Here is a 144,179-nt window from a genome sequence, read left to right on the forward strand (position 1 = left end):
TGCTTTATTAAATGACTTATTTCAATTTTTATTCTTTATACACTAATATATATCAATTATACATAAATTGATATTTAGGATCATTAGCTAATTGTTTCAATACATGAATGAAACTGATGATCCAGATTATTTCAAAACATGACATTTATTTTAAAATGAATAAAAAACATATATATTAGGGTTGCCACACGTCTTGTAAAATACAGAATGTCATTTACTTGGCGATTAAATATTGCATCCCGTATTGTACCAACATGCGAAGTGATTTGTTCTTTATTTCCATAAATGTAATTATCTATTTATTTATTTGGTGGGTGTCCCTTATTTCCATATATATATAGGAATTTATATCTTAAAGTGTGTGGGCCTTTTATGTAAATACTTACTTTATACACAAATATAGATTAATTAATTAATTAATCAATTAATTGATATTTAGAATAATTAGCTATTTGTTGAAATAAATGAATCAAACTGATATTCCAGGGTACTTAAAAGCATGACATATATTACATTGCTAAAAAAAAAAATGATAAAAAATTTAAATGTTATCACTTTAGCTAGCCATATTAGGCTTGTTCGACTTAACCCGGCGCTGCGCAGTCCGATCGCCGCCTGGCTCAGTACGGTGCATGCCGGTTAGTTTTTTTGTCCGACTTGCGTCTGCGCCTTCATCACGTGACGATGACTTCCGGCGTTATAGTCCCGCGAGTGAAATCTGCCTGCAGCCGTCTGACCCAGGCGCTGCAGTTGCTTCCCACCAACTGCGGGAGCCTAGAGCCGCCCTGATGACGACAGAGCTTAATCCCCATTGGTTAGAAGATCCACCGACACCTATCACGTGTGAATCTTTTTATTTTAAAATATATATCTCCTCTAAAACCTCTTAAAAAAACACAGTATTTACACTGTCATATCTAGTAGCAAGACAGTTCATTTTCATGCAGTATTCAAAAATATTTATTTGTTCATAATCTGCATTTTATATCATAATAAAGCTCAACTGCTATCATTTTTACTGTTTTATAAACACCCTGAACTGCTCTTATTAATTATCTTTAAACCTACATAACTATTATACTGAGATCTACTTTTCTTTTCTTCTATTGTTTTTGTGTTGTGAAATGCGCTAAACAATTAAAGCTGTGTAAATGAGCATGATGTATTTATTTCCAAGAACAAAGGACAGAAAAGCTGGTCTGCAAATAAAAATTTAATCCCATTATTAATTTAGTGCTACACAATACATCTGTAACATGACAGTATGTTTTGGGAATATTTATAACAAGTTTTTATCTCAATTTAATAACACTCATGTTATCTCTGTTTCACTTTTGCGATTTTATTCACACCAGAAGTAAACAAACAGCGCATTCATCGCGAGATCCTGTGTTGTTCACGTGGGCTGCAGGTGGAGACTGTCCGACCTGACTTCTCCGCTCCTCCACCCCGCCCACCTGCACGCGGCTGCTCTCGCTGACCAGCAAGGCGAGGCGCAGCCGCATCTCGAACAAGCCTAGTGTTTACATTCTTAGTGTGTGGTAGTGATGGGTCTGACGACCCTGAAACCTCGACACATGCGCCGAGCTGTCAAGGCGAAACCCCGTGTCGGTGCGCGTATCAAGTTAAGGAAAACCACGTGACCGATACACTTCCTGTATCGTTTGGTAGCGATGGGTCTGACGACACTGAAACTTCAGCGCATGCACCGAGCAAACAAGGCGAACCCCTGTGTCAGACCGCGTATCATTTTAAGGAAAACCACGTGACCGATGCATTTCTTCGCGCAGTTGCTTGCAATGACTTTCTTAGTCCAGCAGATGTCGCCATTAAGTGATACAGCAACACAGTTTCAACACAGTGTCGATACAGTTTGGGAAATGTGCCATACACCCAATGAGGCTTCATCTGCCCATCACTAGTGTGTGGGACTTTTTTATGCACTAATATATATATATTAATTTATTCAATAATAAAAATAAAAATAATAATTACATAATTGTTTAAATAATAAATCAAATGATGTTCCAGATTGCTTAAAAAATGACATATATTACATGTATTTATTTATTTATATCTTTATTATAAAATCAAAATAATACTGAATAATTTACAGAAATATTCATATTAGATATAAATTATTTATAGTAGGGTGGAGCCTATCCAAGCTGGCATTTAATTAATCATGTACAGTACCAGGCAAAAGTATGGACACACCTTCTCATTTACTGTTTTTCTTTATTCTTTATTTATTTTATTTATTTTCTACATTGTAGATTAATATTAAATACATTAAAACAATTTTAAAAAATAAAAATATGTTACAATATATTACATTTATTTATTTATTTATATCTTTATTTATTTATAGACTTTTATTTATAGACTTTATGACTTTATCTTGCTGTATTATTTAGAGTCTGAGGGTATGTGAGTGTGTGGGGAGGACTTTTATTTTGAAGGCCGGCGCTGCTGCCATGTTTAACGGTGGTGGTGGTGGTGGTGTTGGTGTCTCAGTATCGCTGCTGCTGCTGCTGCTTTAATGGATGTGGATGGTGTGTTGTTGTGTTCGGGACGTTTAAAACAAGGTTAAAGAGCGGAGAGCCGGGTGTCAGCGGGTCGGGCGGGTTCGGGCAGCGGTTCTGGCTCGGTTCGGCTGTGTGTTCGGGGCTGTGTGAGGAGTTTTAGCCCGCTGTGTGAGTGTGGAGGAGGAGGAGGAGAGGGCGCTGAGCTGCTGCTGCTGCTGTTGCTGGTTCTGTTGTGGTGGTTGTTGTTGTTGTTGTTGTTAGCTAGTTATAGTTAGCTTAGTTAGCTGAGCTGGCTTGGCTGAGCTGGTTGATCTGAACTCCAGCTGCTCTAAAGGCTGATTTAAGCGAGTTCTGAGCCTCTGAATCAGACACTCTGAATGTATCTGCCGTTACTGGACCGGGTTCCTGCCTTTAAGTCGTGTTATTGCGGGCTGAGGACGGGTTTAAAGCTGGTAATCTGTAGGACAGAGAGCCCTGGAGGAAGTGACTTAAGCTGTTTAGTGAGTTAGTTGGAAGTTTAACTCAGGATGAGTAGAAAACACCAGCATTTTAAAGGAGCTGAAGTGAGCTGCTGTGTGAAATACTTTCTATTCGGATTCAACATCATATTCTGGGTAAGTCTTTAACTAAAATTAATATTACTATATAATAATGTGTGTTTTTTCTCATGTCTGATATGAGCTGTGTAATTAGTATGCTTTCTGTGGTTGGTTTTCTATTTTTCTACTGATGAATATGTTCAAATGTGAACTAATAATTTTAAAAAGCAGCTCTACAATATACAGTACCAGTTACTAAAAGTTTGGACACACACTAGTAGGGGTGGGCGATATGGCTCTAAAATAATATCACGATATTTCAGGGTATTTTTGCAATAACGATATACTTGGCGATATTATTAAAACAGAAAAATAATTCAATGATTGCAGGAATAAAGTATAATAGTTTAACAGTATAATCATAATGTGGCAAAATAAATAATATAGCATACAATAATATAATGCAGCAAATAATATTGCAGAATATTTAAACAATTATACAATAATACACCTGAAGCTTCACAGTAAATAATAGACTACTTTTAAGACAGAACAGCCCTATTATCACGATATGGATTTTTAATATCACGATATTTCTGTGTCACGATATATTGTATACGATATAATATGGCCCACCACTAACACACACCTATTTATTCAATGTTCTACTATTTTTTCTTTATTTAATTAATTTCTACATTATAGATTAATATTAAAGATATAAACACTATTACGAGATTAGAGGTGGACGATATGGCCCTTAAATAATATATAATAATATTCTTGGAGATATGAGAAAAGATATATGATATTTCCATAATACACTCCTGCAACAAAATAAAAATTCAAGTCTGTAAATAATATTGCTATGCAGTAATGTGTGTTTATGTCTATATTATACCCTCCTGTTATGTTCATTTGTCGGGGACAGCAATGGTATTCCGGGGTTAATTTGACCCGTTCATGTTTAATTATCCAAAAGATATCTGAAACAAACAAAAAAATCCTTTCAAGCTGTGTAAATATTTTTTTACTAACTCCATTACTAATTATTCTATCAATATTAAGTGCAATGGTGTTCCTTACTTTTGAAAGACCAACATATAAAACAGTAGTTTTACATAACATTGAAACATAGCATTGCAATTTAGTTGTAGTTTTTGCAGGGGGTGGTAATATGTTGTAATATGTGAGATGAACCATTTTCATATTATTTGTTGATTACACTAATTAAGGCAAGCAGAAGAAGGTTCATACTGAAAAATACTTTAAACTATTTTTTCTAGATCTTCAAACTTTAAAACGGGTCAAATTGACCCGGAGCATAACAGGAGGGTTAATGAATTATTGAGTATAAATAAGGATGCACTGAATTTTTGTCCAGAAAGTGCAAAAAAAACGCTGTATTAGCTGAATAAGTAAAAAGACTGATTTGTTCATAGCAGACAATATTTCACTTTGTTGATATATTTACTGGGAAGTTTATGTTAATGTTAAACGTAAATAAATATTTTTAAACTGTAGTTTTATAATTGCATTTTCTTTGGAAAGCAAAACACAAAATACACTTAAGCTGTTTAATTAATTCAGTTTTGAAAAATGTATGAAATGTTCATAAATAGCTGCGGATTTAGCCTTTAGCTAATTTCTTTTGTAATTTTGTAATTTAGCTACTATCAAAGTTAAGATACAAATATTCACAGTTTGGTTTTGGTGTCTCAGATTCTTACACATCAACTTCAAGTACTGACTGTTCACTTGCTGCCTAACACGTAGATCCAACCCTTTGACACATACCACTGGAACCAGATCATCAACCCTATGCTCTTTTCTCAACCTGGTAAAAGAGCATCCTGCTCTTCTTCAGCTTGTCTAGACTTGTCAATGTGATTTTATGATACACTTAGATTTACTGTGCTATAAACACACTCAAACGTTCACTGTGAAACTGAACACCAGATAAAAGCAAATGACGCACGATTTAGACATAATTTAGATAGATATATCTAGATATATAGATAGAAAATGTTATTTTGTTCACAGATTTTGCAGGTTTTTATTCATTTTGCCACTTTTTCCACAATTATTTTAAAAGAAAAGCAATTTAATTTAGTAGTTAAAATTTGTAGTGAACAAGAGTCGATTTAAACATTCGCTTGAAAGTTTTTTTTTTTTTTTTTTGCCATTTTACTTCTTTCGCTTCTCAACTGATAACTGTAATAAAATTTTACTACAAGCACTACATTGTTAAATTAACCCATCTGAATACAAATTAATATTTTTTTTTTACCTCCCCTGTTTTATAATACAGTAGAAATTGAGAGATACTTTCTTTACATGTTTCCATTTATTCCATTTCCTGTGCTTCCAGATGTATCTTGGATCAGAAAAAGGGTTATATTTTTGTTTTGTGTTGTTTTTTTTTCTTTTGGCAGAAGAGGTAGGGGTGTATGCTGGCTATATTTTTGTATATAATCTATAAGGGATTGTTTTTAAATCATACCAGGTTTATTACTGGCAAAAAGTCGGACATGTGGGTCATCTCAAAATCTTACTATCTCAAAATAATGACCTAGTATCTCAAAATAATCAGATATTATCAAACATCATGACTTACTATCTCAAAATAATAAATTACTATCTTAAAATAATGAGATATTATCAAACATCTCAAAATAATGACTCACTATCTCAAAATAATAGGATCGTATCAAACAATGACTTTCTATCTCAAAATAATTATTAACTATCTTAAAATAATGAGATACTATTTCAAAATAATGACTTAGTGTCTCAAAACAATGAATTACTGTCTTAAAATAACGACTTACTATCTCAAAATGATGAATTACTATCTTAAAATAATGAATTACTATCTCAAAATAACGACTTACCATCTCAAAATAATGACTTACTATCACAAAATTATAACTTACTGTTTCAAAATAATGGGATAGTATCATACCATGACTTACTATCTCAAAATAATGACTTTCTTTCTCAAAACAACGACTTAGTATCTTAAAATAACGACTTACTATCTCAAAGTAATGAATTACTCTCTTAAAATAATGGCTTACCATCTCAAAATAACAATTTAGTATCTCAAAATGTCTTACTATCTCAAAACAACGACTTAGTATCTCAAAATAATGAGAAAGCTGTTTGCTTAATAATAAGAAAGAAAATTGGATTATTTTATTTTAGATGGCGAATTCAGCATCATTCTCACTGTTCTTGAGAATTTTGAAGCAGTTACTTAAAGCAGAATTTTAATTATGCATTTATTTATTTATTTTAGTTCCTTTTTAGCTGCGTTATTTTTTGTTTCCTCTCTGTTCTTGTGGAAATTAGATGGTAGCATGGCTGAGACAGACTGGATTGGGTCCCCGGGTGAGAGGACACTTCCACCAGACCAGGCTTTACGCGTGTCCAAACAGGACATCCTCTGAGATAATTCAGCGTGTACCCCAGCAGCCTGTAGATCAGTGGGGGGTGTAAATGTTCTTCTATACTGTGGTATTGGAGCAGACAGCGAGTTATTCTGCCGGTTCAGCTGTAAATGGATTAGAAAGTGTCTGTCTGGGGTGAAGTGGAGGCTCCAGATTAACCTTAACCTTTCTATTTCCAACCTTTGGCAGCTCTGCTGAGAAATTAGTTGCGTCTGCTTGAAACTGGATTATCCAGGCAGAGTTCAGAGGCACGGCGGAGCTTTGCTGTAAGAAGCCCCTTCAGATAATCCGTATTATCATAATCCCTGTTATTGTATTTTCTCTGGAATGATGATGTGCTGCAGCAGGTAACGCAGCACTTCGTCAAACCCGAGCCGTTTCCACCGCCGGCGTCAAAACGATTTTCCAGATGTGTCCATTTCCATGTCCAGTTCCAGATTCGGCCGCTGGGAGATCGTGCTTTCACTAACGGAACTGCCAGCTGAGGAAAATGCAGTTAGGATGTGGTTCTGTGCTGTTGGTACACTTTTACTTATGTAAGTCTTAGTATAGGTTTATTTCAAGACAACATTTATTAAGGTTTTATTAATGTTTTTTAAACATTTATTTATTTTAGGGCTCCAACAAATGATTATTTTGGTAGTCGACTAATCTAATTATTCTTTCAATTAGTTGATTAGTCAACGATTATTTCTTCCATGTCCTCCACCTCTGAATAGAACAGAAACAGCTATGCATGAGATGTAAAAGCCATTTAAATAGCCAGATGTTGATTAAATGTTGGGAAAGTTCTGATATTTAGTAAGTAAATATGTAATCTGTTGTGTTTAAGCACTTTTAGAGACACAGATCATGTTGACTGTAAACAAAGTTTCTGTCCCCAGCACTTTGTGTAATGCAGTACTGTTATGAATTAACGATTAGTCGACAAATGTAAGTAATCGACATTGTTTAGATTATATCGACTAATCATTACAGCCCTAAATTATTTATTTTTTGAAGAGCAGAATGTTTAAGTGAGAATTGACTACCACACTAATATAAATGCATTTTTGTTCATTTTCCTCCATTTATGAGTAAATCGGAATTTACAAGGTCCCAAATAATTTTTTTATTAGATAGTGTATAATTAGATTCAATCAGATTCGATAGCAATTTAATAGAGAATATCAAATAGGTCTGGCAGATTAGATTTAGACTAGGCATTTCTAGCGTTTTATAATTCGAGTGTCGTTTTGATGCTTTACTAATGAGAATATTGTAATGTTCTTAGTTACAGAGTTTAACTGAGAGCTTTAATGGAGAAAATAAACACTAGTCTAGCTCCATATTCCACACTCAAAAATGCCATTTTGGACTTCAATTTGATTTAATTTGATTCAGTATTGATTGTGCACTGAGACCTGTGAGAGGAGGTGGTCTCGGTTCGGTTCCAAACCAACTCTGGAACAGTTAGTTTCTGGTGAAAAGCTTGATCCAGTCTCAAGTTGACACAACTATCAAGCTGTACAGGTGCAGTTTAACTTGATTAATTACCCAGATAATTACCATAGGTATAAATAGCATAAAATTGACATTCTTAAAATGACTATCATTTATCACAATCCGTATTTTTTTTTTACACTATAAAGCTCACCGGATTATAAGGCGCACCATCAATACATTTCTATTTTCTGTCTATTTTCATACACAAGGTGCACCAGATTATAAGGTGCATTGTTTTTAAAGTCAAATGAGTGCTGGATGTTAATCTACACAGATTTCTTCTCTAAAAACTGTTTATTTGGGTGAGTGAAGCGCGTCCATTTATCTACAGTAAGCTTAGATTTCCGGATTTCTGCTAAGGCTAGCCAGGCAGCGCTACACTGAGGAACCCTGAGTGTTCCAGTAACCGCGGGCAGTATTAGCTAGCCGTTCATTTTGGGTAGCTTGTTTTAACACTGTAAATGGGAAGGGTACAGTGCGATATTTCCCCTCTGAACAGCAAAAGAGATAACTAGCGCTTACTGCGGTTAACGGGTAATGCTAATACTGCTCCAGCAGTGCTAGTCGGGGTTAGCAGCAAGCTACAATCCGATTTACTCGCCTCTGAATGGCACACGAACTAACTAGCGCTTAGCGCAGTTAGCGAGTAATGCTAATGCTGCTCCAGCAGTGCTAGTCGAGGTTAGGAGTCAGATATACTCGCCTCTGAAGGGTGAAGGGCTAACTAGCGCTTAGTAAAATTCATTCATAAGGCGCACTGACATTTTTTGGGAAAATGAAAGGATTTTAAGTGCACCTTACAGTGCGAAAAATATGATATTTCTAGGACAATATAGGGTACACACAAAATCAGTTATTGTAACAGGCCTATGTTCACCGGAACATTTTGAAAAGCTTCATAAGCTAAACCTTCAGACAGTCAGGGATGCTCTAGCTGGGTAGGTGGAATATTTTACTGGAAAATATTATCATCTTAATGGATTATGAGAGTCTTATCTTAGCTGGGTGTGTGATCTGAGTCAGTGTACAGGAGAAATCCCTGGCTCTGCTGCAGGAGAGCAGTGTTGTAAATTCCGGCTAGCGTGCGGTGTTGTCTCCTGTTGTTGGGTGATGAATGGTGTCTGTTGTGTGGGCTTGGTGAGTAACCCCCTCTGGAAGGCGTGATGCTGATTACCACCCCCACCACTCATTAATGCTGCCTGCCAGCAAATGCTTCCTTTGTTGAAGGAAAATGAAGACATTGTCTCACGGATGGAGATCAGCTAGCTTTATGTGGATGGCCTCGTGCCAAATGATCTCCTGGAGATGCTGTATAGATAAACAGATAATAACTGTAGCAGCAATTACAAAAACTTACAAAAAAGTACAAAAAGTTTAGACACATCTTTTCAACCAATGTGTTTTTTTTTTATTTTACTTATTTTATGCTACATAGTAATTGAATATTGAAGTGATCCAGACTGTAAAGGAACACATAATGAATCATGTAGTAACTAAAAAGTGTTAAACAAACCAAAATACTATGTAAAGAAACATTTAGGTGCTGTTATTGGTGGAGCTGTTTGTTGGAAACTTTGATGAAACTTTTGCTCTTCCTTTTTTGATGAGTCCTGATGAGAGCCAGTTTCATCTTAATGTTTTTGAAGTTCTTTGTGACTGCAATGTTTCAGATTGAGTGACCTTCATTTCTTGAAGTAATTTTTCTGTTCTTAAGCGCTATCTGGACAGGAGTCGTTTCTCGGGGGGGGGGGGGGGGGGCTGTAAAAAAAAATATATATATTTCACACCTCTACTCAGTGATAAAACTCTTGCATCCGGATTTCAATTGCAAAAAATGGAGGATCAGTGAGTTTTTTGGCGTTCTCAGTCACGACATCACGTTCAGTAGCTCCTCCATTTTCACTCGCTGTTGTGTTTACGTGGATCTAAACGAATAGCTTTTTCATAGCTGAATGTGAGGTGACGAAACTCCGGACGAGAATACAATTATCAGAGGACCACAGATTTGAATGAAAAACAGTAGATAATTCAGCCTGTAATTTTTTTCAGAGGACATCTGAGAAAAACACATACATGGTCGTTCTGGATGGGAATAAAATCACAGAGGACCCCTCATAAAAGAGAAAGCTACCCCAGACCCCCCTAAGAAACTAATCCCATCCAATTAGGGCTTTAGTTGAGTAGTTCTTCTCATAATATGTATTAGAACATTACTCAAATATTCACTATTCACTGTATACCTGTAACTCTACCTCTTCACTACTTTACAACTGATGCTCTCAAACACTTTAAGAGACAAGAAATTCAAGTAATTAACTCTTGATGAGTTCAGCACAGCTGTTAACTGAAAGCCTGAATTCCAGGTGACTCTACTTCATAAAACTGACTGAGAAAATCCAGTCAAGATGTGCAAAACCTAAAAGATGCTACTTAGAAGAATCTAAAATATAAAATATATTCTGGTTTGTTTAACACTTTTTTTTTTTGGTTTACTTAATAATTCCATATTTTAGGTTTTTATAGTTTGGATGACTTTAGTATTAATCTGCAATGCATCCGATTTTAAAATAATAAAAAAGAACACCGCATTTAAGGTGTGTTCAAAGTTTTTAATGTATATCTATACTTGAATCTGTACTTTGTCTCTTGCTGTTCACTTAAATAAAATATGAATCACAGTATCTGTTTAAGTTCACACTTGAATGGATGACCCTTGGTTGGGCTTTGGGTCATTCAGACTTGCAGCTTTTCAATGGGTGATTACTGGGAATCTCGCATTCACATAAACAGGCATGAAAATCCCATAAGCATGTGATGATATAAGCATGATTGACTGTGGTTTATTTATATATTTATATACACATACGTATACAAAAGCCCTATAGATACTGTACATCTTTTCCTGCAATGCCAGAAAACACACACATATACTGACATGCTAGAGGTCATGAGATGGGGACTAGTGTCGTTTCCCATGACTTTTGCCATGATGTGCATGTGTGGCCTCCTGCATTGAATGTAGTTGTGGTTTCTGCATGTTCTGTTGTTTGTCTGTTTGTATGGACAATTCTATCCAGAAGCAACCTGTCATAATCTCACAATTACCACCCACTGTGCTGCACTGTCCACTGTGGGTGGTAATATGTATTAGCCTTCTTTGATGTATTACCGGTTCACACATAATTGAGGAATGGTAAATACCTTCACTAAAATGTCAGTAATGGAACATCCCATACTTCGACACCCACTGTCAGACCTCACTCCAACTCCCAAAATTCACCTCACCTTGCCATGAGAATGCTAACTAGCGTTCAACCTCACTCACAAGATAACACCTTACAACATATACAGGTGTATGCGTTCCCAAACCATGTATCCCATGAATTTTGCCCACTACCAGCACTCCTTGAATATCCTTGAATATCTACTGCCTCAGTCCACAAAGTAACGCCTTTCATGCCTCAGTCTCCAGAGTAACGCCTCTACTGCCTCTGTGCCAAAAGGAATGCCTCTACTGCCCTTCATTTACTATCTGCTCTCCTAATCCATCTGTATTTATCTACTGCTTCAGTCCCCAGAGTAATGCCTCTACTGCCCCTGTCCCCAGAGTAATGCCTCTACTGCCCCTGTCCCCAGAGTAATGCCTCTACTGCCCCTGTCCCCAGAGTAATGCCTCTACTGCCCCTGTCCCCAGAGTAATGCCTCTACTGCCTCAGTTTCCAGAGTATCACATCTATTGCAGTCTGCCCTCCTAATCTTTCTATGGATATCTGCTGTCTCAGTCCCCAAAGTAACGCCTCTCATGCCTCAGTCTCCAAAGTAAAGCCTCTCCTGCCTCTGTCCCTAGATTAATGCCTCTACTGCCTTTAATTTACTATCTGCCCTCCAAATCTGTCTGTGATTATCTACTGCTTCAGTCCCCAAAGTAATGCCTCTACTGCCTTAGTCCCCAGAGTAATGCCTCAGTTGTTCATTTGGCTAGTAGTTCTGTAGGGGAAAACATTGGAGAGCGTGTTTCAATAAGACGTGGTTTGACAACTGAGTTTGTCACAGTTGGTTGCAACCAGTTATTGTTTATGATCAATATGAAGCTCGCTGCAAACTATGCAAGAATATCATCCAGTTGAGGACCTTGTATGCGAAGGGGCTCGAGTCTCACGCCAAGCCAGAAAAACAACAGCTCACCATGAAAAGCATTAGTGGACTCAAGCCATCACACAATTCTACACAGGCTGAGTTTTATCTTAATAGAAAGAACTCTAAAATGTCACTGAAAATGGTCTTAAAAGATCTTAAAAAGTACCTGTAACTGTCAATTCTGGGCTAGAGAGGTATAATTTTCCCAGTATTAATTTGTGGATCAGTGGAGGGGCTGTGATCTCTGTAATGATGGAGCTCCATCCTTTTCTTTTGGAATAAATTGGGGAGTTGGTGGTGAGGTGGGTTTGTGATCACCCTGCACATCCTGACCTCACTAATCATGCTAAATTACATCAAATCCTTATAGCAAAATATGCTACTAAAATATAGTAGAAAGTTAGTAAGCTTTCTCTGGATAGTAGAGACAGTTACTCCCAGCAAAAGGAGGATATACTGTCTTTTTTTGATACCATTGATTTCAGAGAAAGAAACAGTGATTGAACAGTTCCCAGTACTGTTGTACCACTACTATTATCTAGCTGGAACCTGATCAGTCCTGCAGTGTAGCGTTTCCACTGCTTCAGGTCAGGAGTTTCAGGCTGTTTGTTACAGTGGAGGCTAATGGCTCTCTTGGCCGCGTCTGTAATTGAGCTTTTTGTGTTTAGAAGCATGCAGGAGCTGCTGGAGTTCCCTGATGGTTTCTGTTGTACTAACAGCTCTGATTAGCCCCATGTGCACATCTTTAGCACTGAGTGTGTTTACATGCAGTCAGAAATCTGTTCATAATCTGATCACTGCTGTCATCTTATCACATTATTGCCTGATTGGTCTGACCCCATTCACAGTTCTGATTATACTTTCTGTCTTGATGACCACCGTTGTTCTCTTTTACACCGAACAGTTATTACAGAAATACGACATGCCACTACTGGGAATCCCCCCACAGTGATAAAAGAAGCCCCGGCATAGTCAGTGATTGATCTGCTCATAAATACAGACGTAATATTTGGCTTCCTAATAGTAATGTTCCATCTGCATTAGCCAGCTTACCGAAAAACAACCGAAAAAAAAATTTCACACAGCCTCTCCTCCATGAAATCACCCAAACTTAGATCTTTTTAAAGGTTCCTCCCATCTTTAATATGCTCATCATTAAAAGGGGGTTCCTGAAAAATCTTCAGGGACTAATTTGGCACCTCTTACAACAAAATATTATTAGAATGTAGTCATTGTAAACAGTGCAAGCAGTAAACAGTCTTTCAGTGTAAGGGTTTGTTGAGGAATGGTTAATTATTATTTGCAGTAGTTAAAACAGCATTTTGCATGGTGTCTCCCTACATACGAATAGTGTAATTTGCCATAAACCAGGAGGACACACTTTGCACATGCATTTTTTGACAATATGAGAGAGTAGCTATCAGAGTGCTGCCATAAGCAATGCTGGCAGGGTCGAGCTCCAATGTTCCCAACAGGCTTACAATATGCTAGTGATGGAAGCGTAGTGTTACCCATGCTAAGAAATCACTATTTTTACCATTAAACAGAATTGCAAGCGCACAGAGAACTTTGAAAGGTCACTGGTAGTTTAATAAAAACACTGTTTATACACAGTCAGCTTATAACATATCTTATTTGGTATCAGTGTCCTGTCCCCCAGTCCCTTCACAAATTTGTTTAGAGCTAGGGTAGAAGTAAAGTTAGCTGATGAACTGGCTGTCTTTCTCTGCGTAAATATGAAGTTACATGTGACTGAAGTAACACTACTGAGGGAAATTTGTGATTTAGAGCAGCACTGTTGAGTACAGTTATTACAAATTGCACTAATGAGGTACGGTTATGACTAAAATTATACTGATAAGGTACAGTGTGACTAAAATTGCACTAATGAGGTACAGTGTGACTAAAAGTATGCTAATGAGGTACAGTTGTAATTAAAATATCACTAATGAGGTGCAATTGTGACTAAAATTCCACTGATGAGGTATTCTTATTACTAAAATTGCATTGACGATGTACTGTTTTGACTAAAGTTGCACTGATGAGGTAGAGTTATGTTTAGAATAGCAGTTCTGTGGTCAATGTGTGACTAGAAGAGCACTGAGATTAATGTTGGTATGCCTTCTGGGATGATAAATATGTTCAATGTTAATTTGTTTGCAATAGACGATAATACATTTAGCTTATTTTAGTTTAGTCAATGATAAAGTGGCTAATGAATAACAATAAGATAATAAAAATGTGTGGATATTAAAGAGAGATTTTTAGCAACAGCTGGAATTAATGCATTTCCACTAAATTCATTTTGCACTCTGTTCCCCTATCCTACTTATTACTACACTAATGATGTACAGTTATGACTAAAATTGCTCTAATAAGGTAAAGTTGTGACTATAACTGCACTGATGAGGTACAGTTATGACTAAAATTGCACTGATGAGGTAAAAAATGCACTGATGAGGTACAGTTATGACTAAAATTGCACTGATGAGGTAAAAATGCACTGATGAGGTACAGTTATGACTAAAATTGCACTGATGAGGTAAAAATGCACTGATGAGGTACAGTTATGACTAAAATTGCACTGATGAGGTAAAAATGCACTGATGAGGTACAGTTATGACTAAAATTGCACTGATGAGGTAAAAATGCACTGATGAGGTACAGTTATGACTAAAATTGCACTGATGAGGTAAAAAATGCACTGATGAGGTACAGTTATGACTAAAATTGCACTGATGAGGTAAAAATGCACTGATGAGGTACAGTTATGACTAAAATTGCACTGATGAGGTAAAAATGCACTGATGAGGTACAGTTATGACTAAAATTGCACTGATGAGGTAAAAATGCACTGATGAGGTACAGTTAGGCCTGGACAATAATTCGATATCGGTATTTATCGCGATAAGAAATGTTTCAATAACGGTGATATCATTTTTGTGGTATATCGATATGTATTATTTACAGAATCTGTCACGGACAGGCGTTTTACTGGCGTCAGCTCGCCGCACAGCTGAACACAATCAGCCTCCGTAGCTGGACTATCTCTGTGCGTGATGATGTAATCACATAGGCACGTAGCCAGATAGGCTAGGCTAGGCTAGATTTGGCTAGGCTAGGCTAGGCTCGGGTCCGCTACGCATCTAAAATGCCTCGCGCTGGAGCCAAACGGAGCCGGGACGAGCGGATCCAAGGCTAAGGTAGGCTCGGTTCGCATCTGAAATGCTCCGCGCTGGAGTGGAACGGAGCGGAACCAAGCCAAGCCGAGCCTAGCCTAGCCTAGCCTCGGGTCCGCTCGGTCCGCCCACGGGTCCGCTCGGTCAGCCTCTGGTCCGCTCGGTCCACCCACGGGTCCGCTCGGTCAGCGGTCAGTCGCGGGTCCTCTCGGTCAGCCTTTTTTGAGCCTTTTTTTTTGCATTTTTGATGCAAAATGAATGCCCCTGCCGCTTCCACAAGTGATCAATTGAAGGAGGGAGGTCTAATTCAGTGGTGAGGATTTGGTTCAACTCTCAAAGGTCTGCTAAACTTCAGTTTGCTGCAAATTGTGCCGGAGAGTGGAGCCGACCAGCAGCGGTAACGTTAAAACATCTAATCTGTTCCACCACCTCAATCAGTTCCACTACATACAATATTTTCCTTATACTGGCTGAAGCACTTTTATAGCTTATGTTGTAAGTTATTTAAGTTATTTAAAGTTTATGAATCCTTTAGGTTTGTTTATTTGACGGGGATATCATGTTCCTTTTATGTTTATAAAGAGTTGTATTTTGGCTGAAGCACTTTTGTAGCTTATATTGTAACTAAGTTATTTATAGTCGATAAAGCCTATAGGTTTGTTTATTTGACGGGAAAATCTTGTTGCTTTTATGTATATAAAGGCTTCTTTTATTCTTTATCCTAGTTGAAACACTTTTGTTTTGATCTGTTAAATTTGTTTACAAAAGAATAAGAAGCTCTGCTTCTGTCCTAATTTAAAGTTATTTTTATTGGTAATAGTTATATAGGCTTATGTTTGACAGGGATGTCGTGTTTTTATTTTGCTATATGCAAATAAAATTGAGCATTGATTTATCTTGACTATTTTTTATTTCTTAAGTATTATAATGTTTTAGAGAAAGGAGGTTTCAAAGACTTAAATTAAATTTTCAGACAGTAGTAGGTACATATTTCCATTGCAGGGATTCTTCGCAGTTTTCTGTGGCCTTCTAAGTATTTATATCGATATCGAAATTATATCGTATCGACCGAAATTAAGGAATATATCGTGATATGAATTTTGGCCATATCGTCCAGCACTAGGTACAGTTATGACTAAAATTGCACTGATGAGGTAAAAATGCACTGATGAGGTACAGTTATGACTAAAATTGCACTGATGAGGTAAAAAATGCACTGATGAGGTACAGTTATGACTAAAATTGCACTGATGAGGTAAAAATGCACTGATGAGGTACAGTTATGACTAAAATTGCACTGATGAGGTAAAAATGCACTGATGAGGTACAGTTATGACTAAAATTGCACTGATGAGGTAAAAATGCACTGATGAGGTACAGTTATGACTAAAATTGCACTGATGAGGTAAAAATGCACTGATGAGGTACAGTTATGACTAAAATTGCACTGATGAGGTAAAAATGCACTGATGAGGTACAGTTATGACTAAAATTGCACTGATGAGGTAAAAATGCACTGATGAGGTACAGTTATGACTAAAATTGCACTGATGAGGTAAAAATGCACTGATGAGGTACAGTTATGACTAAAATTGCACTGATGAGGTAAAAATGCACTGATGAGGTACAGTTATGACTAAAATTGCACTGATGAGGTAAAAATGCACTGATGAGGTACAGTTATGACTAAAATTGCACTGATGAGGTAAAAATGCACTGATGAGGTACAGTTATGACTAAAATTGCACTGATGAGGTAAAAATGCACTGATGAGGTACAGTTATGACTAAAATTGCACTGATGAGGTAAAAATGCACTGATGAGGTACAGTCATGACTAAAATTGCACTGATGAGGTAAAAATGCACTGATGAGGTACAGTCATGACTAAAATTGCACTGATGAGGTAAAAATGCACTGATGAGGTACAGTTATGACTAAAATTGCACTGATGAGGTAAAAATGCACTGATGAGGTACAGTTATGACTAAAATTGCACTGATGAGGTAAAAATGCACTGATGAGGTACAGTTATGACTAAAATTGCACTGATGAGGTAAAAATGCACTGATGAGGTACAGTTATGACTAAAATTGCACTGATGAGGTAAAAATGCACTGATGAGGTACAGTTATGACTAAAATTGCACTGATGAGGTAAAAATGCACTGATGAGGTACAGTTATGACTAAAATTGCACTGATGAGGTAAAAATGCACTGATGAGGTACAGTTATGACTAAAATTGCACTGATGAGGTAAAAATACACTGATGAGGTACAGTTATGACTAAAATTGCACTGATGAGGTAAAAATGCACTGATGAGGTACAGTTATGACTAAAATTGCACTGATGAGGTAAAAATGCACTGATGAGGTTCAGTTATGACTAAAATTGCACTGATGAGGTAAAAATGCACTAATGAGGTTCAGTTATGACTAAAATTGCACTGATGAGGTAAAAATGCACTGATGAGGTACAGTTGTGACTAAAATTGCACTGATGAGGTACAGTAATGGCTAAAATTGCACGGATGGGGTAAAAGTATGTTAAGAATAGCGGTTCTGTCGAAGATGTGCACTGCTGAGGTAAATGTTGGTATGTCTTCTGGAATAATAAAAATGTTCAGTGTCGATTTTGTAATATTGCAATAGACAAAAATAAACGTGCCTATTTTAGTTTATTAAATGATGAAAAAGTAGTTAATTAATAATAAAGTAAATAACAAAATACATGAATATTATAGAGATATTTTATCAACAGCTATGGAATTCATGTATTTCCACTAAGTTCATTTTGCAATCTGTTACCCTATTCTGGGGTAACTGAATTTCAAGTCTCGTATCCTAATATACTGTATGTTTAAACAGTGTTTTAAAAAAAAAAAACATACATTTGAAGTTCTCAGTGCCCTCGCAACTGTACTAATGAAGTGTTAATGGTAAAAATAGAGATTTATTTGATTGGGCAAGGGTATGCTTCTCTCACTAGCATTGTAAGACTGTTGAGAACATCGGCTAAAAGTGTGAAATGCTTGGGGAGAACGGAGCGATGAGCTTTTTGACAAAAGTTTGTACTCGTTGTCATGTTTCACTTTTGTTTTGTTAATTTATTAGTGCAGTGTGTTTGTTTTTTGCTTCTTTTGTAAAGTTCTGCTGTCATGGTTTACATTCGTTCAGTCTTCAGGCCTGCAGTTATATTGTGTGTGTGTGTGTGTGTGTGTGTGTGTGTTTGTGTGTGTTTTTGTGTGTGTGTGTGAAGGAGGGCCCCTCCTACAGAGTGTATGAGCGTGGAGAATAAACCGCTGCCCCGTTCCTCTTACGGAGCTCAATTCAGCTATTGTGCTGCAGCATTATTGTCCCAAACAGAGTCCCCATGGGATAAAGCCCTGGAGCTGTGTGTGTGTGTGTGTGTGTTTGTGTGTGTGTGTGTTGGTTTGTATCAAGAAAGAGAATGTGTTGTCAGATAATGTGAGGTTGTGCGTGTGCACAGTCAGGGAAAGTAAATGACTATGCATGTGTATGTGTGTGTATCAGTGTGTATATATGCGTGTGTGTGTGTATTTCTCTAGTCATATCCGCCAGGTTCAGATGGCAGATGGAAGCCACATGTCTGTTTCCCCTCTTTCTCTGTTTCTTAGGGAGGGACGCTGCGTTCATGCCATTTCCCAGCATGCTCCTCATACACTCACAAACCCCAGTCTGACTCACTCTCTCTCTAAAACACACGTGTAGTGAAAGCCTTGACTCATCCCCGAACAGCCTGATCGATTAATAAAGCACCCAGATGAGGGGCTTTGTTCTGGACCTCATGTTCATGGTTTGAATGCAACTATACAAAGATAAATACAGTCTCTAAACACTCGTTTTCACACCTGTAGTTTGTTTCTCTTGTCAGAATTAGTTTATTAGTTTGTTTATCATATTTTCTGCGCTATATGGTGCACTTAAAATCCTTTAATTTTCTCAGAAACCATCAATGCACCTTATAATCCGGTGTGTCTTCTGTAAAGCCACTCCACTGAAATACAGCATTATACAGAATTGTTTAATTCTCCAGCACTGAGACTCGAGACTGGAGCTTCATTAGCATTAGCCGCTAACCGCTAGCTCTTTCGCCATTCAGAGGTGAGTATTATCAGCCTGTAGCCTACTGCTATAACCCCGACTAGCACTGTTGGAGCAGCATTAGCCGCTAACCACTAAGCGCTAGCTCTTTCACTATCCAGAGATGAGTATTATTGACCTGTAGCCTGTTTGTTTTGTGTGTTAAAACAACCTACGTTGGACAAACCCCTAGCTAATATCGCCCTAGCTTAAGGGAACACTCATGGTTCCTCAGTGTAGCACTGTCGGGCGACATTAGCCGACAAGGGGTAAGCGACTAATGCTAATACTCTAGCCTTAGTGCTGGAGAAATTTGGGGATCTAAACTTAGTGTAAATAAATAGAACCACTTTACTTACAAAAAAGGGTTTTTCAGAAGAGACATTTGTGTAGATTAACATCCATTGCTTGTTTAACTTTAAAAGAATTACAATTTTGTTTTTCTTTAGCTTACCTTAACGTAACTAAGTTATCCCCCCCCCCCCACCACCCAGCAGTAAAACCTGCTGAATTAGAAGGAAAACATCGCGACACCCCTGTTCCTTACTAGTGTTGCTTAATGCGCCTTATAATCTGGTGCGCCTTATGTATAAAATAGACCAGAAGGTGGCGTTCATTGATAATACACCTTATAATCCAATGCACCTTATAGTGTAAAAACAATTCGGTACTTAGAACGTTTTCCCCCCTTCTCTGTTTGCTTTGTTTTCACACAAGCACAAACCTAAACGCACCAAAATGCTCCCCAACAAATCATGCAAGAGTGTTTGTCTCCTCTGATTGGTCAGAGCCTGGGAGAGCAAGAAAGTAAATACAGCAAGAAGGTCCTGTGTTTGAGACCAGTGCATATATTTGTAATATTTTTATAGTTGTGCAGTATAAAGATACATTAACAATGAGCACAGAAAATTTGCTGCAGCGTTGTCATACACTCCGTTTATGCTCCATCACAAGGAGGGTAGAAAAGAATAGCACATGCCTCCTTCAACACATAGTGTCACCGCCTCTTTTTGAACTGCCGCTAATGTAGCATTAATGTGTTGCCATTGCTCTCGGAGAAAAGCACAGCGACTTGATTTCGATACATCAGCTCACAGATGCCTTGTGCTGATCAACATCACCATTGGAGCGACGTGGGGAGAGAGCGCCATCTACCCACCCAGAGAGAGCATAATCAGTTGTGTTCTCTCAGATTCTGGCTGCTGATGGCACGCAGCATGATTAGTATTCGAACCGACGATCTTTGAATTACAGTGGCAGCATCTTAGTCCACTAGACCACTCAAACACAGGGTGCTGGACCACCCAAACACGGTGTTTTCAGTGCGTAGCATGGTGTCCACACAGTTGCGTCAGTAGGCATGACGTGAACAGCGTTCAGTATGAAACACCTTAGCATGGAACATCAGCTAAAAAAGACAGCATTTGTTCATAGCTGTAGTTATTATCTGGGTAAATAATCAGGTCAAACTGCACCTGAACAGCAGTTTAGCTAAATAATGAGGATATTGATAGTTGGGTCAAGACCAAGACCAAAACACATTCTAACCACCAACAATCTGCTCCAGGGTTTGTTTGGAACCAAACTGAGAGAGATTAATGTTTTCACACCTCCTAAAACAATCTGTATGAAGACTGCAAATGAACCAGAGTCTGTTTTAGCCAGACCAAATAGAGCTGCTGGAGTGATGATTAACTTCATTCAGAAATAGTTCACCTAGGTAACATTGGAACTTATTACTTCACATTGTTTTTCAACAATATCTTCCAGCCCTATATGGTTAGCAGAGTATTAATGGAAGCAGCTGCTGTTGTTGAATCGTGAGCAGTATCACAGGAATTCTTCTCATCAGGGATGGTGTGAATTTGCACGTATATTTCTGTAAGTAGTGACGCACAGTGTGGATCATAGAGGAAAGCCTGTCAGGATTTTACACAGCTAGAGCACATTTGCATAGGCGTTGACAGCTTCATTAAGGTTGAAGGCGTTGCTGCAGGGTTAAAGCTCTTCCCGTGAAGTCGTTAAATGAACAGGAAGTACAACAACCTGCATGTTGTCATTATTGTTATTATGAGAGTTGAACTGATCAGTGTTGTTGGAGGAGATACCAATCATGGGCGAGGTCAGATGCCACGATTAAAACTTTCTATGCATTACTTTGTGATAAGTCAGCATGCAGTTTTGTAATGCAGATTTTCTAAATTAGAGACGGACCAATCAGTGTTTTAGAAGCCGGCTAAATTATTGGAAAAATGCTAAGCATGTATTTTGAAAGAAAAGGGATTGATACCGATGCATAGCTATCTAGGCCTGTCATGATAATTACATTAGTGACATATCGTGCAATAAATGGACATGTTCTCGATGATGTTTTGATCATCGTGATACTGTTTGTGTTTATTTGTATGTTTTCCTAATCTATGATTAGTTAAAATGTTGTTGTCTTTAAAAGGCTTGTAATTGCTTTTCTATTATGCTATTTAGGGGTGGGCGATATGGCTCTAAAATAATATCACGATATTTCAGGGTATTTTTGCGATAACAATATACTTGGTGATATAGGAAAACAGAAAAATAATTAATTAATTTCAGGAGTATAGTATAAGAGCATAACAGCATAATCATAATGTGGCAAAATAAATAATATAGCATAAAATAATATAATGCAGCAAATAATATTGCAGAATATTTAGTGCATGCATATAAACTGCAAACTAAAACAATTATACAATAAATACACTTAAAGCTTCACAGTAAATAATAGACTACTTTTAAGACAGAACAGCCCTATTATCACGATATGGATTTTTAATATCATGATATTTCTGTGTCACGATATATTGTATACGATATAATATTTTCATTATATCAGTGGCATTCAATGGTCTTAAAGTGACAAAACAATATTGTTTATCGTATAATTTCTGGGTCTATCGCATAATTTCTGGGTCAATATATCATACAGAAAAAAAAAATCTTATGGATCTCTCTATCTTCAAAGTGGCAGTCCATATTATTTTGTTTCTAAACTGAAAGCACAAGAATTTCTGAGTGGAGAAACGGATAAAATATTGTGTTTAATGGTACCAGTGCTAAGCCTAATATATTCATTCTAAAAACTGGGGTGTTGGGTCGCTTTTCGTGGGAGTTCGTCTTCTGGCCACGTCACACTTTATATATTTACCTACTTACGTCACACGTACAGCCTCTAAAAGAGGATCCGGCTCAGTTTTATTGAACGTGAGCGGCTGGTGGAGCAATGGAGACTCCAGAAGAGGAAACTCAGAGCTCAGTAGCTCAATCACTCATAGTAAAACCAAAGAAACCAAGGAGTGAATACCAGTGTACCAGATACATATAGACTACCACAACAACAAATTCTAGCTCATTAGATATACCAGCTCACCTGAAAATTGTCCACCACATTAGTAATATTTGGTCAGAATTTGGTAATGAAGCCAGTGATGAATGTAAAGAGTAAAGAGGAGGGGGTTGATGGACTGTTTAATGACCGATGGCTCTGTAATTGTAGTGAACCTGTTGAGGTAAATTGACCTCCTGAGTTTGAGTGAGTTGTTCTGGTGTGGTTAGGGTTTTGAAAGCTGCTTACCTCCTGCTGTAAAGCGATTGGTGGAGAACAACAATGCTTGGAAACCTGAGGGTAGGTCAAAAGCCACTGTTACGTAAGTCACAGCTGGTGGTGAGGGGATTGTTATCTAATACGGAATGCCGTCCCGTAGACATCAGTTCAGTTCTGAGTCGAGGTAAATTTCAGCGGCGATTCGTCTCCCTGCTGTTGAGCTCACCGAGTCTAATCTCGATGATCTCGTGACGATCAGATTAGCAACATCAGATCATGTACGCCGAGCTCTGTGTGCGTCTCTCTTAATTCCACAACAAGCCGTCTCTCACAACAAACCGCACGTTACAACTTCCCCATACTTTCACTGGTTGGAGAATGGAGGGGGTGGAGTGGTGTGGGAGAAAGTGAAGAATGAAGGAGGAAAGTGAGAGTAATCAGAACTATATTGGCCGAGTATGTTTGCACATAGAATGATTCGGTCTTTGGTTACACAGTGGCCTATATAGTCGAAATTCCACACTTGTACAGTAACCTTGACATCCATATGTGATTTCCAACAACAGCTGGTTACTGTGGATATTCACATATACAGTATTCTTTGCACTATAAGGCGCACACGATTATAAGGTGCATTTTGCGACACTAGTAAAAGAAACAGGTATGTCACCACGTTTTCCTTTTAATCCAGCAGGTCTCGAAGCTAAGTTAAGTAAACAAAACTGTAATTCTTAAAAATAACATTTTCTTTTAAAGTAAAATAAGTGTTGGATGTTAACCTACACAGATTTCTTTCCTGAAAACAGTTTATTTGGGTGAGTAAAGTGCTTCTATTTCTTTTACAGTAAGTTTAGATTTCCAGATTTCCACTAAGACTAGCTGCGGCTAACGGCTAATGCAGCCCAACAGCTCTACACTGAGGAACTCTTGAGTATTCCTGTAAACCAGGTCGATATTAACTAGTGGTTTGTCCCTCGTAGCTTGTTTTAACACAGTAAACCTGCAGGCTACAGTTCGATATACTCGCCTATATATACTGAACGACGAAAGAGCTAATGCTGTGGTTAGCGGCTAATGCTCATGCTGCTCCAGTAGTGCTATTCAGGGTTGGCAGCAGGCTACAAGCCAGTAATACTCACCTTTGAACTGCGAAAGAGCTAGCGCTGTGGTTAGCAGCTATTGCTAATCCTGCTTCAGCAGTGCTAGCCGGAGTTAGCAGCAGGCTACAGGCCTTAGAGTGGTTAGCAGCTAATGCTAGCCGGGGTTAGCAACAGGCTATAGGTCGATGATACTCACCTCAAGATTTTTGGGAAAATTAAAGGATTTTGAATGCGACGTCTAGAGTGAAAAATACAGTACTCAGCCATAACATTAAAACCACTCTAACAGCTCTGACCTGTTGAAGGCATGGACTTCACAAGACCTCTGAATCATTTTTTTTTTTTGTGGTATCTAAAACCAAGACTAATGTTAGCAGCAAATACTTTACCCACTAAACATTAGACGTCTTATGGACGTGAAGATCATGTCTATATTGCGTCGGTCGGTCCAAGACCAATTCTGTACGTCTACACGACGTGCAAACTAGGTCCACTATTTGGACGTCTAACTATGACCCCACTTGGACGTCAATATGCAGTTAAACATTTGAACGTCGGACTAGGTCACTTTTTTGGACGTCATGGGGACGTCTAATACAGGTGCAGGAAATTAACATTATTTAAGAATATATTTATTTTTAAATGTATGTCAAAATTGTTGTTATCAATATTGTTAATCACTATGAATATATATTATTTATGATTAAGCATCATTTATTTCTAATTATTTATTTGAGTATTATATTTTTTATCTATTTAATTAATTAACGAATGTAGGTATTTATTTACGTATGTTTTTATTTTTATTTGGAAATGCAATGTATGTGGAAAATTGTTAAGTTGATTTCAACCAGTCAACGCCACTCTGATTTGCTGAGACCGCACGTCATCATAAACTCCACTCTGATATGCCGAGGCAAAACACGCTCAACATTTTTTGGCTGCTGCAGTAGCTCAGCTCAGCTCAGCTCAGCTCATTCAGTTCAGTTCAGCTCACTCAGCTCAGCTCCGCTCCGGACCGGACTCAGCTGCCAAGCTATAAGGTAAGACGATATGTATAAGTTAATGTATTTGTAGTGTTAGTTGTTTTAGCTCTGTGGTCTTAAATCATCTGAACCTGCTGGTGTTGCCTCTCTTCCCAGGCAGTTAGCTAACTAGCTAGCTAGCTAACGATAGCTAAACAGTGGCCATAGTGAAAATGGAATTGGAATTACTTTTGAGAACGACCGTAATGCAAATAATATTTACTGTAACCGAAGCTTTAACGTAGAAGCATTGTCCGGTCATTAAGTCAATGCACTAACCAGAGCTAGGCTGATAAACCAATCTAAGCTATATCAAAGAACCGTCTTTGGCTAAATTCGCTAAGCTAGCGTTAAGTTATATAAGTTTGTGGCACCCACAATTAACCTAGGCAACTGGGGGCAATATCAAGTGCATTTTGAATAGCCTGAAGAAGTAAGTTTGTGTTAATATTACAAAAATAAGGCAATTTAAAATAGTTTGTTGTGGGAAAACATTTATTAAAATAGCTTAATATGATGTGTGAGAATTAAAACGGCGATAATTCTGGTCAGGTGTTAAATGTGTATTCCCGCCTTTAGCTTAGCGTTAGCTTAGCGTTAGCTAAGCCATAGCATGAAGAAGTAAGTTTATGTGAATATTACATAAATAAGGCAATTTAAAATAGTTTGTTGTGGGAAAAAAATAATTAAAATAGCTTAATATGATGTGTGAGAATTAAAACAGCACGATAATTCTGGTCAGGTGTTAAATGTGTATTCCTGCCTTTAGCTTAGCGTTAGCTAAGCCATAGCATGAAGAAGTAAGTTTATGTTAATATAACATAAATAAGGCAATTTAAAATAGTTTGTTGTGGGAAAACATTTATTAAAATAGCTTAATATGATGTGTGAGAATTAAAACAGCACGATAATTCTGGTCAGGTGTTAAATGTGTATTCCTGCCTTTAGCTTAGCGTTAGCTAAGCCATAGCATGAAGAAGTAAGTTTATGTTAATATAACATAAATAAGGCAATTTAAAATAGTTTGTTGTGGGAAAAAAATTATTAAAATAGCTTAATATGATGTGTGAGAATTAAAACAGCACGATAATTCTGGTCAGGTGTTAAATGTGTATTCCCGCCGTTAGCTTAGCGTTAGCTAAGCCATAGCATGACGAAGTAAGTTTATGTGAATATTACATAAATAAGGCAATTTTAAATAGTTTGTTGTGGGAAAAAATTAATTAAAATAGCTTAATATGATGTGTGAGAATTAAAACGGCACGATAATTCTCGTCAGGTGTTAAATGTGTATTCCCGCCGTTAGCTTAGCGTTAGCTAAGCCATAGTGTGAAGAAGTAAGTTTATGTGAATATTACATAAATAAGGCAATTTAAAATAGTTTGTTGTGGGACAAAAATAAATGGCCATCTTCAACATTTTCTGAGATTTCTAATTTGTCTTTTTCTACTTGTGCAGATGGAGTCATGAAATGTGACGGGACAGCCACCGAGGACTTCATACTTCGGAGCATCTCAAACATGCACCACAAAGACGTGGAGGACACACCGCTGTCTCTCAGGACCTAGAATCTTAATGAAAGTATAATGATGTTAAGGGAAGGTGTAATGGAAAGGTGTGATAGTGTTGAGGGAAGGTGTAATAGTGTTGAGGGAAGGTGTAATAGTGTTGAGGGAAGGGGTAATGTTAAAGGTGTAATAGTGTTAAGGGAAGGTGTAATGTTAAAGGTGTAATAGTGTTAAGGGAAGGTATAATATTGTTAAGGGAAGGTGTAATGCAGGGGTCTCAAACTCATTTTTGCCGAGGGCCACATTGACATATTGGCTGTCCTCTGAGGGCCAGATGTAACTTATAAATATAAGAAAATGTAACCAGATGTAATATAAAATGAATGTAATTACTCCTTAATGTTAAATAACTCTCAATATACTATTTATTCAATCAAATATTACAGTTGCATGGAAAAATGTTTGCTTGTTGCTCTATTAACATAAATCCTTTTAATTTGTCATGTTATGAAATCCAAAAACTCCATCAATCAAGAACCAAACTATTCAAGTGAATAGAAATTACATCAAGTACAAGTTATATTAACTTTGATCAAAACGTTTGATACTGAAATAAGGCTTAATAAATATAAAAGCAAAAATTGTGAGCTGTGACAGATTTAGCATTTCCTCAGATTTAGCAGTTCCTCATCCAACCACTAGTCGGAGCTGCAGCTGCAGCACCACAAGCCCGCAGTCTTTGCTTAGTCAGAGCTACAGCCCAGCCACGGGCTACAGGACTCAGCTGAGCCAGTCTGGAGCGTTTTGAAATTTTTTAAGTTCTTCTGTGTATGAAATAAAATAACCCCACTAACCGGATAATACAGCTCTCTACAGTTCATCTTTCAGCCCAAGCAGCTAACAGCAGCAGTTTAGAGCAGCGTCACGGAGTCACTGCTGGGATTACATTATAAACAGGTCAGTTAGCGCGCTGCTAACCTCAGGATGTTTATAACTACGGAGTTTAGTGGACACACCACGGCTGCAAGGTTAGACTGTTAAAGGCTACTGAAGACTACTAAAGCAGGCAACGCAGCGTAAGCAAACAAAAAACACACACAAGGTGTAATGTAAAGCTGTAATAGTTTTAAGGGAAGGTAAATGTTTAGTGAAATTGTTATGGTGTGAATCTAAGGTGTATGTTATGTTGATGTAAAATAAAGGCATTAAACCCAAATGAGATTTACTCATTATGTTTATTATTATATTAATGTTTCCCCAAACAGAAAGGTTCAATTTAAAATCAACAGTGGTAAGATGGGGGTAATTAATTTATCCCTTGCTTTTACTGGTTCTTTGCAGGTTGACATGTTTTGGAAAAAGTGAGAGGGTTGAAATGCAATTTATTTGTAAAGCATATTGTGTATAACTAACGTGCATAACTAGTTCCAGAAGGTTGTGAACCTGTTCCAGTAATTGTTTGGCTTAGCTTTGTATGCGTTTCCAGTTAACTGCTGAAGCTGGAACAATGGAACAGTTGCCACCGTCTGAAATGGCACTACAGTTATGCAGGGAGCCTCAAAGTAGTTGGTCTATAAAAAACGTATACATGTAAATTTCACGTAGAAAAGACGTCCACAACGACTTAATTTAAACTAGAATTAGCCCTTATCCGGAGGTCTGGGGGACGTCAATACTGGACGTGCAGAAGACGTCAGAAAAAAGACGTCGTCTGGCGTCACAGTCTGCACCTTCAGGAGACCAAAATTGGACGTGCAAAAATGACCTAGAAAAGACGTCGTTTCAACGTCTCTTTGTTTAGTGGGTATCTTTACCTTTTTAATTCCTTAATTGTGAGGTTGGATATAAGTGGATCTCCTCAATATAGGACTAGGCAGCTCATTGAGAATGAATCAAAACTGATTTTTTGCCTGTATTGATTGTTTTATTTATTTTATCTGAATTCTGTTCATACTTTCACCATTGTGTGTACATACTGTATGTATTGTTCTAAAACACTTTGCCTTATGTGTAGTCACATGACTCTGCATTGTCCAGTCTGTAACTCGAGCCACTTGTACAGAAGAAAAAAAAAAATCATGTGCATTGTTCATTAAAACAAATAGTAATTCAGCAGTGTCACACTTTCTGGCCTTTTCTTTGTCTTTCTGTCATATTTCAACAACTACAGTACTCATAATCCATGGATCACAGATTATTCTGTCACATGCATGTCTTCAGCCAATCACAAGCTTTTCTCGTGGTCTACATCTAGACCAGAGTACTAAAACCTTTTGTCGCTCTATTTTATATATATTGTTATATATTGTATAGTTTTCATTTGCGATACATTATCAGTATGTACTGTCAAATATGGGTAATTTATAAAAAAATAGGAGCTCTAAACTCTGTAAGACTCAGCCCCGCCCCCCAATTAGACTTACTAATGTTGCTGCTTCTTTACTTCACATAGTTGTGCTATAATTGAATGAATAGGGTAAAACCTGTGGTGAAGAATATTGGTTGTGAAATTCTGTGAAACTGAAACCAATAAATCCGTAATTGCTGGTATTAGATTTTTTAGGAGTATTTTATCCTCTTCAGTAACACAGATGCTGTGAAGTGTCTTTATGTTGTGATAAACTGAGTATCGCAGAATAACAGTATTGTGATGTGATCTCATTATCGTTGGCAACTTACTGTGATCCTAGTATAAGTTACCCCTTAGCTTGTCTCAGTTGTTGCGAAGTATTGCCAACTGCCTGTTTTTTGATTGCTCCTGTCGTTTGTTGCAAAAAAATATATATAAAAGTTAAAATAATAATAAAAGTGGCAAAATTTATGAAAACCTGCTAAAAATCGTCGTTGGTTTTAGGTATTCAGCTTTTAATAAAAAAAAAATACAAGAATTTTATCTACAATCAGAGACATTACAGTTATTAAAACAGTTATCATGATAAGGTTACTCTGGTTGTTTTAGGCTGTACTCCAGCACAATTCAGCTAAACCATGCCTATTGTGAGTACTCTCTTAGGCTTAAATTGTAGCATGTGTGTGGTTTAATTTGGCCAGTGTGACTTTTGCATATATGCACAATATGATGATGATGCAGAAACAGTATATTGTGAAGCCCTAGTGCAGTAATTATTATACACAGAATGGGATGGGAGAGAGTGTGTGTGTGGGCTGTTGAGAGCAGGTAGCAGGGTGTGTGTGTGTGTGTGTGTGTGACCAGCGTGTCCCGCTGTAATCTGCTGAGATTAGTCATAGCTGGAGGGGAATGGGATTATGGGATTAAAGCTGCTGATACCTGACCTCTGCCCTTCACCTCACTGTGCTCACATTCTGCTCACGCTGCTCTGTCACACACACACACACACACACACACACACACACACTTACACTAGGGCTGGAGCAACTCGTCATTTTAAATGAAGTCATTGATTACGAAATACCTCAGTTTGCATAATGTGCATTAATGTGCATTGATGTGTCACAAAGATGGCCACACCCACTGAAAATATGGATTTCTTTGAAAAGCAAACTGCGGCTAAAAACATCATTTCGCTCATTTAATTTTAAATATAGACATTTAAAATGATGTGATGTGCCTTATATTGCTGGTGTTCTGACCTTTATATCGAAAGAGCAGAGTAGTGTACAGACCTCACACACACACATCAGAATTTATCAGATCTAACCAGCACAATAACATTATTCTGATATCAAACATCAGCCATTCATTTATCTCAGACATCAGTAACATTGCCTGTTATCTGTTAGCCATTATGTTTTATCTGCCATTTTGGCATTCATAATATAAGCCCCAGGGCATATGATATAAATGAAAAGATGAACAGTAAAATCGACTGTGTTAGAACTGTACTATAGTAAAGATTCAATCCAAATATGGCCACATACCTAAATTCTGTTCATATTTGCATCTCGTTTTTGAGCATTTTATACAAGGCCGATAAACAGCTCTGGAAAAAAAGAGACCACTTAAAAATGATGAGTTTCTTTGATTTTACCAAATTGAAAACCTCTGGAATATAATCAAGAGGAAGATGGATGATCGCAAGCCATCACACCAAACTGAACTGCTTGAAATTTTTCATCAGAAATAAAGGCATAAAGTTATCCAAAAGCAGTGTTTAAGACTGGTGGAGGAGCCATGAAAACTGTGATTTAAAAAACAGGGTTATTCCACCAAATATTGATTTCTGAATTCTTAATTTTTTATGAATATGAACTTGTTTTTTTTGTGCATTATCTGAGGTTTGAAAGCTCTGCATCTTTTTTGTTATTTTAGCCATTTACCGTTTTCTGCAAATAAATGCTCTAAATGACAATATTTTTATTTGGAATTTGGGAGAAATGTTGTCTGTAGTTTAAAGAATAAAACAAAAATGTTAATTTTACTCAAACATAAACCTATAGATAGCAAAATCAGAGAAACTGATTCAAAGAAGCTGAAGTTCTCTCAATTTTATTCCAGCAGCCACCTATCAACACCTTAGCAGTCACCCCAGATCCCATAGCAACACCTTAGCAACCACCTAGAAACACCTTTGCTACCTAGAAACCACTTAACAGCACCATACCAACCAACACAGATACCATAGCAACATCTTAGCAACCACCTTGCAACACTATAGCAACCATCACAGATACCAGCCAGCACTGCTATCACACTCGCAGTTTCTGCAGGAACTGCAATCTAGTTTGAATTGCAATGCTGGGGAATGTTAATTAATTTGGTAAATTCACCATTAGAATTGCATTGGTAAAGTAAATTTGCTTTGTTGGTATGTCTGCTGGGATGTTAAAAGTAAAAAAAAATGTTTTAAGTAGTTCTGTGATTGGTTTTCGTCTTTTTTATTTATTAAATAGTGAAAAAAGTTGCAAAATTAATAAAAAATAAGGAAAAACTGTTAGGTATTCGGCCCTTAGCCAAATGTTTTATTTTGTATGGTTTAGGTTTTGACCAACAATCTTTATTTTGTTGCATTTCTACTGTTTAAAACACCTTCTAGGTATTTTGTTGGTATGCTGTTTTCCCAGTGTAAATAGATTTTAGTAACTATAAATAAAGACGCTTGGTTGCTGTTGTGTTTCTCAGGAATGGGTTATCAGTGCATCACTGTCTCCAGTGATCTCCAGGCTGAAGTGAATGAAGTTCTTTAACCTGACGCTGTGTGTGTGTGTGTGTGTTTGTTTCAGTTGCTGGGAGCGGCGTTCCTGGGTATTGGACTCTGGGCATGGGCTGAAAAGGCAAGTAGACAACTGCTACACAAAGAGTGCGAGCGACAGAATGATTCATGACGTTCTTCACATTCCTCATCTTTTTATTTAGATACGTTTCCTAAACAACCAGCAGCAGCAGCAGATACCTCCTTCACCCTGCTGACTGCACTGCTAATCATCCAGTTAAGAGAACGAACTAAAGTGTAGCATAAAGACCTGTGCTGGCTTTTTCTGAAAGAGTTGGTATATAAGTGCTGCATTTACTTAGCTTCCTAAAAATCCTTCTAGTTTTACTGTATTTTGGTAGGATACACTCTTAAAAACAAATAGCATTTGTTATTAGTAGGGATGTGTTTATTTACTTATTTTTTTGTGTATGATTTAATTATAAATGTGTGTTTTATATATCATTTTTTAGTAAAATTTGATTTAAACTATTGAAACATATTACCTTACTTGCAGTATCCCATAAGGGGTGTCACAATTTCGATATTTCATTGAAATAGATTGAAATTATGTCATGTCTCGAGCCTCGGAGTCAAAAAGAGGACTCTTTCTCCAGAGAATGTGGACATTCTCATCTCCTTAAAGAAAAACTTGAAAATATAAAAATAACAGTTGTTTTGTCTCGCCTCGAATATGTTAATAGTTTTGGTACCTTAAGTAGCATCTTTCTCTCAGATAAAGGTAATAATATATCTTTATTAAAGAAAAAAAACGTCTCATTCTCAGGGACCGAGTCTTATTTTTCATGTTTAACTGTTATAGTAGGATAGAGTTCAGTTTGTTAAGGCTCTGATTGTTCTATTATTTTTTTACATGACTGTTCCTGTATTTTTTTATTATTTATTTTGCTTGTTTAATAGTGCACACAGCTGCTACCAAAAAAGCCACTAGATGGCATTACATATATATCTTAATTAAATTATTTAAATTTGACCATTAGTGCCTAATGTGGTGTATTACAGATCACTTGTATCACTTTGCATCACTTATATCAAGCCCACCTTTTGAAATAAGATATTGTTAATTTGATAAATCAAACCAATGACTGACCATAGACTAATCTAAAACTGGCATAGGCCTCTCTGCTGTAAAAAAAAGAAAAAAGAGAATCGAGAATCGAATTGAATCGAATCGCGACCCTAAAATCGGAAATAAAATCGAATCGAGAGAATCGTGATGACCATAGTATCCCAAAATAATGCGATTATATGGAATTGTAACCCCTGTATTGTTAAATGTATTGTATCGCCCGACAGCGCTACACTGCTAGCGGTTCGTCCCAGACTACAGTCCAGTATACTCACCTCTGAGCGGTGAAAGACCTAGTGCTTAGCGCTGTTAGCAGCTAATGCTAATACTGCTCCAGCAGTGCTAGCCAGGGTTAGCAGCAGGCTATAGGCTGATTATACTCACCTCTGAATGGCAAAAGAGCTAGCGTGGGGTAGAGGATAATGCTAATGCTGCTATAGCCTTGGTGCTCGGTTGCATTAACTTCACTAAAACTCCTGTATAACGGTGTACTTCAGTGGAGTATCTTTACTGTTTCTTACTACCTGACTGGTAAAATTCATAGATAAAGCACACTGACGATTTTTAATAAAATAAAAATTCACAGCACCGAACAGTGAATTACAATGCAGTTGAGTTGATTGCATTTTAAGTGCAATTCTGACACAAATTCAGCATTTGGTTTTAAAAATGTAAATTCTTGTGTATTGTATTTTTTTTTTATTAAAGAGATCAAGGGCAGTGAAATGTAATGTAATAGTGGTTTTGCATTTTATTTTGGCACGTATTCTGCATGTTAGTGAGGAAAAGCAATGCTTTTTGCAGATCGCATTTCCATTTTTCCATGGTAGTGTTTGCTTTTCAATTTGGCACTAATTCCTCTCCATTCTGAAGAGGACCTTTTTATGTGTTTAGACTTTTTAAAGGCTTTTCTTTATTGTAATAAAATGAATACACATTTTGAGCTCTCAAACCTCCTTGGAATACCACATAAATAGCAAGTCCTCTCTTCAAATCCCTCATTGTGACTTTATGATTCTGATAGCAGGAAATGGGCATATGGGTTTCATTATTCATTTATAGCGGTAGCAGCTTTGGCTCCGTGTCCTGAGCGCAGGGTTGGGCTCGGGGAGATGGACGGCTGAAGCGCTGAGGTTTCTTTATGTCGGGGGGGTTTTCTAAGGGAAAGGTCAGCCGTGCTGAAGCGTACTCATGCGTGAAAGCTGGACATAATTGGCTCATGTTTAAAGTGACTTCATGAATCTGGAGCGGCTAATTGACTTATTAATAAGCTGGGAGTGGGTCCAGCTCCGCTGGTATGGGCCGTGTAGACAGCATGTCGATGCCTGGTATTGATGATAACTCCTCCAGGCCGCTCTGATAGCATGTAAATAAGTAATGAACTGGTGGGAATTTTCAGTTTGCTAATTGTTAATCATTACTAGTTCATTATTTATTAATGAATTGCTTGTAATTTTCAGATTCCCTAATTGTTAATCATTGCTTCATTAATAGTTAATGAGATGGTAGGTGAAATAACATGGTTTGATCCGTCATAATTCTGTTTTATTTCAGATCAGGGTAATTATAACCACTGTACTGACCTGAATTTAAATGAGTGCTATTAGCCTACATATGCTCAGTATCTAAAGTTTTTTCATTGATACTATGAAGTAGGGGTGGGCGATATGGCTCTAAAATAATATCACAATATTTCAGGGTATTTTTGAGATAACGATATACTTGGCGATAAAGGAAAACTAAAATAATTCATTCATTTCAGGAATAAAGTATAATAGTAAAACAGAATAATCATAATGTGGCAAAATAGATAATATAGCATAAAATAATATAATGCAGCAAAAACTATTGCAGAATATTTAGTGCATGCATATAAACTGCAAACTAAAACAATTACACAATAAATACACTTAAAGCTTCACAGTAAATAATAGACTACTTTTAAGACAGAACATCTCTATTATCACGATATGGATTTTTAATATCACGATATTTCTGTGTCACGATATATTTTATACGATATAATATTGCCCACCCCTACTATGAGGGCTCTATATTTTGACATGATAATTATCAATAATTACAATACAAGGATTATCATTTGATGTATTGCAATATACAGTGGAGTGAAAAAGTATTTGTCCCCTACAGATTTCTTTTGTTTTTGCATTTTTGTCGTACTTACATTTTTCCGATTTTCAAATACACTTTAATATCAGACAAGAAAACCTGAGTAAACATAAAAAGCACTTTTTAAATAATCAGACTTTAACTAGACCCTCCAAAACCTTCATTTTGTTTTTTTAAGCCATTTAGAGGTGGACTTGTTTGTGTGTTTGTGCGATTTGGATCATTGTCCTGCTGCAGAACCCAAGTACACCTGAGCTTGAGGTCCTTTAGGAATGTCTGATAAACAGCAGAATTCCTGCTCTATTACAGCAAGTTATCCAGCAGCTCCAGACCATCTTTTGGGACCTCCTGTATGAGTTGTTCATGCTCTTTTGGAGTAATTTTGGTCGGCCGGTCACTCCTAGGAAGGTTCACCAGTGTTCCATGTTTTCTCTATTAGTGAATAATAGTGAATCACTGTGGTTCACTGGAGTCTTTAAAAGCTTTAAAAAAGACTTTGTAAACTTTTCCAGACTGATAGATGATCAAGGACTTAGTTTTCTCATCTGTTTTTGAATTTCTTTATAATGTGCTGCTTTTTGAGATCGTTTATCTGCTTCATGTTGTCAGACAGGTTCTATTTGAGTGATTTCTTACAGGTCTGTAGTCAATAATCAGGCCTGGTTGTGGTTAATAGGGAAACTGAACTCAGCTTTCCAAAAAGAGTATTTATTGTATTTGTGTATTTGGTAGTCATGTGAAAATCACAATACTTAATACGAGTGCAGCACTTCTAAAGCACATTACAGCTCCTTATAATAATTACCCTGTGTTTACTCTAGTGAGAGGCGTTCTGCTTGGTAAACAGGTGCTTAGCGTGTGATTATTATTATGGGATTTTTGGAGCTGCTTGTTTTTGGATGCTGGTCATGTCTGAGACTTGGCTGTGTGTGAGGTGAGAGTGGAATGTCTTCTCCCTGGGTAAATAAAGCATGATTTATGTGGCTGAAGTTTGCTGAGATTTCTACCTGGATTAGGAATTAATGTGGAGTTCCAGAAGAATGTGGGTGGTGCTGCAGTGTAGTGTTGGAGATCAGTAGATGAATGGTGGTTGTATATTGTATTTTGTATAGCTATAAACACAGCTATACATTTCCAACACAGGGTGTTGGAAATGTTGGAGATCTCATGCAGCTCCCAGTCAGTGCACTCCAGTGAGAGCCAGTTTGTACAGGATGCTCCTGAATAACTATACACGATGTTCTGTTGTTTTTGGCTGTTTTAGTGAGAAAGTTTTTGTATTTTCACTCACAGCCAGGGGTCTAACTCTCTGCATCTGTGTACTGTGGTGCATTGATCTGAAGGCGGTGATTCAAATGCATTGTCTTTTTGATGTTGCTGTTTTGTAATATTTCCTGAAATACAGCTCTGATTTTGCTATTTATATGTTTATGTTTGAGAAAAATTAACGTTTTTGTTTTATTCTATAAACTACAGACATTTCTCCTAAATTCCAAATAAAAATGTCATTTAGAGAATTTGTTTTTTTAGAGCTCAAGTTTTAAGAGTTCAGAAATCACTATTTGGTGGAATAACCCTGGTTTTTAATCACAGTTTTCATGCATCTTGGCATCATGTTCTCCTCCACCAGTCTTACACACTGCTTTTGGATAACTGTATGCCTTTACTCCTGGTGCAAAAATTCAAACAGTCCATCTTGGTTTAATGGCTTGTGATCATCCATCTTTCTCATGGTTATGTTCCAGAGGTTTTCAGTTTGGTAAAATTATAAAAAAAAAAAAAAAAAAAAAAAAACATAATTTTTAAGTGGCTTTTTATTTCCAGAGCTGTATTTTCTATCAACACAAAGTTTATGGAAATACAGAGATTCCATAAAATGTGTATTTTCATAAAGTATATTAAATAAAAAAAATGTACTTTTTTAATTCTAAGTACATTTACTAATTTGAACTTACTTTTAAAGCTCCTAAATATCATTTCTTTTTACAGGGGTAGTAGTGCACCCTGTGCAAGGTGTGCCACGATGCTCATTGCCATCAGTCTATTTTCATGACTTGCGCTTGCGCCGTTAAAATAGCATCAGAGTTTAGGAATAAATCTACACTGACGGGTGTGGTGGTCTGGAAGTGACGTGTGTTCAGGTAAATTTCTGGCATGTTTTTATATTGGTGGCAGGAAATACAGGTACTAATTAAAACCCTGACAACAGTCAACAGTCCATAACTATCTAGTCCATGCGTGTACACCCTGTCTTCTTACACACACATGGATAATAATAATAATAATAAACAGAATAAAGAATAAAATAACATTGCTGTTCCATTAAATGAGCTGCTGGTCAGTATCCTCTGGTGAGATGCGCAAAAGTGCAGCATTAAATTCACCACTCTCTGACACCAGTCTTTTCATGTAAACTAATCAATAAAAAACAATATTGGGTTTTAGAAAAAAAATACAGTATTGCAAGACAACATATCATGATATGACACAATATCGCTATTTTGCTACACCCCTAATGTTGAATGTTTGTGTGTTTTGCAGGGAGTGCTGTCCAACATCTCGTCCATCACAGACCTGGGCGGATTCGACCCCGTGTGGCTCTTCATTGTGGTGGGAGGGGTCATGTTCATCCTGGGCTTCGCCGGCTGCATCGGGGCGCTCCGCGAAAACACAGTCCTGCTCAAATTCGTGAGTTTCCATCCTGCTCTGCCCATCTGTGTGTGTTTCCTCCAGATGTTTGGCTGATTTTCCGCTGCTCATTGCTTTTCAGGGTTCACTCGTTTCCACATGTGGAAATGATGAATTTAATCAGTCGTTTGAAGCAAACACGTCCTCACTGAAGTCTGAGTGCTGTGGGAGTACGGAGTGATTAACTACAGCTTTTCAACATGTATTTACATACTGACAGATGCTATATATCATGAAACTGAATATAGTAAATAGAGTAGTAATAGTGTGAAATCATTTTAAACGAATCGCCCACCTCAGTCCACATACTTCTCTCAGTTCCAGGGACGGTTCTCTATCTCTCAGCTTGTCCAGGAAAATGTGTCTTTTAATTATAGTTTGGCTGATTTTTCCACAGCTTTCTTGTTTTCTGAGTTCACTCGTTTCCACATGTGAAAATAATTAATTTAATCAGCCATCCCCTTTAAAAGTATTGGAACAGTGAAGCTGATCCCTTTATTTTTTGCTTCAGACTGAAAACATTCGGGTTTGACATTAAAGAACAACATTTTAGCTTTTATTTCCAGCTATTTACATCTGGATCTGGTACACAGTTCAGAAGATTCAGCACCTTCTGTCTGAACCCACCCATTTTTCTTATGAGTAAAAGGATTGGAACAGATAAACTTAAAGTATAGGTAAATTAAAACGTAATATTTAGTTGTAAAATCTTTGATTGCAGAAACTGCATCATGTCTGTGACCCACTGACATCACAAATTTTCTGCATTTTTGATGCTTTTTCAGGCTGCTGTGGGTTTTGGGTCATTATCTTACTGCATGATGAAGGATCCCTTGATCAGTATAGTTTCATCTTTCTTTAAATTCACAGATAAAATGTTTCTCATCAGTCCACAGACTTGTCTTTGTACATCTTAAAACACCTCATTATTAGTGTTTTTTATCTTCTGGTGAAGCCTCTGTACTTTTGTTTATGAAGTATTTTTTCTGTGAACTGTGGATTGTGATTTCTTCACTCCTGCTCTCTAAATGTTGTTGCTGACGTCACTAACAGTTGTTTTAGGGTTTTTTCATAAACTGCTACTGAAACTGAAACTGAAACTGAAACTACCTGTTCATTACCTGTAATGTAGTACACCAGTGACGACTTTCTTCTTGAGGACATTCCAAACTGTTGTTCTGGTTATGAAAGATATTTGTGCTCTAATGGTTCTGATTGATTTTTTATCTTCTCTCAGCTTCACAGTTGCTTGTTTTTTATCCATAGACTCTCATAGCTCTATGGTTTTCATGTTGGTTACTCCTCTAACTATAAATGCACAGTCTACACAGATAAAACACAAATCTTATGAACTGTGTATCAGATCTAGATGTAAATACCTGAAAATAAAAGCTGAAATGTTGATATTTTGTCTCGTATTTATATTTTAATGTCAAACCCAAATGTTTCAGTCTACAGTAGAAGTAAACAGATCGTTTTCTAATAGATTTTGGAGCATTGTGGATTGTTGAGGGACTAGACAAGCTGTGTGTACTTTTGCTCATCTGTGTCATAAATGGGTGCAACTTAAAGTAGATTTAATGCAGTGTTCTTTAGAATAGGTGTCCGCAATAGGGCTGCAATGATTGGTTGTTATAATCGACAAAGTCCATTAATTTAATACAAATGTTATTGCCAACTAATTGTTTATTTGTAACAGTACTTCATTACACAAAGTGCTGGGGAAAGAAACACAATGGGATATGGGTAACTGCATCACTCACACAGTTTACTCTCAACTTAATCTGTGTCTCCAAAAGTGCCTAAACACATCAGATTACATATTTACCCACTAAATATCAGTACTTTCCACATTTAAACAACATCCAGACGTTTAAGTGCCTTTTAAATCCAATTTTATTCTGTTTTTATCGTTTTTAGAGATAAAGGACATGACAGAATTACTCATTGACTAACCGTAAATATAATTATCAGGTTATTCGATAATAATCCATAATAATCATTAGTCCACAAACATTTGGACATATAGTGTATCTGGTCTCAGCTGCCGTTTACTGTATTTATTATTAGTTGCTGCCATTGGCTTGTCCCTCAGGAAGTTCTCAAGGTCCAGCTGTTTTTACATGTGTTTTTTCCGATATGAAACTTGTTGGACAGAGTCTTATTTATAATACCATGCTCTTTCTCCAGTTTTCAGTTTTCTTAGGGCTCATCTTTTTCTTGGAGCTGACCGCTGGAATCCTGGCCTTCGTTTTTAAGGACTGGATCAAAGACCAGCTCAACTTCTTCATCAACAACAACGTCAAAGCGTACCGGGACGACATTGACCTGCAGAACCTCATCGATTTCGCCCAGGAATATGTGAGTCCTTGCACGTGCCCTTCACCTCCAAACACAGAGCATATTCTGTTATGTTTTTGTGCCTTTCAGGGATGAAGGGTACACTGGTATGAAAGGAATACTCAGGGGAGGGGCTGAGCTTGCCTCTCTTGATTTGTTGAAACAAGCTGCAGAATTCTTTTTTTTATATATAATTTTATTTCTGATTTTTCCCATTTTCTCCCCAATTAACATTTACCCAACACACTCATTAGGACTCCCCCTATCACTAGAAATACCCCAACACACCAGGAGGGTGAAGACTAACACATGCCTCCTCCGATACATGTGAAGTCAGCCACCGCTTCTTTTTGAACTGCTGCTGATGCTGTAGCATTACTGAGTAGCATCACAGCGCTAACGCTCGGAGGAAAGCACAGTGACTCGGTTCTGATACATCAGCTCACAGATGCCCTGTGCTGCAGACATCACCCTTTAGTGATGTGGGGAGAGAGCGCCATCGATCCACCCTGAGGTAGCCGGGCCAATTTTGCTCCCTCTGAGCGCCGGCAGCTTGATGGCAAAGCTGCATGAGCAGGGGTTCGAACCTGCGACCTCCCGCTCTTAGTGGCAGCGTTTTAGATATTTTGATATTTAGCCTATAGAGAAGCAGGTAGAGAGAGGCTTTAAATGCTTTATTTTCCTGCTTTTAGAATGAAAAAAAAAGAAGAAAAAAAATCTACAATGGAATAATATAGTACAGTGATTTATGTAAAATTGTCTGCATAGTTAGGGCTGGGTATCGTTTAAAAATTTGAATTTGATAGCGATACCGAGCATTATTATCTGTGCTCTTTGTGTTTCAGTGGTTATGCTGTGGTGCCCACGGGCCAAACGACTGGAACCTGAACATCTACTTCAACTGCACGGAGCTGAACCCCAGCCGAGAGCGCTGCGGAGTGCCTTTCTCCTGCTGCGTCAAAGACCCTGCTGTAAGAATCTCACACCCACACCACAATCCAGTAAGAGTAAAGTAATAAAGCACAAATATTTTGTTACTTTACTTAAGAAGAAATGTTGGTTATCTATACTTTATTTTATGCTCTTTATACTTTATCTATACTTGACAACTTTTTACTTCTACTTCTTACTTTTTCACACAATTATCTGAACTTTCTACTTCTTACATTTTAAAAACAGCCTCCGTACTTCTATTACATTTCAGCGTGTGTTTTGGGGAGGGGGGTAGTACCCTAGATAGGACCCTGTGGCGCCTAAGCTTTTGTACTTAATGGCATTTTTACCCCTTACATTACTTTTACTTTTATACTTTTAAGTAGTTTTGAAACTGGTACTTTTTTTTTAACTTGTATTTAAAGAGTAAAAAGCTTGAGTTGATAACACAAAGCTTCTACAAAAGTATTTTAAAACCCTGCCGATATTACTTACACTATATATATATATATATATATATATATATATATATATATATATATATATATATATATATATATATATATATAAATAAATATATATAAATAAATAAGTACAGTATATAAATAGTATAAGAAATATAAAAATAAGCTTAATATTAGTATTATATATAAAAATGATCTTAAATCAATTACTTTTCTTGGCCACATCGTCCGATGCTGAAGATTCTACAGTACAGATACAATTCCAATATAATTGTGCATCCCTACTTTTTATAGTTGTATTAATATTCTTTATTCTTTATCTCCATGCATACTGCCCTCCAAATAACTATAACTCTGTTTTACTTTCATCAGCCCACAGCACCTTATTCCAAGATGAAGCTGGCTTGTCCAGATGTGCTTAAGCATACTTCGAGTGACTCTGATTTATTAAGGAAAATCATGAAAATGATCAGAGATGTCCAAACTTGTTAAACCACTATGCAGTATCAGTCAAACTTTTGTACACACACCTTTTCTTTCTTTTTTACCACCTGAAATAGTTTTCTCCATGTCTTGAATGAGTTCCTGGAGGTGCTGAACAATAGTTGCTGCTTTTCCCAAATCCCCCATCAACACTCAAGTCAAACTACAAAAATGGAGATGCTAGGTTTTTCCTCCAGGCTGTGACTCACGTCTTCCTATGTTCCCTCTCAGCTTTCACTTTGTTTTTCTCACGCTCAGTCTGGCTTCTCCACCATAATGAGCAGTGTTCTCTGTGTGCCTCTGATTTAGACGAGACAATGGCAGGAGTTTATACAGCACCTAACAGACTGATCTGACCTGTTAGAAAGAATGTGCTCCTATCCTTAACCCTTTCAGCTCCTCCCAGCTTCATTATAGAAGCAATGAGACTCTAAAATTTCAGTTTCTTTCTTTATTCAGGTTTATTAGCAGGAGATGTTTTATTAATCATCTTAATTTAATTAAAGGATCCTAGTTTTTAAGAAAATGTATTGAGTTGTTTTTGTGTAACAGTTTAACCCTTGTGTGGTTAAAAAAACTCATTTTGTGTGAAAAACATATATCAAAACACATTTTCGATAAACACACACTGTACACCCCCCCCTTTCTTTAAAAGCTGTCACACTGATATATTGTGTTTGCTTCTGTTCTTCTACAGGGAGATGTCCTAAACACACAGTGTGGATATGATGTACGGCTTCAAGGAGTAAGTACTGCCCTGATCCTCCTGCTTGAGTTTACTAAATATATCCTAAAATACCCTAAAACAATACACAGCTTTTTCTCACAGTCACAAAGACAGTCATTTTCACACAAACTAAATAAATAAAACTAAAACACTTTATTTTAAAAGTTCTAGGATCACAAAACTCACTGTTTTTTAATGAATTGTGTGGTTTGGGTCAAAAAAACATCAATTGTGAGTGTTTTGGCCGTATTTCTTTGCTGTTTGTTTTGTGAAGGAGCCTTTTGTCGACTGGAAAGTTCATTAATAGGCCCTTTAAAGGGTGTAGAATTAAAGCTGTCAGCTTTTTGTAGAGGAAAATAGATGAAACCTGCTTAAAAAGTTGCTTAATGTCGCTGGATGATGCAATGTGCAAGTTTTCATATTTGTAAGGCCATTATGTCATATTTACATACTGCCAAGTGTCACATGCTATAAGTCTGATCCTGTCTTTTAATCTCTGCATAAGATAAATCAATTGAAACATGATAATGCACTCATTTCTAAAGAAAAGCAATATGTTCCCAAAATATCCCAAAAATCGTCAGTGCTCCTTATAAAACCACTGCTAAAGTACAGAGTTATAAAGGAGTTTCAATTTAGTTCTCCAGCGCTGAGACTGGAGCAGTATTAGCATTAGCCCTGGCTAGCTGGCTAACCCCGGCTAGCACTGCTGGAGCAGTATTAGCATTACCTGCTAATCGCGCTAAGTGCAAGCCCTTTTGCCATACAGAGGTGAGTATATCAAACTGTAGTCTGCCTGTTTACTGTGTTAAAACAAGCTACATCACACAACTGCTAGCTAATATCGCCCTTGATTACCCAAACACTCGGGCTTCCTCAGTGTAGGACTGTTGGGCGGCATTAGCCGGCTAGTGGTTAGCTGCTAACGCAAATGCTGCTGCACCCAGCCTTAGTTTAAATCTGGAAATCTAAGCTTATTGTAAATAAAGAGAACCACTTTACTCATCCAAATAAACAGTTTTCAGGGAAGAAATATGTGTAGATTAACATCCAGCACACATTGTTTTAAAAGAAAATATTTTTTCAGTTTCGTTTGTTTAACTTATCTTTACCCTAGCTTTATTGGTCTTGACGCCCAGCTTTGAGACCTGCTGAATTAGAAGGAAAACATGGCGACACCCCTGTTCCTTACTAGGGATTAAAATAGACCAGAAAATAGACGTTCCTCAATAGTGCACATCATAATAATGTTTATTCTTTGTGTATTATCTGTTTATTTATTAGTATTTACTTCTTTTAGCATTAATATTTCCCTTTGTATTGGACTGTATTGAACTGTTTTGGACTGTTTTCCTCCAAACTAGGCTTGATTTGGTGAAAATTCAGGGGCGTGTTTTTTTTTTTTTTTTTTTTTTTTTGGGATACTTTAATAGTAATTGCCTACTTCAAAAAGTCTTAATTGCAAACCTTTTAAAATGAAAATGTAGTATTTAGTGTGTTGTTGTGAGAATCTGTGGCAACCTTCGATATTGGGCTTGTTTAAGCTTCTGAAGGACTGCAGTTAGACAGACTTTGAGCTGGATTTATATATATATATGTGGGATTTAAACGCTAAGAATATGTTTAAATGTATAATGGGCTGAGATTTACAGAGAGTATTGGTGTTGTCTTGTCCCTTATCTGGTGTGTTTACATTTGTGCTGACGTGTGCATTATTATGCAGTTATATGATCTTTATTAGTGGTATCAGTGTTATAAAATAGGCCTGTCACGATAAGAATTTTTTGTAAACGATATATTGTCCAAGAAATTATTGCAATAAATGATATTGTTGTAATTTTAAGACTATTAAATGCCACTGACATGATAACAGAATAGCGTAAAAAAGGAAGTATACACTTTTTAAAGAAAAATGTATCATTTATTATTATTATTATAATTATATATTTTATTTCTTCACCTACTTTAGTCCATACTGTGTGTATGGAGTCACAGTTATTGAAGCATGATTGGCTAAAATACTGTTCACTATCATATATATATGTAAACAAACATACAAATAGACGACACACAATAGACGAAATCACGATTAAAAATATTGAGGTCATGTTCATTTTTTGTATGATAATAAAACGATATTGCATTTATTGTGACGGGCCTATTATAAAATGGTTGTTAAAATTAGAGTACCATAATATAGTTTATCATGATTATTTTTAGGATGATGTATTATCCAAATAGAATCCATTATGACAGGCGTAAGTAGAGGGAGTAACATCCCTGACGCCTCACAGTATTAATAGGGAAATGTAGATTATACAGCAGAAATCACATGCACTTTTGAGTCTGTTCCTAAATGGAAGAACCTCACCCTCTCTCAGTGTGAAGAAGTGCGCTGACCCCACCCTCCGCAGAGGGTCTGAAAGGGTTAAGTGCAATAATTGAGCGTTTCAGCTGGTAGCGCTCAGGCCTCTAATAACAGTTTGAGCTCTTAACAGTGCTAATTAGCGTCCCGTTTTAGCCGGGGGAAAGCGCGGAGCTGTAATTGGGGAGTCAGCGGGTTACGCCAGGCCCCGTTCCGCGCTCCCTGCGTGGGTGTGGTAACACGCGGCTGCGCCAGAGAGATGGCGAGGGCACCGCACCAGTTCAGTTTCCATGGACACTGTGTGCTTTACTTACAGACCGTAGCGTGGGTCATCAAACTCCACATCTGTGTTTTTTTTTCTGGAAGAATTTGAACTACAGTCAAAAATGTTAATTTTACCATATATTTAAATAAAAAAATATATATTTTTTTTAAATCTAAGAGATGATGTCTCAGTCTAGACCATAGACTGTGTATAGCTGGACAAAGCATCGCCTCTCAAAAGTGAAGCCACCACAGGTCGGGCGCCCCCTGCTGCTCGGTTGCAGGAACCTCTGTAACCCCACCCATCTCCATAGGTTTAAATGGCAAAACAGACAACTTTCAATCACGTTTTTTTTCTCGGATATACTGTAATTCTACCTCCATTATTTAAATGCAGCAGCTAGTGTAACCTCTGCTTATTTTGTCAAATTTTTGTATCCCCACAGAATTCGTTTTTTAAAACGTTATTCAGCTCTATTCAAAAAAGGTGTGGTTATTGTAAAAGGGCTGGTTATGGGCGGGACCAATAATAGACCGTCAGCTCCGCTCTGCAGCCTGTGACCTCGAGGCAGCACTCAGGGGCGGGGTTATTTAAATGAGTAGGCTGTCTCTCCACAGTCTTTCTGCCTCCTCTGGTCTCTACTGCGCTCTACAGACTCAGGTTTTAGGATCGCCAACATGGAGGAAGATTTTGGCTTCGTTTTCATTGAATGAATGGGACTGGCAGTCTCTGATCTAGACTGCTTTCTGATAAAGGCATAAAACAGGGCAGCTATCCAGGACAGCTGTTGTTTTACAGTTTATAATACAGATGCAGTGGTCTGCACAAGTTTTAGGCACCTTAATTTCTTTTTTTTCTTAATTTTGTACATTTTTATCCTGTTTTCTCCCCAATTTACAAGGGCAATTAAACAACCCACTCATTAGGACTCTTCCTTTCACTAGAAATGCCCCAACACCAGGAAGGTGCAGCATTGCCGAGTAGCATCATAGTGCTACAGCGGTTCTGATACATCAGCTCACAGACGCAGCCTTGTGCTGATCGACATCATCCTAGGAGTGATGAGGGAAGAGAGCGCCATCTACCTTACCCACACAGAGAGAGAGCAAGGCCAATTGTGCTCTCTCAGGGCTCCGGCAGCTGTTGGCAAGCTGCATAACCGGGATTCGAACCAGCGATCTCCCATAGATCATAGTGGCAGCACTTAGCCTGCTGCACCACTCAAAGCCCTTACTTTTTTTTTCTAATTTCAAACAAAATTTTATTGGAATCTTTTTTTTTTTTTTTTTTTTTTTTTTTTTTTTTTTTTTTTTTACATTTTTTGGACTTATAATGCAGTGAAGAGTTGCTGTAAATCTTTTTTGAATTCAGTGGTTGTGGTGTTTTCTGCAGAGATCTGCTCTCCACAGCTCTGCACTGAGCCTCTGTATCAGACTGACTGAAGCAGGGAAAAGGGCGTATAAAGGAAGTTGGAGACAGACGGAGTAAAAAAAGAAAAACAGCAACAAAGAGAGACCTGAGTGGAATTGAGCCCGAGGGGACGTACACCATCAAACCAGTGACTTCCCTCTCTTTTCATTGGCTCTCCCCACATCCTTACTGGCTTCCTATTGGCCCAGACATCTGAAATCCAGGTCTTTTGTGTCATCTGTCGACAAAGGCACAAAAGGTTGATCTGGGCGGCGGCTCTGTTGGGGAATGGAGGCCAAAATATGTGCAGTTTTCTTTCCTTTCCTTTCAACTTCAGTGTCCTCCACAGTGAATCGTTTTTTTATTTTATCTGAACTGTGGACTGTGTTGAACTGATTGAAAGTAACCTGCACTCCATGCTTTTCATTTTTGTCATGGTCACAACAAAGCTTTGCATTCTGGGGTAAACCGAGGAAAATCAAGATTTTATTTCAGGTTATTTTGGGTTATTTATGTTCATCCATCATTAAATATTTACACAGTATAGAATGGAGATGCTCTATGCAGACCTCCATCCCTAGAATAGAATAGGCCACGTTCTTTATGTTTTATGAGAAGCTTTAATAAAGAAAGATCTTCAAAGACAGCTGCACAGATCAGACCCTGTCTGCATTCAAATCCAGTCATTCCAATTAACGTTAGAAACCATTGTAATTCACTACGAATTATTAAGTCAGGTTTTTCTATGTCCAAACACAGTCATGACCAATGTATGGTCATTTCTTTACTTAAATTACTTAAATACTTGTTAACTAAAAAGTATAAACAATTTTACTACTACTACAAGTTGTGGATGTAGCAAAAAAGGTATAAAAATTATACCTATAGAATTATACCTATAAACAATAGATCAATATTTTATCTTATCATATGATAAAAAATAAAACCGACCTAACTGTACATTTCCTTCCAGAGAGTGTAAAAAAATCATGTTAAATGTAATTATTTATTATTTAAAAAATGGAACATAGTCTTTAAATACAATGTCACTTCACCACATCATAGTTTATATGCATAAAGTTCATTACTTTGTAGGTAGAAGTATAGATGCAAGGTTTAAAAATACTTCTGTAGAAGATACTTAAAGTATCAACTCAAGCTTTTTAATCTTAAAGTAAAATTGTAAAAGTACTGCTTTCAAAACTACTTCAAGTATAAAAGGAAAAGTCATTTAAAATAGGCGAAAAAATAAAGCCATTAAGGACAAAAGCTTAGGCCATGCCCCCGTCCCCAAAACACATTTTTCTAAAAGCTATAATGACTATAATGTTCTATTATTAAAATGTTAATGTTGATAATATAATTTGGGATTTTGCACTAGGCTGTTCTCTAGTGTTTCAGCTGCATATATGCTGATTGTAAATGAATGTATTTTATTAGTAGAATAAAGTAAACATATTAAAGTTAAAGTTTAGTTGGGCTGCAGTTTATCTGGAGTTCTCTTGAGTCTCTGCACGGATCATCTTCATACTAGACTACATACGTCTGCTATGCTCTTGATGGAGTGTGGGTTGGGGGGGGGGTCGTGTGCAGATGTGATAGATCACAGTATAAACCAATAGGGAGTCAGAATGGTTTATACTTCTCTACATCCAATCACAATCAGATTTACTCTATCTGGATGGAGAGATTTATCTGGATAGGGGTTTTATTGAACAATGAGAAGCCGGAATGAAAACGAGCTGAAATGAAATAGGAGTAACGAGGCTGTTTATAAAATGTAAGGAGTAGAAGATTCAGCTAATTGTGTGAAAATGTAAGAAGTAGAAGTAAAATGTTGACTGAAAAATAAATAATTATTCCAGTTAAGTATAGATAATCAGCATTTCTACTTTGTTACTTGGCATCTCTGCTATTGAGTTTTCTTTTTTTGTAGAGAAAGTGGACGGCTCTTCAGCTCAGCTGCTCAGTATTACACTTCATGAGCACATGCTGCTTGTTTATCTGTACCCTTGTTAGTGTGTGTGTGCGTGCGTGTGCGTGCGTGTGCGTGCGTGTGTGCGCGTGTGTGCGCGCTTGTGCGCGCGAGTGCGTGCGTGTGTGTGCGTGTGTGTGCGTAAAATGAAGATTTCTGATCCTCCGTGGAGCTTAGTGTAGAGGTAGAGGTAGCATACAAACCATTGCTCTGCCATTGTAGGTGTTTGTGTGTGTGTGTGTGTGTGTGTGTGTGCGCGTGTGTGCGCGTGTGTGCGCGTGTGTGCGCGTGTGTGCGCGTGTGTGCGCGTGTGTGTGTGTGTGTGTGTAAAATGAAGATTTCTGATCCTCCGTGGAGCTTAGTGTAGAGGTAGCGGTAGCATAGAAACCATTGCTCTGCCATTGTAGGTGTGTGTGTGTGTGTGTGTGTGTGTATGCACGTGTGTGTGTGAGGCCTTGGCGGCAGTGTTAAACCTGTAATCATCTTGTCTTGCTGGCGTGGTGTCAGTTCTCTCACTGAGCCAGAGAAGCAGTTTGTTCTCACACAGATTTACCAGCAGGACCGAGCCAGGTGGAGACCCACGTACTGCTTCTGCTCAGAGTCCAGACAAACAGCACAAACACACACGCAGAAACACTTACACACTCTCGCACGCTCTTACAAACTCCAACACACTCTCGCACATTCTTACAAACCCTCACACTTACACTGACACACTTTTTATACACTCTTGCACACTCTTACAAACTCCAACACGTTCTCACTCACACTGACCCACTCTTACAGACTCCAACAGATTCTCACTCACTCTTACACTGACACACTCTCATACACTCTCGCACATTCTTACAAACCCTCACACTTACACTGACACACTTTTTATACACTCTTGCACACTCTTACAAACTCCAACACGTTCTCACTCACACTGATCCACTCTTACAGACTCCAACAGATTCTCACACACACACACTCACACACACTCTCACACACTCTTACAGACTCCAACAGATACTCACACACTCTCTCACTTACACTGACACACTCTCATACGCTCTCACACACTCTTTCATGATCTAACAGATTCTCACATACACTCTTACAAACTCCAACAGATTTTCACACTCACACACTCACTTACGCTGACACTCTTACACACTCTTACATGCTCCAACAGATGCACTCTCTCTCACTTACGCTGACACACTCTAACAAACTTTTACATAATCCAACAGATACGCTCTCTCTCACTTACGCTGACACACTCACACACACTCTTACAAACTTCAACAGATTTTCACACTCACACACTCTCTTACACTGACACACTCACACATTCTTACAAACTCCAACACACTCTCACACACTCTTACAAACTCCAACACATTTTCACACACTCTCACACACTCATTCACTCTTACAAATTCCAACACATTCTCACACACCCTCACACACTCTTACACACACTCACTCTGTGGTGTTCTCACTCAGCTCTGCTCTGATCGGTTAAAGCTAATCCGTGTGTTGTGTGTGCTGTGTGTATAACGTGTGTGTGTGTGTGTGTGTGTGTGTGTGTGTGCTGTGTGTTTTTCAGGAGCTGGCTCAGCAGGAGTTTATCTACACTAAGGGCTGCGTGGGTCAGTTTGAGAAGTGGCTGCAGGAGAATCTGATCGTGGTGGCTGGAATCTTCGTGGGTATTGCACTATTACAGGTAATGTGTTGTGCAGGATTACAGATCAGAGCTGATGCTGTGGGAAAGGTCGTTATATCAGTTAAAGAAGCTTTTTGGCTACAGATGGTTCAGTCTGATGCCATCTGCTGGCTATATAACTGTAATTACACCAATGCAAAAAAGCAGTTTGAACAGCAGAAGATGAACACAACAACAAACAAATCAAAAGCAGGAGAAATCAAACAGCACCCATATAAAATCCAATATATTTTGTCAGATAGATAAAACACAAAAGCACTTGAGCCTTCCTTACCGTTCTAAATACATCTTTTTTCAAAAAGCATGTATGAATATACAAAGATTAAAAACAAGTACTTATCATGGCAAAATATCAAATTTACGCTTTACAAATGACCAGTTAAAATATTATACACACCCTCATTCAATGTTTCTCTATATTTAATTTACTTTCTACTTTGTATATTAATATTAAAGACATGAAAACAGTTAATGGACACACATTTAATTATGTAGTAAAAAAAAGCGTTTAACCTTCACCTGACCCAATCTCCTGATCTAAACCTGATGAACTAAAATGGTAATTTGGGATGAGCTGGAGATTCTTCTCTGGTAAAGCTTACATTTATTTTAAGTATATGCTTAAATTTTAAAAGGGACACTTATTTTAATGCGTATCTAAGTAAATTGCTTGGTCTTGACGTGAAAAAAAAACAAATGCCGTTTTTTTTGCACTAAAAGGTGCACTTAAAATCCTCTAATTTTCCCAAAAATCATCAGTGCACTTTATAATCCGGTGCTCCTTATGTATAAATTCTACCAGTCAGGTATTAAGGAGCAGTAAAGCCAATCTGCTGAAGTACAGAGTTATACAGGAGTTTCAGTTTAGTTCTCCAGCACTGAGACTGAAGCAGGATTAGCATTAGCCGCTAACCCTGCTAAGCACTAGCTTTTTCCACGTTCAGAGGTGAGTATGTCGGACTGTAGCCTTTGTGTTTACCGTGTTTGAACAAGCTTTGCGGGACAAACGGCTAGCTAACATTGCCCTGACTCAACAGAACACTCAGGGTTCGTCAGTTTAGCGTTGTTTGTCAGCATTACTGCATTACTTTCATAACTGCGAGTAGTGCCAGCGTTAGCTGCTATTGCTAATGCTGCTGCACCCAGCCTTAGTGCATATCTGTAAATCTAAGCTTACTGTTAATAAGCTCACCCAAATAAACATTTTTTAGGAGAGAAATCTGTGTAGATTAACATCCAGTTTAGCTTAGCTAAGCTTTACAGATCTCACAACCCAGCGGTGAGACCTGCTGAATTAAAAGAAAAACGCGGCGACACCCCTGTTCCTTACTAGTGTTGCATGATACGCCTTATAATCCGATGCTTTTTATGTCTGAAAATAGACCAGAAAATAGACTTTTATTCAAAGTGTGCCTTTATCCATACGGTATTAGTTTCTCAGGGGGTTCTGGGGTACTTTTCTCTTTTATGGAGGGTCCTATCTACTGTTTTTCACTGAACTCCGTGGTCCTCTGGTAATTTTAGTCCTGTCCGGGCTGACATCTCTGATTTTCATCTCCTCACGTTTAATAAAATAGCTACTTGTCCACTGCCGCGCACCATAATTACACTTTGGGCACACGTTTCCACAGAGATTCTTTACACTTTACCCAGTCAAACAGGGCACTGATGGAGGGACACAGCTCACAGACGCGTTTCCATACAGACTCCCACACTTTGTGAACTGTGGTTGTGAACTGTATAACTGTTTTAGAGCACTTCGCCATCGTGCTCTGTGTGCAAAAACTTATATCAGTGACAACACGGTGTCATGTGACCAAGAAAGCCAAAAAACTCAATGATCCTCATGTTTTTTCAATTGCAGTCCGAATGCAGAAGTTTTATCACTGAGTAGAAGTGCGACATATTTTTCACAGATGTCCCCCTGAGAAACGAATCCTGTCCGGATAGGGCTTTATAATCTGGTGCGCTTTATCTTTATAGTATGAAAAATACAGTTATTGGTAATTTGGCCATTTAGCCGTCTTTAACGTTCACTTATAGTTTACTCAGCCTTATTATACATTTTACTAACCGCATTATTACTGTTTTTCTCTCGTATCTGTGTGCAGATCTTTGGCATCTGTCTGGCCCAGAACCTCGTGAGTGATATCAAAGCGGTGAAAGCGAACTGGTGACCCGCGGCTGGCCTGGAGAGGAGAAGCCGGGCTCTGCGGGCGACGTTCGGGACCTGTGTGTCGCGTGGGTGGCGAAAGAGCACTGTTTACACGCCCACAGAGTGGAACCCCCTCTCACAGCTGTTCTCTGGAGCTTTATGTAAGCTGATGTTACAGAAATAGTGACATTCTGTCTCTCTCTCTCTCTCTCTCTTTCTGTCTCTCTCTCTGTTCGTCTGTCTGTTTGTTTCTTTCTGTCTCTGTCTTTCCATATATCTTTTTATTTTATTCTCCCACCACTATATTTGTTTTTGGTGGGTTTTTTTTTTTTTTTTTTTTTTTTTTTAAATATGCAAGCTCCTACAGAGAGAGCTCCTGTATGGAAACGAAATGAAACGAAACGAAAGGCGACGGACGTGGAGCCATGTTACAGTCCACGTTAACCACTCTGCACATTCTTAAAAAAAAACTCTTCAATAGCCACTAATCCTCCTTCCATCAATCAACCTGTGGAGAACCGTCCTGGTCCTATGCACCTGCAGAAGACAATTTAAAGCTCCATTGGACTTTTAAGGCTTAAACAATGGAGCTGTACCAGGCCTTACTGCAATGCACGTCATTGGGAGGAGGTGAAGTTATATAATAATCCAGCATTTACCTGTTCTTCTGGCTGTCAGTCACGTTGATTGACAGGTGGACGGATGGATCTTTGACCTTTGACCTTCGACGCTGACTGGACTTCTGTTACACAGAGCCGTCCAGCCTGGAGTCTTTGTACTTGAAAACTGACACAATGCATTTATTATGTTTGCAACTTCTACCACTACACTTGGAGAGACGGAGCAGGTGGACGATGCTGTTGTTGTCGTTGTGTTGTTGTTATTTGTACAGCTATGCGTTTTTGCTCGATTTTTACGTCTATTAATTGTCGTTTGTTTGATTGTTTCATTTTCAGCCAGCGAGGAGAGATTTCTTAGCTAATATCCAACGAGTCTTGCTTCAGATATATATATAAAAATATATATTTTTCTTTGTATTTTATTTTATTTTTATTTTTTGTTTTGGCTAGAAAATATAATAATAATAATACTTATATTAATAATAATAGTGATATGCTCTAACTTCGTCTGACACATTAAACGAGTCCTGTTGCGACATAAACGATGCTGCTTTGACTCTTAAAGATTAGTAGACTGCTAATGCTAACCCAGAGTAATCTACACTAAACCCGAACAGAGAGTCCACTGAAATAACTACAGCCCCAGAGCCACCTTTTACACCATGTTCATCACTTTAATTACTGCTGCCTGCCCTGCTTATCATCACACATGGATGTTCATGCATGCACACACAAACACACACACACAAATTAACCATACATTCATGAATGCATCTGCACACACACACACCTGAGCCCATGTTTGGGAGGCATCTGAGCATAATATTGCATAATGAAACCCTGAGTTACCTCACTTTATAAAAAAAGTCTGTAATAACTGTGTAGTTACACATTAACAATCCATGTAATAACAGTGTAACTACTGGTAAAGTGCATATTGATACAGATTAATTAATTAATAAGTTGCACAGGTTAAGTAATTATACATGTTCTATATATCAGTCTTAGTTAGACATAGCAGAATATTGTGTCCATCTTCCCATGATAAAATACCTCACAAGCTGTTGGAGAAAAGGACATTTACACACATACGCATGTAAAAAAAAATACATTCACTCTATTTACATACCGTATTTTTTGGCACTTTAAGGCAAACGTTTATTTTATGGTATATTTTCATGCATAAGGTGCACCGAATAATAAGATGCATTATGCGACACTAGTAAGGAACAAGGGTGTCGCCATGTTTTCCTTCTAATTCATCAGGTCTCAATCTTTACTCACTGAAAACTGTTTATTTGGGTAAGTAAAGAGCATTCGTTTATTTATAGTAAGCTTAGATTTCCAGATATCCACTAAGGCTGGGTGCAGCAGCATTAGCGGCTAAATCTTAGCGGCTAATTGCTAGCGCTAGCTGCGGTTAGCGACTTATGCTGCTCTACACTGATGAACCCTGTGTGTTCCGGTAAGCCAGGGTGATATTAGCTAGCGGTTTGTCCCACGTAGCTTGTTTTAACATGGTGAACACACAGACTACAGTCCGAAATACTCGCCTCTGAATGGCGAAAGGGCTAGCGCTTTGCACGGTTAGTGGCTAATGCTAATGCTGCTCCAGCAGGGCTAGCTGGGATTAGCAGCAGGCTACATTCCGATTACACTCACCTCTGAATGGCAAAAGAGCTAGAACTTAACATGCTTAATGGCTAATGCTAATAATGCTGGAGAACTAAACTGAAACTCCTGTATAACTCTGTACTTCAGCTACATGAGAGTGGTTTTACTGCTCCTTAATACCTGACTGGTAGAATTCATACGGAAGGCGCACCGGATTATAAAATGCACTGATGATTTTTGAGAAAATTAAAGGATTTTAAGTGCACCTTATAGTGTGAAAAATATGAGAATTGAGAGACACAAACGATTATTTAACCTATACATCTGTAGTAAAGCTGTATCAGTAGGTACTTCACCAGTAATTACAGTGTACATGGATTGTTAATGTATAACTGCAGAGTTAAGTTTGGCAGAGTTTACTACATTACTGTTTTAAAAAAACTTAAAAATTGTAGATCCTCTTGAAGCTATTTTAAAACCCAGTTCATACTCAAATCAAATCAGATTTATTGTCACATCACAGACTACAGGTGTACAGGCGAGTAAACTACAATTAACATAACAATATGCATAATAACTTACACTATATACATGTTATTGCACTGTGGATGTGAGTTAACTATAACTGAATATGTTAATATTACAGTGCTATATATATATATATATATATATATATATATATATATATGTGTGTGTGTGTGCAAGCAATTACTCCATTTGTAATCTGTACTAAATGTGTAATACAATAAGGCCTAAAAATAGTGAAGCTTATTAGTAGAATGGATATTAATAATATGCATCATTAACATTAAAACTAATCACTGCCAAATCATTGTGAAGTTCAATTTTAACTATTTGTTTTTAAAACAAATTGTGTTGTGTTGATTTTCGTATGTATAACAAAAAAGTTGACACAGAATAACTAAACAAGATCAGCTCATCTAAAGCTAGAGCACACTAAGAACATCAACTGTCCAAACATCTCCTCCAATGTGACAAATAATCCCTCCATTCACAGCCTTTTTAAATCAATTAATAAACAATCTGTAGTCCCTTTACACCCTGTACTCATCATACAGCAAATATACACATAAATATACACATATAGGAACTTTTTAGGTAAAACAGACTCTCAGCTACAAAACATAGACCAGCTTTAATCTCTCTAAGGCAGCTATAATGTACAGGTATTTGTGTGATCAACTGTGAATGATGATACAGCTGATGATGAGGAAGGGTCCAAATTCATTTAACAATTCATGTGTTCACTACTGGTTAGTTAAACAGTTCACACCAAGAATTACTAAATACAGCGCTTTTAGCCGATGCCCCCAACAGGCTTACAGTGCTAGTGATAGGGGCATAGCCCTGCCCATGCAAAAAAAATCTCTATTTTTACACCATTAACAAGCTCAAAGTAGCTCCACACTTCATTGGTAGATTGCACAGATTTTTCTGCTTATACACACAGTACCTTCAGGTAGTTTTCCAGGAACCGCACTCAAAATTAAATCACGATAATTCGACTTATGAGCACAAAACAATGGATTTTCAATGGATTTAGAATATTTTTTGCGCTATAAGGCGCATTTTGTAAAAATGTAAAATGTGACTTTGGTAAGGAACAGAGGTGTAGCCATGTTTTCCTTCTAATTTAGCAGGTCTGTAAACCTGTAAAGCTAAGCTAAGTTAAGTAAGCAAAACTATAATTCTTAAAAAAAATAAAAAATAAAAAAATCAGACAAGTCATACAAGTGCTGGATGTTAATATACACCGATTTTTCTCTTTATTTTGGTAAGCTTTACAGTAAGCTTACAATCCCAGCTAGCGCTTAGCGCTGTTAGCAGGTAAAGCTAATGCTGTTCCAGCAGTGCTAGCCGGAGTTAGCAGCAGGCTGATATGCTGATAATACTTACCTCTAAACGGCCAAAGAACTAGCGTATAGCGCGGTTAGCAGATAATGCTAATACTGCTGGAGAACTAAACTGAAACTCCTGTATAACTCTGTACTTCAGCAGAGTGGGCTTACTGCTCCTTAATACCTGACTGGTAGATTTCATATTAATTTTTTGAAGAAAATTAAAGGATTTAAGGTGTGCCTTATAGTGTAGAAAATATGGTAGTTTTGCATTCTGTTCTCATAACATATATATATTCGATCAGTCTTAAATATCAAAAATGTGGAGCTACTTTGAGTTTGTCAATGGTCTAAAAGTAGTCAATTCTTTGAATAGGAAACTCTAAGCCCCCATCACTAGCACTGTAAGCCTGTTGGGAGCATCGACTAAAAGTGCTGTATTTACAACCCAAGTCGAGTCACACCAGATTTCTCCTTTAAGGCTTAAATCTAAGCTCTTTAAACTTAACACTGATTTTACTGCTTTAGAAACAATCCACAAAAAAAACACACACACACATTTTACTATTGAATGATTGAGTTTGAACTGGAATCTTCTGTGAAGATGGGCTTCAGTGTGGTCTCCATATTGCTGTCCAGATCTCAAACAACACCCAAGAACACAATTCCTAACGTGTGTGTGTAATATGTGTGTGTGTGTGCATGAACTTTGCCCATCGACAGTTTTGTAACATCTAGTTTTCTCACTTATTTGAAGCCTAATCCATAAAAAAACAGCAGCAAAACCGAAGAAAGCACTTTCAGGTGTTTACTCACCTTCAGGCCAAACGAGTGTACTACAGCTTTTGGAAAATAAAATCTCTGCAGGTAAAAAATCTAAAAGAAGCTAAAGAGAAGGCTGGGTGAAGCCACACTTGTGACGTATCTGTGCTGTTGTGATTCCTGCCAGCGACGCTAAAGGACCTGTGTATATATATTCTCAGGCATTTCTGCAGGGTTTCTCTCTCTAGAGCCATGGATGATGATGTGATGCTGATGAAGGGTGGAATAGACTCCAGTAGAGTGTTGGAGTCGTGGACGTAAGTGCCGTGTATGTGTAGAGTTTTATTAACATGGCTGCATGTCGCCAGTCTCTCTGTGAGGGAGTTCAATATCATGCATGTAAAACCTCTTCTGTTACCAGTCTGTTACAACTAGGGGTGTACCAGTCAGAGTTTATGGCCTATTGAAATATTTCTTCCCATCCGCTCACTAGAAATCTTCGTATTACTCCATATAGTTTATTTAACCAGGAGGATATAGAACAGAGGTCATCAATGTGGCCAACAAGCATGAAACATCTGGCCTGTGAGGTTGTCTGAACTAAAATGAAATGCCTCTCTGGAGAGCTTTTGTTTACATGCCTCCCCTGTCTCTCTCTCTGTCGCGCTCGGCGTGACTTTAGTTTCCACCCTCCCTCTTTTTTATTCTTGTTCTTGGGCTCCCTATCTCTTTTTATGGGCATTTTTTTCCTGGCCGTGTCCCAATTGACTAGCCAAGGCAACTGTAGTGTATTAGACCACAACCCTGACGACACGGGTTCGATCCCGCATAAAGAGTGGCGTAATTATTTCTTTTTTTATTCCTTTTTTCTTGGGTTTACCTGCTTTGAGATCAACTGTTCTGCAATTGGGTTCAACAACCATCTGGGCTGGAGAGCTACTAGTCTGTAGCACTCCATCCCATTACACTTCATTTTACAAAACAGATTTTTTTGTGGCCTCAAAGAAGATGCCTCCTAATGTGAATTTCTGTAATTTCTGAATTTCCGTTCCGCACGTCTGTCCTTTTGTGTGGGATATCAGACATTCTGTGTGACTGAGTTTACTTTTGTTGTTGTTTTTATTGAAGTGCATTGCTCTTTTGGATCAGAGGCTCTTTGGCTGCCAGATCAGAACCGCGTTCCGATGATTGATGTTTAAACCATCAAACCTCTGGATTTTCCAGAAGCCTTTTTGGGACATCTGGGATTTTGAAAGCACATCTACACCTGTGGGGATTCAGTTACACTGCTAAATAAAGGTGCCAAAGGGGTTCTTTGGAACGATGCTAAAGAAGAACCACTTTTGTTTTTTATTTTCTGTTGAGTATTTCAAAGAACCCGTAAACAGATTTTTTACTTAACATATTGAGAAAGAGCAAAACTTGTTAAAAGACCACTACGTTAAAAAAGAAAACCTTTAGATTTTGTTTTATAAAGATCACTTCAGTAGAGTTCTCTTCCCATTCAAAGGTTGGTTGGTGTTCCCTAAAGAGCCTTCCAGTAGAGTTTTCTTTGAGTTCTAGTTGAATTGTGTTTCCCTAAAGAGCCTTCCAGTAGAGTTTTCTTTGAGTTCTAGTTGGATGGTGTTCCATAAAGAGACTTCCAGTTGAGTTGTCCTTAGGTTCTAGTTGGTTGATGTTCTCCAAAGGGACGTTCAGTTGAGTTTAATAAACCACTATTCTAAGTTTTTTATTCTTACAGCACTTTGGGAGAAAACAAAAAATTTAATTATCTAGTGATGAAGAACCATAAGATGGTGTCCCTAAAAAGTTATATTTTAAAATGTTGTATTGTGTTCCCTTGAAGAACCTGGGTTCTTTAAATTACTAAACTTTTAAAGGTTGAAATATTTCTTCCCATCCGCTCACTAGAAATCTTCGTATTACTCCATATAGTTTATTTAACCAGGAGGATATAGAACAGAGGTCATCAATGTGGCCAACAAGCATGAAACATCTGGCCTGTGAGGTTGTCTGAACTAAAATGAAATGCCTCTCTGGAGAGCTTTTGTTTACATGCCTCCCCTGTCTCTCTCTCTGTCGCGCTCGGCGTGACTTTAGTTTCCACCCTCCCTCTTTTTTATTCTTGTTCTTGGGCTCCCTATCTCTTTTTATGGGCATTTTTTTCCTGGCCGTGTCCCAATTGACTAGCCAAGGCAACTGTAGTGTATTAGACCACAACCCTGACGACACGGGTTCGATCCCGCATAAAGAGTGGCGTAATTATTTCTTTTTTTATTCCTTTTTTCTTGGGTTTACCTGCTTTGAGATCAACTGTTCTGCAATTGGGTTCAACAACCATCTGGGCTGGAGAGCTACTAGTCTGTAGCACTCCATCCCATTACACTTCATTTTACAAAACAGATTTTTTTGTGGCCTCAAAGAAGATGCCTCCTCATGTGAATTTCTGTAAATTAAACTCCATCTCCACACTTTTTTTTTTTTTCAACCTGCTACCAATGCATATTCACTAGACAGCATCACAACACACTCTGAGGAAAGTGCCAGATTTTATTTACCTTTTTATTTGCCTGATTAAAGGGCCAATTACTGTTATTTTGCTGTTTTTCTTGGGTTTTGAGCTTGGCTCTGACTCAGCTCTTGATTGGTCCAAACACGAGACAGCGCACAGGTGGGGGCGGGGCTGGTGACGTCTTGGACCCTGCATTGTTTAATATCATGATATATATTGGCGAAAAAAGAACATTTTCAATGTAAATTAATTTAATATCGTGCAGCCCTGTTGTGTACTATTAGAAACTGAAAATGCCACCATATTTGCTGTTAAAGTAAAGAGCAAAAAAAAAAGCAAAAAGACACAGCAGGATGTTTTTAAGTTAACTCCGCCTCCTCCTCCTTCTTCTGTATGATTATTGGCTGGCAGACCCATTTAAACCCCAAGCAATCAGACTAAATCAGATTTTCTTCAGTTATCAAGTTAAGTGCATATAAACAGTCATTGACCTTCATTGGCACTTTTAGAGGGTTTTAATTTTTTCATCTGTAAAGTTTCCGTTTAAAAAAAAATACCTCTTTTTGTTCCTTTTATTTTGTGAAAACTGCAGTATCTACTTCCAAACAGCATAGCATTCAAAAGCGTGGCACTTGTACCGAGCCGGTTCACATTATTTATGTTGTAAAATCACAGCACCTGTCGGCCAGAATAAAAATAAACTGTGATGGTGCACCCCTGGTTAAAGCGCTCTGCTCCGTTCAGAGACTGTAGATAGAGATTTAGAGCTTTTGTGTGTGCTGAAGTCTTTTGTGTTGGGAAGTCTCGCACCGTAGCGTCAGTAGTGGTTCTAGCGCTCCGCCGTTCTGTAGAGGCAGAGGCTTTTTATGCAGACAAAAAGACAGATTACATGCTATTCAGAGACGATGTTATTCCTCTTTTGTATTATTTTGGGGGGGGTTTGCGCCGTCGACGTATTTCCTTTTCTTCTTTCTCTGATAATGCAGTGGCCTTGTTTTCTCACTCTCTCTCTCTTTTTTCTATCATTCTTTTGAGCGTCTTATCATTCCCTCGTGGAAAACCTGCATATCATGAATGTACGCAGAGGTGACCCTCCATCCAAAGCATGCACAATTCATCTGAAAGACAAGTCAGTGAGAGTGAAATCATCAGTTTTGTTGTCTTTCTTTTGTTTGTTTGTTTTGTTGAGAAAAAAAAACGCAGATGTGACGTTGGACGTTCTGCACGTCTGTCCTTTTGTGTGGGATATCAGACATTCTGTGTGACTGAGTTTACTTTTGTTGTTGTTTTTATTGAAGTGCATTGCTCTTTTGGATCAGAGGCTCTTTGGCTGCCAGATCAGAACCGCGTTCCGATGATTGATGTTTAAACCATCAAACCTCTGGATTTTCCAGAAGCCTTTTTAGGACATCTGGGATTTTGAAAGCACATCTACACCTGTGGGGATTCAGTTACACTGCTAAATAAAGGTGCCAAAGGGGTTCTTTGGAACGATGCTAAAGAAGAACCACTTTTGTTTTTTTATTTTCTGTTGAGTATTTCAAAGAACCCGTAAACAGATTTTTTACTTAACATATTGAGAAAGAGCAAAACATGTTAAAAGACCACTACGTTAAAAAAGAAAACCTTTAGATTTTGTTTTATAAAGATCACTTCAGTAGAGTTCTCTTCCCATTCAAAGGTTGGTTGGTGTTCCCTAAAGAGCCTTCCAGTAGAGTTTTCTTTGAGTTCTAGTTGGATGGTGTTCCATAAAGAGACTTCCAGTTGAGTTGTCCTTAGGCTCTAGTTGGTTGATGTTCTCCAAAGGGACGTTCAGTTGAGTTTAATAAACCACTATTCTAAGTTTTTTATTCTTACAGCACTTTGGGAGAAAACAAAAAATTTAATTATCTAGTGATGAAGAACCATAAGATGGTGTCCCTAAAAAGTTATATTTTAAAATGTTGTATTGTGTTCCCTTGAAGAACCTGGGTTCTTTAAATTACTAAACTTTTAAAGGTTGAATGGAGTTTCCTAATGCCAGGTCCACACTACATTACCTTTTGAGTCTGTTCACACTACACGACTGGTCCTTCAGTTGTTAAAACTTTTACACTACATGACTGATTGATTGGCGACACAGGGTTTACACAAATGACACAATTTCTTGCTCTGAGAAATCGCAGACTCATCCGGCTAGCTAAACCCATAGTTCTCTCTTTCTTTGTAATTCCATTGGCAGTATGTAGCCCCTGCTCCTCACTCCCAGTCACCGACTGAGTCAGATATCTAGCATGCCAAGTATTTGCAAGGTGGCTCAGACTGGTCAGCAATCAGTTGGCGGCGGCTCGGAGAGCTTCTCAAGCTTCCAAGCAGAGTTTTTGTCGCCGATCGAAAAAACTGGACTAGTCATGTAGTGTGAACCTGGCATAAATCAGTGGGTACCTCCAGAAAGTTAAGATTTTTAATCCAGCCCAATTCTCAACAGATAAAGCAAACGAAAATGACCAAGTCCATATCTTATTGAGTTATTTGAAGAAACTAATTTTTAGAGGTTGAGGGGTGTTCTCTAAAAAGAAACACCTGTTTCAGGCAGAAAAGAAAGGCGAGTTCTTGAAGACTGGTACCAGATGGCCAGTATCTTTACTTAAAACTTGTGGAGAAAGTGCAACAAAATGTGGGTCTTCTAGATGTCCCTGGGGGCCAATTTGAGAACCACCAGGCAAAAGAAAAATTTTAATATGGGTCCCTATTGATTTGAAGAACTTTACTCTCAAGGGGCTTTTCAGGTAACCACAAGAACATCTGAGAACACCATGGAGCATTTGAATGGAAGGTGGTTCTTTTAAAGGATCATGTAGTGGATTTATTTAGTAAATCATCCATTCAGTGGATCTTCTGGTTGTGTCAGTCTAACGAACCCATTTTGGCACTGATATCGTTTATCTACAGGGGTTGGACAACGAAACTGAAACACCCGTCATTTTAGTGTGGGAGGTTTCATGGCTAAATTGGAGATTGAAGGTTCAATTAGCAGGGTAAGAGCACAGTTTTACTCTAAATATTGCAATGCACACAACATTATGGGTGACATACCAGAGTTCAAAAGAGGACAAATTGTTGGTGCACGTCTTGCTGACGCATCTGTGACCAAGACAGCAAGTCTTTGTGATGCATCAAGAGCCACGGTATCCAGGGTAATGTCAGCACACCACCAAGAAGGAGCAACCACATTCAACAGGATTAACTGTGGACGCTGTAAGAGGAAGCTGTCTGAAAGGGATGTTCGGGTGCTAACCCGGATTGTATCCAAAAAACATAAAACCACGGCTGATCAAATCACGCAGAATTCAATGTGCACCTCAACTCTCCTGTTTCCACCAGAACTGTCCGTCACCACAATAAATTATTGTGGTCTAAAACCAGGTGTTTCAGTTTCATTCTCCAACCCCTGTACATGTAAACTCTGTCATTTACACTACATATATCTACATACATGAACACAGCTCTCCTGTTTAAGGTCAGTACGATGTTGGAATGACTAAAAAACTGATAAATGCACATCAGGAGTGTTCTGGAGCAGATAGTGTTTGTTTAAAGGTGATTTAAAGGTTCTGCTGAATGTTCTTCTCCTGCCGTAACTCTCGTCACTTTGCAGCGGTTTGAATGAGAAAGTTGAAAGCCTTTAAAATGTTTGTTTACATCTCCCCCTGTTAGTTTTCACACGGACAGTTCAGACAGCCCCGTTTATCACGCTGATAAGCAATTAAACTAATTGCAACCTATTAGCATTATGCAAATTGTGCTAAAATTGCCATAATGCTAATTGGTCCCAATTAGCTTTCATTGGCTGTTAGCTGTGTTAGCGGTTGTGATCTGACTGCTCTTTCTACATTCCCCCCCCCCCCCCCTTTTTTTTATTTGATGAATTCAGAAGTGTCCTGATTGAAAGTTGAGAGTCTACCTCATCGTGTAGCAAATCCCAGTCTCATATCCGAGTGTTACATTCCCCCGTTTACACACACATTCAGTGTTTAATCAGTTTAGCTTGAAAGCAATCAGAAAATAGATTCATCAGCAGACTCAGTAGATGTTTATAGACTTGGATCGTTTATATCAATGACTGTAGAAAACATGGACACTGTGGTTGTGTTTCCTTTCTTCAGTAGAAATTAAGCCCAAATTATGTTCCATATTGTCAAATTTAAAATTTGAGTCTTAAGTGCTTTAGAGAGCAGAGTAAGGGAGGGCGATATGGCCATAAAATAATATCACGATATTTCATGGTATTTCCGCAGTAATGAAACTCTTGCCGATATCACAAAACACTGAATTAAAAAAATATATATTTTTCAAGAATACACTACTGCAACAAAATTAAAATTACATTTTATTATTGCATACAATATGATTAATTCAGGAGACATTGCACTGTCCATGCTTTTCTACAGTCAATGGTTCATACAGCTCTGGAAAAAACTAAGAGACCAATTAAAAATGAGGAGTTTCTTTGATTTTATCAAATTGAAATCCTCCTGAATATAATCAAGAGGAAGATGGATGATCACAAGCCATCAAACCAAACTGAACTGCTTGAATTGTTGCACCAGGAGTAAAGGCATAAAGTTATCCAAAAGCAGTGTGTAAGACTGGTGGAGGAGAACATGCCAAGATGCATATTGAGAACTGTGATTAAAAACCAGGGTTATTCCACCAAATGAATATGAATATGAACTTGTTTTCTTTGCATAATTTGAGGTCTTTCGGATATTTCTCATTTTCTGCAAATAAATGCTCTAAATGACAATATTTTTATTTGGAATTTGGGAGAAATGTTGTCTGTAGTTTATAGAATAAAACAACAATGTTCATTTTACTCAAACATAAACCTATAAATAGCAGAATCAGAGAAACCGAAGTGGACTGATTTTTTTCCAGAGCTGTAGATACAGTATGTTAAATGCAGATGATGCCATTTTGAGTTAGCAGTGTTAGCCGTGTTAGAAATGTAAGCAGTTAACAGTTTTATACAGATTTTGCCAGGTTTTGATAGTGTATAGTCCTTATTTGGGTAGATTTCCGGTCACAAGAACCAGATTTTAGTAATATTTAGTGATATTCATTGATATTTAGGTCACATGGCCACTCAAACTGAGGAAGCTAGCTTGCTTCTTGCTACCATATTTTTAAATCAAGCCATACTGCATAGATGTTAGCATTGTTAGCATAGCCCAAAGTGATTAGCCAGGGTCGTTGGGGCACTCCAGCGACAGTTTAGGCTTAGGAAGTTAGTTACGTGAGCTAAACTTGGGTTTAACTGAAGGTCACATAATCAAAGGTTCTTCAGACTGAGCTCTGGATGAGCTTGATTTGGAGTTTAGCCGTTGAAGCTGAAGCGTGTGCTTCAGAGTAGAGCCCTTACACTTACTATTAGCGTTCCTCTCCCTCTCTGTGATTGTACTAATCCAATGTAGTCATCATGCCTTTTGGAAATTATGAGGGAATCAATCTCTCTCTCTCTCTCTCTCTCTCTCTCTCTCTCTCTCTCTCTTTCTTTTTCTCTCTCTCTCTCTCTCTCTCTCTCTCTCTCTGAATAAATAAGAGTATAATTTAAAACAGTAGAAATGATCTTATCGATATATGCCTCTGCTTTAATCAGAGGTCTTCTCATCTTATTTGTAACTTGTCTTTTTTATTTTTAAAAGCATCTCTTTATTACATTCTCAACATGACTTGATTGTGGGACATGGTCTGTTACACTGTATAATATGTTATGAAATATGCTTCTTTTTCATATTAAATAAAAATGATTTATGACCTTTGAAAAATGATTTTTCACCGTTGTTGCAGTGTTGTTTTTTTAATGACCAAATGCTCGTTTATGCTCAACATTAAGTGTGGACTAAATGTGCTCATAGTCTGAAACAGAGACTGTAAAAAAGATGGACGTCGTGTCGCCGTTCCCATTCAGTCAATGAAAATAATCTTCCTCCATGTTGGCGATTCTGAAACCCGAGTCTGTAGAGCGCAGTAGAGACCAGAGGAGGGAGAAAGACTGCGGAGAGACCGCCTACTCATTTAAATAACCCCGCCCCTGAGGGCTGCCTCGAGGTCACAGGCTGCAGAGCCGAGCGGAGCTGACGGTCTGTTATTGGTCCCGCCCATAACCAGCCTTTTTACAATAACCACACCTTTTTTTAATAGAGCTGAATTACGTTTTAAAAAACGAATTCTGTGGGGATATAAAAATGTGACGATATAAGCAGAGGTTACACTAGCTGCTGCATTTAAATAATGGAGGTAGAATTACAGTATATTAGAAAAAAACGTGATTGAAAGTTGTCTGTTTTGCCATTGAAACCTATGGGGATGGGTGGGGTTACACAGCTTTCTGCAACCGAACAGCAGGGGGGGCCTGACCTGTGGTGGCTTCACTTTTGAGAGACGATGCTCTGTCCAGCTATACACAGTCTATGGTCTGAAAGCTTCTGAATGAAGCAGTACTTCTGTAAATCATGGGAGCAGTGTAGCCAACAGTTCTGTCTGAAAGATGTGGAAACAAGATGTTTGGACCATTTAGAAGAGTTCTGGACCATTGAAAGAATATTTAACCCTAACCCTAGAGCCATTCATCCGTCTAGGAAATTAAGTTACGTTTTTGAGTTTTTACCATTAATCGGCTAATGCCAGGTTAACACTACACAACTTTCAACGTGGTTAGAAACAAGAGTTTTCCACTTTCAAATTCTACGTTGCAGAGTGTAATTTATTAATAGAAGTTCAGGGGAACTGTGGAAGTCAAGATGACAGCTACAGAAAAGTTTGTCTGAGTCAATAGTTCAATGGAGGTCATGAGAAGTCAACCTAAAACAAGTCAGAGAAGCCAGATGGTATTTTAAAACTAAACGTTAGCAGTATTAGTCGTGTTAGAAATGTTAGCAACCGTTTTATACCGTTTTTGCCAGGTTTTCATAGTGTATTATCATTATTTGGGCAAATTTCCTGTCGCAAGAACCAGATTTTAGTGATATTCAGAGATGTTTCGGTCAGACGGCTGCTCAAACTGAGGAAGCTAGCTTGCTTCTTGCTACCATATTTTTTAAATCCAGCCATACTGCATAGATGTTAGCATTGTTAGCATAGACAAAGTCATAGCCAGGGTCAGTGGTGCACTCCAGCGACAATTTAGGCTCTGTTAGATTGATGTGGTTTGTGCACTAAATGACTTTTCAGTGAAACAAATTCAGTGCCAGTCTTTTACCAAAAGGAACACTCGATAAGTATGGCTGCTCTCCAAAAAATACATGAAAACAGATGCCATACACTCTAAAGATCTGAAAAAAAAAGTCTAAGTCCTGGTAATCAATGTCCACAAGTTGGTTATGCTCTTAAGAACATAGCCAAGAATTGTCCACTTTCAAATTCTGTGTTTCAGAGTGTAATTAATTAATAGAAGTTCAGGGGAACTGTGGAAGTCAAGATGAGATCTGAAAGACCAGGAAAACTCTCAAAAAGAAAAGGTTGACTTCTACAGAAAGGTTTAGCAGAGTCAAAAGTTCAATGGAGGTCATAAGAAGTCAACCTACAAACAAGTGAGAGAAGCCAGATGATGTTTTAAAACTTCTGTAGATGGATCTTTGACCACAGTTTGCAAAGATATGCTTGGTAAAGCAAAGGGACTGCATTTCTTAAAAAAGTACACCTTTCCAGCTGTGAAGCATGGGGGTGGATGCACCATGCTTTGAGGCTGATTGCTGACCAGTGCACTAGCATTGTTGCACCGATTAATGAAATTATATAATTCACAAAGTACCAGCAAATCCTGGATGCAGTTTTCAAACCGTGTTACAAATCTGAAGCTGAAACAGGAAATTCGTCTGTTTGAATTTGAATGTGCCATTTGTAGAATATGGTACTGTATGTACTGGCTCGGCTAAATTCCAAAGTAGAAAATTAAGTGTAAAGTAAACTTCAATATTTCATTGTTTGCATTTTGTAGAGTGAATGAGAAATGTGATTATAATGATTTTTGCAATTTTCATTTTTTTTTATTGCTCCTCACAATCAGAATAAATTAATCTTGATTTTCTGATTATTTTCTATTGTTGCATCTTGTAACAAAAGTAGTTTGCATTCTATTACCGAATTCTTAAAAAGGTAAAAACAAAATTGATTAAAAAATGAAAATACTTTTTCCCAAAGTTCTGATCGTAAAGGGGCTGAAATGAAAAAGTAGAAAACCAGATTATTGTACACTGTGCTAAATTAAAAATTGAAATGTGAGATAACACGTTTCTCTGCCGTAAAATATGTCATTTTCATTCTAAAGACGTTTGAGAACCTAATTTCAGATCAGTAAGAAATTAAATAAAAGGGTTGGAGAATTTGAAGTGTTAATTTGTTTTCACTCAAATATTGAAATGAAGTTTAGAAAAGCGCCAGTTTTAAGATATTTATTTATTATTTAATATATTATTTTAACATTTGCAGATTTACTTGATTTACTAATTAGCATAAACATTGAAAAAGTTTGGACACCCCTATTAATCTTAATCATTTTAGTTGTAAATATTTGGGTGTTTGCAACAGCCATTTCAGTTTGATATATCTAATAACTGATGGACACAGTAATATTTCAGGATTGAAATGAGGTTTATTGTACTAACAGAAAATGTGCAATATGCATTAAACCAAAATTTGACCGGTGCAAAAGTATGGGCACCCTTATCATTTTATTGATTTGAATACTGCTAACTACTTTTTACTGACTTACTGAAGCTAAAAAAAAAATTGGTTTGGTAACCTCATTGAGCTTTGAACTTCATAGCCAGGTGTATCCAATCATGAGAAAAGGTATTTAAGGTGGCCAATTGCAAGTTGATCTCCTATTTGAATCTCCTCTGAAGAGTGGCACCATGGGCTCATCAAAACAACTCTCAAATGATCTAAAAACAAAGATTGTTCAACATAGTTGTTCAGGGGAAGGATACAAAAAGTTGTCTCAGAGATTTAACTTGTCAGTTTCCACTGTGAGGAACATAGTAAGGAAATGGAAGAGCACAGGGACAGTTCTTGTTAAGCCCAGAAGTGGCAGGCCAAGAAAAATATCAGAAAGGCAGAGAAGAAGAATGGTGAGAACAGTCAAGGACAATCCACAGACCAGATGGTGACACTGTGCATCGGTTAACAATACAGCGCACTTTGCACAAGGAGAAGCTGTATGGGAGAGTGATGCGAAAGAGGCCATTTCTGCAAGCACACCACAAAAGTCGCATGAGGTGTGCAAAAGCGCAATAAACCTCATTTCAATCCTGAAATATTACTGTGTCCATCAGTTATTAGATATATCAAACTGAAATGACTGTTGTAAACACCCAAATATTTAGAACTAAAAATGATTAGGATTAATAGGGGTGCCCAAATTACCACAAAGGACTCACATACATAGTAAACTAGCTCTATGAACAATTTTAAAGTCACAATCACAGAATATCTCTTTCTGTAAAATGTTTCATTTCAGCCACCAAAAAAGGTCACACACTCTAATATATTTGGTTGCACCGCCTTTAGCTTTTATTGCTTTAAAGCATTCACTGTGTCATTGTTTCATTAAACTTCAGCAATGTTACAAGATTTATTTTAATCCAGTGTTGCATTAATAAATTTTTCTCCAAGATCTTGCAGCAGCATTGATGATGGTAGAGTCTGACCAACCACTGCACAAAGCAGCTCTTCTCCACCCAGCTCATCCCAAAGACTCTCAATGAGGTTAAGGTAACCCCAGATCATTTGCTTAGTTAAATTCAAGTGCAGACTGTTTTTATTTTGGTCAGGCAGTGTATAGTAGTATAGCAGTTTGTTTAATTGAGTGTAGTTGCTCATATTCTCCACTAGATAGCAACACAATCACACACAAATATTCTGCAGCTCTATCTGTTATATACACACACACAGCTAAATCACTCGCAGATACAGTGATGTGAGCAGAGGACACACCCAGCCTATATATATATATATATAGCTTTGGAAAAACCTCTGGAATATAATCAAGAGGAAGATGGATGATCACAAGCCATCAAACCAAACTGAACTGCTTGAATTTTTGCACCAGGAGTGAGAAGCATAAAGTTATCCAAAAGCAGTGTTTAAGACTGGTGGAGGAGAACATGATGCCAAGATGCATGAAAACTGTGATTAAAAACCAGGGTTATTCCACCAAATATTGATTTCTGAACTCTTAAAACTTTATGAATACGAACTCATTTTCTTTGCATTATTTGAGGCCTGAAAACTTTGCATTTTTATTTTTTGTTATTTCAGCCATTTCTCATTTTCTACAAATAAATGCTCTAAATGACAATATTTTTATTTGGAATTTGGGAGAAATATTGTCTGTAGTTTATAGAATAAAACAACAATGTTCATTTTACTCAAACACAAACCTATAAATATCAAAATATCAAAATATCTGCTCTTACTATACCTGTGTTTTATTACACTGATTTAATCATTTAGCTTTATTTGATGTATTGAAATAGATCTGGATCTCTGTAAAGCTGTTGTAATATTTCTAATGAAAAGTGCTATTTGAATAAATCTGAATTTTAGAGCGAGCAAGAGTACAGAGTGTTTGAAGCAGCTACATCCCTAAAATGAGTTCGGTTTTTGGGTGCAATGTCTGAGTTTCCTCTCCATCACTTTAGCAGGGCGTTCCTGGTCTCTCCTCAGCTCGTACCCTGCTGTGCTTCAGCATGCCACCCACGATGACCGCCCCGCTGTGCCCATCACTCCAGTTTACCCCAGAGATAACCACAACTTCAGCATCTCCACACCATAAACCAGCCGGGGTCTGACTGATGACACACTTAGCATCTTCATTTCAACATTATTGGAGAGAGGAGTAGTTTTATGTAACGATATTCAGATTTCATTGCAGCAGATCTGTTCTTTTCACAGGGATTGAAAGAAATTAAAAAAATAAAAACAGTGTTTAATCATCTTAGATAAAAACAAAGAAAAATAAGCAGCTAACAAATTAAGTAAAATTAGTGCTATAAAATCGTCAAATTAAGCTTTCATTAAAAAGATAAATAATGAAAGATAAACATTAAATAAGAAGGTACGATAAAAAATGTCTTAAGGAAACAAAAGACAAAAACTAAAACTATAAAAGGTAAAAATCAATCCAAATACACTGTGAAACCTAACCTAACTCTTACAATTTAAATCAGGATATGCCAGCAACAATTAAATATAGTCACTAGAATCATTTCTTTTGCTCTTGCTCCTCTCTCTCTCTTTAGATCATTCTCCTTTCTCTCTACTTTCTCCATCCTTTCTTTCCCTCTGGCTCTTCTCTCTCTCTTTTATTACTCTCCTTTCTCTCTTGCTCCTCTCTCTGTCTGTCTCTCTTAATACCACGCTCCTTTCTCTTGCTTTCTCCATCCTTTTTTCTATCCTCTCTCGCTCCTTTCTCTCTTTATATCACTCTCCTTTCTCTTCTCTCTCTCTTTCTCTATCCTATCTCTCTCTTTCTTTATATTCTATCCTTTTTCTTTCTCTCTCTATTTATCACTCTCCTTTCTCTCTCTTTCTCAATCCTTTCTTTCTCTCTGCCCCTTCACTCTCTCTCTCTTTATATCACTCTCCTTTCTCTCTCTTTCTCAATCCTTTCTTTCTCTCTGCCCCTTCACTCTCTCTCTTTATATCACTGTCCTTTCTCTCTCTCTTTTTATTTATTTTACTCTCCTTTGTTTCTCTTTCTCTCTCCCCCTCTCTCTCTTCTGTTTCTCTCTCCTTTATATTACTCTTCCTTCTCGTTCTCCTTCTTTATATCTCTCAGTTCCCTCATTCTCTCTCTCTCTCTCTCTCTGTATTCTCTCCGTTATTAAGCAGGCTGTGTGGATTAGTACAGATTTCAGGGCTAAAGCCTCTCGTTGGCTGAGTGATACATGTTTCTTTTCACTAAAGTAATTAATAATATAATAAATCCAAACAGAAGAGATGAGCTGCACACAGAACGGAGGAAACACTGAACACAGGATTAATAAACTCCTCTCTCACTTTCTCAACTCCTTTCTCACTCATCTGTCTCTCATCTCTTGCTCCTTCTCTCTCCTCTCTCACTTCACTCTCGCTCATCTCTCACTCCTCTTTCTCTTTTTCGTTCCTCTTTCGCTCCTCTCTCTCTCTCCTCTCTCACACCTCTCTCGCTCCTCTCTCTCTCCTCTTTCGCTCCTCTCTCTCTCTCTATGTTTCTCTCTATCTCGCTCTGCTCTCTCTCTCGTTCCTCTCTCCTCTCTCTCTATGTCTCTCTGTATCTTGCGCCTCTCTCGCTCCTCTTTCGCTCCTCCCTCTCTCTCTGTGTCTCTCTCATCTCTCACTGCTCTCTCTCTCCTCTCTCTCTATGTCTCTCTCTATCTCGCTCCTCTCTCACTTCTCTCTTGCTCCTCTCTCTCCTCTCTCTGTCTTTCAGTTCAGTTCAGAGGTGCTTTATTAGCATGAATGTAATTACATACACTATTGCCAACGCAATTAATAATACAAGTAACAGATATTATAAAAAAATACTACTAATAATAACAAAAATAAAATGTATAAATAAATCTACAGATTAGAGAGAGAAAAAACAGTAATATTAAAAAGGTTGAGTTATTAATAAAGAAAATAAAAAAGTAGTAATAAAGCATGTTAAAGTTAGATTAATAGAAGTGAAACAGGTAACGTTAATATATTGTGGCGTCTGTGTGTGTGTGTGCCAGCTTTTAGTGTGCCTGTGGGAGCGGGGTATGGTAATCCGGGGCCAGCGGGGCATTATGGGGGTATGTTTTGGGTGGGTTAAGTGGACCTACCATCTTTGTGTTGGATAGCTGGGTTGGTGGCCTCAGGGCTGTTTATGCTGTGTGAGCAGTTGGGTTTCGCTCTCCTAGCCTTGTTAAAGGCTATAAGTGAGTGGCAAGCCTGTTAATAAAGAGCTGTTGAGTACTTGCAATGAGTCTCCCGAGTCCTCCTTCCTCTTCCACGCCACATTTGGTGTCAGAAGTGGCCCTGCTGGATGATATGGAGCTGCTGGCAGGGGAAATCGAACGGCTGGAGAGGATAGCGGCGGACCAGCGGACGAGGGGCAAGACTCACCAGCGGAGTGGACCCAGACCGGACGGCGCCAGCAGGCTGTCCGAAGGTCGAGCCCGCGGAGCGGATGGCGTGGAGTCGGTGGCGCCGGCTCCCAGAGTGGACGGCACGCTGACGGTGAGCTTGACAGCTCATCCCCGCCTGTCATTCTATGACGGCAGCGCTGACTGGACGGCCTTCGAAGCCCAGCTGGAGATCGTGGCGGGCCGTGCGGGCTGGACGGATGCTGAGACGGCGGCCAACCTCTGTCTGGCGCTGCAGGGAGACGCACTGAGGGTGCTGATCGAGCTCCCCGCGGAGTGCCGCTGCGAGCTGTCTGACTTAACGCGGGCGCTGAGAACCCGTTTCAGCCGTCAACCTTCCGAGGCGGCCGCCAAAATGCTAGTGGCGGACCGGCGCCGGCAGCGGGGAGAGACTTTGGGCGTGCTGGCATCTGAGATGGCTCTGCTAACCCGCCAAGCTTATCCGGCATTTCCGCGAGTGGCTCAGGGAAGCTTCGCGCTGGATAATTTCCTGCGCGCCCTAGAGCCAGACGAGCTGCGCAAACATGTGAGACTGGCCGACCCACAGACCCTGGAGGCCGCGGTGGAGGTGGCTGAGCGGTCCGAACTCATCCTGTCCAGCCATCCGGAACCGTGGGGGGCGTCACCCGGAGCCCATGATCCACCGAGATGGAGGCGGAGCTGGCCTGATGCGCAACTGGAGTGCTGGCATTGCGGGGGGCGTGGCCACAAGCGATCGCAGTGCGGCCGGCCGGGAAACGGAGCCGGGACCACCAAGTGAGGGTTACGGTGGCCCCAGGGATTCTAGGCTTACCCTCGGAACCTGATCACGGAGCTGTCGGGCCTGGCGGCTATTTTCTGAAGTGCACGCTGAATGGAGTGACGGTGGACGCGCTGGTGGACACGGGCTCGTCAGTCTCGCTGATAAAGCCTGAGCTCGCGAGGGATGTGGCAGGCGAGTTTGTGATGGACTACAGCCGGCGCATCTCTCTCTCTTCGGTCACCGGAGATCCGATCGCTCTCCTGGGATTAACGGAGCTGACAATTGATGTTGGCAAGGGCCCCTTTCAGCAGGAGTTCTGGGTTGGGCACATCAACGATCCGTGCATTCTGGGCAAGGACCTGCTCGCACGCGTTGGAGCCGTCATTGATTGTGCACGGGGCTCGGTTCTGGTGACTGGATTCCCCGTAGAGGAACATGACGAGTGCGGGGTAAGTGAGCCGTTGGGGGGGGGGGGGGGGTGTGTGATTCGGTGCACGTTATGTTCGAGGGTCCGTTAGATGCGGGGTTAATTACCGATCCGATAGAAGAGATGCTGGAGCGCAGTTGTGTGGGCTTATCAGAGCCCCAACAACTGTGCTTACGCGACCTGATTGAGCGTTTTCGCGCTAGCTTCGCTGTGTCTGAGCGTGAGTGTACTAGGACTAGCCTGGCGTTTCATTCTATAAACACCGGTGACGCCCAGCCCATCAGGCTGAGACCGCACCGTCTGGCATTAGCGAAACGCGTAGCGGCTGAGCAGTTAGTCCGTGATATGGCGAGTGCGGGCGTTATTGAGCCTTCGAGCAGCCCGTGGTCGGCCCCGGTGGTCCTTGCAAAAAAGAAGGACGGGAACTGGCGTTTTTGCGTTGGTTATCGCCGACTTAACGCCGTCACGAAGCTCGACTCTTATCCGCTTCCCAGGATCGATGATACGCTAGATCAGCTATCGGGCTCAGCCTGGTTCAGCTCGATTTGAGGAGCGGGTATTGGCAGGTGCCCCTAGCTGAAGGGGATAGGGAGAAAAACGCTTTCTCGCTCGGCTCGGCTCTATGGCATTTCACGGTGCTCCCGTTTGGGTTGTGTAACTCGCCGGTGGTCTGCCGCATCTTGGGCATACATAAGACCAGGACGACGCCCCTTCATCCGCAGAGTGACGGGCTGGTGGAGCGGTTGGCCATGGTGTCGAGCAAAGGCCAGCGTGACTGGGACAAACATCTACCGGTCGTGCTGCTGGCCTGCCGCTCGGCCGTGCAGGAGACTACAGGATTCACGCCGGCCCTGCTTATGTTTGGTCGCGAGCTGAGGACGCCGGTGGCTCTGGCTTTCGGGGCGCCTCCTGATGGGGGCGAGCACGCTACGGACGCAAAAAAGAAATGAATGTATTGGGGTACAATTGAAAAGAGAAAGATTTAACTCTGTTATTACACTGAATTGGAGTAAATGCAATTTTACATACAGACATTTTATCTTTTTAATCTAAAATTAATCTGAAAATGCGTCAGATTGTGTTTATCCGTCTTACCTTGGTTATAGTGCTTCCTGCAGACTAACCCGCGCATATATTCTAAACATTCTCCTCAGTTCGAGGGCTGAACTCGAACAAAAAAAAGTTCCCGCACTGTTTCTGCACTTTCGACACAAACATCCGGTGGGATAAAGCATATATTTAGATAGAAATAAATTCTACAGTTTCTACAGTTTGAGGATTCGTGATTAATTGTAGAAAATAATAATACTCGCTCCTTTAAACTTTCTTTTGTGACTCATTTAGTGCATTATTTCTCTATTTTCATTCACAGACTAGCATTCTAAGGTATAATCCAGTGTCCAGTGTCAGTGTGAGTAACTCCATGGCTGTGTAGACACGAGGTCAGCATGTGCTATGAATGCTACTGACCTAGTCTTTAGAGTTTCTGTAAAACGCCAAATCCATTGGAGATCCTATGTAAACCGAGGTACTTCGCTGGTGGTGTTCCAAAAATAAATTCTAACCGTTTGTTCCTCAGCTCTGAATTACTGAGCAAAGCATAAAACACTGATGTGTAATTCGCACAAATAACACAGGAACAAACTGCCATGCTGTTCCTTGCGCTGTTAGCTCCTATCTGAAGACACTGTGTTGCTGCCTGGCTTCAGCTCTGCCTGTGGGTGGTCCTGAGCCAAGGTGGGCGGGGCCATGAATACTAAATCACGGGTTGATGTAGACACGGTGCTTTTCCTGGTCGACTCGTTTTCTGAATATTTTCTTTTACTAGCTACACAAGTTTCATGTGCAGCATCATATACAACTCAGAGAGAGATCTATAGTATTTCAAAAAGAACAAGAAAAAGTGGATTTTAGCTGAAGGAGATTAAGCCCTAGCAAGAAGGAGCTACAGGGTAGGGGTTTCTAATAAAGTGGCAAGTGAGCAGCTCTATCTCCAAGGATTGGACAGGGTAATTGGGAAGTCATTAGGTGAATACACAGCCGCTGATGCCCCCCTTTTTAACTGGCGTCTTCTATATTCACTCTGACACCCATTTCCACTCGAGGGAACAAATCATCCACCCAGGCGACTCCGGTGGAGATGATTTTCCACAAGACTTTCATCCTCTTCTTCTGAAGTCTCTTCTTTAGAACATTTTTATCTTCTTGAAAGATTGTTGTTGCTTTGGTGTAACCAGCAGACAGACCACCAGCTTGTTTTGGAAGCAGGGAACAAGGAATGGAAATTGAACAACATCATTTACAGAGTATAATTAAAAACTCGACAGTGAATTATGACTCCCCCATAAACACTCTGCTCTTAGATACAATGCGTGATGCCTTCCATGAAGAGATTAGCTGCCCTGAGAGCAGCAGGAGCATCACTATGCAAGTTTTAGACAGGGCTCTGATACCCCCTACAACCCTTAGAAGTGAAGTATATATATATATTTTTTTGCGGAGACTTTTATCTATTGTTTAATGGGCAACAATAGCCTGCCTAAACTGAATAAAGATACATTGAGTTAAAATCTATTTTATTTATATTTTTCTCACGATCTTGCTCATAACTCAGATTTGATTCTAAACTCAGACTTGACTCAGACTTGACTACTAAACATCTGGGTCTTGATTTGGACTCAACTACTAACATTTTTGATCTTGACTCAGACTTAACTTCTTAAAGTCTTCAAAATGTTGTGGTCTTGACTCACTCTCAACTACTAAAATTTTGGTCTCGACATAATTTAACTTCTAAAAGTCTTGGTCTGGTTCCAGCTTTCAGGAATCAGCCCTGTCCTTCTACTCATCAGAATTATTACACAGCCCTTCTAACTCCTGCTTTTTTTTTCTCTTCCTTTCCTTTCTGTTTTCTCTATCTATCTCTTTTACATGTATGGAGATGCCCTGTTCCTGATGTTCCCAGCCTGGCTCTCCACTGCCCGCTGTGTTGTTCTCCGGCTCTGCAACCCTGCACTGATTACCATTAACACACTCAGTATCTGTTTCTGTATTAGCCATAGCTCTATAATTTGTGCCCATCACATTCTTATATTCATAAATTAGTACCTGTTATATTAGCCATAGTTCACATTAATTCTCTGTACTGTTTTGTTCTGTTATTTGTTTGTTGTTTGTTATTTGTTTGTACTGAGCGGGTCAACCCGAGTAGGATGGGTTCCTCGAACTGAGTCTTGGTTCCTTCCAAGGTTTCTTCCTCTTAAAGGGAGTTTTTCCTTGCCACTGTGTCACCATAAAATTGGCATCTCTGTGGTGCTGCTCATAAGAGGCGTGGACCTGTTTTTCCTGTAAAGCGGCTTTGTGACAACATTTGTTGTAAAAAGCGCTATATAAATAAAATTGAATTGAATTGAATTGAATTGGTCTTGAATAAGACTCAACTACTAAAATCATGGTCTTATATCCAACTCCACTACTAAAAGTCTTGGTGTTGACTCGGACTTGACTTCTAAAAGTCTTGATCCTGACTCCGATTTGATTCTAAAATGATTGGTCTTGACTTTGTTTCAACTTCAAAAAGTCTGGGTCTTGACTTGGACTCAACTTTTAAAGGTTTTTGTCTTGACTCAGACTGAACTACTAATAGTTTTGGTCTTGATTGGCCTCGACTACTAAAATTCTTGGTTGTGACTCAGACTTCTAAAAGTTTTGATCTTAAATTGGACTTAATTTCTAAAAGTCTTGGTCTTGACTTGGACTTAACTATTAAACATATTGGTCTTGACTCGGACTCAACTACTAAAAAGTCTTGGTCTTGCCTCATACTTGACTACTAAAAGTTTTGGTCTTGATTCAGACTTGACTTCTAAAAGTCTTAGTCTTGACTCTCACTCGGCTACAAAATTCATGGTCTTGACTCAGACTCGATAACTAAAAGTCTTTGTCTTGATTGGGACTCAAGTTCTAAAGGTTTTGGACTTGACTTAGGCTCAACAACTAAACATATTGGTCTTATCTCTTAACTAACTGATCTATTAAAAGTCTTGGTCTTGACTTTGACTCGACTATTAAAAGTTTTGGTCTTGACTCAGACTTCTAAAAGTTTTGATCTTGACTCAGACTTAACTTCTAAAAGTTTGCATATTAACTCAGACTTAAGTTCTAAAAGTTTTGGTCTTGACTCAGACTTGACTTCTAAAAGTCTCAGTCTTAACTCAGACTCTACTACTAACATTTTTGATCTTAACTCAGACTTAACTTCTAAAAGTTTTGGTCATGCCTAAGATTTGACTACTAGACATCTTGGTCTTGACTCTGACTCTGACTTCTAAAAGTTTTGATCTTGAATTAAACTCAACTTCTAAAAGTTTTGATCATGACTCAGACTTGACTCAGAAAGTTGTGGTGTTGACTCCGGCTCAACTACTTAATGTATTGGTCTTAACTCGGACTCAGTAACAAAAAGTCTTGACTTTGTTTTGCTCTAGTGGTCTTGAGTACTACACTAGAGGTTTTGTGTTTTGGTTTTACCACAAAGTGTCATCTCAAATATTTGTTGTTTGAGAAAACTGTGGAAAACATAAGAATATTCATTGTTTTTTTATTAGTGAAGTCATTAAAGGAGGGTTAAAGGAGATCCAGGTCTATTTCAGCTTCCTCACTGCCCGCACTGTCTGCTCAGGACACTGTGAAGCGAGGCAGAAATGGGGCAGGAACCGTGGTGTTGGTTTTGAAGGAAGGATTGATTGATTTATGAGCTGCATGAACCCGTCCTGGCTCAGCCTCTCTGAAAGGCCTCTATTCAGCCGGCCGTGTCGTCAGATCTGCGTCAGAGGGGCTGGAAGGAGCGAGGCATCACATGATGGACCCAGCACCCCTCTGCCACATGCGGGCGCGATCTGTGGAGCTTCTTTCAGCCCGAGCGATCGGCCCGGGAGCGGAGAGCGGCCCGCGGCGTCTCGGGCTCACAGCAGCAGACCTCAACAATAAAAAGCACTTATTCTTTTCTTCCCGGCCGCATTCCCAAAAACCAATCTGCGGTTGGGATCTTGGGCCCCTGAGTGATTACAGGAGCAGGGTCAACGAGGCGAGACAAACAGAGTAAACAGAGCAATTAGAGCTGGGCGATATGGATAAAAACCTTATCATAATCATATTCCACATTATTCAGTATTGCTCAGTGTTACATGCGGTCCCTCAGGCTCACAGTTAAGCCTGATCCAAAGACACGGTCGATGGTTGCGCTTTGTTACATCTGATTTATTGCTGTTGAGGAGTCCTAAAACTGCTTTCCATGGATGTTTTTCACATCAAAAAGTCCAGATCAGAGTCTAAAACAAGGCTCATGTGTTTGTTACATTATATGCTATATATTTAGTCCGGTTATATATTTAGTTTGGGTTTTACACTGCATTTTTTGTGCATTAAAATTTTTAACACAAAGTGTCACCTCAAACCACTACAAATTGGATTGGTCTTGACTCGGACTCGACTACTAAACGTCTTAGTCTTGACCAGGACTCGACTTCTTAAAGTTTTGGTTTTGGCTCAGACTCAGTTACTAACATTTTTGATCCTGACTCAGACTTAACTTTTAAAAGTCTTGGTCTTGACTCTGACTCGACTACTAAAAGTCTTGGTCTTGACTCACACTAAACTTCTAAAAGTCTTGGTCTTGACTTTGACTCGACTACTAAAAGTCTTGGTCTTGACTCAGACTCGACTACTAAATGGCTTTATCTTGACTCAGACTTAACTTTTAAAAGTCTTGGTCTTAACTTTGATTTGACTTCTAAAAGTCTTGGTCTTGACTCAGACTTAATTTTTAAAAGTCTTGGTCTTGACTTTGACTCGACTACTAAAAGTCTTGGTCTTGACTCAGACTTAACTTTTAAAAGTCTTGTTCTTGACTCTGACTTGACTACTAAAAGTCTTGGTCTTGACTCACACTTAACTTCTAAAAGTCTTGGTCTTGACTTTGACTCGACTACTAAAAGTCTTGGTCTTGACTCAGACTCGACTACTAAATGGCTTTATCTTGACTCAGACTTAACTTCTAAAAGTCTTGGTCTTGACTCACACTTAACTTCTAAAAGTCTTGGTCTTGACTTTAACTTGACTACTAAAAGTCTTGGTCTTGAATCAGACTTAACTTTTAAAAGTCTTGGTCTTGACTCAGACATTACTGCTAAATGTCTTGATCTTGACTCAGACTTAACTTCTTAAAGTCTTGGTCTTGACTCAGACTGCACTACTAAACGTCTTGGTCTTGACTCGGACTCGACTGCAAATTGGATTGGTCTTGACTGGTTTTGACTGCTTAAAGTCTTGGTTTTGGCTCGAACTCAGTTAATATATACATTTTGTTTGGCTAGGCCATTCTAGGAATTTAAAATGCTTTTTACAGAGCCACCACTTAGTTGCCCAGGCTGTGTGTTTTGGGTCATTGTCATGCTGGAAGACCCAGTCATGACCTATCTTTAATGCTCTTAAAAGGAACCCCAAAGTATGATGTTTCCACCCCCTTGCTTCACAGTTGTATGGTTGTAATCTAAATTTTTGCTATAAAAGTTGTATTCCTTCATAAAACTTTTCCATTCTAAAAATTTCTCAAGGGTTTTTTTTTTGTAAGCAAGGTCTTTAGGGACTGTGTAGGATCCAGATGAGCCTCTATTCAACACAACAAAACAGATCAAAGCTGTTCCCAAACAGCAAGTACAAGTGACTTTATGCTGGGAAATCAATTAACCAATGACATACTCTTACTTTCTGCCTCTTTTTTTCTTTCTCTCTCTGTCTCTCTCTCAGTTTCTTTCTCTTTGTCTCTCTGTGTTTCTCTCTTTGTCTCTCTATCTATCTCTCTGTCTCTCTCTGTTTTTTTACTGTCTCTGTCTCTCTGTTACTTTCTGTTTCTCTCTCTGTGTCTCTCTTTCTCTGTCTCTCTATCTATCTATCTTTCTCAGTTTTTTTCTGTCTCTCTTTCTTTCTGTTTTTCTCTCTCTTTGTTTCTATCTCTATCTGTGTGTCTCTCTTTCTCTGTCTCTCTATCTATCTCTCCTTTTCTCTGTATCTCTCCTTTTCTCTGTATCTCTCTCTCACTGTTTCCTCTCACTTTGTTTCTCTCTCTTTCTCCTTCTGTTCTCTCTATCTCTCAAATCCTTCTCTTTCTCTCTCTTTGTTTCTCTCTCTCACTCGCTGTTTCTCTCTTTGTTTCTCTCTCTCTCTCTCTCTCTCTGTTTCTCTCTCTCTCTCTCTCTCTCTTTCTCTCTCTCTCTGTTTCTCTCTCTCTCTCTCTCTCTTTCTGTAAGTTCTTATTTTAACACTTCTCCCTGGTTTTCCCGCTGCTGTTGTTCCAGACGTAAGGAGGTCGTGTCTTTTATTGCTCTTAATCGACTGATTGGATGATGCTGTAATTTCATTGGCTCTGCAGTGGCTGTGAGGAAGCTATGACCAATTGAATCAGAGTGTTATTTAATTAATGAGCAGATGAGTTAATATGATTGGGTCTGCTCCGGCCTCACTCGTCGCTCGGTGACGTTAACGCTCCTGATATGTTGAAGAGCTTATTAACGGAGCAGGTTTGGACACTGCTGTCAGAATCTTCTCCAGCACAGGATGTGTCCAATGTGCTGCGGATAATTCGGTACGCTGGACGCTGGGATGCTGTAGGGGCTGATTTGCAGAAATAACACAGTTAACATGATGGGTGTAACGTGACTGTAGTACCAGAAATATCCTCACTTACAATCAGCTGCAGTCTGAACTTCTGTCTTTTCTAACCTAAAGCCCTGCAGAGAAACCTTTTCATATGTTTCTTATATATACTTTCTTTCTTATATATACTGTATATAGTATAGTTACTAGACTTTGAGAATAAAGTCATGTTTGAACTATTAGGGCCTTATTCCTGAACTGACATATTGTCCAACTTTATTCCAAAATTTTATGACTTTAACTGGACAGTCTAATTACATAATACACTATAATACTAAAAGTATTAGAATTTGGTGATGGACGGCTTTTAATTTCAGATAAATATGAGGAAATGGAAGAACTACAGGGACAGTTCTAGTTAAGACCTGAAGTGACAGAAAAAGAAAAATCTCAGATAATCAGAGGAGAAGGATGGTGAGAACAGTCATAGTGAACCCACAGACCTCCAGAGCTCCAAACACCTACATCATTATCTTTCTACAGATGGAGTCCCTGTGCATTGTTCACTATTCACTATTCACTATTCAGCGCACTTTACACAAGAAGAGGCTGTATGGGAGAGAAATGCAGAAGAAGCCTTTTTTTTGAGCACACGCCACAAACAGAGTCGCTTGAGGTATGTTAAAGATAAAGTGTGTTTAAACAAGCCAGCTTCATGTTGGAATAAGGTTCTGTGGACTGATGAAACTAAAATTACTAGAATTATTGGGAGGGCAGTTATTTATGCATGGGAGAAAAAGAACACAGCTTTCCAAGATAAACTCTTTACTGCTCCCCACAGTAAAATCTGGTGGTGGTTCATCATGCTGTGGGGCTGTGTGATCAGTGCAGGTACTGGGAATCTTGTCAATATCAGCAGATTCTTGAGAACAATGTTGAAGAATCAGTGAGAAAGTTGAAGTTAAAGCGCCGGGGCTGGATACTTCAACAAGACAACGACCCTAAACACTAAACATAAACACTGCTCAAAATCTACTAAAGCATTCATGCAGAGGAACAAGTACAACGTCCTGGAATGATCATCTCAGTCCTCAATCCCAGACCTGGATACTATTAAAAATCTGTGGTGTGATTTAAAGCAGGCTGTTCATGATCAGAAACCTGAATCAAACCTGACTGAACTGGAGATGATTTGAATGTTTTGTAAAGAAGAATGATCCAAAATACCTTCAACCAGAATCCAGACTCTGATTGGAAGCTATAGGAAGAGTTTAGAGGCTGTTTTTTCTGCAAAAGGTGGATCTACTAAATAATTATGCTTTTTTTTTTCTGTTGGGGCCCAAATTTATGCACCTGCCTAATTTAGTTTAAAGAATTATTGCACACTTTCTGTAAATCCTATAAACTTCATTTCACTTCTTAAATATCACTGTGTTCATCTGATATATGATATACAATATTTAACTAAAATTGCTGATCCAAACAACCAATGATTTATAAAGGAAAATCACGAACATTGCCAGGGGTGTTCCAACTTTTTCCTACCACTGTAGGTTATGTACAGTTGTTATCTGTTCATTTCCTTTCAGTTTCTTTGATTCACTTTTTGACCTCTAGCTTAGAAAACTCCTGTTTTCCACTTGTCTACCTATCTGACCTTCTCCTTCCTCATGCAAGTGGATTATCATCTGCCTGATCTCCTCATACGCTTCCCCTCAAACATCAAGAACGTAATGAATGGTGGAATTATCGGCTGTTTTGAATGAAATGAAGTAAATTAAATGGTTTTCTACAGTTTTACGGCTCCTTTGTCATCATTACTCTTGTTGAGGCCCTTTCCGCTCACTGATACCCTCGACCTCAGACACTCTCTGAACTGGGAGATGAGCCCTGAGCTCCAACCATCCAGGAGTTCATCTGAGGAAAGTTCATAAACACACTCCAGTGCACAGATTACACAGCATCTCCACGCTCTCGCGCTTATCTAAGCATAGCAGATACAGACAGAGCGAGAGAGAGGCCAGACTCGCCCCAGGTAAAGCGATAGTGTGTGTGAGAGAGAGAGAGAGTGATCTGAACTAAAGTCGAGACATCCTCTGTTAGCGCTACGATCATTCTGCGCTACGTTTTCCACTGCGCTGTTCTCTCTCAGATCACATCCAACTCAAAGCCTGAGCGTTATTAATCTTGGCCAGCTGAATGCAGGATCTGGCAACCTTTCATAACTCAAAAGCAGGCAGGTCTGAAATATTTGAATTCATGTGTGACTGCAGTGCAAAAGACTTTGAAACACAGTTAGCATTCACTCAACACTCTGACCTCACTTCACCTCTTCCTTTTATCACTGTGTAACCCTTTCTTCTGTACCCTGATCTTGGTGCCATTTCTGTCCCCAGGAAATTACATGTATAAATGTGCACACAAAATAATTTTATTATAAAAAAACATAAAATCAACAATAAAAACTACTTAAAACACTGAAAAAGTAGCATTTGTTACGTGCCCCCACTCTCTAACTATACAAAACTAACTTTACCATGAAATATTATTATTAAAATCCTTCAGAGCTGTAATTTTTTTGCATTGTTTTGTGACTCCAAATCCCGTTTATGCTTTAAAAATATTTTCTTTCATAATAAATAATTCAATAAAATAACATTTAAGTTAAAACACACATTTTAGTTGTGTTCCTGGGTTTCACTCAGTCCTGTTCCTGTTATGCATTACCCTGAACTTCTAAGTATAAGGGGTATAAAGTCATTTCTAAAGCTTTGAGACTCCAGAGAACCACATTGATTCACTATTATTCACTAATGGAGAAAAAACATGGAACACTGGTGAACCTTCCCAAGAGTGACCGGCTGACCAAAATTACTCCACAAGGGCATGAAGAGCTCATCCAGGAGGTCCCAAAAGAACCCAGAACAACATTTAATCTAAAGAACTGCAGGATCTCACTCGCCTCAGTTAAGATCAGTGTTAATGATTCAATAATAAGAAAGAGACTGGGTGAAAATGGTCTCTATGGGAGAATTCCAAGATAAAAAACACTGAAGATTTGGAGGTGTGTAGTGATGAACTCTGAAGCTACATGAAGTTTGGAGGTGTGTAGTGATGAACTCTGGAGCTACATGAAGTTTGGAGGTGTGTAGTGATGAACTCTAAAGCTACATGAAGTTTGGAGCTGTGTAGTGATGAACTCTGAAGCTACATGAAGTTTAGAGGTGTGTAGTGATGAACTCTGAAGCTACATGAAGTTTGGAGGTGTGTAGTGATGAACTAATCTGAAGCTACATGAAGTTTGGAGGTGTGTAGTGATGAACTCTGAAGCTACATGAAGTTTGGAGGTGTGTAGTGATGAACTAATCTGAAGATACATGAGGTTTGGAGGTGTGTAGTGATGAACTCTGAAGCTACATGAAGTTTGGAGGTGTGTAGTGATTATCTAATCTGAAGCTACATGAAGTTTGGAGGTGTGTAGTGATGAACTAATCTGAAGCTACATGAAGTTTGGAGGTGTGTAGTGATGAACTCTGAAGCTACATGAAGTTTGGAGGTGTGTAGTGATGAACTAATCTGAAGATACATGAGGTTTGGAGGTGTGTAGTAGTGATGAACTCTGAAGCTACATGAAGTTTGGAGGTGTGTAGTGATGATATACTCTGAAGCTACATGAAGTTTGGAGGTGTGTAGTGATGAACTAATCTGAAGCTACATGAAGTTTGGAGGTGTGTAGTGATGAACTCTGAAGCTACATGAACTTTGGAGGTGTGTAGTGATTGGTGTAGTGACTCTGCAGAAAATTGGTGAACTTTGTGCACTATGCTCCTCAGCATCCGCTGACCCCGATCTGTTATTTTACACTGACAGAGCACAGAGTCGCTGTTGTTCACAGTCTCTTCCACTGTGTTATAATTTCACTGACAGTTGGCTGTGGAATGTTTAGTAGTGAGTAGTGAAATTTCACGACTGGACTTGTTGCACAGGTGCTGCATCCTATCCTATTCTTTCACTAATGTTTGTAGAAGCTTTCCTAACATGACTAGCTGCTGCTTTTATTATACACCTGTGAATATGGAAGTGGTTTGGATGGGTGAGTGAATACTTCTGGTATATAGTGGTGTAATCAGTCAGTCTTGAGTGGGCAGATGGCTGGCCTGATTAAAATGCAGTGGTGGTTCTCTGAAAGGGTCGTGGTATTGGCCGGAGTCTATTATGTGGCAGGTCGGGCATTTGTATCCGTGGTATATTAATGCACAGCCAGGCCCGGCTCTGTCATTGTTCCAGGCTGCTGCACAGAGACACCGGTCCCACCCTCTACTGTGCTACGGAGAATTTTAATGCCTCTCAGTGACCTGGCGGAAAACGACCCTGACAGACTCCATTGATCCGACTCTTTGTTCGTAGCCCTGTGTGACGCACTGTACTTACGAAGGGTGCAGTGGATCATGTGACACATTGTGAAGTATCAGCAGAGTCGTGTTCGAGAAAGCGTTGGGTCTGTAAATCGAGAAGCCAAATTACTACTATTATATCCAGGTGTTTACAGTTCAGTTCAGTGAATTCAATATACATTCTGGCATTCTGAAAGCCAATGAACAGGAAAAAGATTGTGTCCCATGACTTTTGGCATATGCCATATGGGTAGGCCTGCTATGATAAAGATATTGTTTTTTTTAATTAGACAATATGTTGTCCTAGAAGTAACTAAAATAAAATAAATAAATCATTATTATAATAAAATGATATACTGCACATACAGCTCTGAAAAAAATTGAGACCATTTAAAAATGATGAGTTTCTTTGATTTTACCAAATTGAAAATATCTGGAATATAATCAAGAGGAAGATGGATGATCACGAGCCATCAAACCAAACTGAACTGCTTGATTTTTTGCACCAGGAGTAAAGCAGCATAAAGTTATCCAAAAGCAGTGTGTAAGACTGGTGGAGGAGAACGTGCCAAGAAGCATGTAAACTGTGATTAAAAACCATTTTATCATATCATCGTTATTTCATGAAATATTGATTTCTGAAGTTGTAAAACTTCTTTGCATTATTTGAGGTCTGAAAGCTCTGCATCTTTTTTGTTATTTCAGCCATTTCTCATTTTCTGCAAATAAATTCTCTACATTTATGTTGCTTTGCCATGATTGCTCTGTGCAGTGTTCAACCTCATTCAGAAGATTAGACCTCACAACTTCTACAGTCCATATATAAGTTTATACAACAGTTAGTTCCGACCTCACAATCTGATTGGTTGAGAAGTGTTCTAGCCGTGATGATATTTGTGATAACATCACGGCCTTCTCACACTAAACCTGTATCACTCCGCCGACGCGTTGCCGAGTAACGGCGTATATACACAGGACAGTTTTGAATCATCACCTCCACCGGCAGCAGCGTTAGCTTAGCACAGGCTAGCGCTCAGCCACAGCATGCTCGCCCGCAGCGCTGGCTCGTCTTTTGTGGAAAAAAGGGGGAAAAAAATCGCTCGGCTACTGCTGTCTGACAGCCAGAACGCTAACTTAACCAGCCAGGCTAGGCTAGGCTAAGCTAATGCTGAGCTAAAGCAAGCTACGCTAACCTAACCACAGTCCAGCTGGCTAGCTAACCAACACTTATTACCCAGCAAAACAAGCAGAAATGCTCAAAAAATGTGCAGCGTTCACCTGAAGATGACTCCACGAGCAGGAGAGGAGAGTATTAGCGTTATTTCACGTTCCTAACGTTACCATCTTCGCTTATTTTGATTTCAAGCTAACTTTCGTGGTGTTAGTCTGTATGAACCATACACCGTTTTGTAGTTTAGTTTCAGTTCTGTTACAGTTGTTATGGAACTACTTTTTGGCGGAAGGCACAGTCCATATTAAAGCATATTTATTCTTAATTTCTTAAAGTTATTTGATTTATTTTCTTAATTCATTTTGTAAAAAAAAACTGTTGTATAAAAGCAATTGAACACTTGAGTTCGTGTGTTATCACGAATAACATAATCTACAGTTTGGGCTTGTGTAATAAATGTGTTGAAAAAAAAACAGCACATCCAACAAGATCAAGGGCACTATTGTACACCCTGGTCAAGGAACATAATCTTTGCAACCTTACACCCTGTCACCAGTCTGTATTTTCATGCCTTAAGCCCGCTGCATTAGTGAGAAGTGTTCAGGTAAATTTCTACCGTGTTTTTATCTTGGCAGCCGAAAACAAAGGTGCACAAAGGTGCGCCATTGACTGATTTAAACCCTGACAACAGTCAATAGCCACCTATGTATACCTGTTTTAGCTATGCAGGTCTGCCGTGTGCTTATCACATGTACAACCCCACAAATCCAGCTTTTACATTATCAATAAACAGAATAAAGAATAAAATAACAATGCTGTTATGCTTAAATGAGCTGCTGGAGTACCTTTACAGCACACAGATGATATAAACTATTTCAAACTACTCAACCAGTTGTATCCATTCTGATGGAATAGATTAAAATAACCACTAGTGGCCCAATAGAAAAACCACTTAACACTTAATAATCTGGGTCGTTTGAAGCTTGAACAACAACTTCTCTGACTGTAATCAGGTTTGGACCAAAATATCTAGCCCAAACATTCCCCGCTATGCAGCTCCATCCAGATATAGCTGTATTATACTCAGCACAGCTTCCCCACGCCCGGTACTGACAGCATGAAGCTCAGTGTGATCGAAAAACTCTGCGTGAATAAAGTGTCTATTATTATCTCTGACACACATAGTTCTACTCTACTCTTATATCTTAGATCTAATCCAATGTTTAAGTGTCAAAATTGTCAGAAAATACTGTATGTGAACATATGGGAAAAACTATAGATCCCCAGCCCATCTGTAAATCTGATATACCATATTTTTTGCACTATAAGGTGCACTTAAAATCCTTTCATTTTCACAAAAAAAATCATCAGTGCCCCTTTAGTCCTGTACACATTATGTATAAATTTTAGCAGTAAAACCACTCTGCTGAAGTACAGAGTTATACAGGAGTTTTTAGTTTAGTTCTCCAGCACCAAGGCTGGAGCAGTATTAGCATTAGCTGCTAACCGTGCTAAACGCTAGCTCTTTCGCTGTTCAGAGGTGAGTATTATCAGCTTGTAGCCTGCTGCCAACCTCAGCTAGCACTGTTGGAGCAGCATTAGCATTAGCATCTTATTGTGTTAAGCACTAGCTCTGTTGCTGTTCACAGGTGAGGTGAGTATTATTAGCCTGTAGCCTGCTGCATTACTGGCTAGCAGTGCTGGAGCCCTATTAGCATTAGCCTCTAACTGTGCTGAGCACTAGCTCTTTTGCTGTTCGGAGGTGAGTATTTTCGACCTGTAGCCTGCTGCTTACCCCTGGCTATCACTACTGGAGCACTGTTAGCATTAGTCGCTAACCGTGCAAAGTGCTAACTCTTTTGCTGTTTAAAGGTGAATATTATCAGCCTGTAGCCTGCTGCTAAGCCCGGCTAGCACTACTGGAGCAATATTACCATTACCCACTTACCACACTAAGCGCTAGCTTTATCACTACATGGGATGAGACCTGCAGAATTAGAAGGAAATCCTGGCGACACCCCTGTTCCTTACTAGTGTCGCATAATGCAAGTCATAATCCAGTGCGTTTTATAGTGACAAAAATATGGTATGTAAATATATAGATTTAAAATGTGACACTAAGGTCCAATCCCATTTTACCCCTTTGGCAGGAATTTGCACACTGCCCACACTACCAAAAGTAACAATTGGTCTTATATAAAATTCACATTTTCTGAGAAACTGATTTTTGGGTTTTCGTTGGCTGTAAATCATAATCATCAACAATAAAAGAAATAAAAGCTTAAAATAGATCACTCTATGTGTAATACACCTATATAATATATAGATTAGGTATATACATAAGGCAGCCTGATCTCAAGAGAAATTTGTATATATAGAATGCAGTCATGTGAGTGGGGTGTTGTGGGTTTAAGCTTCAGTTAATGGTGGGCTGTAACTTGGTCATACAGCACAGCTGAGCTGTTCTGAAGGTTCTGGCTGATTGTGCCTCAAGCAAGACCTTCAGCCATAAGCTGCTCTGAGGTCACTGAGGTCTGTACGGTCTTGTGTTTAACCTCAAACAGCGTCACCTTCGAATTAATTGCATTCACCAGCTTTAATCGGCACACAGTTCTGACACAGCTGTGCAAACCTACAGCTTGTCTACGCCCTGTAGAAAAGTCCTGCCAACCTACAGGAACCTATTGGTACCATACCTAAGGCCAAGACCCAATTTTAATCATGTAGCATACAGAATAATCAAAAATAAATCATTAACATACACTGCCTGGCCACCAAAAAAAAAGCTCACGCACCATAATATTTGATTGGCCCGCCTTTAGCTTTTATTGCTTTGAAGCATTCACTGTTGCATTGTTTCAATAAGCTTTTGTAATGTCACAAGATTTATTTCAATCCAGTGTTGCTGGATTAATTTTCTCCAAGGTCTTGCAGCAGCATTGATGATGGTAGAGTCTGACCAACCGCTGCACAAAGCAGCTCTTCTCCATCCAGCACATCCCAAAGATTCTCAATGAGGTTAAGATCTGAACTCTGTGGTGAACTCTCTCTCAATCCATGTGTGAAAATGATGATCTCATTCTCCCTGAACCCTGAACTCCACACAATTCCAGCCCCATGAATCCTGATACTGTCATCTTGGAATATGCTCGTGTTCATCAGGGAATAATAAATCCATTGATGGAATAACCTGGTCTATATTCAGTATATTCAGGTAGTCAGCTGACCTCATTCTTTAAGCACATACTGTTGCTGAACCTAAACCTGCAGACCAACTGCAGCATCAATCCCACATCATTTACTTACTTAAATCCAGGTGGAGATTTTTTTTAGGCCTGACAGTGTCTTAGGCTACGTTCACATTACAAGCCACATTATTTAAACCAGATTTTTTGCTCAGATCAGATTTGAATATCCTGACAGTTTACATTTACAAGTGTAAGTGATCTGTATCTGTGTGTAATGTGAACGAATCTGTCCCTGAAACGCCTCACATGCGCACATTAATACCTGTATAAACGTATCCTTCTTCACCAACAATAAAGAAACTCATATTAGAGAGACGACTCATAGCTTTATAAAGGGAAATGGATGCGTTTGTTAGCAGCTCATATGTGGAGCATCTTTTGCTGCAGTGGAGAGTAAACAGCTGGTCTGAAGTTCATGCTCAGGTCGAGGAAGTGATAAAAGGTCAGGTGGTTTGCTTTTGCTGTTTTTGCAGCTATAGCTGCACAGCTGCACCAAGAGATAGAGTGTGTGTACAAGAGAGAAGCACGTAGCGCTAATGCTAATGCGTAAAAGCCTTAAAAAAGAGGCATGAATTCCGATTTGACCGTTCACATTCATACTGCATGTCCATGGAGCGAATACATATCCAATTTAGGAGCACATATGAAAGTGACTCAAATCTGATTTGAAAAAAAAAAATATATATTTGGCACATTCACACAGCCATGAAAAAATCAGATCTGAGCCACATTGAGCAACAAAAAATCTAATTTGAGTCACTTCAGCCTGGTAATGTGATTTTTTATTAATCAATATAGATTTTAGATTAGATTTTGAGTTCTTTACAACAGCTAAGAACATACCTCAGCCAATCGGATTTTAGAATCTGTATATTGTCATGCATTTTTAACATATTAAAAAAAAAATCTAAGTGTAAAAGAAAATAAATACTGTATATTAAACACTACATTTATGAATTGAGCTTTGAGGTTCAAGTAGTTGCACTGTTTTATGGGCAGAGTCAACAAAGACAGATTATTAAAACTCATTCTTTAAGCTAAATTATCACTTTCTTTTTCACATCCTTCATTAATTGGTTCGATACTCTAACAAAATTGATCACTTTTGTGAATAACAATCCTTGATCTTTTAAATCTCACGTGAATACACATCTTCATCAGTTCCCAAGCAGATTCCACGCTACACTGGAGTAAAGTAACTTTGAGACGGCTGTTACTTGCTGGATTTAGACTTCTAGCACACGTATCCATATTAAACACTCTCTAATTGTGTATTAATGAATTGAAATAGTCTCGATTTACTTTAACTGGGTCTGTGTTTAAGAACTTTAGAGATGTTTCCATCCTCTTCACATTGTAGAATGATCAGTAGAGGAGAAAGACAATAAAGTTAACTGATATAAAAGGGCTTAAAAGCATTACTTTACCTTTATCTTCTCAATTTGTATTGTCCCCATAATAAAGATCATATGATTGTACATGATTGCACATAAAACGCAGCCCATGAGAAACTCGTCCTGCAGTTCAATAGAGTTTAAATACTGAGGAAAAGATTTAATAATCGACATCTAATCTGAAAATCTACTACTGCTCCTCTTACTGTGAAGAGATAAGGGGGCTGAGGATGAACTGATCTCCAGAAGATCTTCATGAAGTGACCATGAAGGGAAACATGATTTTTAATGAAGTGGGCGGAGCTTCTGGACACGGTAAACATAATAAGGCTTGTGTTGTGTACAGTAGTAAAGTTGTAAGTGGTATTAGTGAATATAGTAACTCTGTATTGTAGTAGAGAAGTGGGCGGAGCTTCTGGTCATGGTGAACATAATAAGGCTTGTGTTGTGTACAGTAGTAAAGTTGTAAGTGGTATTAGTGAATATAGTAACTCTGTATTGTAGTAGAGAAGTGGGCGGAGCTTCTGGTCATGGTGAACAGACATAAGGCTTCTATTAGCTAGTGGTTCGTCCCACATAGCTTGTTTTAACACAGTAAACATGCAGACTACAGTCTGAAAAACTCACCTCTGAACGGCGAAAGAGCTAACGCTACAGTTAGCGGCTAATGCTAATGCTGCTGCACCCAGCCTTAGTCCGTAGGCTTCAGTACAATAACCACTAATAATAACAGCAGAAATGTTCTGCTGTTGGACAAAAAAATGGCTTATTTCCTCGCCCTGACCCTATCAGATATAAAAATCCCATACGGTCCTCTACACCAGCAGGCCTGCGAGGCTTCCCGTTGTATCAGACCTTGTGTAGACCAAATCTGACGATAAGCCACAGACGCTTGGACCTACAGTAGTGGGTGGATCTAAAGGGGAGTAGTGAGGGATCTCATAAGTTCTCAGGTCAAAGGGCCGTGTTTTCTCCCCTCACTAACATCTTTACAGCCCAGGCTCTCCCACTACAACACAGCCAGCGAGGAGGAGGAGGAGGAGGAGGAGGAGGAGGTGAGGTCTCGGGACACCATGCTGGAAATCGTTCCCCGAGGCTGGAATTGAATTGTGTAGAAGCAGCATGGATCTGTGGTTTCCCTCACACTCTCTCTCAGATGTCAGATCACATTAAGATGGGCTCCTGGTGAGAAGCTCTGAGTGGAGGTCTGCAGAGAGGTGGAGAACACCAGCGCACCATGAGGCCTGATCAATAAGATCACAAGAGTCTCTCTCTCTCTCTCTCTCTCTCTCTCTCTCTCTATCTCTATATATATATTACTATGTATACACACAGGAGTTGGACAATGAAACTGAAACACCTGGTTTTACGTCACAATAATTTATTGTGGTGATGGACAGTTCTGGTGGAAACAGGAGAGTTTTATGTTTTTTGGATACAATCCGGGTTAGCACCCGAACATCCCTTTCAGACAGCTTCCTCTTATAGCGTCCACAGTTAATCCTGTTGGATGTGGTTGGTTCTTCTTGGTGGTATGCTGACATTACCCTGGATACCGTGGCTCTTGTTGCATCACAAAGACTTGCTGTCTTGGTCACAGATGCACCAGCAAGATGTGCACCAACAATTTGTCCTCTTTTGAACTCAGGTATGTCACCCATAATGTTGTATGCATTGCAATATTTAGAGCAGAACTGTGCTCTTACCCTGATAATTGAACCTTCACACTCTGCTCTTACTGGTGCAATAATGTGCAATTAATGAAGATTGAACACCAGGCTGCTCCAATTTAGCCATGAAACCTCCCACACTAAAATGACAGGTGTTTCAGTTTCACTCTCCAAACCCTGTATTTACATACAGCTCTGGAAAAAATTAAGAGACCACTTCAGTTTCTGAATCAGTTTCTCTGATTTTGCTATTTATAGATTTATGTTTGAGTAAAAGAAACATTGTTGTTTTATTCTATAAACTACAGACAACATTTCTCCCAAATTCCAAATAAAAATATTGTCATTTAGAGCATGTATTGGCTGAAAATGAGAAATGTCTGAAATAACAAAAAAGATGCAGAGCTTTCAGACCTCAAATAATGCAAAGAAAACAAGTTCATATTCATAAAGTTTTAGGTGGAATAATCCTGTTTATAATCACAGTTTTATGTAGATTTATGTAGAAATATGGAAAATTCTAAAATTCTCATGAATGTCATTCCAAAAGTCATGGGATGGCAATGTGAAAATTCTAGTGATGCGTTTCCTCAGGGGTTGGCTTGGGAGAACCAACCACACCTGTGAGAGAGGTCTGATAGTGGTTGCAGATGGATGGGACACTCCGTTCTGCAATTGTGCGGCATTTAACATTCCTCCAAACACAGAAAGAAGGACCCTAAAGCACATATGAGGTTTTTACAGTAAGAACAAAACCTCAGACATGTTTGCTATGGACAGAGTTTACTCTGATGTAAACAAAGCACTGAATTGAAGCTAATCTCTGCTCACATCAGCTGAACTTCACATTACACCTCATTTATTATAAATGCATTAATTCACAGAAATACATTACACTGTAAGTTCAAATGTTTGTAGAGGTATCTTCTAATGCATCTATTCAGTTTCAGTTCTGCTTTAAGTTGCAATCCAATCCTCACTGCAATGCTCCAACATCTAGCAGAAAGTCTTCTCTGGAAAGTACAGACAGTTCATAAATGAATTAACATTGTTTAATCTTCTAAATTTCAGAAGGAACCATCAATGTGCAGGTGCCCAACACTTTTGTCCATCTAAAAAAACAGTGGAGATGAGAGTGGACTTCAGGAAAAGCCCCCCAACCCTTCCAGCACTGCAAGAGCACAGCGCAAAATGATCAATGAGGTGAGGAAGAATCCTGGAGTGTCAGCTAAAAACATTTTATAGGAAAACTTAAGACCATCTATCTGCCAACTGAAGCTCAACAGAGGATAAACGATGCAACACACTCTAAAAAACAGAGGTACGATATAAGTACTTTTTGTACTCAAAGGTACATTCTCCATAATTGTACCCTCAAAGGTACAATATTGGTCTTTACAGGGTCAGATTTGTTCCCTCTGAAGTACAAAGTAACTGGTATTCAGTACCACTGTACTAATAACCAATATATATTTAAATTGCACACAATTTTCGTTCATCAAGTTTTTGAGCCATATTCAGTTGATGATAATGTTTATAATGTTTATAATCTATGCTGGCACAAAAACCATGGGTACAAAAAATGACTTTCACAATATAAGGTACAGCCCCAGTGACAAGCTCTGTACTCTTTTAAGTATAAATCTGTACTTCCTTTTCTTAGTGTGCAGGACAACGACCCAAAACATAGAATTAAATCACCAACCGAATGGTTGAAGAAAATACACCTTCTGGGGAGTCCTGAAGAGGAATGATCCACAATTCCTCCTGACTGTTCTGCAGGTTTGATCTGCAGCTACAGCTACCTCCGAGAGTTTTGTCACGTGACCCTGAGTGACAGTGATCTGTTAGAGAAGCCTAACAGCGTTTGTTCCTCCTGCAGTAACATGACCTCACTGAGCTCCAGCTAATAACTGATGGTCCAAACAGAGCTGTTCCCCCTCAGGTCAGCTCCTCGGGTGGATGGTGCTGATGCTGCCCTCAGGGCATGTGATCTGCAGCGTGAGGTGTTAAATGAAGACTGTCTGCAGGCTGCCTCACAGGTGTGGTCGATACCTGGCCTTTCACATGTATTTTTCGTCCACTGTGTCAAACACGATTAAGATCAGATCAGAAAGCAGGTCTGCTCTGAGGAGAGGTAATCTACAGTGTTCTGTACATGGTTAAAACACGCTTCCTCAGGGGTTTTATGGTAAAATCGGTGGATCTACATATAAACATGTTAATTTAAAGAACTATTTGGATGCTTTAGAGAAGTGATGTGTGGTCTGGAGTAAAGAATCAAGTTTTCTAGAGAAGCGGTACTTATCTGACTGCATTTTGCCAAGTGTAAAGTGTGGTAGAGGGGGGATTATGAGATTTATTTAGGAGTTGTACTTGGCCCCTTGTTTCCAGTGAAAGGAACTTTTATTGCTTTTGCAATAAGACAATTTAATGCTCCCAACTTTGTAGGAACAGTTTGAGGATGATCTCTTTCTGTTCCAACATGAACGCACACTAGTGCACAAAGCAAGGTCCAAAAAAACATCTATCTATGTAGTTTAGATAGATAGATAGATAGATTGATAGAGAGAGAGAGGGAGACAGACAGACAGACATATAGATAGATAGATACTTTATTTATCCCGAAGGAAATTTAGGCATCCAGCAGCAACAGCACAATACAATACGGAACATATTTAAACATAAATTAAAACACAGAAGAATAGAGATGGGCAAATAAAGACAGACAATATAGTTTATCATTAGATATACCATGTTCACCAGTCATTTTATTAGAAACCCCTTGTAGCTTACTGTTTTCATTTACAGATCATTTTTTAAAACATACAGTAGTTTGTGTTAGTCATCCATTAGAACAGAGCTCTTTAATCTGGACCTTGAATTCACTTTCTTTTCTTGGATTTTGTGATCCTTGGTAGGTGACATTACATAGCCAGTCCATTAGATGAACTGTTTCCTTTATTTCCAGTGATTACAACATCTAGGTCTGGAAACTCATCCTAGCAATGACACTGCTAGAAATTAAAAAAATGTTTTATCTCCTAATTTGCTAATAGTACTTCTACTTACAGGGGTTGGACAATGAAACTGAAACACCTGGTTTTAGACCACAATAATTAACTCTCCCGACAGACAGTTCTGGTGGAAACAGGAGAGTTGAGGTTTTATGTTTTTAGGATACAATATTAGCACCCAAACATCCCTTTCAGACAGCTTCCTTTTACAGTGTCCACAGTTAATCCTGTTGGATGTGGTTGGTTCTTCTTGATGGTATGCTGACATTACCCTGGATACCGTGGCTCTTGATACATCACAAAGACTTGCTGTCTTGGTCACAGATGCTCCAGCAAGACGTGCACCAACAATTTGTCCTCTTTTGTACTCTGGTATGTCACCCATAATGTTGTGTGCATTGCAATATTTTGAGCAGAACTGTGCTCTTACTCTGCTAATTGAACCTTCACACTCTGCTCTTACTGGTGCAATGTGTAATTAATGAAGATTGGACACCAGGCTGCTCCAATTAAGCCATGAAACCTCCCACACTAAAATGACAGGTGTTTCAGTTTCATTGTCCAACCCCTGTAAATATAAAGCTTAAAGAACACCTCAACTTCTAATCCAGTCACTTCTTTGACAGAATACCTGTACTTTTACTCAAGTCTGGGTCTCAAGTACTTTATACATGTCTGGTAAAACCCCTGTTAACACCACTGTACCATCAGCACCATGCAAAAAGCTAAAATCTCCAGCTAATCATCTCATCTTCAGGACAGTGGAGAGAATAATCGGTTATAGTCTGCTGACACTGGGCATGATTATAGCGGACCCCTCTGCTCAGAGACTCAGGAGAGGCACAGCCAGACAAGCTAACAGCTTTATAGCCTGAAATCTGAGGTCCTCATTAACCACAGTGACCTCCTGCCCTTTACTGAACTGAACATTACACTTCTCTACAGTTCGAGCGGTTTATTAAAGGAGAAATCTGGTGTGAAATGGACTTGGGCTGTAGTGAAACAATAAAGAGTACAAACTTTTGTCAATTAGGCCATCTCATTCTCCCGCATCATTCAGAAATACAGTGCTTTTAGACGATACTTTAAGGTTTTTATTTTTAAATCTTAATCTGGTCTCGGTCTTGGTTTTCCCTGTCTTGGTCTTGACTCGGACTCGACTACTAAAAAGTCTTGGTCTTGACTCGGACTTGACATGTCCCGGTCTCGGTCTTGACTCGGACTCGGCTGTAGCGGACTTGACAACAACACTACCTGTTACTTTAATTCCTGTTACTCAAAATATAAAAAATAACAGGAGTGAGTTCCAGTAACAGGAGTGAGTTCCAGTAACAGGAGTGAGTTCCAGTAACAGGAGTGAGTGCCAGTAACAGGAGTGAGTTCCAGTAACAGGAGTGAGTTCCAGTAACAGAAGTGAGTGCCAGTAACAGGAGTGAGTTCCAGTAACAGAAGTGAGTGCCAGTAACAGAAGTGAGTGCCAGTAACAGGAGTGAGTGCCAGTAACAGGAGTGAGTGCCAGTAACAGGAGTGAGTTCCAGTAACAGGAGTGAGTTCCAGTAACAGAAGTGAGTGCCAGTAACAGGAGTGAGTTCCAGTAACAGAAGTGAGTGCCAGTAACAGAAGTGAGTGCCAGTAACAGGAGTGAGTGCCAGTAACAGGAGTGAGTTCCAGTAACAGAAGTGAGTGCCAGTAACAGGACTGAGTTCCAGTAACAGAAGTGAGTGCCAGTAACAGGAGTGAGTGCCAGTAACAGGACTGAGTTCCAGTAACAGAAGTGAGTGCCAGTAACAGGAGTGATTTTCTGTGTCATAAATATCAATTATTTGAACATGCAGTCTCAGTTTAAATCTAATATAAATAAAATCCAATAGAATAAATATAGCATTTTGAAACAAAGTTAACATACAGATACTCGATAAGTTAAATTATTGAGGGTGTTTTTTTTTATTTATTGTATGATAAGTCGATAATGTAATTATTGTTGAAATATACTGTATAGTATGTGTAATTTGTTCTGTCTTTCAGTTGTTGATGACATTAATAAAACACTGACAGAACTACTATAGGCTTCTTCAGTAAACAGTATATAATACTGAATCATAACACAAGTTAAAAACATTAATGTTGCTATCAGAGTTATAGTAGCCTGGTTCAGTTCTGGCAGGGCAGAAACACCTCAGAATACCAGCTTTTGGCCGATGCACAGAGGTGAGGTGGGGGTCTGGTCAGTGACATTTGGTGGAATTACTGTCTGTTTCTCTGGGGACGCTGCGATAGAGCAGCTCTGTCTGGTGTTTATTTATTTCTTATCACATGGCTTAATTGAGTGATATTTTAAAGTGAACAATGGAGGCCTTGTCCCGGCAGTTTAGAGCTCGTTTCAGACTTTTATCTGGAGAGACGTCCACAGACAAGCTTTGTTCTTTTTGTTTACTCTGTTTCTTTGTTTAGCAGCACAGTAAAACAGCGGAGCGTGTTTGCCTGTTTGGAGCGTGTCGACCTCATCTCTGTAAAAATACATTACTGATCCCGGCTTAAACTAATGAGGGGAAATTGGTTGTGCAACAATGACATAGTCACATATTTCCTGGTACAGCATGAGGCAGAGTTTTAGCTGATTGGTAAATTGAGTTATTGACTTTTGAGGGGAGGGAGAGGTTGGGTGGGGGGGGAGAGTGGTAGAGGGGGGGTGGCCTGAAGCATGTTTAGCAAAAGCAACGCTATCTGTTTTGATCTGTCTCATGATTTTGGAAATCATTTTTACGGTTCCTTTATCGGCCCCTAATTGAATCAAGTCATTGTGGGGATAGGCGGCCTGGTTCAGAGGGCGGCGTCAGCATTTTCAAAGTCACGTTAGCAAACTGACCTCTAATAAAGCCAGCGGGCGTCACGTCTGATAGTCGTACTGATAGCGTTTCACAGAAACTTCAGTCAAAACTGATAAAAAAAACAGTACAGGAAATCTATATCCAATTCTGCAGCAATATTGGATTTTGCTCTCCATTAAGCAGTCTGTTTTTACTTCTGTTTTTACTGTTACAAGTGGCCCGAGACAAGAACTTAGTTATAATATATAAATATAAAACATATAAAAAAAACAGACCACTTAAAAATGATTTTCTTTGATTTTACCAAATTGAAAACCTCTGGAATATAATCAAGAGGAAGATGGATGATCACAAGCCATCAAACCAAACTGAACTGCTTGATTTTTTGCACCAGGAGTAAAGCAGCATAAAGTTATCCAAAAGCAGTGTGTAAAACTGGTGGAGAAGAACATTCCAAAATGCATGAAAACTGTGATTAAAAACCAGGGTTATTCCACCAAATATTGATTTCTGAACTCTTAAAACTTTATGAATATGAACTTGTTTTTTTTTGCATTATTTAAGGTCTGAAAGTTCTGCATCATTTTTTTTTATTTCTCATTTTCTGCAAATAAATGCACTAAATTACAATATTTTATTAGGAATTTTGGAGAAATGTTGTCTGTAGTTTATGAATAAAACAACAATGTTCATTTTACTCAAACATAAACCGATAAATAGCAAAATCAGAGAAACTGATTTAGAAAACCGAAGTGGCCTCTTCATTTTTTCCCAGAGCTGTATATACACACATATATACACCGATAAATGCTGTCCACGTTTGGAGTGATTTCAATAACACAACTAACATATCCTTCACAGCCATTGGTTACCCGTAGTTATCTGTGCATACACAAAGTAAACAAGGAAATAAAAAAGCACCATAACACTGAGCAAAAATGGCAGAAATCAAAGTCTCCACAAAGCTTTGATTCCCATATTATACTCAGCAGCTGGGGTGTTGGCACTGGTGTGAAGGAGACAGTTTCTCTCATTTAGGCAAGCCACCCAAGTGCTTGTGCAGTGTCCCTTATGGCTGCTTTTCCTTTACCAGCCATCTGCAACTGATACAGAAATCAGAAGCATGACTCATCTTCAATCTTCAAACTTCAGTTATGTAACTCCTATGCTTTGTTTCCTATGCTGGCTTCCTGTAGGATCAGCCCACATCAGATTTGGAACCCTGATGTTGCTAAAAAGCCAAAAACAGACCAGCTCCATCATACTTAATGGCAAAGTTCAGTAACAATTTACTTGGATGGTGCATTGTTGATGACTTATGGACAGTCAACTGACATCCAACTAAATTTTGAGACCAATTGGTACTTTTGGCAGTGTGGGCAGTGTGCCAAGTCCTGCTGGAAAATGAAATCTGCATTTCCATAAAAGTTGTCAGTAGCAGAGGGAAGCATGAAGTGCTGTAAGATTTTGTGGGAAAACAAAACTGTACTGACTTTAGACTAGATAATAAAACACAGTGGATCAACACCAGCAGATGATCAGCATGTCTCTCCAAACCATCACTGATCATCAGTACATTTTACATTTCATTTGTAAATCAAGAGATCAGAGTCTGGAGGAAGAGTGGAGAGACACACAGTCCAAACTGCTCGAGGTCTAGTGTGAAGTTTCCACCAATCAGTGATGGTCTGGAGAGACATGTCATCTGCTGGTGTTGATCCACTGTGTTTTATTATCAAGTCTAAAGTCAGTGCAGTGTTTTCTCTCGGCTTATAACTATTATGGAGATGCGGGAGATTTCATTGTCCAGCAGGATTTGGCACTCTGCCCACACTGCCAAAAGTACAGATTGCTCTTGTATAATATTCAAATTTTCTGAAACACTGATTTTTTGGGTTTTCATTGGCTGTAAACCATAATAATCAACAATAAAAGAAATAAACGATTAGAATAGATCACTCTGCGTGTTATACATCTATATTATATATGAGTTTCACAGTTTGACATTTTGATACTGAAATAAAGTAACTTTTCAATGATATGATGCACCTGCATCACCTCACAACTTATAAACGTGTGGGCGTTCCCAATTTACACACTGCTATCCCATGACTTTTGGCACAGCAGTGTGTATGTAGCTCTTCTCCACTGCAGTGCAGTGATTTGTCTGTAAACAGGATCGACTCCGTCTACAGTGGTACAGTGTTTATCCGCCGCACAATGTGTTGATTCAGGGTGGTGAAATGTGACCAGTCACGCATGGCTGAAGTGTCACACATTAACACTAAAATAACTGTTCTACAGCGGCTCAGGGTTAGAAAACAGGGAAAGTCACAGCTCACAACACACCCCACCCTGCGGCTACACACACACACATACACACACATTCACATTTTACTCATTTAGTCTCAGAAAACAGCTGACGACAGCCAACACGCTAACAATACAGAGCTGACAGGAGATAAAACGCAGTGAATTAAACTCATCACAAGAACATCTGCAGCAGTCACAGCCCAGGATGCTCTGCAATCTTGCGTAAGGCAAATTAAACCATTAAAGCTGTGATTCAACTTTCTTTATATAAAAGGAAAAATTCACACTGCTCTCATTTTCCAAGACATACAGTACCAGTCTAAAACAAAGAAAAACATATGGAATTATTTAGTTTAAAAAAAAATGTTCGTGCTAAGTGGTCCAGCGGTCTAAAGCTCTGCCACTATGAGCGGGAGGTCACAGGTTCAAAGCCCAGTTCATACAGTTTTGCCATCAAGCTGCCGGCGCTCAGAGGGAACAAAATTGGCCCTGCTACCTCCGGGTTGGTAGATGGCGCTCTCTCCCCACATCACTCCTAGGGTAATGTCTACAGCACAGGGCGTCTGTGAGCTGATGTACCGGATCTGAGCTCACTGTGATGCTACTCGGTAATGCTGCATCAGCAGCAGCTCGAAAAGAAGCGATGGCTGGCTTCACATGTATCGGAGGAAGCGTGTGTTGGTCTTTACCCTCCTGGTGTGTTGGGGCATCACTAGTGAAATGGGGAGTCCTAGTGAGTGGGTTGGGTAATTGGCTGTGTAAATTGGGGAGAAAATGGGAAAAAAAAAGTTAAACAAACCAGAATATGTTTTATATTTTACATTCTTGGCTGCATTTTCTCAGTCAGTTTTATGAGGTAGAGTCAACTGGAATTCAGGCTTTCAGTTAACAGCTGTGCTGAACACGTCAATAGTTAATTACTTGAATTTCTTGTCTCTTAATGTAAATGTTTGAGAGCATCAGTTGTAAAGTAGTAAAGAGGTAAAGTTAAAGGTATACAGTGAATAGATCTATTTGAGTAATGTTTTCATTCTAATCCAGATTATGAGAAGCTACTCAACTACTCAAACTTTATGATGAAACTGGCACTAGGAAAGGAAGAGCAAGAGTTAGCTCTGTTGTACAGAATAAGTTCATCAGAGTTACCAGCCTCAGAAACCACAAGTTAACTGCTTAACCCCAGATAAGAGCATCTAAAAGCTTCTTCATAGAGTATTTTAGTTTGTTTAACACAATTAAGTTACTACATGATTCACTATGTGTTCCTTCATAGTCTGAATCACTTCAGTATACATTTACAATGTAGGAAAAAATATACATATAAAAACTATGAATGATAAGGTGTGTCCAAACTTTTGACTGGTACTGAAGCTATCTACTGAAGGCAGACTCTATCTGCCCAATAACACCTGGATTTAAGTAAGTAAATGATGTGGGGTTGGTTGATGCTGCAGTTGGTCTGCAGGTTTAGGTTCAGCAACAGTATGTGCTGAAAGAATGAGGTCAGCTGACTACCTGAATATACTGAATATAGACCAGGTTATTCCATCAATGGATTTATTTTTTCTTCCCTGATGAACACGAGCATATTCCAAGATAACAGTATCAGGATTTATGGTGCTGGAATTGTGAAAGAGTGATTCAGGGAGCATGAGATCATCATTTTCACACATGGATTGAGAGAGTTCACCACAGAGTCCAGATCTTAACCTCATTGAGAATCTTTGGGATGTGCTGGATGGAGAAGAGCTGCTTTGTGCAGTGGTTGGTCAGATTCTACCATCATCAATGCTGCTGCAAGATCTTGGTGAAAAATTCATCCAGCAACACTGGATTGAAATAAATCTTGTGACAGTGCAGAAGCTTGTTGAAACAATGCCACAGTGAATGCATCAAAACAATCAGAGATAAAGATGGTCCAACCAAATATTAGAGTGTGACCAGTATTAGCACCAATATTAGGTCCTACACCAGAGTATTTCAGGTTTGTTTCACACCAGCACTATTTAGAAGAGGTTAAAATTAACTATGGTGCTGAGGTGGTCTTGGTCTGGTTCCAAATAAAGTGTTTTTTTTTTTTGAGGATTTTCCAGCATAAACATCCTGTTTAAGATCATCCACAGCATCTCAATCTCAAGACTTTAACTAGGCCTTTAACTCCAAAACCAGTTTATTATAAACCATTCAGAGGTGGTCATGTTTGTGTGATTTGGGTCATTGTCCTGCTGCAGAACCCAAGTACACCTGAGCTTGAGATCACAAACTAATGGACAGACATTATCCTTTATGATTTTCTGGTAGAGGGCAGAATTAAAAATGTTAAATATTTATGTAAACAACATTGAGTCAATCACACTAATAGATTCAGAGTTCATACACTTACACTACAATACATTTCCATGTTTTTTTTTCATGACTTTTACATGCCTTAATGGCAAGTTTTCATGACTATATGATTTTTAAAACATCAGTTCAAGCCATGGACAACAAAATAAAAAAATCAACCAGCTAAGTAGGCCTAAAATAAATCTGAATCTAATCAAAATAATGACACATAATGTTTTATTTTAAAATATTATAAAAAGTGTCAGATTCTGAGAGCTCCATTGTCTAGATAACTGAATTTATCCATCGATAAACTGATGCATAAAGATTTGTAGACCAAATTTCCATGACTTTTACAAAACTTTCTGGGTATTTTTATTTTTCTAAAACTTATCCAGGCCTGGAAATTGCTATTTTTTTTAATTCCATGACTTTTCCAGTTTTTCCATGACTGTACGAAACCTGAAGGTTAGACCTGGTTAACAGTTTGACCATCTAACAAAAAATCAGACAATAAAAATGACAAAAGCAGTAATAAATTATACCAACAGCAGTGTTTAATTGTATAGAACGTTTTACAGTGAGTGCAGTTCTAAAACTCAGGGTCCTGTTTCACAACACAGAACGGTGACAGTTCTCCTCCACATATTACTGAAACAGTTAGTGAGATAACAGCATTACATAAACAAACCCGAGTCAAATGACCTCCTCTCTGGCCAAAACACACATCTTGTGCACAAGAGCCATAAAACAAGCTCTCCGGTCGTTTCAGCGGGCAGACCTGTGGTCAGTGCATGGCTCACCACTCGTGCACCACTGCCACGAGCACTTCTTCTAAATCACCATGTCCCCGTAGGGTGTTATGGGTAAATCAGAGCTGCTAGGATTTATTAATAAAGTTTGGGATTGAGCTTTTAAAGCTAATTGTAAAAACATTTACCTCCATCATGAATGTAAATGTCATGGTAGAATATTTAGGTTTCAGTGATTTTTTAGGCCCAATCCCATTTCACTACTTACCCCTACCCCTTGATTTCAAGTTTAACCCTTCACTTTGGAACAGAGTTATAAGGGGAAGGGGTGAAATCTTTCTGCAACCGGGCAGCACATCATCAGATTCACCATGAACCACAGTTACATCATATACAAACACAAAACACACAAATCCAGTACTTTAGATTAGGCCACAAACCTGGTCAACACAAGAGATGGCATATCACTACAGATGGGTGTTGTAATTGGGCTTATCAATTAATACCAGTCAAATATTTGGATAGACTTTTAATTTAGTGCTTTTTCTTTATTTTAAAAAGGTTTTGCTTTGTAGATGAATGCTAAAGTCACCCAAACTATGAAGAATAAACCAATGTAGACACCTCTTGCTTAGAAAAAAGTGTTTGAGAGCATCAGTTAAAGTAAAGTAGTGAAGAGGTAGAGTTACAGGTATACAGTGAATAGTGAATATTTGAATAATGTTCTAATCCAGATTATGAGAAGCAACTACTTAACTTATGTATGAATTCTACCAGTCAGGTTGTAAGGAGCAGAAAAGCCACTCCACTGAAGTGCTGCATTATCAGGATGAGTTTTAGTAAAGTTTCTCCAGCACTAAGGCTGGGTGCAGCAGCATTAGCATTAGCCGCTAACAACAGCACTAGCTCTTTCGCTGTTTAGGCAAGCCAACGCTAATTGGTTGAGCAGGGATATGGATGCGGCAACAGTGAGATTGGGACGAGATCAAACATGGAACAGAACAAAATATAAGGATATAATTGAGAATTTACTTTATTCCAGTAATTCAATAAAACATGTGAAACTCATATATTGTTTAGATGTATTACACATGAACACACATTTATTTCTTTTATTGCTGAGGATTAAAACGGTTTACAGCTAATGAAAACCCAAAAATCAGTGTCTCAGAAAATTAGATTATTATATAAGACCAGTTGGTACTATTGGCAGTGTGGACAGTGTGCCAAGTCCTGCTGGAAAATGAAATCCACATCTCAGCATTAAGTGCTGTAAGATTTTTAATCATTAGTAAATTTTGCATTTCATTTGTAAATGAAGGGAGCAGAGTCTGGAGGAAGAGTGGAGCGACACACAGTCCAAACTGCTCGAGGTCTAGTGTGAAGTTTCCACCAATCAGTGATGGTTTGGAGAGACATGCTGATCATCTGCTGGTGTTGATCCACTGTGTTTTATTATCAAGTCTAAAGTCAGTGCAGTTTTGTTTTCCCACAAAATCTCACAGCGCTTCATGCTGAACCTCTGCTACTGACAACTTTTATGGAGATGCGGATTTCATTTTCCAGCAGGATTTGGCACACTGCCACAAGTACCAATTGGTCTGAGACACTGAGTTTTGGATTTTCATTGGCTGTAAGCCATAATAATCATCAACAATAAAATAAATAAACACTTAAAATAGATCACTCTGTGTGTCATACATCTAGATATATAATATATGAGTTTAAACTGAACTACTGAAATAAAGTAACTTTTCAATGATATTCTATTTTTTTTAGATGCTCTAGTAGATGTGTTCTTTTCAGGGATGCAGTAAAAATATCCAAGATCCAAATGTATTCATTTATACTGAACAATAGAACCATGGAATAATTTATCTGAGCCTAGACTATAGATATTTTCCTGTCAATGGGAAATTTACATTTTAAAATGCTGTGTAGTCCAAGACTAGGCTGATTTTTTATATTTTTGTTATATCTGCTGGGATGTGAAAATGCTTAATAAATATGGACAGTAATACTGTAGTTTTGAAATTACTTTACATTACTGCAGGACTTGCAGTATTCACTTAAGACTGTAGGTAATTGGAGTAACTGCAAAGTAAGAATTTAATTATATAGCGTCACTGCTTGTTTCTGCTGTGCAATTTAATATGATGATACATCTCTTGACTTTTGACTCCTTTTCTTACTTTAAATGATTAAATATTAAATACATTATAATATTTAATGTATTAAAATATCCACTGCATATTTTCTTCTTGTTCCTTTTGTACATTTACTATTTAATGTATTCAGTGGTGAAAAAACTTGAATTCAGTAAAACCTATTAAAAACATGTTTGATATTCAAATGTTTCATATTGGGTTTTTTTTTTGCCAAAAAAAAAAAAAAATCTTTCCAAAGCATACCTACACTGCAAAAAAGTAAATCTTGGATTTTCTGATAAGAGTAGTTGTCTTACTTAGCATGGTGTAAGTGTATGGTTGTTTTACTTATTTTAGGAATAATGATCTTAATCAGTCTTATTTAGAATTTTCACCTTATTTTAAGTCATTTAAACTCAAAATAAGCACAAAAAGTCACCAATCAAGTTATTCAGATTCTTGTGTACAAATTTAAACAAGAAAATTAGGGATACTTCCTCGATTTAGGTCTTACTTTGCTCATTTTGTGATTATGTCATCATAGCTTAATTTTAAGAAATCTTACTAAACAAAAACCTGCTCATCCAATTGGCAGATTTTTTTGCTTAATTTAAGCATTTACGTCTCAATTTACTTTGTAATTTTCTTTTATATCTTTTTGGCTTCTTCTATCCATTCTCTTTGTACTACAATGCGACTTTCTGTACATTTTGGTTTTCAACACCATCACAGTATAAATAAACAGATGTGGAGTTTAGCTGTAATCAGAGCTTTGAGAGGAGCCAACATTCAACAACAAATCAACATATCCAATACCTTGATTACATGATGTACGAATAACAGGTGCAGCAACATAGCGACTAAGACGAGATTAAACATGGAACAACCAAAAAACAGAATAGAGTGTGATCGATTTGTTCTTTTCATGTCCTTCTTTCGCGTCTTCTAGCGGTTCTCTTGCTACGACAATGCTGCATCATGAAGCTGACGTTTATATTGGCTGAAAACAGTCTATTTTTGCTCTGCTGTTTGTGTGTTCTTCACTTTTTCTTTTAAACATTTTTTTAAAAGAAGCTGTAACTGTACATTCTTCAGTGTATCCTTTGCTGGAAGAGTAAAAAAACAAGTTTAAAGCCTTGAACTTCAAGAAGTTGAAGCACTTGAGCACTTTAGCACTTATGATTTTGATAAAAATGCAAGAAGGCATCACAGTTTCAGGATAAATCAGGTGAAATCCGTCCTGCAGTAAGAGCTAGATGACGGTGCAGCGGTGGCTGGTGTCGGGGCTGACGCTGGAGCACCCCTCCGTCTTCATGGTGGTCTTGGAAGTGTTGGTCTGCGAGCTGCGGAAGTCGCGGCGGCGGCACAGGCGCTCGCGGTAGTTCTGGGCGAAGAGCAGCAGCATGAGCGGGTTGATGCAGCTGTGCGAGTAGCTCAGGCAGATGCTGATGTTGTAGGCGTAGATGAAGACGTTGGTGGGCTCCTGGATGCTCAGGTTGATGACCTGGATGACGTGGTACGGCGACCAGCACACCAGGAACAGGCCGATCACCATCAGCACCATCTTGGTGGCGCGCTTGGCCCACACCGACTGCTTGCGCTTGACCCGCCGAATGGAGCTGAAGACGTGGTACAGAGTCAGAGAGTAGAAGGTGCTGATGATGATGAGCGGCACGATGAAGCCCAGCGTGGACTGGTACAGCGTGTACCAGTACATGTCCTGAGGGCCATCCAGGTACATCATGCACACGTTCATATGCTTCTTGGAGATCACCTTGGCGTAGATCATCACGGGGATGGTGAGGAGGAAGCTGCCCACCCACACCAGCAGGTTGATGATGATGGTCCACTGGATGGTCCGGTTCTCGGAGGTGGGGTGGACGATGGCCACGTATCTAAAAAAAATAATAACAGGAGAAATATACATTTATTGAAAACAACAAAGAGAATTTTCTGCAAATAAATGCTCTAAATGACAATATTTTTAGTTTTCTTATTTAGGAGAAATGTTGTCTGTAGTTTATAGAATAAAACAACCATGTTCATTTTACTCAAACTTAAACCTATAAACAGCAAAATCAGAGAAACTGATTCAGAAACTGAAGTGGTCTCTTTTTTTTCTAGAACTGTATATACAAGTTGTATTCAGATACAGATAATATTTCTCCCAATATTGCTCTTTTTTTAGAAAATGAGAAATGTCTGAAATAACAAAAAAGGTGCAGAGCTTCCAGACCTCAAACAATGCAAATAAATCAAAGTTTTAAGAGTTCAAAAGTCAATATTTGGTGGAATAACCCTGGTTTTAATGACCGTTTTCATGCATCTTGGCATCATGTTCTCCTCCACCAGTCTTACACACTGCTTTTGGATAACTTTATGCTGCTTTACTCCTGGTGCAAAAATTCAAGCAGTTCAGCTTGGTTTGATGGCTAATGGTCATCCATCCACCCATGTCCCAACACTTAAGTATTGGTACCAATATTTTCTAGTTTCATCTCCCACAGAAAGCTCTATACTATTGGCAATACTTCTCTACAAGTTGCAACTTAAAGTATTCAACTTCAATATCAGTAGGGGTGTCTACATATATTTGGACACACACTGTATGTAAACTACTGGCTTCCCAGTAGTGTATTGTGTCTTATTTAAAGGCAGTCTGGGCTTAAACACTATTCATAAATTCAGAGTGAACAGAAAGGAACTAAACCGCTGTATAAAGATATAAACATGAGTAAATGTGCTGCTTTTCAGGATATTACAAACACAGAGAATACAAAATGAGCTGTTCTGCAGCTTGATTTCCATACTGAACGCTATTTTCATGCTAAATTAAACTCTTTTAAGAAAATTCACGCATTCAATTCAGTGTGCCCAAATTCTTTGACTGGCACCTCACGCTCAAAATCAAGTCAACAACTTCATGGCTTTGCGGAAAACGGTGTGAACGCTAAGCCAACACTGCCGCGTCTTTTTCACCACTAAACTGAAATAAGCAGTGCTGCCCTCTCAAACCCACCGGGGTCAGGCCCCAGCAGGCAGTAACCTCAAGGAAAATGTTTTGAATATCTGATTGTTGGGTTTACAGTATCGTTGTTCGCATCTTTAACAGTAAATGTAAAAATCCCAGTCACACACAGTGTGACTTCAACCCGCCAGCGGCCAGATCTGCCCTGACTTAAACCCAAATGTATTCAGCAGAACCCAAGAATGTGGCTTCAAAGCCAACCCCAGGGCTGTACTATGACTTGTTTGGAGAAGGCTTCGTCTCTTTGGACTCTGTTGTAGTCTCGATTTGTTTTTCTCTGTTAAGAATGCTTCCACTCTAGGCACTGCGGATCACATGTGGAAATTGAAGTAAGAAATAAAGCTGAGAAAGAGTCACAGTATTTCTAGGAACAGAATGAATTAGAACAGAAATGTATTGTGTGGTCCATGAAGGAACAATACCTTTAACTTTTAACTGCCGATAAAACAAATTGAATCGCCTCGTACAATAAACCATGCATCCGCAATATATAGTATTTTATAGCATCACAATACGCAGATAACATATAGTTTGTTAACCCTCCTATTATGTTGATTTTCAGGAACAGCAATAGTGTTCCGGGGTTAGTTTAACCTGGTGCATGTTTAATTATACAAAAGATATCTGAAACAAACAAAAAAATCCAAACAAGAAGTGTTTCATTAACTCCATTACTAATTATTCTATTAATATTTAGTGCAATAAGGATAATGTTTCACTACTTTATTACTTTTGAAAGACCAACATATTAAACACAATAGTTTTAAATAACATTGAAACATAGCATTGCAATTTTGTTTTTGTTTTAGCAGGGGGTGGTAATATGTTGCAAATATGAGAGATGAACCATTTTAATATTATATGTTGATTACACTAATTAAGGCAAGCATAAGGAGTCGATTTGACCTGTAACATAACAGGAGGGTTAATGAATTAATCTAAATTAATCTTCTCAGCAGGGGCTATTTAACTGATTTCAGCTGCTTATTAAAAAACACTTTTCCCAAACATAAACCACTTAGACACCTAGGAGTACCATAGAAACAAACTTAGATCCCGTAAAAGACACCTATACAACACTTAGAAGCCTTATAACAGCTATCTAGAATTGCATAGCAACCTACTAGTAATTAGCAAGGCCTTAGCAACCACTTGGCAACAAATTAGCTACAACTTTTGCAACCACCTGGGATACCATATCAACAACCACTCAGCAATACTTTAGCCACCACATACTAACAATTTAATAACCGCCTTTGCAACCTCCTCAGATAAAATATAACAACCACTAAGCAACACTGTAGCAACCACTTTTACAACCACCTAGGATCCAATATCAACAACCACTTAGCGACACATTAGCAACCACTTTTACAACCACCTAGGATACCATATCAACAACCACTTAGCGACACTGTAGCAACCACTTTTGCAACCACCTGGGATACCATATAAACAACCACTTAGCAACACTGTAGCAACCACTTTAGCAATCCCAGGTGGTTGCAAAAGTGTTGCTAAGTGGTTGTTGATATGGTATCCCAGGTGGTTGCTACATTGTTGCTAAGTGGTTGTTGGTATGGTGTTGCAGGTGGTTGCAAAAGTGGTGACTTAATTGTTGGTACAGAGTTGCTAAAGTGTTGCTAAGAGGTTGTTGATATGGTATCCCAGGTGGTTGCAAAAGTGGCTGCTAAGGCCTTGCTAATTAGTAACTAGAAGGTTGCAATGCTATTCAAGCTAGCTGCTATAAAACAGGATACCATATCAACAACCACTTAGATGTTTTATAGCAGCTAGCTTGAATAGCATAGCAACCTTCTAGTAACTAATAAGCAAGGCCTTAGCAACCACTTGGCAAAAAATAGCAATCACTTTTGCAACCATCTGGGATACCATATCAACAACCACTTAGATACACTTTAGCAACCACTTTTCTAAAAACCTGGGATACCAACCACTCAACAACCACTTAGCAACACTGTAGCAGATACTTTTGCAATCATTCAGGATACCATACCAACAACCACTTAGCAACACTTTAGCAACCACCTACCAACAAATAAGTCACCACTTTTGCAACCATCTGCAATACCATATCAACAACCACAGTAGCAACCACTTTAGCAATCCCAGGTGATTGCAAAAGTGGTTGCTACAGTGTTGCTAAGTGGTTGTTGATATGGTATCCTAGGTGGTTGCTACAGTGTTGCTAAGTGGTTGTTGATATGGTATTGCAGGTGGTTGCAAAAGTGGTGAATTAATTGTTGGTACAGGGTTGCTAAAGTGATGCTAAGTGGTTGTTGATATGGTATCCCAGGTGGTTGCAAAAGTGGTGACTTAATTGTTGGTACAGAGTTGCTAAAGTGTTGCTAAGAGGTTGTTGATATGGTATCCCAGGTGGTTGCAAAAGTGGTTGCTAAGGCCTTGCTAATTAGTTACTAGAAGGTTGCAATGCTATTCAAGCTAGCTGCTATAAAACAGGATACCATATCAACAACCACTTAGATGTTTTATAGCAGCTAGCTTGAATATCATAGCAACCTTCTAGTAACTAATAAGCAAGGCCTTAGCAACCACTTGGCAAAAAATAGCAATCACAATCTGGGATACCATACCAACAACCACTTAGATACACTTTAGCAACCACTTTTGCAACCACCTGGGATACCAACCACTCAACAACCACTTAGCAACACTACAGCAGACACTTTTGCAATCATTCAGGATACTACATCAGCAACCACTTAGCAACACTTTAGCAACTAAGTACCAACAATTTAGTAACCACTTTTGAACCCTCTGGGATACCATAACAACAACCACTTAGCAACACTTTCGCAACCACCTAGGACACCATATTTACAACCACTTAGCAACACTTTTGCAACCACCTAAGATACCATATCATCAACAACGTAGCAACACTGTAGCAACTGCTTTTACAACCATCAGAGATACGATATCAACAATCACTTGGCAACAAAATAGCAACCATTTTTTTAACCATCTGGGATACCATATCAACAACCACAGAAACTTAGGTGCCATAGCAATCCCATAGCCACCACTTAGCAGCTTTACAACAGCAACCTGGAGCAGCATAGCAATCTCCATTTTAACAACTTTAAATCACATAGCCATAATAACCACCTGGGGCACAACAGCAGCCACTTATTTAGCAACACAATAGCAACCACCTGGGGCACCATAGCTACAGCGTAGCAACCACTTGCAGCGCCACTGTAATCACTTGGAGTGACACAGGAACAAACTTGATTGTCTTGAGTGTATTGCTATCTAGCAAACACTTAGCAGCCACTAAGGATACCACAGCTACCAACCGACAACCCTATAGCAACCTCCCAGTAACACACCCTATAGAATCCAGCTGGTAAGTCCATTAAAACACCTTTGAATAACATAGCAACAGTCTAGCAAAACTGCCTAGACATGGCGTCAACTTCAGCTTCTCAACTATTCAGTTCATTTTTATATGTATAATATATCCGTTAGCGTCCACATTAATGTCCTGCTAATCCTGTTTCCCCGGGAGGCTCATCTCCGCAGCTTTTATCTGTGTTCAGCCTCCCCGCTGCTTCTGATATTCCTCTACAGAAAGCAGAAGCTGTGGGGAGTCAGTAATCCTGAGAGTCCTGCGTATAATTCAGACACGTCAGCGTTACCGGCGCCACCGCGAGCCGTCTGGATCAATAAGTACCGGTTCAACAAAAGCAGCGAGGAGATTCATGCTGGTGGAATAGAGCCATCACACCATGAAGTGATCGAAAAAACCATAAAGCCAGCTATAAAACATTCAAAACTAATATTAAAACACTGAAACACAAAGTAAAACAGTGAGTTAAATATTTTTTAGAATGGATTTGCTGTAAAATCACGGCTTTTTCTCATTAATTTCATCAGAAGTCAGTTAATATTGTCAGTGATAACCACAGTACAGGTCTGATTTTGTTACCTTACCCCACAAATGAATGATTATAAGTGATAGACCAACACAATAATTGAGCACATAATTGTGAAGTGGAATAAAAAAGCTATTTAGTTTTCAAAAGGTTGCAGTTTGTAGCCACAAGCCATATAGTAGGAGACATAGCAAACATGTGGTAGAAGGTTCTGTGGTCAGATAAGACCATAGTCAAACTTTCTGGTCTAAAAGCAATGCGGTATATATGGCGAAGAAAAGTAACACTGCTCATCACCCTGAACACACCATACCCACTGTGAAACATGGTGGTGGGAGCATCATGATGTAGAGATGCTTTTCTTCAGCAGGGACAGAGAACGTGGTCCGAGTTTATGTGAAGATAGATGGAGATAAACACAGGGCAATCCAGGAAGAAAAACCTTGTTGGAGACTGGAAAAGACTTAAACATACCCTAAACATACAGCCAAAGGTTTTACATCCAATAATATGTTGAGAATACCACTATAATTTTGTATAATATATGTAAATATTAACTGTTTAGTTAATTAAACTATTGTTGTGTGAACAAACGTAACTGATTCACGTAGTCATCTAGCTTTGACTCAGATAAAATTAAAAATACAATTAAAATTCTATATATTTACAACTTAACAGAGTCAAAAAATTATGACTTAAGTTAAGTTAAGCCAATAATTATTTTGTTTCAGTGTAGTAACATAATAAAAAAGAACTGATATTTATTTACTCTTCTTAATTTTTTTTTTCATCGTTACATTGTGATCATTCTCTCTCTCTCTCCTTTTCACGCTGTCCTCCCTTTTATCTTTATGTTTACCTGGTTCTTATTGTTTTAATCAATATCCAAGAAAGATTGATTTTAGTGTCGACATTAACCTGTTTGCCCGCTGAGTTAATGTAACAATCAAGGCAACACCCACTTTTTTTAGTTTTTTTATTTGGGTTAAAAGTAACCCAAAAAAAATGCACCCGCCACCCCTGAATTTTCACCTCTGACTAGATTTTCAAAGAAGCCCATTTTGGCAGGAAATCTGCAAACCTGGCAACTCTGTCTGAGCGTAACTTAAGAGAGCAAGGTTAGATTCACACATAGTTTAACTGGCACAACAGAGCCGTGGGAACAATGAAGCAATTAGAAGATATTTAATTTTAGATAGGAATGCCTGATGGATGGGTTTACATCTTTCAAGCAGATCTATCAGTTGGGATCATCTTACTCTGCTTGGTCTCATTTTTGACTTGGAATGAATCCACAAGCTCTCTGAACTCACAGTTGGGCGGGTTATTTAATCCCCTTTCGTCAATCAGTGAGCCTCCATAGCACCTTCCTCAAACATACAGGGATTATTTCTCCATTTACTGCACAGACCGCATCATCAGAACATTATAACCACCTACTGAACCTACTTTACTGTCCCTAGTGAGCATACTATTCTATAATAATTACTGACTGTAGTTCTGTATCTGTTTTTTTAGTCTGCCAGCAGTGCCATAAGGTCACCCAAAAGCAGTGTGTAAGACTGGTGGAGGAAAACAAAACAAACCAAGCATGATGCATGAAAGCTGTGCTTAGAAATCAGGGTTATTCCACCAATTATTGATTTCTGAACTCTTAAAACATTAATATTGTTGTTTCTCATTATTTGAGGTCTGAAAGCACTGCAACCTTTTCGATACTTTCATGCATTTCTCATCTTGTTTTTCTGAGCATTAAATGCTCTAAATTACATTTTTAAATGTGTTTTATCTGTTTATCTGTTTTTGTTACAGAACACTATCCACAGTAGTTCAGAGAAAAACGGTAGATAATTCAGCCTGTAATTTTCTCAGAGGCCGTCTGAGAAAAAACACATACATGTTCGTTCTGGACGGGAATAAAATAACACAATTACACCAGGACCCCCAGAGAAACTAATCCCATCCGGCTAGGGCTTGTTTAGAACACAAAGGAGATATTTCTTCTCTTCTAATGAAGGGTTAACTGGATAATATTTGGAGAATGTGTTTGAGTTGTTTTCAGGGTCTATACAGGAACCACCCCCAGCATGTTCTCTCTCAGGGTCATGGGATATTCACTGCAGCTTTCATGACTGTTATTAACCGTGTCACACAACCATGTTGGCACGTCCTATAGATCTCTAAATATAGCTGCGGTAATCTACAGCTGAATGTAAGTCCTGTCTCCCTGCTGACAGTGAGCTATTCCTTTCTCTCGGGTAAAACAAATGACTCCAGTTTTTGTTCTACTAAACCATTGAACCTTTACATTTATATAATTAGATTAACTTATTTGTAATATTAATCTCTTTTCGTAATGGCTATACCACCATAAAGGCTGATATACTGCTGGTATTCTATTCTTTGTATTGTGCATATGTGTCAGAAAGGTTATCCTGTAATGTTACAGACATAATGTTCTGAAAATGTATGATGAATACTAACATTATGTTAAAAGTAATGGTGTTAATTGATTTAAAAATATATTTATATTAGTGGTGTCAGTTAAAATACTAGTATATACAGGGGTTGGACAAGAAAACTGAAACACCTGTCATTTTAGTGTGGGAGGTTTCATGGCTAAATTGGAGCAGCCTGGTGTTCAATCTTCATTAATTAATCTTCACATTGCACCAGTAAGAGCAGAGTGTGAAGGTTCAATTAGCAGAGTAAGAGCACAGTTCTGGGATGCTCTATCAGATAAGCATAAAAGCAATGATTTATTAATAATAACTTTTTATTAAATAAATATTTTTGAAACTTTTTACTAATGTTTTTGTAGCCATCTTATACTCAGCTTTTTGGTCTGTTTTATTGTTTAATGCACAGCTAAATTAAAAATCCAAAGTACATTAGAAACACTCTAACAGATAAAGTGACCATAAAGGATTCTCTCAGTGATGCAACATAAAGAAACGTTTGTTTAAAAGAGATATATGTGAAGAGTGTTTTAAAGATTTTAAAAAGTCAAAGCTAAGGTTATTTAGCAGTTGGGAATTTTTTCACATGTTCAGTTCTTTTACACAAATGTTTCTTTATGGAACCAATAATGGTCCTTTTATTGCATCATCAAATAATCCTTGGATGCCCCTTTATATATATATATATATTTCTTTCTTTCTTTTTAGTCTAGCTTATCTGCTGAAAGCTGATCAAGCCTGAGCTGTTGAACCTGCCCAACCTGCCCAAGTGAAACAACCAGCATGAGAATTACATGGCTGATCAACCCAGCTAACAATTAGTAGTTCTTAGAAGCTATTTATTTAACGTTTTTAAACGTTCCAGTAACGTCACAGCAATAAATATGATTTCAAATACTTCAAAAGTATCTTCAAGTGCAGACGCAAACACTATTAAAAACTTTATGATGGAACTGGCACTCATCAGGAGCGCCCAGAGGAAAGGAAGAGCAAGAGTTTCCTCTGTTGTACAGGATAACTTCATTAGAGTTACCAGCTTCAGAAACCACAAGTTAACAGCTCCACAGATAAGAGCATCTAAAAGCTTCTTCATAGTGTTTTGGTTTGTTTAACACTTTTAAGTTACTACATGATTCCTTATGGGTTCCTTCAGTAATCATTTACATAAATAAATAAATAAAATCATTTTTGACTGGTACTGTCTATTGAATTGTGACCCCCTGCATTGTGATATTTATTACATTCTTGACAATACCTTGATCTATATATTACGATACTTAAAGTTAAATAAATCACTATACACAATATCAAAGCTGTTTAACAGTACCTAGACACGTGTAGATTAAATTCTTTATATACTTTATATAGTTTAAATACTTTATTAAATAAAGCAAGTCTACAGTGGAATGTCAAAACGAGCAGGGTCGGTAACGGCAAACAGCAGCCAGAGAGGTTAAACATACCATAAACAAAAATCATTCCAGGGTTTATACACAGACGCAAAGTTGGTAAATAAACGAAAAGACAAACACCGGCAAGAAATATCGCTTTGTAATGTGGGGAAACCAAACAATACTCGACCAAGTGTGGGTGAGGTGAACAGGTGAAATCAATACTCTGGTGATTGACTTCCTGGTGAGGAGAGTTATGTCAGAGTGAGGTGCATTCTAGGCACCATAGTCCAGAGACTGGCATTTTTTGCACTATAAGGCGTAATTAAAATCCTTTAATTTCCCCAAAAATCGTCAGTGCATCTTACAATCCTATGCTGCTGCACCCAGCCTTAGTAGTAATCTGGAAATCTAAGCTTGCTCTAAATAAACATTTTTTTTCAGGAGAGAAATCTGTGTAGTTAAAATCCAGCACTGGTTTGAGTTTTCTGTTTATTTAACTTAGTTTAGCTTTACAAGTAGCTGTACACCTAGTGGTGAGACCTGCTGAATTAAAAGGAAAACATGGCGACACCCCTGTTCCTTACTAGTGTTGCATAAAATGCGTCTTATAGTGTGAAAATACTGGTGCACAGCGATTTCTATTCAAAATCTGCAGAATATTTTTAGAAAAGTATGTTGTTTATCTTGATAACAAACCGTATCACAATGTCATAAAAGATGTGTTAAATTGCCCACCCAAAGTATAGGGTATACACTATGTTTTCCCTGAATGAAAGGCTTTTCCATTAAGGTTACATCACAGAGCACATTAGCGCTGGGATTTTTTCAGCTGGAAAATCTTTTATGTCTTTGGAAAACAGAACCTTGGGAGTTCTCAGTGTTTTTTTGTTTCGTCCTCAATTCTCTAAAATAGATTACTCCCAGTGTGTGATAGCTTCATTAACAATGGCCTCGCACTGCAGGGTCATATGCTCCGGCGGAAGATGATGGAAGGCATATGACCTGGCAGTGACCAGGCGGATCTACAGGCGGTGTGTGTGTGTGCTATGTATGGATCTTGGATAGAATGGAGGATTCGGGGCTTAGCAGTGCTGTGAATTTGTGTCATGTAATAGCACGGAAGCCTTTGGGGGGCCCTGTAATAATCTCTGCATCAATAGAGCCACTGAAACCTCTATTTCTGACTGCGCTCGAGACATCACATGTTCTGCTGCTCGGCCTGTGTGGAGGAGCAGGAGGCTGGGGGATGGGGAAACATGTCCTAAGTGTCCTTAGACACAACTTCTCAATGTATTGCATTTAGGGCTGGAAAAATACTATTTGTTTCCTGTTATCACAGCACACTGTAAACCCACACGTTGTTTGAACTCAAATAAATTAAGTCTGTTTTACAAAAAAACAATAATAATGAGTATTCTAAACAATACTCAGCTATTTTGAGTTACTTGGTCATTTGAGGGCACAAATACAGGAGTTGGACAATGAAACTGAAACACCTAGATTTAGACCGCAATAATTTAATTGTGGTGACGGACAGTTCTGGTGGAAACAGGAGAGTTGAGGTGCACATTGAATTCTGCGTGATTTGGGCAGCCGTGGTTTTATGTTTTTTGGATACAATCAGGGTTAAAACCTGAACATCCCTTTCAGACAGCTTCCTCTTACAGCGTCCACAGTTAATCCTGTTGGATGTAGTTGGTCCTTCTTGGTGGTATGCTGACATTACCCTGGATATCGTGGCTCTTGATGCATCACAAATACTTGCTGTCTTGGTCACAGATGCTCCAGCAAGACGTGCACCAACAATTTGTCCTCTTTTGAACTCTGGTATGTCTCCCATAATGTTGTGTGTATTGCAATATTTAGAGCAGAACTGTGCTCTTACCCTGCTAATTGAACCTTCACACTCTGCTCTTACTGGTGCAATGTGTAATTAATGAAAACTGGCCACAAGGCTGCTCCAATTTAGCTGTGAAACCTCCCACAATTAAATGACAGGTGTTTCAGTTACATTGTCCAACCCCTGTATTTAAAGCCAGTATTTCAAAATCAAAATCCAATAGCTAGTTCATCCATTCAGTGCTTTATTAAAGTAAATCAGATGAGCTGCTGGAGCATCTGAACAAATCCATCACACACTGTGTCTGGAGTTCACAGAGAAATGTCACTTTCCTGCGCTTTAATATCGCAAGGTGTGTCACAATCTCAACAGATAATGATACAATGAGTCTGTCCCTATCTGTTAGCGGTAGTGTCATCATATTGGATGCCCTAGCAATCATCATACCAAGTCTCCTGTGGGTTTATGGATAGATTACGCTGCTGTGCTGCATATAAACTGAGCTTCTCAATGCCGCCGTGAGGACATACAGGAAGATAAACTCACCTCAGACTGACATCGAGAGCCTCTATGGGCTTTAAATTGTGAGTCTAAACAGTGATATGCAGTGAATGACCCAATAACATACAGAACATTCATTCAGCATATTTGTGGTTTATATAGGCTGATGTGGGAGTTGTGTGTGCTCTGTGAATAGAATTATTATTATTATTATAGACCCTATATTACAGGTCCAGGGCCTCCTCACCTACAGAGAATATAATAATTCTCACTCTGTACTGCTTATCTCAGCCTGGCTGTTCAATTCAGTCACACCACAGGAATCCTGTGGAGAGCTCTTCTGAGGGTCTAGAATAACCTGATATACTGGTGCATTCATTTAATTTTTTTTAAATATAATTGAAAAGTTACTTTATTTCAATTCAAATTTCAGTTCAAAATGTGAAACTCATATATTATATCTATAGAGTAAGCTATTTTAAGTGTTTTTTTTTTCTTCAGTATCTTTGGTACTTTTGGCAGTGTGGGCAGAGTGCCAAGTCCTGCTAGAAAATGAAACCAGCATCTTGGCAATCATCACTGATTGGTGGAAACTTCACACTAGACCTCAAGCAGTTTGGACTGTGTGTCTCTCCACTCTTCCTCCAGACTCTGATCCCTTGATTTACTTTAAATGAAATGTAAAATTTACTGATGATCAGTGATGGTTTGGAGAGACATGTCATCTGCTGGTGTTGATCCACTGTGTTTCATTATTATGTAGTAAGTCAGGGCAGTTTTGTTTTCCCACAAAATCTTACAGCACTTCATGCTTCACTTTGCTACTGACAACTTTTATGGGGATGTGGATTTGATTTCATTTTCCGGCAGGACTTGGCACACTGCCCACACTGCTCCAAAAGTACCAACTGGTCTTAATATATAGTATTCAAATTTTCTGAGACACTGATTTTTGCGTTTTCATTGGCTGTAAGCCATAATCATCATTAACAATATAAGAAAAAGAAAAAAATGCTTAAAGTAGATCACTCTGTGTGTAATACATCTATATAATGTATATTTTACTGAAATGCGTAACTTATTAACTTTTCAATGATATTCTATTTTGTGTTAGATACATTGAACATATTTTCCTTATTAAATACCTAATTTATGGCTCTATTAATAAAGTTAATAAAAATAGAACGAGAATTTAAAATAGTGTATAGAGCACCCATATCTGTGTCTATTACTGTATTATATATACAGTGGCAGTGAAACGTTTTCATTGGACACACCTTCTCATTCAATACTATTAACTTGTGGTTTCTGAGGCTGGGAACTCTGATGAACTTATCCTGTGCAACAGAGGAAACTCTTGCTCTTCCTTTGGTGGGGCAATGCTGATTAGTGCCAGTTTCATCATAACATTAGTTGAGTAGTTCTATTGATTAGAACATTACTCAAATAGAGCTTATCACTGTATACCTGTAACTCTACCTCTTCACTACTTTACTTTAACTGATGCTCTCAAACACTTTAAGAGACAAGAAATTCAAGTAATTAACTCTTGATGAGTTCAACACAGCTGTTAACTGAAAGCCTGAATTCCAGGTGACTCTCCCTCAAAAAGCTGACTGAGAAAATCCAGCAGAGATGTTTAAAACTGTCTAATGTAAGCAAGAGGTGCTACTTTGAAGAATCTAAAACATATTCTGGTTTGTTTAACATGCTGTTTAGTAAATAATATATGTTCTGCATTTAGTATTAACCTACAATGCAGAACATTTTTAAATAATGAAAAAAAAAACACTGAATTCGAGATGTGGCCTAACTTTATAACAAATAAAACTTGGTGGGTAGTCAGAATGGCACAATCTGTGTGTGAATCTGAGGCACCGTGGTAAAATAAGCAGGAATTTGAAGGAATATAAGGAATCAATGGATGCAATTAGGAACCTCTACAACTCATTACACATGCACTACACACTACTTCTCTGTGTGTAGCTCAATAAATATTGCCCACATTAGTCTAATTAGCCTTGTAATTTATTGGCTGTTTATTGTTCTTGTGCCTTTAATCATTTATTGTTCCCAGTAACCTTTATCCTTTTCCGAATAGCATCACAATATCACATCCTTCTGGGTTATATTTTACACTAAATAATGAAATAAAGCTCTGCTCTGAATCTGCAGGTTACAGTAACAGAATGTGACTGCCTACGTGAAGCACAGCAGTGTCTCTAGTCTGTTCCTGATCATAAAAAATATAGTGAAACGATGGTAACGTGATTAGGATGATAAGATTTGGGGGGTGAACAGAGTTCTGGTGGAGTGAATAAACCGAGATGACCCTGCTGTAATGTTTTTGTTGATGTGTAAAGAAAGCTTCTGCTTTAACTGCGACCCCCGACTGATTCTTCACACGTTCCTCCTCTAACACACCTGATCCAGCACAGGAGGAGAGGGTTAATGAGCTGGAAAGAGCTGAACATAAAGCGCATACAAGTTCAACATGGTGTGTGCACAAGTAATGGTGCATTAAATATGTGTAATATTTTTACTTTAATCTGTTAAATCCAGAAAATAAGCAAAAATGTGAGTAAAATGATTTTTCCACCACGAGTGAGAGAAAGCTGACAGTATAAGAGTGATTATATAGAGTATAAAGCTTTGGGAAAAATTTAGAAGGCACTTCAGTTTCTGAATCAGTTTCTCTGATTTTGTATTTATAGGTTTATTTTTGAATAAAATGAACATTGTTTTTTTATTCTATAAACTACGTACAACATTTCTCCCAAATTCCAAATAAAAATATTGTAATTTAGAGCATTTATTTGCAGAATGGAGAAATGTCTGAAATAACAAAAAAGGTGCAGAGCTTTCAGACCTCAAATAATGCAAAGAAAACAAGTTCATATTCATAAAGCTAAGAGTTCAAAAATCCATACTTGGTGGAATAACCCTGTTTTTTAATCACAGTTTTTTTCATGTATCTTGGCATCATGTTCTCCTCCACCAGTCTTACACACTGCTTTTGGATAACTTTATGCTGCTTTACTCCTGGTGCAAAAATTCAAGCAGTTCAGTTTGGTTTGATGGCTTGTGATCATCCATCTTCCTCTTGATTATATTCCAGAAGTTTTACATTAGGTAAAAACAAAGAAACTGTACAGAAAATGTACAATGAAAGAAAGAAAGAAAGAAAACACACTGAATGAGAAGAGAGAGAGAGAGATGTGTCAAATATTTGACTGATACTGTTTTTAGACTATTTTTAATGAATCTATTATCTTACAATTAAAAAGAAAATAGGACAATTCAAAACCTATATATTTTATTTTGTATGTCTATGAAATGTGTTATATAAATAAAGCGAAATGTTGCTCTTATAATAATTATCTTATAATACCAGATTCACCCCATGTCAAAAATGTCAAAAATCAAGAAATGCCAGAAAGTGACAGGCACAGAGAATTAATACTGTAATTAATTTATTAATTTATTAATTTAGAGGTATAAGCTTTATATGTGCCATATACAGAATAATATATGGATATTTGATCACATTATACAAAAACTGACCTGTAGTTCAATTTCTAATAAAAAACTGGAAAAATCAAACTCCTGATATAAAGCAGACTATCCTTGGAAATTAATACTATTAGGGGATGTACATTTATGCATTTTAAACATTTTTTCTGATATATAATCAGAGATTTGGATAAGGGTGAGTGATGAGTACCTGACCTGTACTTTAAGGTGTAATGGAAAATAATAATGGAATATAAAGCAGACTATTTTGGGAAATCAAGACTATTATGGGATGTACATGTATGCACTGAAACTGCTCTTTTTCCAGATCTTTATAAATCAGAGATAATGGTGAGGATGAGTTGTGGGCATCTGACCTCTACTTTAAGTTTTATTGAACATTAGCAATATAAAGCAAATATAAAAAATATTGGGAAATTCTAATTATTATGGGATGCACATCTTAGTACTTTCCATATGTTTAAATCAGAGCTAATGGTGAGTATCTGACTGATACTTTTATTATTAATGGATAAATAATAGAAATATAAAGCAGTATTAAGCAGCATATCACAGTAACGTATAACTATTATGGGATGTGTAGGTATTTTCTATTTTTATAAATTAGAGATAATCTTGGATAAAATAAGTGAGAAATAAGTAAACACAACCCCCAGATATAAAGCACCATAAAGTATCATAATAAAAGAGAACTATTATGGGATGTACATGTACATGTACATGAAACTGCTCTTTTCCAGATCTTTATAAATCAGAGATAATGACTGGAATGTAAAAAAGCAATATAAATGTATAAATCTTACTCAATGAAAAATATTATGGGATGTGTATGACATGTATACATGTTATTATGTTCCATATGTTTAAACCATAGCTAATGGTGATTTGTATTAATGAAAAACAGCAAAAGAAAAAACTACAGTAAGTAGTAGTATATTATGGGATGGGATACTATTATAGAATGTATGTATATATAAAAGTATATTGGTAAATTTTAATAAATTATAGGATGTATAAGTAGGTATTTTCTAGATCTTTGTATATAATGGTGAGGTTGAGAGGTGAGTATCTGACTTCTACTTTAAAAAATTATAAAGAATATTAATATAAAGCATATATAAAGTATCTTAAACTATTATGGGATTTACATGTTATAATTTTCCATGTGTTTAAACCAGAGCTAATGGTGAGAATCTGAGCTGTACTATAATTATTAATGAATAATAGAAAAAAGAATCAGAGATATAAAGCAAAGTTTCACAGTAATGTCTAACTATTATGGGATGTATGTGTAGGTATTTTCTATCTTTATAAATCAGAGATAGTTTTGGATAAGGATGAGTAGGTGATATCTGGCCTGTACATACTATTATGGGATGTACATATAGTATTTTCCATATGTTTAAACCAGAGCTAATAATGAGTATCTGACCTGTGCTTTAATTATTAATGAATAACAGTAAAAAAACACAAACCCCAGATATAAAGCATCATAATGTATCATAATAAAACAGACGTATTATGGGATGTACATGTATGTACTGAAGCTGCTCTTTTTCCAGATCTTTATATATATGAGATTATGGTGAGAATGTTGTAAGTATCTGACCTGTACTTTAATCATTAATGAAAAATAGAAATATAAAGCATATATAAAGTGTTTTAGTTTTAAGTAATTGGAATTACTTTAGAGATGTACATATTAGTATTAGCTCAGTTTAAATCAGAGCTTATCAGAGTATCTGACCTGTACTTTAGGTTTTAATAAAAAAAAAAACAAATAGGAATATAAAGCAAATAAAAAATGATCTTGGTAAATTTAAATAAATTATGGGATGTATAAGCAGGTATTTTATAGATCTTTGTAAATCAGAGACAATTGTGAGAGTGGGAGGTGTGTATCTGACTTTATTTTTTTTATAATAAAAAGATTAATATAAAGAATATGTATAGTATCTTAAACTATTATGGGATGTACATGTTAGTATTTTCCATATGTTTAAACCAGAGCTAATAGTAAGTATCTGACATGTAGTTTAAGTATTAATGAATAATGAAAAAAGAAATTCCAGATATAAAGCAGAGTATCACAGTAACTTCTAACTATTATGGGATGCATGTGTAGTTATGTTTTATCTTCCATTTTCTATCTATATAAAAAAACATATATAAAGCATAATTAAGTATCATAATAAAAGAGAACTATTATGGGATGTACATGTTAGTATTTTCCATACATTTAAACCAGAGCTAATAGTGAGTATCTGACCTCTTCTTTAATTATTAATGAAAAAAAGAAAATCCCAGATATAAATTAGAGTATCACAGTATCTACTAACTATTAAGGAACGTATGAGTAGGTATTTTGCATATGTTTAAACAAGATTTAATGGTGAGTATCTGACCTGTTCTTTAATTATTAATTTAAAAAAAGCAAATCACAGATAAAAATGAGAGTATCACAGTATCTACTAACTATTATGGGATGTAGGTATTTTCCACATGTTTAAACAAGAGTTAATGGTGAATATCTGACATATACTTTAATTATTAATAAAAAAAAAACAAATTTAAGATATAAATTAGAGTATCACAGTATCTACTAACTTATGGGATGTGTGTAGGTATTTTCCATACGTTTAAACCAGAGTTAATGGTGAATATCTGACATATACCTTAATTATTAATATTAAAAAAACCAAATGTAAGATATAAAGTATCACAGTAACAGTATGTTTAAACAAGAGTTAATGGTGAATATCTGACCTGTTCTTTAGTTATTAATAAAAAAAAGCATGTGTGAGTGAGAGGCAGTGCTGCAGGTGAGAGTTACAGGTGTGTGTGTGTGTGTGTATAAGTGTGGTGGGTAAGGGGGTGGGGTACCTGTCCACGCAGAGCACGGTGACTATGCCCACAGTGGTAAACTGGTTGCTGACGTCCACCACCACCACCGCCTTACACATGAAGTTCCCGAACACCCACTGCCGGTCCCGCACCAGCTGGTGGATGTTGAAGGGCATGACCAGCAGGAACAGCAGGTCCGCCACGGCCAGGTTCAGCACGTAGATATCCGACACCATCTTCTTCTTACAGGTGGCCACGGCGTAGATCACCAGGCTGTTGGCGAGCACGCCCACGGAGCACAGCACGCCGTACACCGTGGGGAAGATGTGCATGAAGGACGCGGCGTCTATCGGGCTGACCGCGGAGCCGGTCCGGTTCACACACAGCGAGCCGTTCACCAGAACCTCCCCGGACCCGCACAGCCCGTCCGACCCGTTCATCCTGCTCTATAACCGGCTATCAGAACACAGCGGAACCGCGCGACTCTCCCCAGCGACTCCGGTTACCGAGCATACTTTACAATCCGCTACACTGCTGTTCCTCACAGTGCGCTTCTGACCGCGCGCGTATGTTTTAAGAGTGCGCGCGCGCCCGTGCGTGTGTTTTTAGTGTGTGTGTGAGTCTCCTCCCTGAATAAAAAGTCGCAGGTACCTTATTTATTTCTTCCCCACCCGTTTAGCCTTAACCCCGCCCTCCTCCTCTTCCTATTGGTCCAAACTACGCCAGTAAGAACTTTGAGCCAATCCGAGCGCGCACGCGCTATGTCTCTAACCAATCCACGTTCCAAAACGGGTGGGAAATTGTATAACACCTTTTAGCGAACTAATGCTCAATAATTAGTGAGAAATGAAGTGTAATTAAGATTCTTTGATTTGACCAAATATAAAAACCTCTGGAATATAATCAAGAGGAAGATATATGATCACAAGCCATCAAACCAAGCTGAACTGCCTAAATTTTTTGCACCAGGAGTAAAGGCTATAAAGTTATCCAAAGGCAGTGTGTAAGACTGGTGGAGGAGAACATGATGCCAAGATGCATGAAAACTGGTATTAAACACCAGGGTTATTTAATCAAATATTGATTTCTGAACTCTTAAAACTTTATGAATATGAACTTGTTTTCTTTGCATTATTTGAGGTCTGAAAGCTCTGCATCTTTTTTTGTTATTTCAGGCATTTCTCATTTTCTGCAAATAAATGCTCTAAATTACAATCTTTTTATTTGGAATTTAGGAGAAATGTCGTCTGTAGTTTATAAAATAAAACAACAATATACATTCTACTCAATCATACACCTATAAATAGCAAAATCAGAGAAACTGATTCAGAAGCTGAAGTAGTCCCAGTTCCCAGAGCTGTATGCAGCATATAATACATTGAGCATTATTAACATTAAAAAGTCGTTATTATTTTTTCCACCTGCTTTGTTTATTCAAAGCTTTATATGGTGATATATATGTTAAACATAATATTAACTAATTGACTCCCACTATTACTGATTCTTCCTGATTCATAGACACAACTGGAATTTTATTAGATATAAAAAGCTGCTCTACTGACTGCGTGTGTTTTAATTGTGTGTGTGTGTGTGTGTGTGTATCCAGTCTCTACCCTAAATAAAGGGTCGATGGTACGTTATTTTTCCCCCCACCCGTTTAGAGTAAACCCCGCCCTCCTCTACTTCCTATTGGTCCAAACTACGCCAGTAAGAACTTTGAGCCTTTCCGGGCACGCACGGTATTTCACCCACCAATTCAGCGCAGCGCTCGTTTGAAAACAGGCGGGAAAATTAATAACGGCTTTTATTTATTTATTTATTTATTTTTAGTTCTTTAAAAAAAATAGGATTAATTTTTAAGAATTGTAGACATATTTATAAATAAAAAAAATACTAAATTAGTTTTGAATGTAAATACAAACTGCATCGATTTTTGACTCTTAATAATGTTTAATGTATTATACAATAATGTATATTTTAGGCACAATTTAAAACTCTGGTGTCCTGATGAGTGCCAATTTTATCATAATGTTTTTGAAGGTCTGCACTCAAAGATACTTTAAAAGTTCTTAAAATGTTTCAGACTAACTGACCTTAAGTCCTTATTCCTTATTTTTTATCTTTATTTAGTTGAGTAGTTCTTGCTTCTCATAATCTGGATTAGAACATTACTCAAATATTCACTATTCACTGTATACCTGTAACTCTACCTCTTCACTACTTTACAACTGATGCTCTCAAACACATTAAGGGACAAGAAATTCAAATAATTAACTCTTGACTCACAGCTGTTAACTGAAAGCCTGAATTCCAGGTGACTCTACCTCATAAAGCTGACTGAGACAATTTAGCAGAGATGTGAAAAGCTGTCTCTATCTAAGCAAGAGGTACTACTTTAAGGAATCTTAAATATAAAACATATTCTGTTTTTTAAATAATTCCACGTTTTTCTTCATAGTTTGGATGATTTTAGTATTAATCTATTAATCTTCAAAGCAGAACATTTTAAAATGATAAAATAACACTGAATGAACACCCTTTCAGACCCTGCGTCTATTACAATGGACAGCATGTGTTTTTTTTTTTGTTTTATGTTTTGTTGCACATACTATGATTTAAAGCATATTGTCCATCACAATACAACATTAACCAGCCAATAAAAAAAAAAAATACAGTAGCTTAGCCCCGCCCACTGCATCAGAATAAAAACTCAGACATTAGGGCATGGCATCACTAGAGCCAACGAGGCAAATAAAAGCTCATTTTTACTAACTTTGTGATTTATAACAATTTTATCATGCTAACATCACTGTTTAGGGAGGATTTGTGAAGCAAAAAGGTCAATATCAAAACAGAAATAAAAATGATAAACACAGGCATCCAGTGCAATGGAAATTACAATAGCAGTTCAATGTTTTAGTTAATTGGATATCATTTTTATACAGATTTCTCTTCTATATATTTTTCACTGGAACATAAGTCAGGTCTGCAAAGGTTAAGGTGTGTCCAAACTATTAACTGGCACTTTATGTAATCAGTCTTAACTGGTCTCTCAATGCGACAATGGAGCTGCATTTAGCAATGCACACAGTGGAAGTAAACCAACACACAAAAGCATTACAGCCAACCTGACGCTCACTGAGGACTTTATTAGCAAGACCAGTAAAATACTTGAATTCAGTAGAACAGCTTTGAGATGTAGATTAACGATTGAGTATCATCATCAGTCTACCATCAGCTTGTCTAGAGCAGGGGTGTCCAAACTACGGCCCGCGGGCCATTTACGCGAGGTATTTTAGAAATAAAATGAAAGTTGGTCCGCTGTTAAGCAGGTTTTTATAATGTGAGATTCAAAGTTTGAACACTAGGTGTCAGAAACAGGCCAAAGAATCGGAGAGGGTGTGCATTTCTAGAGCGGAAAAACGCAAGTATATATTGCTGCAGACTCGAAAAACGGGGCAAAAGAGTGTAAAAGCGGAGGGGCTGCGCATTTCTAGCGAAGAAAAACGTAGCAAAAGAGTCTAAAAGCGGAGAGGGTGCGCATTCCTAGCGCAGAAAAACGGGCCAAAGAGTCTAAAAGCGGAGAGGGTGCGCATTTCTAGCGCAGAAAAACAGGGCAAAGAGTCTAAAAGCGGAGAGAGTGCGCATTTCTAGCACAGAAAAACGGGGCAAAGAGTCTAAAAGTTTCCGTAATTAAGATGTTTTATATTAAGAGACATCATGAAATTAAACATCAATTTGAAAAATCTTAGTTTACACAACACTGTCAAAGATAAAGAGAGTAAGTCAATTACAATGGTGTGTAAATGAAATAATCAGGAAAAAAGTATTATTTAAAGTGGTATATTTTATTATTTGTTTTATTACAGTGTGTGGCCCGTGACTTCAAATATATTTCTCCTTCTGGCCCCCAACAAAAAAAGTTTGGACACCCCTGGTCTAGAGGATAAAAGCAGAAGTCTGAGAGTTCCTGAATCACAGTGACTGAACAAATACGAACACACACTTTCCAGACTGTGCTGGCTAATGATTAACTCAGACCTGCTGCATTAGAGAGAAATAAAGCAATAGAAACAGTGATCTGAGGACAAGAGGAAGCTGATGTAACTACAGTCACCTATAGCCACCTAAATCACATCTACAGTATCAATAGTGTCAGGATTAAGAGTACAAGTGATGATATTGTGCCTGCATGTTAGAACATGTACAACCCCAAATCAGAAAAGGTCTGGAAAATCCAATTAAAAGAAATTCAGTGTTTCTTACATGTACTTTGGGTCATTTTTTTTTTTACATAATTTTTTATTGATTTTTACAGTTGCAAATCTCATTGCATTGTAATGGAATATTGCAATTGTAACAAAATGGGGTGTTAATTACATATAAAAGGGTATGTAAAGTTCTAAACAAAACATATACATCAACATTATAAAGTTTTTACATCATTTATGACATCAGTCCATAAATGACTCGTTGCTCCAAACTATGGATGTCCGAAAAAATGTAACAAAGATAGATTGGGTTCAAATGTTTTTGACACTAAGGATAACACGATATAAAGTGTTTCAGGTGTTATTTTTTTCCCAGTCTTCCTGTAAAAAGAACATCATACTGAATGTAAAACATGGTGGTGGTAGTGTGTGTGTGTGTGTTCTCCTGAAGGAGAATATCCAACCATCTGTTCGTGACTCAGGTGGCTCAGGTTTACTTGGGTTCTGCAGCAGGACAATGACCCAAAGCACACAAACAAGTTCACTTCTGAATGGCTTAAAAAGTGGCCTAGTCAAAGTCTTGAGATTGAGATGATGTGGATGATCTTAAACAGGACGTTTATGCTGGAAAATCCTCCAATGTGTCTGAATTAAAACAATTCTGTAAAGAAGAGTGGAACAAAATTCCTCCACAGAGATATAAAAGACATTGGCAGTTATCAGTAAAGCTTTATTGCAGTTATGTAATGTTGGTTATTTGGTTTAGGGGAAAAACACTTTTTAACAGAGGGCTACATTTGTTTTGATAGTTTTTTTGTCCTTTAATAAATATAATTATGATTTAAAAAGTGATTTTTATATTTTCTCAGGTTATCTTTGTCTGATATTAAAGGTTGTTTGATAACCAAAAAAATATAAAGTATGACAAAAAAGCAAAATGAACCAAAAGAAATCTGTAGGGGTCAAATACTTGGGAGTATTTGTGGATTTCAGGAGCTATTTTCTCTCTGTTGTTGGTCATTGTGTCAGGGGCTTTGTTCAGTCTCCAGGGCATTAGATCAGGCGGTTAACTCTTGCGCTGGGCTTTGCGGGGGCTCTTCAGCTCCAGGGTCTTTAGGGGGAATAGTGCTGTTTATCATGCTTATCATGTGCTGGTTTCTGCTGCACATGCTACACACCACAAAACACTGATCACACAGTGTTTCCCAAACAGAGATTAAGCTCAGTCCAGGGTTATACAGCTATCTGCCTGGAGATCTTCCAGAAGTCCTACAGAAATCTGGGCTGCATCCCTGAACCGGAAACCCACCCTGCATTCAAAAATATGTTTTATGATGTCCTCTTCCTGGCGTTGCTTATCAGTAGTGAAATATGACAAATCAGCAGTGTTATTGTATTTAAAATACGCAGCATTTTGCATTCCTTTAAGGTCTCCTGAACTTTGCCTTTTTTTGGTGATTTTACAGTAATGCCAAAATAGCTGGTTAACCAGTTGTTGACCAGTATAGTGTATGTTGCATTTGATTTTGGTCTTGATGGTCAGGTTCTTTGAGCAAGTTGGTTGACAATCTTGGTGATGCTAGTCATGATAGTCCTGCTTGGTAGACAAGCAAGGTTTTGTTGATCATGCTGGTAAACCATCTTGGTGATGCTGGTGATGCTGGTCAACCAGCTTGGTCTTGCCGATCATTTTGGTCTACCATCTTGGTGAAGCTGGTCATGATTCATCTTGCTGCTCAACCATCTTAGTGATACTGGGCATGATAGTCCTGCTGTTCATGTTGGTAGACCAGCAGGGTTTTGTTGGTCATCCTGATGGTCATGCTGGTAAACTATCTTGGTGATGCTGGTCATGCTGGTCTACCATCTTGGTGAGGCTGGTTATGATTTTGTTGGTCATCCTGGTCATGCCGGTCAACCAGCTTGTTTTTTGGTGATGCTGGTCATCCAGCTAGCTGGTTATGCCGGTCGACTTACTTGGACTTGCTGGTCATGCTGGTCTACTAGCTTGGTCTTGCTGGTCAATTATCTTGGTGATACTGGTCATGATAGTCCTACTGGGCATGGTCTTGTTGGTCAACCAGTATGGTTTTGCTGGTCATCCTAGTAATGCTGGTCAACTAAATTAGTTTTGCTGGTCATCCTGATCATGCAGGTCAACCATCTTGGTCTTGCTGGTCGACTCTCTTGGTGATGCTGATCATGGTAGTAATGCTGGTCATGTTGGTTTAGCAGCTTGGTATAGATAGATAGATCGATAGATTGATAGATAGATGAATAGATAGATAGATAGATAGATAGATAGATAGATAGATAGATAGATAGATAGATAGATAGATAGATAGATAGATAGATAGATAGATAGATAGATAGATAGATAGATAGATAGATAGATAGATAGATACTTTATTGATCCCCGAGGGGAAATTCTAGATTAGTCAAACAGCATCGTTTTGCTGGTCATCAAACTTAGTTTGGCTGGTCATTCTGGTCAGGCTGGTCAACCAGCTTGATCTTTCTGGTCATCCACCTTGGTGATGTTGGTCACGAAAGTCTGGCTGGTCATGTTGGTCGACTAGCTTGGTCTTGTACGTCAACTGGCATGGATTTTGCTGGTCATCCTGGTAATGCTTGGTCTTGCTGGTCATGTATCTTGGTGATGGAGTTTTGGTTCCTCTCAAGGTTTCTTCCTCTCAGTCTGAGAGGGAGTTTTTTCTGCCACTGTTGCCATTCTTACTCTTGTGTTTACTTAAATGAGGCATGTAAACCTGTATCTCTGTAAATCTGCTTTGTGACAAGATTTGTTGTAAAAAAAAAGTGGAATAAAAATTATAGACATCACCAATTCAGGTGATACTATATAGGCCACTTTTTTATTTTTATTTTGACCCTATAAAACTGTAGTCTTGTATGTCTGTAATATCTACCATGTCCACTTTATTCTCCATCAGCCTCCTCTAATCATGACTTAATCAAACTGTAGTTAAAATTCAGTCTGTAATGCCAGTTTATTGTCCTCTCTGTTCTCCTCTAGCATCTTGTGTCTTTGTGAAAGTCAGAGGAAGGGCGTTCCTGGTCCTCCCTCAGTCTGATCAGTATTCAGCCGGGTGGTGACTCTGTCCGTCTGCTTCGGCCTGGTCTGGACACAGCGGGAGCCTTCAGGGAGACCCTGATCTTTACAGAACTGATCTCCAATCCCATCACAGCATGGTCACAGCACTCATTAAACACACACACACACACACACACACACATATACAACTGTTCAGCAATTCAGTGCCTTAATGATGAACCAAGTCCACTCTCACTCTCATCACTGATCACTTTCAGAAACGACTTTCCTCCTCTCCTCCTCTACTGATAAAGCCCTACTATGGTTAAATCACCCCAAACCTCTCGCCTCATCTTACAGCATCAGTGTGGATTCAGACCCCTTACTCTGGAGATGACAAAACAAAGGAAACTAAAGTAAATGCTAAACTAATACTGATTATACAAAAACATGATCTTATTTATGGCTTTGTGGTGAGCACCTTCACCTATCAGCACTGGGGAATTGGGTTCAAGTCCCTATCTGAGTTTCCTCTGGGCACTGTGGAGTCCTCCGACAGTCCAAATGTGCATTAATATGTGAGTGCACCCAGATATGTTCTTGGGTCAGTGCCCTTACTGCTCAATCCGGTTTCAGGCAGTATCCGGACAGAATTAGTTTCTCAGGGGGTCCTGGGGTAAATTTCTCTTTTATGGTGGGTTTTATCCTCTGTGATTTTATTCCTGTCCGGATCGACTATGTACATGTTTTTCTCAGACGTCCTCTAAGAAAATTACAGGCTGAGTTACCTACTGTTTTTTTAGCTGAACTCTGTGGTCCTCCGGTAATTTTAGTGCCATCCGGATGCACATCTCTGAGTTTCATCACCTCGCATTTCATAAAATAGCTATTTGTTCACTGCCACATACCGTAATTACACTTTAGGCACACATTTCCTTGGAGATTCACATAAACAACCATTGTGCGCCATGTGCAAAACCGAAACCAAGAAAGCCAAAAACTCATTGGTCCTCCTGTTTTTTTAATTGCAGTTTCAATTGAGTTTTATCACTGAGTAGAAGTGTAAAATATTTTTTTGCAGACGTCCCCCTGAGAAACTAATCTCGCCACATAGGGCTTTAGTTGTTTCCGGTTGAGAGTAGGTCTACGCTGTGCATGATTGGCTGCTTGGTGCTGGTTAAATCCTTAGTGTAAAGGAGTGTGTAAAGTGTTGATTGCAATGCGTCCTTAGGTTTCATCGAAAGGCGATATATACAGTAAATGTAACTTCATTGATTCATATATATCCAAGCAGGGAACCATTTAAACAGGCAAATAACCATTTAACCAAGAATGCAATGGAATAATGAAGCGAATAACCATAAAACCAAGCAAATAAAAACATGTAAGAAGGATGACAAAAATGTAAACAGGCAAAGTAAAATATAATCATAGAATCAAACAACTAAGAACCTTTTAACTAGGCAAACATTTATTTAAACAGCCAAAATATAATACAACCAAGCGAAGAATCATTTAACTAAGAAAACAACTAAATAAACAAGCAGGAAGCCAAACAACCAGATAAACACATATACAAAAAAATAACTGGTCAGCCACACAAAGAACCTTTTATCAAGCCAATAAGTTATTTAATTAACCAAAATCTATGTGACTTAACAAAATACCAATCCGAGATCCATTTAACCAGGCAAATCAAGACATAACTAGAAAAAAAAATCATCCAGCAAAGAACCATTTGACTAGACCAATAACTAACTGTATAACTAAGCAAGTAACCATTTAGACAGGCAAATAATGGTATACATAAACAAATAACAGTATTCAAAATCATTTAACTGGTCACAGAATAATTTCTTCAAGTAAATAATCACTTAACAAAACAAAAGAAGCATGTGAATAGACATATAACCATTTGACTAGACAAAGAAGCATTTATATAGGTTAAAAAAACATTTTACCGCATGTTGAAACATTTATATAGGCATTGGTTATAGAATAAAGGATTTTCTGAGACTTTTTGTTTTTAGTAATAAAATAGTAATATCAATCAACTGAATACCGAATTTTTCGCACTCCTCATGTATGAATTCTACCAGTCAGGTTGTAAAGAGCAGTAAAGTCACTCCGCTGAAGTACAGCATTATAAGGGTAAGTTTTTAGTGAAGTTTCTCCAGCATAGAGGATGGAGCAGCATTAGCATTAGCGGCTAACCGCAGCGCTAGCTCTTTAAATGCTTAGAGGTGAGTATATTGGACTGTGGCCTGCGAGTTCACCATGTTAAAACAAGCTATGTGGGAAGAACCGCTAGCTAATAGCGCCCTGGGTTACTGGAACACTCAGTGTAGCGCTGTCGCTAAGCGCTGCTAACTGCGCTAAAATATAAAAAATCTAAGCTTACTTTAAGTAAACAAATGCACATTACTCACCCAAATAAATGTTTTTTAGGAGAGAAATCTGTGTAGATTAAGACATCCAGTGCTCGTTTGACTTTAAAAGAAATCTTTAATTTATAATCTGGTGCGTCTTGTATGAAACTAGACCAAAAAATAGACGTTCATTGATAGTGCGCCTTATAATGTGATGCACCTTATAGTCCATAAAATTTGATAGGAGTTTAGCAGCTGAACTGTACTAAAGCTAGACTAGATATGAGGATGCTGCTTGGGAGGATCAGAAGATCAGGGCATGGTGAAAGTTTCATTCCACAAAACTGCAGACAGATTTTGGTATTGAGTTCAGTGTTTCACAATACCTAACGCTGTGCACTTCTGCACGGTCAGTGAGACGGACAATGCATTCCAAACAACTGAAGCTCAGTTCATTTAATTTTTACTCGACTGAACTTATGTGTGTGTTTCTTCACGGTGTAGCCGCTGGGACTCTCCAAAAGCGATGAAGATTCAGCTTTGGCAAAATTTTATATTGACTTTTTACAGCAGATCAGGGTCAAAACACTCCAGGCATTGGATCGAATATTCCTCCAAACTCTATTCAAACCTCTGCACTGAGAAATAAAATAAAAATACGGCAAAAGGCTGATTTATTGTATACCACAAATTCAAGCCAGATTGTACCATACAATGCCAAAACTCATGATAATGAAGTGTTATCTCAGGAAATAGCCTGGGATCGCCCACACCTGTACAATATATGTCCAACCACAGTGTATTTTCTTTACCATTACCACCCAGTTGGAGTTCCACAGGAGAGAAAACCACCACAGAGCAGCTATTATTATTATTATTATTATTATTATTATTATTATTATTATTATTATTATTATTATTATACATATTATATATTTACATTCTACTAAAATACATTCATTTACAATCAGCATGTATGCAGCTGAAACAGGGAGGAGCCTAGTGCATGCCAAATTATATTATCAACATTAACATTTTAATATACCATATGCACCGGATTATAAGGCGCATTCTTTTAAAGTCAAATGAGTGTTGGATGTTGATCTACACAGATTTCTCTCCTGAAAACTGTTTATTTGGGTGCGTAAAGCGCTTCTGTTTATCTACAGTGAGATTAGATTTCCAGATTTCCAATAAGGCTATCCAGACAGAGTGTTCCAGTAAGCCAGGGCGATACTAGCTAGTGGTTCATCCCATGTAGCTTGTTTTAAAACGATAAGCATGCAAGCTGTAGTCCAATATACTCACCTCTGAATGACAAAAGAGCTAACTAGTGCTTAGCGCTGTTAGTAGGTAATGCTAATGCTGCTTCAGCAGTGCTAGCCAGGGTTAGCAACAAGCTATAGTCCAATATACTCACCTCTGAATGATGAAAGAGCTAAATAGTGTTTAGCGCTGTTAGCGGGTAATGCTAATGCTGCTCCAGCAGTGCTAGCCCGAGTTAGCAGCTAGTGCTTAGCGCTTTTAGTGAGTAATGCTAATGCTGCTCCAGAAGTGGTAGCCAGGGTTAGCAGCAGGCTACAGTCCAATATACTCACCTCTGAATGACAGAAGAGCTAACTAGCACTTAGCGCTGTTAGTGGGTAATGCTAATGCTGCTCCAGCAGTGCTAGCCGGGGTTAGGAGAAGGGTACAGTCCAATATACTCACCTCTGAATGGTGGAAGAGCTAACTAGAGCCTAGCGCAGTTATTGGGTAATGCTAATGCTGCTCCAGCAGTGCTAGCCCGAGTTAACAGCAGGCTACAGTCCAATATACTCACCTCTGAACGGCAGAAGAGCTAACTAGCACTTAGCGCTGTTAGTGGGTAATGCTAATGCTGCTCCAGCAGTGCTAGCCGGGGTTAGGAGAAGGCTACACTCACCTTTAAACAGCGAATAAGCTGCACTATAGGAATCTGTGGTGCTGCCTAAGCTTTTGTACTTAATGGCTTAATGTTTTCCCCTATTTTACATCACTTTTACTTTTATACTTTAAGTAGTTTTAAAACCAGTATATTTATACTTTTATTTAAAGAGTAAAAAGCTTAAGCTGATACTTTAACTTCTTCACGGGTATTTTAAACCCTTTTCTTTTCTCAGTCCAGTGGTGATAATAAGGTGTTTAATAACTCCAGCAGCACTGCTGCATCTGATCCACTCCTACCGGCAGCACAACAAAGGTGGATAAAAAAGAATGCAATTTTTTATTGCAGCGTAGGACGTCTGATGCTGGGAAATGAACTGCCCCCACCTCTACTGACATTTAAATGCTTATTAAAGTGCATTTAGACAATTTTTTTTGTGTGAAAAAAAAAGATTATTTTTCCATACCAATGTCACAGTGCCCTCAAATAGCTCACGCTTTAGCTATGACAATTTGAACTCCATGACAATTTGAACGCATTCATTACTGCGTCGATAAGCTCGCACACAATTATCACAGTCTGTGGATTAGTGAGCAATTTAGCTCTCCGCCTGCCCCTGCTTTACCACACTCCCTCTCTCCCGCACACTAATCTACATAGCTGAAATTGCATGCTTTGAGTAGCTCAGGTCACACTGCTCAGTGAACTGTGCTGGAGTGAGGTGGTCTTTTTCTAAAACACCATCCACCCCCCCATCCCATGGGCCGACACCTTCATTATAGCTGAGATGCTCCATATGTCTCTTACAGGTCTAAAGATGATCAACTTCCTGGCTTCTTTCTGATAGCAGTGGCTCAGTGGATGGATATCTATCTATCCATCCATCCATCTATCTATCTTTAAAATCAGGCCTAAAATACTGCAGCATTCAACGTTTTTCCTTATTTCTAAAAAAGAGTGTTAGTCCTCCACCTGACCCAATCCCCTGATCTAAACCTGATGAACTGAGATTGGGTTGATTTAATTGAGATGAGCTGGAGCTTCACAGCGTGAAGAAAAAGCAGCAACTACTGTTCAGCACCTCCAGGAACTCCTTCCTTCAAGACGCTGAGAAAACTATTCCAGGTGACTCTCCAAAACATATTCTGTTTTGTTTAACATTTTTTGTTTACAGAATAATACAGCATGTGTACATTCCTGTATAGCTTTAATATTTAATGTAACATATTTTCCGCAATATAAGGTGCACTTAAAATAATTTAATTTCCCCAAAAACCGTCAGTGCGCTTTATAATCCAGTGTGCTTTATGAATGAATTTTACCAGTCAGGTATTAAAGCTCCACTAGGTAGGATTGAGATTTTGTGCTCGTGGGCTCCCCCTACAGTTGTAGAGTGTAATAAATGTTTCAGGCCGATTAGTTTCTCTTTCTCGTTTTCTGGCTTTCACAGACATATTCAGTTTCTTTCCAGTTTCTACCAGAGTGTCTGTATGTTAGACACTAGTAGTCCAGAACCAGTAGTCCTTGTAGAACTGTTAGAACTAAAGGTCGGAAAGCAGGTCGCAGTTCTCGCGAGCGTTGGTTGCGGCCGCCTCGGAAAACTTTTGAGCTCAGAGGATCTCCGGCACAGAGACGAGAGCACCGCTATTCCTCCTATTACACCTCAATGCAGCGCTGCAGTGAGTTTCAAGCTGTAATTTTACTTCTTTAAAAAGATAAAAAAAATCAAGGAAGTCATACGTAATGGGGCTTTAAGGAGCAGTAAAGTGCACCATTTTACAGGAGTTTTAGTTTAGTTCTCCAGCAGTATTAGCATTAGCCGCTAACCACAGCGGTGCTAGCTCTTTTGACATTCAGAGTTGAGTATTATTGACCACATCGCATTTAATTTAACAGAACGACTCTATACAGGTACCATTTGGGACACTGTCTCATAGGGGTGGCACAGATGGCACTTCATTATATTCAGTACCATCTTTTATTTATAGAGCAAAAGGGCATCAATAGATCATAGAGCACTCATTAAGACACTATCAATTTATTTATGATCTAGAAGAACATCATCTTAACCAGTTCAGACCCTGCATCCATTACAATGGTCATCATATATTTTCTTATAACTTGCTTATAACACTATTTGAGAGCTGTGGTCCATCAGAATAGACCATGACCCAGCCAATAAGCAAATTTATAAACCAATGAAACAGTTATTTGGCCCTGCCCACTGCACTGGAAAAACACGGTAAGTACTAGAACCCTGTTTTTAGTTTTTTTTTACTAATTAAATGTGATTTATAGCGTTTTTAATCACGTTTTTTGTTACTGTATAGGGATGGTTTATAAAAATATAAATAAAGGCCAATATGAAATATTGTATAAAATATTACACACAGGCTTCCAATGCAATGGAAATAAAAATAAAATTATTTATATTTTAGTTAATTGGATTTATTTGCTGTATTTGAGTCTTTTTTGTGCATTATGGACAGAAAACAGCAATCTTAGCTCTTTTTTTCTTCACTAATAGGTCTGAAAAGGGTTCATTTATTGCAAGAAGGAGCACCCTAGCAGGGATTTCGTCCTACACAAGAAGAGTTTTGTGTTTTTTTGTGTCTCTAGAGGGCACTGTAGGGCATGAAGACACAAGGGAAGGGGCAGTTGCCCCCCACTGCAACCTCCCTCCCTGTTTAAGGTCACCAGTTGTCCCATCCACTCTCAGTTTGGGACCTTACTCCAACTTCAGCTCCATAATTCAAGTCACTTCGTTATCAGCAGGCTGGCCAGTGTTTAGCCTCACTCACACACAAGATAACACCTCACAACTTACACAATGATCAGTTGACGTACTTCTATCCCATGGCTTTTCTCAGTCTATTCACAGTTAAATAGATAAAGTAATAATAATATACAGACACACAGCAGTCACGATTATCTATTATAAATTATACTGCAGTGTAATTTCACCACAGGCTATTTATTCTCAATCAGCACAAAGTGAAAATTAACCTATGGAACGAATTAAAACACCTGACTGTCTAGAGGCTTAACAATATCTGCGCCGTACCATAATGCAATTTCTTCATTCACAGGATTGATTGCTTCAGTTCTGTTTAGAGTGGGTTTATTGTTTCATTATGTTCCTTTTATTTTTTCATATTAGGTGAATATAAAATGTCAGCTGCCACACAAAAAACTCAAAATAACATCAAATTAACTTTCAAGCAGAATAAAAAATAATATTTTCATAATCTTCGATGGAAGTTAAAGCTTAGATTCTCTTTCCCACCACTTTCCTCAGGCCGGGTCGGATCGGGCTCCAGAATGTAGTCTGAGACGTAGGCATCTGTTTTTTTGTGCTATTTTTATTTTATATAAAGCTCTGGCGTGATAATCACAATATAGCAAAGTAACCAAGTATTATTGTTAAAGAAAACAAACAAAATAACGAAAGCTGAAAGTGAAAAAAAAACATTTTTATTAACTGAAATTAATAAAAATGGTAATTTAAAGAAAAAAGGTATCTAACTGGAACTCTAATTTCTACTGCCAAGACCTATGTTGACCAATTTGTATTATACCATGATTTATCCATACCTCTCTTATTGTAACATTATCTGGGCCAGTATGTTCAAAAGTAATGTTAGCTGTTTACATACACTTCAGAAACGTTTTGTCAGAATGGTCACTAAGTCAAACTATTTTTCAAGCTCCCGTCCGTTATTTCAGAACCTTCAGATTCTCAATGTATATGAAATTAATCAGTTTTAGATATGTCAGTTTAATTTTTCTTATATACACAATTTACTTCCTGACTGCTTTCAAAACACATTCAAACTTAATTTTCAAGTACACCATTACTCTACAAGATCAGCCAATCATCTCCATACAGCCTTTTATAGGACATAAAACATATAGAACTTACTTGGACAGTTTACCATATCTTACCAAGGACCTACTGGTACTGGGACCTACTTAAAGACCTATTTAAAGAACTGTAGTAAACTCAGTCATTTCAAAAAACCACTAAATGATTATCTCCTCTCAATGGAATTTTCAAATGTGTAAAGTCTGATTCTCTACTCAATTATTGGGTCAGTTATTGTATGTATATATATATATATTGTATATAACTATTACTGTATTAACGTGAGTATGTATGTATGTATGTATGTATGTATGTATATATCAGGGGTGTCCAAACTACGGCCCATGGGCCATTTGCAGCCCGTTTCCTTTTGTGGAGCGGCCCGCGAGGTATTTTAGAAATAGAAGGAAAAATGGCCCGCTGTTAGGCAGGTTTTTATAATGTGAGATTCAAAGCTTGAACGCTAGGTGTCAGAAACAGGCCAAAGAGTCTAAAAGCGGAGAGTGTGTGCATTTCTAGCGAAAAAAAACGGAGCAAAAAGTCTAAAAGCGGAGAGAGTGTGCATTTCTAGCGCAGAAAAACGGAGCAAAAAGTCTAAAAGCGGAAAGAGTGTGCATTTCTTGCGCAGAAAAACGGGGCAAAAGAGTCTAAAAGTGGAGAGAGTGCGCATTTCTAGCGCAGAAAAACGGGCCAAAGAGTCTAAAAGCGGAGAGAGTGCGCATTTCTAGCGCAGAAAAACGGAGCAAAAAGTCTAAAAGCAGAGAGAGTGCGCATTTCTTGCGCAGAAAAACGGGGCAAAAGAGTCTAAAAGCGGAGAGGGTGCGCATTTCTAGCGCAGAAAAACGGAGCAAAGAGTCTAAAAGCGGAGAGGGTGCGCATTTCTAGCGCAGAAAAACGGGCCAAAGTGTCTAAAAGCGGAGAGAGTGCGCATTTCTAGCGCAAAAAATGGAGCAAAGAGTCTAAAAGCGGAGAGAGTGCGCATTTCTAGCGCAGAAAAACGGAGCAAAGAGTCTAAAAGTGGAGAGGGTGCGCATTTCTAGCGCAAAAAAACGGAGCAAAAAGTCTAAAAGTGGAGAGGGTGCGCATTTCTAGCGCAGAAAAACGGAGCAAAAAGTCTAAAAGCAGAGAGAGTGCGCATTTCTTGCGCAGAAAAACGGGGCAAAAGAGTCTAAAAGCGGAGAGGGTGCGCATTTCTAGCGCAGAAAAACGGGGCAAAAGAGTCTAAAAGTGGAGAGAGTGCCCATTTCTAGCGCAGAAAAACGGAGCAAAAAGTCTAAAAGCAGAGAGAGTGCGCATTTCTTGCGCAGAAAAACGGGGCAAAAGAGTCTAAAAGCGGAGAGGGTGCGCATTTCTAGCGCAGAAAAACGGAGCAAAGAGTCTAAAAGCGGAGAGGGTGCGCATTTCTAGCGCAGAAAAACGGGCCAAAGTGTCTAAAAGCGGAGAGAGTGCGCATTTCTAGCGCAAAAAATGGAGCAAAGAGTCTAAAAGCGGAGAGAGTGCGCATTTCTAGCGCAGAAAAACGGAGCAAAGAGTCTAAAAGTGGAGAGGGTGCGCATTTCTAGCGCAAAAAAAACGGAGCAAAGAGTCTAAAAGCGGAGAGGGTGCGCATTTCTAGCACAGAAAAACGGGGCAAAATAGTCTAAAAGCGGAGTAATGCGCATTTCTAAACTGAACTGATGGGCGTGGGTGTCTGGAACATTTCAGGTGTGTTCAGGTACATTTGTGGTGTATTGCAATATATATATATATATATATATATATATATATATATATATATATATATATATATACACTGTATCTTGGCAACAGAAAACACAGGTGCCCCACTGACTGAATACAACCTAGACAAGTCAGACGTTCATTGCTTTCTTGGCAACACAAACAAAATACAAAATAAAATAACATTGCTGTTCCCATAAATGACCTTTACAGCATAAATGGTAATAGAGACTGCAAAAACAAAGAGACATGACCTGACTGACGATAGCTGTACAAGCACAGACGAACACAGGTAAGAGCACAGAAGGCAGGGGCAGAGACACAGTAAGAAAACACAAAAGGCACATGCAGAGGCAGGAAAAACACAGAGACAGATGAGAGAGACATGAACAAAACAAGACCATGACATGGA

General features: G+C 38.4%; 2 protein-coding genes across 2 annotated transcripts; one reads left to right on the forward strand and one right to left on the reverse strand.

Annotated features, from left to right (window-relative positions):
• The first annotated feature begins 2,494 nt into the window (after positions 1-2,494).
• tspan17 (tetraspanin 17) lies at positions 2,495-65,721 on the forward strand. Its single transcript, XM_049475278.1, has 9 exons — positions 2,495-3,142; positions 31,840-31,890; positions 37,570-37,716; positions 39,907-40,077; positions 40,902-41,027; positions 42,634-42,681; positions 50,273-50,389; positions 52,501-59,014; positions 61,593-65,721. The coding sequence occupies exons 1-8, from the start codon at positions 3,056-3,058 to the stop codon at positions 52,564-52,566; spliced, it is 813 nt and encodes a 270-aa protein (XP_049331235.1). The 5' UTR covers positions 2,495-3,055; the 3' UTR covers positions 52,567-59,014; positions 61,593-65,721.
• A 42,469-nt stretch (positions 65,722-108,190) lies between these two features.
• Positions 108,191-127,260, reverse strand: LOC103023231 (melanin-concentrating hormone receptor 2). Its single transcript, XM_049475268.1, has 2 exons — positions 126,685-127,260; positions 108,191-109,020 (listed from the first exon to the last, which is right to left on the reverse strand). Exons 1-2 carry the CDS (start codon positions 127,083-127,085, stop codon positions 108,378-108,380), a joined length of 1,044 nt encoding a protein of 347 aa, XP_049331225.1. The 5' UTR covers positions 127,086-127,260; the 3' UTR covers positions 108,191-108,377.
• Between the last annotated feature and the right edge of the window lie 16,919 nt (positions 127,261-144,179).

The sequence above is a fragment of the Astyanax mexicanus genome, chromosome 2 (assembly GCF_023375975.1).
Source record: "Astyanax mexicanus isolate ESR-SI-001 chromosome 2, AstMex3_surface, whole genome shotgun sequence".
NCBI lineage: Eukaryota > Metazoa > Chordata > Actinopteri > Characiformes > Acestrorhamphidae > Astyanax > Astyanax mexicanus.

What these genes read in the sequence shown, in the direction of transcription:
- tspan17 (XM_049475278.1), top strand. Translation starts at nt 3,056, where the DNA reads ATGAGTAGAAAACACCAGCATTTTAAAGGAGCTGAAGTGAGCTGCTGT. An exon ending in ACACAGTCCTGCTCAAATTC is followed by an intron (nt 37,717 to 39,906) that starts GTGAGTTTCCAT and finishes CTCTTTCTCCAG; the next exon opens with TTTTCAGTTTTCTTAGGGCT. An exon ending in TGGGTATTGCACTATTACAG is followed by an intron (nt 50,390 to 52,500) that starts GTAATGTGTTGT and finishes ATCTGTGTGCAG; the next exon opens with ATCTTTGGCATCTGTCTGGC.
- LOC103023231 (XM_049475268.1), bottom strand. Translation starts at nt 127,085, where the DNA reads ATGAACGGGTCGGACGGGCTGTGCGGGTCCGGGGAGGTTCTGGTGAAC. An exon ending in ACCGTGCTCTGCGTGGACAG is followed by an intron (nt 109,021 to 126,684) that starts GTACCCCACCCC and finishes TATTTTTTTTAG; the next exon opens with ATACGTGGCCATCGTCCACC.